Source organism: Eulemur rufifrons, chromosome 24, assembly GCF_041146395.1.
Source record: "Eulemur rufifrons isolate Redbay chromosome 24, OSU_ERuf_1, whole genome shotgun sequence".
Taxonomy (NCBI): Eukaryota; Metazoa; Chordata; class Mammalia; order Primates; family Lemuridae; genus Eulemur; species Eulemur rufifrons.
The window spans coordinates 3,548,288-3,689,078 of NC_091006.1; the positions used below are offsets into that span (position 1 = coordinate 3,548,288).

General features: G+C 55.3%; 2 protein-coding genes across 5 annotated transcripts; both read left to right on the forward strand.

Moving 5' to 3' along the window:
• Nucleotides 1–14,440: 14,440 nt before the first annotated feature.
• On the forward strand, nt 14,441–72,019 carry CHST8 (carbohydrate sulfotransferase 8). The gene is made up of 3 exons (XM_069458078.1): nt 14,441–14,570; nt 70,356–70,393; nt 70,922–72,019. Exons 1-3 carry the CDS (start codon nt 14,441–14,443, stop codon nt 72,017–72,019), a joined length of 1,266 nt encoding a protein of 421 aa, XP_069314179.1.
• A 16,881-nt stretch (nt 72,020–88,900) lies between these two features.
• On the forward strand, nt 88,901–110,772 carry KCTD15 (potassium channel tetramerization domain containing 15). Of its 4 annotated transcripts, XM_069457186.1 has the most exons (7): nt 93,699–93,824; nt 95,453–95,551; nt 97,205–97,294; nt 97,919–98,094; nt 104,320–104,464; nt 106,904–107,209; nt 108,338–110,772. In XM_069457186.1, the coding sequence occupies exons 3-7, from the start codon at nt 97,232–97,234 to the stop codon at nt 108,494–108,496; spliced, it is 849 nt and encodes a 282-aa protein (XP_069313287.1). In that variant the 5' UTR covers nt 93,699–93,824; nt 95,453–95,551; nt 97,205–97,231; the 3' UTR covers nt 108,497–110,772. The 4 variants fall into 4 exon arrangements, with proteins under 4 accessions (XP_069313290.1, XP_069313287.1, XP_069313288.1 ...); XM_069457187.1 differs by lacking the exon at nt 93,699–93,824 and having other exon boundaries at nt 95,443–95,551; XM_069457188.1 differs by lacking the exons at nt 93,699–93,824; nt 95,453–95,551 and adding an exon at nt 96,571–96,598.
• Nucleotides 110,773–140,791: the final 30,019 nt, after the last annotated feature.

The following is a 140,791-nucleotide window of genomic DNA, read 5'->3' on the forward strand; positions in this document are numbered from 1 at the left end:
AATCGAGGTCAGAAGGTATCGTTCCCCTGCTCCTGTCTCACTCGGAGTCATTGCAAAGACTTTGGCCCATATAACTGGCCCCCTGTGACCTCTTTGGCCCTATCGCCTATGTTCAGTTCTCTTCAGACACACCAGGTACCAGGAATACCCTGACCCCAGGGCCTTTGCACAGGCTCTTCCTTATGTATCCTCATGGATCTAATGTTGCCTTCTCAGTGAGGCCTCTTCCCACATGCTCAGGTCCTGAGACCTGCCTCTGGCCTCAAACTCTCCCGACCTCTCTCTTGCTGCTGTTTTTCTTTTCTCCTTAGTATGTATCACTCTCTAATGTTATATGTCATTTACTAATTTGTTATGTTTATTGTGTTGCCTGTCTCTCTCCTGGTTGGATATAATTCTATGAGGGCAGGATCTTTGTTTTGTTCACTGATGGATCCCAATTGCCTGGAATCATGCCAGGCATGTAGTAGGTGCTCATTAAATATTTCCTGCACGTGTGGTTTACCTCTGGCGAGGAGGAGGGGGAGCAATAGGAAAGGGTGCAAAGGGGTCTCCAAATATTGTGATTGTTTTATTCTTTAAGCTGAGTTGTGAATGCACTGGTTATATTTTATATTATATATATATAGTATCTGAAATGTTTTATGAGTTTTTAAAAATCAAACAGGGTCAAAAAGTAAAACTCACGTGTGGTTTATGGAAGTGGAATAATCCCCTTGCCCATTTCAAAGCACTGCTTCATCTTGGGGTCCTGTCCGTGCCAGTGGCTGTGGGGGCAGGTGGTTGGGCAGGTGTGTGCAGCAGGGAGGAGGAGGAGGGGCGGGAGGGGAAGGCAGGGCAGGGCCTCTGACCCGCAAGGCACCCCCCCCCAGCTGACAGAGAGAGCTGCCTGTCAAAGCGGGGCGTGATGGGGAAAGGTGATGGGGAAAGGTGAGGAACGAGATGGAGATGGAGGGTCATCTGGGACTGCCCTGGGCTGGGGTGTGTGGAGAGGTGACCTGGCCAGTGGCTGGGCCTCGTGGCCGGCAGGACGCATCTGGTCCCCACACACCCGGCGGCTTCCCGGACATCGATCAATGCCTCTGGTGAGCATGACTCTCTCGGAGCAGAACCATTGATCAGGGCAGACGGAAAACTAGTGGCCGCGATTGGGACGAGTGAATATTCATTTGCAAATGTCAATAAGCAAGTAGAGATTACGCCTGTGGTGCCTGGCCTGGCAGGATCGATGCGGACATGAGGTGCCCCAGACGTCTGCTGGGACCGAGGGCTGGAGCCGGGGACCCTGGGTGGGGCGGGGGGAGGGGCCAGAGGATGTCTGGAACCGCGAGGTCAGACACGTTTCCCTGCCATCCCTGCCCCCACCCCATTCTGGAGGTGCTGACAAGCTGGGGCTGAGAGCGTGTTTATGGGTGAGTGTGGGTGTCCTGTCTAGGGCCTTTGTCTTCAGGTGGGTCACGCCCTGCACAGTGGCCACCAGGCCTGGGGACATCCGTGTGTGTGGAAGGGGTTCAGGGACCCTGGGATGTGCAGTTGCCAGGAGACAGAAGGGGTCTGGTGAGCCCGCCCCCCTCCTGGGCACACTGCCCCAGTGTGCAGATGGGGGTCCCCAGCCTCTAGCTGAGACTCTTCCCCCCTCTTGTCAGTGTGTCCCACCTGTGCACAAATCAGGGCTGGGTGGGGGCAGGCTGTGAGATTTGGGCTCCGGGGTGGAGGGACGGGGGGGATTCTCCCACCTGGCCCTGGGAGCCCTGGCCCCGGGGAGGCAGTTATGCGGCTGCCTGGGGAGGCAGGAACCCTGCCGGCTTATTGCCAGGTGCACTGTCACCTAGGCCTGGCCCACCCTCCCCCCAGCCCCACTTAACCATCTGCAGGAGCTGCCACCGGCACGGGGGAAGGACTCGGCTCGCCTCTCTGTGCAGACTGCTCAGCTAATGAGGGGTCTGTGAAATTTTTAATCACGGCTTCCGTACCTTGCCTAATTATTTGCACATGGCTTTTACAAGCGAGAAGAGGACGACTGCATGCAGCGTTTCTCCTCAGCCCCACGTTTGACTTTAATTAAAGGCAGAACCTGAGGTCTTTCCATCACTAATGATCGTGGAAAATTAGCTTCCAATTCCCAGGGGTTGCCAGAGTGATGCACCCTGAGGCGGAGAGGGGATGGGGGAGCGGCGCGGGAGGCACAGATGGCAGATGGCCCTGCTGGGCCGCCCCTCCGGAGCCTCCCGCCCCCAGGCCACCCTCCCACCGCCTTCCCTCCAGGCCGGGTGGAAGACGGAGCCTCCTTCTCCTCTGCCGGGAAGGAGCAGCCACTGGGAGGAAGCACCGCTGGGCTGGGCCGAGGGCTGCCCAGGGCCACTCTCTCGGTGGCCAGGGGCTGGCTGTGTCCAGGCTGTGGCTGGACGGCTCCCAGCTGGTGGCCACGGGCAGAGGAATGGAGGTTCGGAAACACGTGTGTGTGCACACACGTCCACTCAGCACGTGCTCGCCCAGGCACACAGAAACACAGGACAGTGCCGCAGAGACACGTCTGCACGCTCACACGTGTGTGCACATGGGCCCACCCAGAAGGAAAGGACAGAACGTGTAGTGGTTTTGGTGGCCGTCTCTGTGTCCCCTCCCTGGTGTCTCCTACTCACTGAGCTCCTGGGCAGGCAGGTCCCGTCCCACCGGTTCCAGTACCCAGGCCTGCAGCCACCAGCACGGGCCACCCCCTCAGCCCCAGGCACTGGCTTAGGAGATTCTGTTGGCTCAGGGTCCAGGAGTTTTGTCCCACAGTTGGGGACGGGGCTCCCTCTCCTGCTGGACATACGAGGATGGCTGTAGCTTGGACTGCGGCTGCAGCCATTGGACCATGGAGGGGAGGGCACTGGAACCAGCGGGACCGGACTGCCCTCCTGGGACCTGGGGGTGCGGTCAGCTCCTCTCCAGCTCAGTGAGTAGGAGACATTAGGGAGGGGACACACAGATGGCCACTGCCCCAGGATAAAACCTGTCCCAAGGACAGAGGAGCAGAGCCACAGGAAGGACCTGGGTCCCCAGTGACACTGTCGAGCCTTGGCATTCCCACTGAGTGGGTTCTTCTGTTACTCGCCTCCAAACACGTCCTGGCTGACAGAGCTTGTGTCAAAAGCATGTGTGGTCTGACACTATCGCACACAGTTGATGCCAACTATTGAACCGGGCAAGAGCTGGTTTCCTGGCAACACCCCAGCTTCCTTCCCATCCCACTGAGGAGGCTGCGCTGTGGGTCCGGGGCTGTGTTAGTCAGCTGGGGCTGCTGTAACGAAGCACCACAGACCGGGTGGCTCAAACAGCCACGTGTCAGTGCCGTCTGGTCACCGAGCTGTAGGAACCAGCTCCCGCCCAGCGAGGCTGCCGCAGCCTCTGTTCACACCAGCCGACTCGGTCTCCCCTCAGCTGATTTTGCGCAAAACTTTTCAACCCCCTAAGCATTTTTTATATCCAGGAGTCACATGCCTTTCCCAAATCTAGGCTACACTTTCACGGCAGAGGTGGCAACGGGTGGATCCCAGACCTAATCCAGCTTAGACGTGACTTTTGATTGGCTCAAGTAGGCTTTTAAAACATGCATTACTTGCCAATTTGAGAATCAGGAAATTTCAGGGTAAAAATCCAGGTTTCCAGATTGAAAGATCTAAAGGTTTGGATCTACTACGAGGGGTCACTGGAAGTGTCACTTAAAAAAATTTTAGCGTAAAAATGTCATATGGTTATTACAGGAAATGAGCTGCTTCCAACAGGTGCTCACTAAAGACCAGTGGCTGGCACTCTGGGTCCCGTTAGAAAAATGCATGTCTTCCTCCCTCTTTTCTGCAACACGTAAGAAGTCAGGGCTCGAGAGATCCCTCACATGGTCAGTCGATGGCGTGGCCCAGGGCACAAGCGTGGAGCCTGTGTGGGTGCTATTTTGCTTTGAGATGCTTCCAGTTAACTGAGTGCTGCCTACATCCTTGGCCCGCCTGCCCCGGCCTGGCAAACAGATGCCAGGGAGCGCCATGCGCAGGGACCGTGCAGGTTTACAGCTTTCCTGCCTGTGTCCTTGAGGCTGAGTGATGAGACCATCCAGGACTCAGGACGGTAGAAAAGAGGCTGCAGGCTTGGGTGGAGGGGAACTGGGGTGGAAAACAGACCCCCTCAGGTGTTGTTCCGGGTATGCAAAGAAGTCAGCAAAGCCACCTGGGAAGAAGGTGAGAACCACTGTGGAAGAGCGTGCACCCTGCAGAGAGAGGACTGGGACCCAGCAGCCACCTCACCTGCCCTGAGCCTCTTCCCTCCACCCCAGGACAGCGTCCTACCACAGCAGGACTCTCCCCAGTGTCCTGTGTATCCACCCACCAAGGACCTACTTACTGGTTAGGAAAACTGAAGTTCAGAAATGTGAATGATCATGCCCGGGGTCTCCCCGGGAGAACACTTAATGCTGAGCACTCTCTTCCCTACCCACCCTCTCACAGTTGCCTGTGTGGGAGGAAAGCCCGGGGACTCTAGAAGCACCCAGGGGTCGCCTCACCTGGTTATTAGGGGCCATCAGGAAATAGCGGGAGGTGACACTGGCAGTGGAAGGTCGGGAGACACTGGATCCTTAGGGACTTCGTGGGTCATGCTGAGACATTTGAACTTGGGCCATTGGGTGCCATGGGTGGGGAGGGGCAGGCTTTGGTAGGTTTTGAACACAGAGGAATGACCACAAGCTAGTGCAGGACTGGTGTGGAGAGAGGGGAGCTGTCCAGACCACAGGTGCTGACGCAGAGGTGCACCAAGGCACTGCAAAAGACAGACGGACATGTGTTCAGAAGGCTGAGTCAGCACTGGGATGTGGAGGAGGTGAGGGAGGGGTAGGGTGGGCCCACGCTTCCGGCTTCCCAACACCCTTTGGGGAAAGAGGGGAGCATCTGGGGTCAGCAGGGTGAAGGAGACTTGGAATACAGGATGTCAGCTGGAAGGAGACCTGGGGCAGAGGCTGACGAAGGACACAGGCTCCTGTCTCGCGCACAGCCACTCATCAGAGCTTCCAGGTCACTCAGAGCCCTGGCTGCATCCTGGTGGCCTGAGACAGACCTGTTTTTCCACAGGGCAACCAGGATAGGGCCGAGAGACGTGATTGTTCTGCCATATTCTTAGCCTTGGAGCCCTCAGCGGGGAAGAGACCAGGCTGTTCTGAGGTGATCTCCAGGGAAAACCGTGCTGGACTGGGGGGGGGGTGGGTCGAGAATGTGGGGGTCACCTTGGAGCCAGCTTAGAGAAGCCAGCCTGCTTCCAAAGGGGGTGGCCATGCACGTGCGCCACGCAGACCCACGGAGCACGCCTACTGGACTCCGCGTCACCCCAGCTGGGAGGACACAGCCTTCTTGCCCCATCACTCCTCTCTGCCCACCACACAGTGCTCAGCACCCACTCTGTGCCAGGTGCTGTTGGCAGCTGGGAACACAGAGGCGAGTCCTCCGGGGCCTCTTTGTGCCAGCCGCAGGGAGAGGGATTCCCTGGAAGGGAGCCAGCCCCACTTGCACGCTCTCCTCCTCTGTGTGTGGGTTGCCACTTGCAGCTTGCAGGCAGCCGCTCCCCGCCGGGGGCCAGGGCATCCGGGTTTACTCACACACTCCCTTCTGTCCACGTTATACCCCAACTTTCAATTTTGAGAAGTAAATATGCAATTTTTTCCTCCCTGTAATTTTCCCTGCTGTGGCTGTGGATGTCAGAGCAGCTGGAAAATGTGAACAGCTCAGTGCTTTCTGCAAGTGAAAGGAGGCTGGCCCCGCGGCATCGTACCTCCTCGGCCCCTCTTGGCAAGGCCCAGCGGCTCTGCTGCGGGGAGATGCTCTCCAGGCTGTGCCGTCAAGGGTGCCCTTAATGCAAATAATCCATATCCCACCTTCCATTAGCAAGGAGGTAATTGCCAAGAAGCATGTGTCCGCGTGTGCGCCGCGCATGTGCACACATGGGCGTGCATGTATGGTGCAGGAGGTGAGGTGAGTGTTATTTGCTTACGCAGCCAAACTTCCCGTGTGCTCCTCAGGAGACTTTCAAACCTTCGTGTCTCTGTAACTGAAGGTCAGGACGGTCTGATCTAAGCTTTTGTTCGGGAAAAGCGTGGCTGGGGTGGAGAGCGGCAGGATTTGAGTCAGACAGATCTGGGACGGCCCTTAGGCCAAATTTAGCCTCTCGGGGTCTTAATTTCATCCTTTGTAAAACAGTGGTGGGCTTGGATATACGCTGCCCAGATCCTCCCTCCAGGAAGGATCTGCTGACCACCCAGGGGACGTGTGATCAGCAGTTACTCTCTGGCCGTCAGCTCCGACAGGGTCTGCCTCAGCTGCAGCAAACCGCCTCCTCCGAGATCTCACCCTTCTCTGGGCATCCCACCCCCCCACGTGGAGGCATAAAGGTCCGGCCACTTCTGCCCACTGCAGGACACTCCGACAGGCGACGTCCACTCGCACTCCCCCGTCCTCCCCACTTCAGCATCCTCCTTTCTCCCTTCACAGGTGTTGGTCCTTCCTAAACACCTTGCACCCCCTACTTCTGCATCTCCTTGCAGAGAACCGAACCAGTGACAAAGATAATGATTTTGACTTCAAAGGGTTAGTGTGTGAAAGTGAAATGGGATGTTTATGTAGTATCTAGAGTCGTGCCTGGAGCGTTAACAAAGCATGATAAATATCTGTTCCTTTCCTTTCCTTCCCCTAAAAACAGTGACTCAAAATTCTATTCCAGGCCTTGAGCAGGTGTTCATAACCTGTGCTCTGTATATCGATTTGGAGAAAGCGCGGCGAGGAATGTGGCCCTGAAAGTCTGTGGTACGGCTGAATGGGAGAGCCTGGCTGACGACTCTGGAGCCGGTCTTGTCCCTGTGAAGTTCATTATCCATGGATCACGTCAGCCCTCTTCAAGGTTCCTCACTGAAAAGAAATTGAGCATGCAAATACTCTTTTATCATAATCACCATGTATCCACAGGGTAATTCATAAAAGAGCTTGGAAATATATTGAAATTCAATATTGTTTTAGTCCAAATCAATATTAATAATTGTTTGCATTTTTAAAGTGCAATTTGCAATTGAAAAATGCACAAAGATCAACCAGTACTTGCTAACACATCAAATTTTTCCTATTAAAGGCATAGTCCCTTAACTTTAAAATGTTTTTTATACAACAAGGGCTGGCGCTGCTCCATGGAAATGGTTATCTATTATTTACGTGCACGACATTAGAATTTGCCTCCATTATGCATGAGCTGAAAGGCCAGTAACTTTTATTTTTAAGTTCTTGATTTTTTTTTTTAGTTACACTTTTTATTTTGAGATAATTATGTATTCACGTATGGTTGTCAGAAGTGACGTGTGTACCCTTTTACACCAGTCCCCCAATAGCAACATTGGGCAAAACTGTAGTACAGTGTTACAACTAGGATTTTGACATTGATACAGTTGAGGAAGAGGACATTTCCATCCCCACAAAGATCCCTGGGTTGCTCTCTTAATTTCTTTTATGGTGAAAGATATTTTTTGGATGGGAACGATGACTATAGTTACTGTGGGATCCTGATCATTAGCTCTATCAGATTTCTGCCTTTTCCATCCTTTAAGGGGACACGGTCCCAGCTAGGCTCGGTATGGGAGCTCACATGCAGAGGAATGGTCCCCGGCAGGGAGTAGCCTCAGTTGGGACTCACCTCGGCCAGGCAGGCCCCAGGGGAACAGGGCTTCACAGATCAGAAAGAATTGAGAACACAGTTTCCGGCTTGACACTTGCAGTGAGGTCTGTGATCCCTCAAACAAGGACAGAGTTGTCATGAAGAGGAACAGCTTGGCAGGGTTCATGTGGTCTACAGGGCCCGGCTATCCCTGGAATAGCATTTCCCAGGGTGCAGGGCTCTGGGGCACCCCCGGCAGCCTTCCTGAGGCCACAGCCTGGCAGTGACCCCGATCCGTGGTGAGTACGGGTGAAGGACACCCTTCCCAGAGGGCCACCTGCTCTGCTTGAAAGTTGCCTCATGCAAATAAAACTCACAAGGTGCCTTTCTGTTTTCCAAGACATTTGTCTCACACCAGAGCTGCAGGGAACTCGGGAACTCACCTGCGGTGGGTGTTTGGGATGAGCACTGATTCTGCCATAAGGAAAATCAAGTCCTGAAGATGAGACGCCAATTAGAGGGGCAGAAGCTGGGCTGCCACTCTGAGCCTGGTATCTACCCTGTGACATCCGGCTGCTTTGCTCAAGCTGTTTTCATTGCTTTTTTTTTACTGTAGTAAAATATACATGACATAAAATTTACCACTTCAACCATTTCTAAGTGTACGGTGCAGCGACATTAAATACATCCACGTTGCTGTACAGCAGTCACCGCTAACCATCTCCAGAATGTTTTCATCGTCCTAAACTGCCCCAGACTGAGACCCTGTACTCATTAAATAATAGCTCCAGGTTCGTCCTTCCAGCCCCGGTGACCTCCGTTCTACTTTCTGTCTCTGTGAATCTGACTACGCTCTGTTCACACGAGTGCAGTCACACTTATCTGTCCTCCTGTGACCGGCTTCTTTCCGTTAACATAATGTCCTCAAGGGTCGCCCATGTTGTAGCATGTGTTGCTTTCATTGACTTAGATCAACACGTTGCAAGCTGGAATTCTGTTTGGGGGCTTCCTAGCATCATGTGATATGTTAAAGGTTCAGGCATGATCAGTTTTATGGCATCTAAATGACCTGTACATTTGTGTATGTATTACACATGTTAGCATATATGTATATACAGAGGCAGAGTCAGCGATGACCTTTTTAAGAGTACATTAGTCTTTAGGCCCTGTGATCCGAAATCTGTCATACCAACATGAGGGTCCAGAGGGGTGTCCTGGTGGGGAGTGTGCGTTGCGTATTTTCCAGCTGAGAGGCTCTGCTGCGTTCCCCGGGAGAGCCTCACTTTCTTGCCTCTTCTGCCCCCATAGGATTGGGCTACTCTTTGTACCCGATTGCCACCCGGACCTGATCAGAACAAACCCACAGTTCCCTGAAACATAAATGATCTTTTTAAAATTCTAGGTTCATGGAGAGCCTCTCTCCATGCCCCAGACACCTCCATCTATGAGCTCCTGCTCACTCAACGTGCGGCAGAGGCATCGATCCCCCTCCCTGTGCCAGGTGCTGGGAATACACAGAGGAGGGACCCGCCGCTGCTCCCCAGGGCCCAGTGAATGCTGCCCACATAGTGGGGTTCACACGGTGGCAGGACTCGGGGTGCCGAATCAGCATTCCAGACTCTGCCAGGGTGGGGGTGAAAAGGGACTCAGTTTCTCTACCTGCAGAATTACCGCCCACTGCCCTGCCCCGTGGGTAAAATGCCCTCAACACGTGATAAGTCCTGGGCAGAGACGGCGTCCACAGTGCGGTTCTCCCCCTAGCAGCAGTCGAGGAGGTGGTGGTCGGTGGCTCCTAGAGGAGGTTCTCAGGACCCCCTGGCTGCAGCTGTGTGTTTGCAGGCATCTCTTGGGCTCCTAGCCCCTCTCTGGGTATGCAGTGGTGGCGGGCTGGGCTGTGGTGGTCCTGGTGGGGCGGGGGTGACAGGGGTTTGGGGCCATTTGAGCCTGATTGGATGCCCTTTCTCTCTCCTGCAGAGAGCACGGGGGCCACAGAGAATCCTGCCTGGTAACAGGGGAGGAGATGGCAGAATTGCCTCCCCCAGGAGTGGGGTGCGGCCACGAGGACCTGCGTGTGCCCAGGCTGGGTCCTGAGGACTTCAGGACCCAGGCCAGCGCTCCGCAGGCCGCGCTGCCGCGGGCGTAAGCTGCTCTGAGTGCGCAGCCCCGCCTCAGAGCCCGGGCACTCGAGCCATCCGTCATCCGTGCAGAGCCTTGCAACTTTATGCCTACGCATAAAAACTGGAGGGACTCGTCCCAGAGTTTGCTGCCGCCGCCGCCGCTGCCATTAGTGCAGTTTTAATTAGCTGCAGGATTTTAATGAGCTGAAATCGAGAAGAGCCCCGTCTCAGAAGTAAGCAGGCGCCGCGCACACGGAAGAACTAGTCTGACAAACAGATGGAGGTGGTGCTCTCGGGGGACGGGGCTGCGCGCTCCGCCCGGTGAGCAGCAGATGAGCTCCCGGGGCCGGGAGGCCGAGGAGGGGGGCCGGGGGTCAGGCGCCAGCGCCGGTGCGGAGGCGGCAGAGCCCGGCGCGTGGGTCCCCTCTGTCGCCGCCGCGGCAGAAGGCACGGTGCCGGATTCAAGGTGACGGCAGTGCCTGGCTCCATTCTCCTCAAGTTGCCATAGCAGCCTCTCTCCCAACGAGCAGCTTCTCCCGGAGCCCTCAGCCGGCAGGGACGTCATTGTTCGCTCTGCCCACGAGAAGAGGAGACTGACCGGACAGAGAACTTTTCCGGGGCCGGGGTCTGCTGGCCACGTGGGTGCACCCATGCTGCCTGCGGCGGGCGAGGGGGCCGGTCCCCGCAGCCAGGGGGCGTCCTCTGGGCCAGCGTCCAGGCCTGGCAGCCGCCGCAGCCACGCGTGTCCTTGGAGCCGTCCGTGCGTCCGTCCGCCCGCCCGCCCGTCGCCACTGGAGGTGCGTGTGTTTTGGTTGAATCCCCAAGCCCTTGCTTGTACCCTGGAGTGAGTTTCTCTGAAGAGACAAATTTTTAAATCAAATAAATAAGGAAATGGGAGGAATCCTTGGCCCTGGCCTGTGTGTCCCAGGAGGTGTTTTCAAGATTAATTGGATCTTTTTTTTTTCCTCTCCCTTAAAGTAAAAATCCGTGATGCCATTCAGGCCTCGGGGAGCGAAGCTGCCGGGAGGATTAGGAATTGTGGAATTGTGGGGCCGGCAGGGGCTGCTGGAAACTCAGGGGGGCTGTTTATTATTCTTGCCATAACCCTCCCCCTGCTCTGCCCCCAGTAATTGGAATTTTCGTAGTGTCTGTTGGTCTGGGAAGGGATGCAGGGAGGTGAGGGAGGTTTTGCCCTTGTCATCGGAGCTGAGTGTGCTGCGGTCTGTAGTGGGGACGGGACAGTCCCAGTTGGGAGCTAAGGCCTGTGGCTGCGTCCGCCCCACCCCCACCCGGGCAGCCGGGCCTGTGACAGATGGTGGTGTCCACTCCCCAGGCAGCAGCTCGACTCCCGGGAGAGGGAGACAAACAGCCTTTGGACCAGCCTCTCCCTATTGCCTTGACAATAACATGTGACTTTGAAGAATAGGACCCTCCGGAAAACAATAGAGGATCAGCTGTACGCACTCTCTGAGACGCCTGGTGGTCTGTCGGTGACCTCCCTTCTACCCCCACCTTTGGAGAAAGGAGGTTCCCACAGGGTCCAGGATGTCGGCCCGTCCTGGGGCAGTTACGTGGGAGGGGAGGCGTCCCAGCCTTTGATTCCCATTTGCACGGAGCAGGGAGTTAGCTGGTCAGATGGTCCCCAGTGAGAACAAGCACGGGCAGGAGGGTCCCAGAGTGAGAGGCTGGGGTCCAGGGCTTGGGGGCTGGACAGCAGAAGCCACACGTGGCTTGAACAGCAGGTTCCTGGGGGTGGAGAGGCTGCTTGTGTCCTCTCAGGGCCAACAAAGGAGAGGGTCTTTGAAAGGAGAAGTGGGAACAGCTGATGTTCCACCACCGTGGAGGTCCTGGGGCTGTGTCCTCCCGTCCCCCAGATTTGGGGGTGAGGATGTGGTCCTCGTCCCTGCCCCCAGGCTCGTGGATGGCCGGAGCCTGGCTCTGTGGGTTGTGTCGGGTTTGGACAGGTTTAGAAACCAGTGAGGACAGGTTGTGGCTACAGGACCCATTTGGCCTTTTTTTTTTTGAGACAGGTTCTCACTCTGTCACCCCGGGTAGCAGAGAATGCAGTGGTGTCATCATAGCTCACTACAACCTCAAGCGATCCTGGGCTCAAATGATCCTCCTGCCTCGGCCTCCCAAGTAGCTGGGACTACAGGCGTGGGCCACGATGCCCTCGGCTGATTTTTCTGTGTTTAGTAGAGCCGGGGTCTGGCTCCTGCGCAGGCGGGTCCCGTTTAGTCTGCAGCGGCAGCAGCCTGGGGAGACGTGGGGAGACCAGCTCTGCTGTAGCCACTTCTGCAGCCTCAGCTGCTGAACAAGCCGGACTGTGACCCCACGTGCCCCGAGCCCCTGTGTCCACCATGTGGAGTCTTTGGGCCGACACTGGGTGACGGTTTGTTAGCCATTTACCAGGCAGCTCTGTGTGCTAGCCATGAACTCGTCCTTTCTTCCCGCCTTCCTCTGTCCACCTCTCTTCACAAAATGTCCTGATGTTGGAGCCCCCTCGGGTTCAAACTGGCCTCCGACTCAGGCGGTGGACGTGGCTGCCAGGAGTGTGCCCACGCCACGGCCAGCGCACTCAGGGGCTCCTGGCAGTTTCTTTACCACAGGGGCCTTGGCTGGGACCACGGATGGTGAGTGTGCGCAGACGCCCACCAGCATGCACCGGGACATGTGTGTGTACACGTGTCGGTGCACACGCACTGGCTCACGTCCACAGGCAAGGTGCATGTGTGAGCGTGTCCATGTGGCAGCGGCTGCTCTGAGAGGCCTGGAACTGCCCCCTGGGTCCCCCTCTGAGAGCCTTGTCCCCCATGCCGGTGTGTGATGTCTTTTCCACTCTTCCTGTTCCTCCCCCGACTCCCTGAGCATCGCACAGTGAGGTGCGGAGAGAACGGCTCTGCCCAGGACCTGTGCGGTGCAGTCCTGTCCTCGTGAGGGAAGGGCTGGGCCCTCGGCGTCAGGCCGCTGTGGGCAGCAGACTTGGTCCTTCCGGGAGGCCTGGAGCCTGTGCTGCTGCATCCGCGTCTTTGCAGGACAGTGAGCCAGACCCCCAGGACCCCCCAGTCCAGGGCAGGCACATGAGGGGCTTTAGGTCTGAGCCTTTGGGGACACGTGGCTGCCCATTTCCACCCTCTGCAAACAGGGCAGGGGTGGCCCCATTGACGAAGGAAGCAGCAGTCTTTCTCTGGGGCGGGGGGCTGTCGCAGTGAGGTCGGGGGGCCTGGAGCTCGGAGCCAGCTTCAGAGACCCAGCTCAGGGCCGCCTCCCGGATGGGAAAGCTGGAGGTCGCGGGAACCACCTGCTCGGCACAGCCCAGAGAGCCCCGCGCCAGGCGCGTCCCGGCGCGGAGAGGCCTGGGGCAGGTTAATTAAAGTTAACTGAGTGAAAAAATAATTACAGAGACTGCAGAGGGGAAAAACCCAAACCTACGATTTACACTCCTCAGCCCCCGAGCTTTTCTCAGAAACAACCTAGTCCTTGGGGAGTTTTTCTGGGCAGGGGAGGGGCAGGGCTCTTTTCCTCGCTTTCCGCCTCGTGCCCCGCAGGCTGGACGCCGAGAGACGGCAGTGGGGCGTCCTGCGCCAGGGCAGGTGCAGGTGAGGGTCAGCGCCCTGACTGAGGTGCTGCACCCGGCAGGGAAACTTCCTTGCACCGGGCAGCACGTCTGGTCTAGGCCCTGACCAGCCACCCCGCTGTGGTCTCAGAGGCTGCCCCGTGGGAGCTGCCCCGTGGCCTCACTGGCTGGTATCTGGGGTGTCAGGAATTCTTCCTCTGTCCTTTAGGAGGAACCAGGGTGGGGCAGGTCACGTGGGCACACGTGGGTCTGCGGCGGCTGGAGCAGCAGGTGTCTGTCTGCAGCATCACGAGGGATGTTAGTCCCTGCCTGAGGGCCTCGAGAGCGGGGACGACTGTGACCCGGCCAGAGCTTTGGGTCCCACTGGTGTGACTGTCCAGTGGGACCTCGATCCTGCCGGCTCATCCATCCTCTGCCAGGGAGAACAGCCCTGGCTGGTGTGGGGGGGGTCAGTCTATGCACGAATGTCCTCTAGGCCTGGGAGGCTCCTTCTCAACACCTCCTGCTCCATGGAGACCCTCGTCCCCAGACTCCTGTAGTGAGACCCAGGGTGGAGGCAGATCCGGGGCTTCTCTGTCCCCTGGGCCAGTTGTTGGGGACGAGCACCCAGCTTCCCACCCATACTGAGACCCCTGTATGGGAAGCACGTGTATTTGCTTGGAGGCTCAGAGAGCCTGGACACTGTAGGGGGGTGGCCCTGGTCGCCACCTGTGGGTCTCGGGGGTCCCCTTGGGTTCCCCCAGGCAGGACAGAAAGTGTCCTATGCCGTGGTTTTTACCGGCGTGCAGATCCAGAAGACCCTGGCAGGAAGCTGGTGTCCCAGCCACGGTGCCAGTGTTTCGTCCCTCAGCTTCCCTGGGCTTGAAAAGGTGGAAGGGACACACCTGGGTAACCTGCAGAGGGCGGAGGCTCCAGGGATTGTGCTGGGATCACTGCAGTGACGGGGCCTCCCCTGCCCAGATGCCCTGCAACTCGGTGATGACCGTCTCCCCTCTGCCCTGCAGACCTCGGCCTGATGGATGCCTGGTGTGGACGATGAGGGAAGAACGTGCCTCCCACACCCGCGAGGTGACCCCGGAGCGAGCCCCGGATGACCCTGCAACCCGGAACGATGCGGCTGGCCTGCATGTTCTCGTCCATCCTGCTGTTTGGAGCTGCAGGCCTCCTCCTCTTCATCAGCCTGCAGGACCCCACGGAGCTCGCCCCCCAGCAGGTGCCAGGTGAGCCTGCCCCTGCCTGAGGCCCGGGTCTTCCACCCTGATGTGCGGGACCTGGGGGCGGAGTCTGTCCGGCAAGCAGAGGGGTCCTCGTCTCCCTGGCTGTCACTGGTCTCAACAAGGAAGTGTGTGTCTGATGTCAGACCTCCAGTCAGCGCACAGCAACGGGGTAGCCTCTTGGTGACGATGGCGAGGCCACTGTCTGTCCAGCCAGTTGTCGCCTTTGGTGAAACTCAGATATAAACAGGAATCTGCCACCTCTCAGGTCTCTTTTGCACCGTCTGGGACATCAGAGGGTGGACAACTTCCGCCTAAGCCCATGCCTCCCGAGGGAGACTCAGTTTCCCTGCCCAGTCCTGGGGAACCCTTAAATCTAGCCCCTCTGGCCTGGACAAAGGGGGTCAGGGGACCCGCCGGCTTTGAGAGGGCAATACCCGATCCCACCCACTGCTTCCTGTTCCGCCTGTGCCTGGTGACGCGCCGGAGGGGTGCACCCTCCCTGGGTGGCAGGGGTCTGCTGGGGACGGGTGGGATGGCAGAGAGGGGAGAGCGGGAAGTGGTTCTGGCGTCTCAGGGCAGGTGGAATGTGGAGAGGGGAGCTCAGGCGAGGTCCCCGCTGCTGAGGCCCAGCTCCCCTTCGCCAGAGACGCTGCAGGGCTGTGGGTCACCAGGACAGGGCCCAGGCCAGGAGCACTGTGCCTCGGAGTGAGAGGAAGGTGTCCCTGCAGTGGCCCCTGTTGGGGTGAGTCCGCTAACCCCTCACAGTCCAGCTTGTGCACCCCCAGAGGTACCCCGTCTCCCTGGGGGCAGTTGGGCAGGTGCACACACACACACACACACACACACACTCTCCCCCCCCCCCCGCCCCCCATGGTGGACAAAAGGGCAGTGAGGCTGAGCTTAGGCGGAGATGTCCCCAGAGCACAGGAGCAGGGAGCGCAGCCTCGGGCACCTGCCCTCGGGCAGGCGAAGGGCACCCAGGCCTGCAGCCTCTCCCTGGCCCCACACTCAGCTCTCGAGGGCTCACGCCATCGTCCTCTGCAAGCCGCCCCCCCCCCACCCCCGTTGTTTTGCTTCTGTGAACGCGGGCAGACGCCATGACGTGTGGGAGTCATGGCGGGTTGAAGACTCCTGGGCACCCGGAGGGAAGGCGGAAGGAGCACGGGGAGGCCAGAGCTGCCGCCAGAGACCCCGGGTGGGGAGGCGATGAGCTGACGTTTCGTCACAGACAGTCAGAGGGAGGCGGCCCAGGCCGTGGCCCCCAGGACACAGCGGGCGAGAAATCGGTGCTGACTCACCCTGGGCCGGCCCGCGGGTGGTGGCCGTGCAGAGTGAGTCTGGCTGCTCCCAGGCGTCTGAGGAAGCACGTGCATGTGACTGCGCTGGCTCCTCTGTGGGGACTTTGCAGCCTCACACGAGCCCTGGAATAGCCGGCAAGTTCTTCAGCAGAACAGGGCCCCCGGGACAGCGCCGGGCGCCCTGAGAGCTGGTCCCGTGGTTGTGCGCCGTGTGCAAAGCAAACTGGGGAGGAAGGGCGCTCGCACACTGCTCGGGGTAAAGGGCGTGCGTGTCCTTGGTGCTTGTCTTGGTGTGTATGTGGCTGGGGACACACACGTGAGCAGAGGGTCCAGGTGTCCAGAGTCTGTGTCCTGTGGGAGGGCCCTGGGAGAGGAGGCATGAGTGTGCCCTTGATGTTTGCCGGGGACAGGGGCCTGGGCCCGTGTGTGCTACTCCAGGGCCAGGCCGGACACTCCTGGTGGGATGCTGGTTTGGTGGCCACGACTCCTGCCCGGCCATGCGGCTGGGGTCTCTGGGGTAGAGTGACACCCTCGGGGAGGAGCTCGGAGATGGCATGAGCTGCGGTGAGCGTCCTCTGCAGCCAACAGAGCAGGTGAGGAACATTCGTGGGGCTTCTGAGGGTCAGCGCGGCAGGACCACCCTCCCCACGTGCCAGGTGACGGGCAGCCTCGACGGTCTACGCAAACCACACCAAACACGGTCGTAAAACTTTAAGTGACGCCCACGTGACTTTCCCTGAGCCACGCGCTCCCGACACAGGCTGTTTGTGTTGATTTGTTGCTATTCATTTATTCTTCCCTGTACTTCGCGCGGCGGCCTAATTGTGATTCCGTACCAAGAAAGCAATATCAAAGTAATTTTCCACAACATTAGTTACAATTTTCTTCTGATCTTTCAAGTGAAACAATCCCATCCTGTTGGCTTCTCTGAGCATATAAACCTTGATTACATGTATCTGTTGGAGACCGGTGCGTACAACGTGTGTGTGTCCAGTTGCATGGCTGGGTGGCCCCAAGGGCCCTGATGGGTCTTTCCGGGGATTTCTGTCCATGGGAGGTGCAGGCTCTGGAGGGTGCCCTGCTGTCCGGATTGGGCAAGGCCATGGCGGGGGCTGGGGGGGGGGGGGTGAGGGGACTCTACAGAGGAAATTCCACACCGGGGCACAAACCTTGCTGGGGACAGAATTCTCTGGGATCGGCAGTGTGCGGCACTGCAAAGGTGGGAGGGGAGGAGGAGCCCGTGAAGTTCCAGGAAGGAGCTGGAGAAAGCAGCCGGAGTTCTCGGTTGCTGTGGTCCCTTGGGGTCTGGCATTGTTGAGTGTCCCCCACGGAGCTACCAGGTGCCAACAGCACCTGAACTTCTCCCGGCCCAGCCTGCCAACTTCACCTGCCTCATGCATTCAAGGGACTCCTGTGTGGTTGCTAAGTTTTGTAAATCAAACCATATGTTAAAAAACTTTGCTGTGTTTTAAAGCAAATCTTTCGAAAGAGAAATAGCTACCTGTTAAACTCCCTGCATTCTAAGATTATAGTTTCTTGCGTATCAGAGAAGTCACCTATCCAGGTGCAATTATTTTCCAGTTTCCAGTATTGCCAGGCCCTGAGGTCAGGGCATCTGCTCGCAGGAAACTTAATTCTTGACCCAGGAGACAAGACTCACCCCTTCTCCAAGAGAAAGACTCAGAGATGAGGCCAGAACCAGGAATGACACCCCCAACTCCCTGGTGCTGGGGGCTGCAGGAGAAAGACTTCTCATTCGGTCGGGCAAACTGCATCTTACGAGCTGCCTTTCTTTTTGAACTTTTTATCACGGAGGATTTGGATACACACCAAAGATTAGGCGAGTACATGAGCCCCATGCACCTGTGACCCCAGACCGCCAGCATGGCCAGGCCGGCCCTGACCTTGCCAACATCGACCTTCTGTCTGGTTTTGAAGCCTGGACCACACATCCTATCAGTTTGTCCATAAATATTTCAATGTATTTCCCAATTTAAAAATTAAGAACTCTTTTTTTTTTTTAAAGCATTACCACTAAACCTGCTCCTTAATATTATCAAATATAACAATTCCTTAATATGGTCAAAATATCACCCAGTTAGCATCCAAATTCCTAGTTGTCCCACAAATATAAATACCTTTATGTCTAGTTTGTTTCATCCGGTGTCCAGATAAGGCCCACACATTGCAGTTTTGCTGAGTATTTTAAGTCTCTTTTAATCCTAAGTTTCCCTGTCCCTCTTTATTTTTCTCTTGCTGTTTATTTGGGGAAACCAGTCATGGGCCTACAGAATGTCCCTCAATTGGGATTTTGTTCATTGGGCCTGTTTGGTGTAGTTTAACATTGTTTTCTGTTCTTCGTAGTCCTAATAAATTAGCTAAATCTTGGAGCTTGATCAGATATAGGTTTAGGTTGTATTTTCCTTTTGGGGGGCTCTTCTTGGCACGAATTCCCGGTGTTCTGGGTTCGTCCGTCCGGAAGCTTGTGTCCACCCGGCTCTCTTGTGATGTCACTGGCCACCGATTATCATGCCCAGATCTATCTGTTCGTTAGAGGTTACACAGTAGAAATGTTCCGATTTTATCGTTCCTTCATTCTTTTAAGTGGAATGGATTTTGTTTTAATGGGGCAAGGAGCGTCACCGTTAGTGACCCATGAAGCAAAAGTGCACAGTGGATTGATTGGTTTATTCACTGATACATAAAAAAATGACCTACGATACAGATTCTGTTGCTAGCACACTATACATAGTTGGGGTCTTTTTGCCTAATGTTTGGCTTTTGCAAAGTGAGTTTTCTTAAAGTAGGGCTACCCCGTGTTTCAGAGCACTTTGCTTTTGCTGGGAGTTGAGGGGTGTGGGTGGCGGTTCTGGGGTGGCGAGGAGAGGAGGCAGCCGCGGTGGACAGCAGCAGTCCGTACCCCCACCGGGACCCCCAGCACAGACGAAGGCCTGGGCAGTCCCTGGGGACCTCGCAGGCTATAACCTGCCCCGAGGCACTCCCTGTGGGCACAGGGGCGTTCAAGGGTAACAGTAATAACGAACATCGAGTGTTTACCCTGTGCCAGGTCTTGTGCTCAGCACTTGACATGTTTTAATGCATTTAATTCTGACAATAAATGAGCCCTATTTATGACAAAGTGTTGAGGGCGGACACAAAAGCAACCACAACACTGACACTCGCCAATGGCTCCAGGCCTCACGACGCGCCACACACTATCACAAGCACCTTGTGTGTATTTAATACTCACTTGCTACTTTAAAACCCCCATGAGTTAATTGCTATTTCCCCATTTGACAGATGAGACTACTGAGGTGAGAGAGGTTAAGAACTGTGCCCAAGGCCGCTCAGCTGTGGGCTCAGAGCTGGGATGTGTCCTGGGGCAGCTGCCTGTCGACCACTGCACCAAACTGCATCCCCAGCACTGTGGCAGCCACTGTTGCCCGGAGCAGAGAGGACAGTGTGGATAGAGGTTTGGAGGCATGAGAGACCGTAGCAGGTGGACGACTCCAGGTGGGTTGGGGCTGAGACGTGACCTGTGGCAGAAGACACAGCCCCAGGCCCAGCAAGCCACTGGAGCACGGCAGAGGAGCTGGGGAGCTCTGGGGGGTCTGGGGCGGGCAGTGGTGCCTCAGAAAGTCCATTCTGGTGGCTGCATGTTGTGTGGCTGTGGGAGGGAGCAGAGGGGGAGACGCGACAAATGCCAGGCGACCTGCTGGGAGGGTGTCGAGTGAAGCAGAGAGACAGCCAGGCCTAGGGCAGACAGGGCTGGGTGAGGGGTGGACTCGAGGCCACCAAAGGCGTTGGGTGCAGAGCTGGCGACCTTGTGGATGGGAGGGTGAGGAGGGTAAGGGTCTGGTTCAGGAGGACTCAGGGGTTGCTGGCTCTGGCTGGCAGGGGTGGTCAGGGGTGCCATTCCCCAAGGCAGCTGTGCCAGATGGGGAGAGGTCTCGGGGAGGGGGCAGGGGACAGTGTGTTCTGTTTGGGGCTTATGGCATCTGAGACGCTTGGCAGGGTGTGTGCCGTCGCCCTGGAACTCCTCCACCCAGGGGCTCCAGCCCACAGATGAGGCCAGAGAGTCAGGGAGCCCCACCCCGCCCACCCCCTCTGCACCCACGTCTCGGTTCACAGGTCCACACACTCCCACCGTCACCCTCATGCACCCCAGGCCGGGTGCTGGGCCACGCCAGCTGGAAGGGGCTGCTGGAGAACCTCCTCCTGCTGGAGGGGCTGGCGTCTCTGTAGACTCGTGTCTGCTCCACGTCTCCAGGCCGGGGAGCCAGAGCCTGCGCTGGAAGCTGTCCATACTCCCTGCCGGCTGGGAGCCAGGGCTGAAAACCAGGCTTCTGCCCAGAGCTGCTCACTTTGTCCTGCGATGGGGACTCCACGCCTGGGCCCCTGGGCTCGCTCGCCAGCAGGGGAGGAGACCTGTGTGTGCCCGTCTGAGCAAGGCCACTGTGAGCCCCACCACCCAGCTGTGCCAGGGCGGGGGAGGGGTGCAGAGGAGGGGCCGGAGTGGGAGAAAGAAGCTCAGGCTGCACCCTCAGGAGCCCCCAATCTGTGGGTGCAGGAAGGAGGTTCCCCAGGCCCTTCCCTAGAGGGTTCCAGGCTGGGGCAGTGGAGGGGGGACTTGGCCTTGCCTCAGAGGGTCGGGGGGGAAGAGCCAGAACTGACCCAGGGGACTCTCAGAGGACAAGGCAGGCTGTGCATCCTGGCTTCAGAAATGGGAGCCAGAGGAGTCAGGAGGGCTTCCTGGAGGAGGGGAGCTGTGGGCCACTTGTTTGTCCTTACTTGTGCATGAGAGGTGCTGCTGTCCAGTGGCAGCAGTGACGTGGGGCCTGGGTGACACTGTTGGAGCTGGGGTCTCTCTGGAGCACATGCCGCAGAACGTCATGCCCAACGACTCCTGGCTAGAAATCGGCAGAGCCAGCATCCCAGACGGCCCTGGCTCTTGTTTGGGTTCCCTGGAGGCGGGGCTGTGTTGACGGAAGAAAGTGTGGCCCTCGCTCTGGGTCCCACAGTTGCCAAGGACACACAGCCTGCCTGCGCCAGTGTGAGGGCCACACTGCAATGACAGGTTTGTCTGGCCCCTAGAGTGACTCCTTGGAGCTCTGAGACCATATCACCAGGACAAAAGCCCTGGGTGGGCCAGAGCCACAGGGGTAACTGCTAAGAGGCTCTCAACAATGCACCCAGGTGGGGCGACAGAGTAAGCAAGGTGCAGTGGCCGCCCCCATCTACCTTCTGGGCAGCTGGGGCCAGGTCGGCCTCAGGGTGGGAAGGCCTGCTGGACCTCTGGGAAGCCAGTCCGGTCCTCCTGTGGCTGTGTGTCTCTGCCCCTGCTCCATCCCGCGCTGGGCAGCAGCCCCTGCGGTTTCCATGGAGCCTCCTGCTTTTCCCGAGCAGGTGGGTTTTATTGGAATCCTCTCGAGGCTGTTTCCTGAAACCGTCTCCTAATGGCATTGCAGAACATCATATATATTTCCTACAAACCTTGCGAGGCTGACACATCCTTGTTGTGACTGTGAATATCAGAAGTGACATGTAATTGCAGTGATCCATCCTGTTAAGTAGCTGGCAATATATCATCTCAGAATCAGCAGGGCTGGGACTCTCAGAACCCAGTGTTTCTAAACAACGCACCTGCAGTGTCTTCAAACTCTCTCGCTGCGCGCTGGCAAGGGCCGCTCGCCCGCCCGGCTCACCTTTCTTGGGCCACAGCAGAGACAGTTTCACTCTGGGAAAGCCACCCACTGAGTGCCCCCTCCAGGTCACAGCTGTGGGTGGCGGGCTCGTAAGAGTGCTCCCCTTCCAAGCACCGCCCTGGGATTCCTGCCCTCCTTTTTCTGGTAAAGTCCAGAATGTCTTTGTGGGGGTTCTTTCTGGGCCAGTGCAGCCATCGCTGTGCTGGCAGAGGGAAGGAAACTGGTGGGCTCAGAATGCACAATTGGAGGTGGGGAGGGGACTGGGGGGCGTTGGTGGCCAGAGCCCAGGGGCACAGATGGCCAAGCCCCAGCTGCCGCTTTGCACCAGACAGGGCACCACCCGTGCCGCGTTCTGGCTAATTCCGGGGTGGTGTTTACGTAGGCTGCGTTGGCACGGGTGCCCCCGGGAGTCGTACAAGGGCCAGTATTGATGGGGGGTGGCCACGGAGCCCCCACATGGCGATGGCCCAGCAAGTGCCAGAAGGAGGCAGGGGCAGAACATGCAGCCACGTCTGGACACACTGAGCCCGGTGGGTTTGGGTCCTGATGGTGCCAGCTTTGGAGTCATTGTTGGCTTCTGCTGCTTGGAAAGGGAGCAACAAAGGACCCTCCCTGCTGCACTCCCTGGGAGGCCCCAATTTGGGGTGCCTGCTGCGGGCCCCGTGTCTGCAGTGGGAGATTACCAACCCTGCCCTCTCTCACCTGAGCCTGGGCCAGTCCCTGCAGCTGTCCCTACCTGTGCCCTCCTGACCCCGTCTTCTATGTGGCCCTGATCTCCGAGGTCCCTCCACCCTCCCGCAGGTGGAGCAAATACTCCCCTTTTCCTGCAGAAGACACCCCGGGGGGCTCTAGCCTGAGCCTCACTTTCCTTCCGTGTATTAAAATATGCTAAATGAAAAATAATGAGCATGTAGGAACTAATAACAGGAATCACCTAATTAAATTAGGAAACAGACATCATATTGCTATAATCTGAAAATTGATATTAATAGAAAATGATCCCGGAATTGTTACACTAAAGGTTCCTAGGGGTGGGGAAATTACAAAAGAGAGCAGAACAGAAAATTGGGATGGTCGTGTCCAGTAAGAGTGAGACTTACGTTTTAAAGGAACTGTAGTAAAATGCTAAAAATAGAAGACAGGATCCTTGTGTGGATCTAATGACGTCATGGGCAAAGATGGCTTTGGAAACCACAGCTCGATACATGTATGATGGTAATTTGTAAAATGAGACAACGTCACTAAGCTTCCGTGCATGAACCATAGTCGTGGTTACTGCTTATCAGGTGCCTGGCACGGTCTGAGAACTTTTCTTCCATTTTCCTTTGCCGGCTGCGTCCTCGTCCTCAGCTCAGACTCAGGCGGGTTATGTGAGTTGCCCTGAGTCCTATAGCCAGAGGCCCCGCCAGGATTTGAACTCAGATCTGTCTGATTCCAAAGCCAGGGCTCAGCCCCCTCTGTCCTCTCCTGTTGCTGCTAGTTAGTGTCACAGTCTACGTTTCTTTTATTTTCTGATGTTATTCTGCCATTTCCTCAAAGGACATTTTGTGCCAACACCCAGCAGATTTTGGTAAAAGCCAAACGCCCTGAACTCAGGCCCCCAAGGCTCCTCCCCAAGGCTTTTTTGGTTAATAAAGCCCACAACAAAGTCACCTTCTGAAATTACAGTCGGCTGGAAAACTGGGTCTCCCATTGTGTGGGGGGCTGGGCGGGGCCCAGCAGGGCTGGTGGTTCCAATGCCTGCCCAGTCCTCAGGTAGCCCCGGTTTCGGGTTGTGTCTCCACAGTTGTTCCCTGAGGGACCTCGAGGGGGGTGAATCGGGCTCTGTTCACCTGCGACATGAGTCGCAGCTCAGAAGGCCCAGAGTGGGTCTCAGGTGTGGGGTGACCCCTTTCCCACTCTGCCCGGCCCAGATGCACTGGGGGGATGGGGGACAGGGGAGGAGGAGGTGGGGTCACAGTGCGTGTGGGCAGACGATGCCCACGAATGACGTCTGATCCGGAGCTCAGCTGGAGGCTGGGGGCTGGGGGCTGGGGGCTGGGGAGGGATTCCCCACGGGCTGAGCTTCCTTTCCCTCCTCCTGCGCCCCACACCTCCTCCGCCTCCTTCCCCATTCACTGACCAGGCACCTTCAGTGAGTCACCTGGCGTCAGAGCCAAGCCTCCCACTCAGCCCGGGGGATCTGCCAGGGAGCGGTGGAGGGCAGCTGAGACTCCAGTCCCCATGGGCAGGCCCCTTCCGCCTGGCCCCCTCCCCGCCCTCAGCCCCACTTGGCCTGGAGTCTCTGGGTTGCGGGGAGGAGGGCCTTGGGACACAGTGAGTTGGAGCAGGCCCCACGGCCAGCGTGGGGAAGGTCCCGGTGGGTGCTCACACGTGCTAGCCTTCCTGCCCGGCTAGAGCCCCCGTTCCCGCTGCCAGCAGCGGGGAAAGGCTCTGAGTCAGCACAGGCTCCAAGGACGGGGCTGTAGCCACGGTTGTTGTCCTTCTCCATGGCCACTGGGTGGTTCTTGGTTTCTTAGAACCCTGAAAGGTCGGTAGTTATGACAACAGGTCTGGAGGCAGGTGCAGGTCTCCAGGGTGGGGTGGGCCCGTCGCGGGTGGCCTGGGTGTGGGCCGAGACCCGTGTGCCCTCGCTGGCCCCGGCTGCCCGCCCCGGGGGTACGCTGCTGGCCCTTCCATTTAGGCTGGCACCGCTGTGTGCCTTTCGGGTCGTGGTCTTCTTTCTCACAATATTCGCAGGAAGCTGGGAGCTGCCGGGCAGATCCCATTTAAGCCCAAAGCTCACCGTTTGGTACCTGCCAATGGTTTCACTGTGACGCTGATTTTCCAGGATTTGTGGCTCTGCAGTTTTAACTTGAATCATAATGGAAGTCAACGGAAGATTCTCTTCTTTTAAAATTTTATTTATGTGGGGAAAATAGCTGAGCTCAAATTGGTTTGGTTGCCCCTGGCAGCTGCTGCCCAGGAGCCCCTGAAGAGAGGCCGCTCCCGGTGGAGGGTGGGCACCTGGGGGGCTCATGTTCACAGTCTGGGGTCCCAGAGGGAGGGCGGGGGCTGCCTCTCTTCTTGCACTGAGGCCCGGTCAAGGCATTTCCCTGGTCAGCGGTTCTCCCCCTGGGCTGGACTGAGGGGGAGAGTCTGTGGACCCCTCACCGTGTTTTGGTTGGGAATGTGCTTAGCCCTGGGCAGGCTGCCCTGGCCCTCTCTGATCGCAGGTGGAGTCCTGTGACCCCCATCCCACCTCCCCCAAGGCTACAGCCATCTGGGGGTGAACTTGACCTTTGCCCTCAGTATCTGGGCCTGCCCCGGGGAGGGAGATGGGGAAGAGAAAGGAATGAGGGGATGTCAGTAAGACCCGGGTGGGGTCACCAGGACCCATCAGAAGATGGATCTGAGCAGGGCAGCACAGGACACGGGGGATGGGGTGAGGGGAAGAGGACAGACGGCCCCAGGGGCAGAGTTCTGTGCAAGAATGTGGCCCAAGTGGCCAGATCTTCTTTTTGTTCTTGTTCTTGTTCTTTCAAAAAAACTAGGAATCTGTAACACATATTTATATGAAGTCTCCTGATGTTAAGAGGCAGCTCCCATTTAGAACGTGTCCCCCTCGGCTGGACGGGCTGGAAGGAGAGGGTCTGTCCAACATCCCAAACTCTGTCCGGCTGTGTCTGACTGCTCGCCTGTTCTGCCTGTGCCGCCTGGGAGGACAGGGAGGTGGGGGGTCTCCTTGGTGGGGAGGGGACTCTGTTAACTCTTTCCAGCCCTGCAGGGCTCCCATCAGGCCAGACCCCAAGGGGGCCATGAGCAGAGCCAACCAACAGTGGCCTCAGAGTCCAGCTGTGCCCCTGTCCCAGTCAGGGGCCAGGAGCCCTGCCAGGCCTCTGGTCACCGTTTGGGTCAGGCAGGGACCTGGGGATCCGGAAGGTGACTGGTCAGCAGAGATGTTGGGGAGGCGAGGGCCAGGCAGTGGGGCTCTGGGGAGGGCACATGGCTGGAACCTCCCTTTCCACACAGTTACTCAAATGCAAATACTTGCACCACCCGCGAGCTGCTGTTGCTGGAATAAAGGAAGCATCATTTCTGGACAAACCTGGCCCTCACCTGTGATCCTGGATACGTACGGGCGTGTGTGTGCTCACCTCGGTACCACTGCACAGCCACGGGGGGTGCGTGCCTCAGGCTCACGGCTCGCATGGGAGACACTTCACGTGAAGTCTGGGGCCGGCTGCTCGGGGCGTACCCTGACATTTTCACCTGCCCAGGCAGGGGCGGGTGACAGGCACTACCAGGTGAGGTGTCTAGTTGTCAGCCACAGCAGTGAATGAGGACTTGGCACTCCAAGAGGCACTCAGCAAAACTAGTTATTGTAGCCCCTTGCCCGTGACCCAGACAGACCGAATAATGAAATTACATCCATAATAGTTCAGGTCGAGTGATCACTGCTTGAATTAGTTCCTTCCCAGAACCCAGCCAGAAGTAGCGGCAGTAATTAAAGGATTTTCTGGGCTTAAATCAAGTCTGTTCATCAGGCATGTGCAATATACAGGGTTTGCAAAATCTGTGCGCCTCGCCCCTTCTCTGGGGAATGGGAGGGGCAGCCGGCAAGAACAGAAGACCCGGGGCGGGGAGCAGGTGGGCTCTTCCCGATGGGGGAACTTTTCCACTTCCACTCATTGGTTTTAGAGCAATTTACTGAAAGGTCCCTGTTCCAAGGGGCTCTCGGTGTCCACGGTGACCATTCACCTCCCTTTCCACTGCTGCTGAAATGGGATGTGTTCAGTGGTGGTCTTGGGGCGGGGCGCTATCTGGCACCCACTTTTGGCCCGAGACTGCGCTAGGACTTCCCGCCGGTCAGAGGACAAGAAGGGGAGGGCCACGGACGTGGCTTGGCACCATCTGAGCCGTGCTGTCTCCAGAGAGGGGGTGAGGGAGGCAGGCCCAGCGTGTTGCACGGGGGGTCCGGTTGGAGAGTCACAGCCAGGCCAGGACCTCCCTCCACCACCCTGTTTCTATATGAGTATAGTTGATCCTTGAACAACACGTGTGTTAGGGACACTGACCCCCTGTGCAGTATAACTTTTTGACTCCCCCAAAACTTAAGTACTAATAGCCTACTGTTGATCGGAAGCCTTACCAATAACATAAGTAGTTGACCAACACATATTTTGTATGTTGTGTATGTTATATACTGTATTCTTATAGTAAAGTAAGCTAGAGAAAAGATAATGTTATTAAGAAAATCATAAGGAAGAGAAAATATATTTACTACTCATTAAGTGGAAATGTATCATCATAAAGGTCTTCATCCTTGAGGAGGAGGAGGAAGAGGAGGGGTTGGTTTTTCGGTCTCAGGGGTGGCAGAGGCGGATGAAATCTGCACGTATGTGAACCTGTGCAATTCAATAGTCAGCTGTGGTTTGTTTCTCTTTATTGCCAAGTAGGGTTCTAGTCATGGAGTTTGGGGCTATCTGTTCACTGGTTGATGGATATTCGGATTGTTTATGCCTTTTGGCTATAATGACTAGTGCTGCTTTGGACATTCACATGCAAGCCATCGTGTAATATATATTTTCATTTCTCTTGGGTAGACACTTAGGAGTAGAATTGCTAGGTTGTATAGTAAATTTGTGTTAAATTTATTTTTTTTATTTATTCTTTTTTTTTTTTTAAGAGAAAGAGTTTTGCCATGTTGCCCAGGTTGGCCTTGAACTTCTGGGCTCAAGTGATCCTCCCACCTCAGCCTCCCGTGTAGCTGGGGACTGTCCTCAGCTTTGCGATAAATTTAGAAGATACCGTCAAACTGTTGGCTGAAATGGCTGCACCATTTTATGTCCCCACCAGCAGTGTATGAGGGCTCCAATTGCTCCACATTCTTGTCAACACTTGTTATTACCAATCTTTTTAATTATAGCCATTCTGGTGGGGGTAGGAAGTGGCATGTCACTGCAGTTTTGATTTGCATTTCTCTAAGGACTAACAATATTGAGCATATTTTCATGTGTCTATTTGCCATCAAAATATCTTCTTTAGTGAAATATCTATTCAGATATTTAATTTAAAAAATTGAGTTGTTTGTCTTTTTATTGAGTTGTAATTCTTTATTTCTAGATATAAGTACAATTAGATTTGTACATAATTTCTCCCATCTGTGGCTTGTCTTTTCATTTTCTTAATGGTGTCTTTTGAAGTGTAAAAGGTTTTAAATTTGGAGTGCAATCCATCAATTTTTTTCTTTAATGCATCATGTTGTTGGTGAAGAAATCTTTGCCTAACCTATGAGCATAAAGATTTTCTCTTGTGTTTTCTTCTAAAGGTTTTATAGTTTTAGTTCTCAATATCTAAACAGTGGCCCATTTAGAGTTACTTTCTGTGTATAGTGTGAGGTCATGGTCTAACGTTATCTTTTTGCACGTGGATATGCAATTATCCCAGCACCCTGCACCTGCTGAAGACTGTCTTTTCCCTGTTGAATTGTCTTGGCACCTTGGTCGAAAATAAATTGACCATAAATGTGAGAGTTTAATTCTGGAATCTCAATTCAATTCCGTTGGCCTATATATCTATCCTTTGTCATAGTATTAATACACTGTCTTGATAATAAATTGTGAAATCAGCAAGTGTAAAGCTTCCAGCTTTTTTGTTTGTTTTCAAAATTGTTTTACCAATTCTGAGTCTTTTACATTTCTGTGTAAATTCTAGGATCAATAAAACGCCCTCTTAACAATATCAAGTCTTCCACTCCATGAACATGGGATGTCTCTGCATTTATTTACACCTTCTGTAAGTCCTCTCAGCAGTATTTTGTGACTTGCAGTATCCAAGTCTCACCCTTCTTTTGTTAAATTTATTCCTAAGTATTTTGCTCTTTTTGATGCTACAGGGAATGGAATTATTTCTGTAATTTCAGGTCTGGATTGTTCACTGCTAGTTATAGAAAGACAATTGATTTTTGTATATTGATCTTGTACCATGTAACTTGTTGATTAATTCTTGTAGTTCTTTATGTGATTTCCCTAGGATTTTCTAAATACAGGGTCATGTTGTTTATAAATAAAGAGATCTTTACTTCTTCATTTCCAATCTGAATGCCCTTTATTTCTTTTTCTTGCCTGATTGAACTGAATAGAACTTCTAGAACAATATGAAATTGAAGTTGTGAGAGTGGACTTCCTTGCTTTTTTCCAGATCTTAGGGGGAAATTATTCAATCCTCTAGCAAGAAGCACAATGGTCACTGTAGGATTTTTGTAGATGACCTGGATGAGTTTGAGGAAGTTTCCTTCTGTTACTAGTTTATTCACAAATAATTTTTTTAACCACAAATAGGTGTTGGATTTTGTCAGATGCTTGTTCCACATCTATTGAGAGGATTGAGTATTTCCATCTTTTATTCTGTTAAGACCGTGTATTATGTTAACACGTTAACCTCACATTATTGGGATAAACCCCACTTGGTCACAGTGTATAATTCTTTTTATCTGCTACTGAATTCGGTTTGCTAAGGTTGTGTTGTGGGTTTTTTTGAGGAATATTCATCTGTAATTTTCTTTTCATGTGATGTCTTTGGCTTTGGTATCAGATTAACACAGGTCTTAGAATGAGTTGGGAAGTGTTTCTTCCTCTTCCTCCTCCTCCTCCTCCTCCTGCTCTGTTTGGCTGGAATAGTTTAGGAAGGATTGGCCTTATTTCTTTTTAAATGTTTGGTAGAATTCACCAGTGAAGCTACCTGGGACTGGACTTTTCTTTGTGAGAAATTACATTTTTTGCCTGCTGCCGTCAGTGCGGTTCGGCACGTGGGTCCAGGTGAGGCTCCACTGCCGCTTGCTGCGTCTCCAAAACCCGCAGGGATTTGTGGCGACGCCACGTCTTCCAGTGTCTGCGATCTCCTAGCAGAGGGTTGAGGACTGGCTCTCCCTGGTAGGGCAACCTTGCTCGGGCATTTTTTATTTGTATTCTCGCAAACGCCACTGTGGCCTGGGAGGTTGTTGGCCAGGCAGCCGCCCACCTCCTTCTCTTCCTGTAGGGTCTCCATTTCTCCCTGGAGCACGTAGCTCCCAGCAGGACCTGAGTGTTCTGAGCTCTGATCACCGGGGTGGGGGATGGGGGGCTGGCGTTGGGGTTTTGAACCTGCCATTCCTTTAAGCTGCAAAGTCCCGGATGAGGGAGCCTGGCTGAGGAGTGAGGGGCTGGGGGCCGGAGGCTTCCTTCCCCCGCCAGCACCAGCACCGGGAGGGCAGGCGCCGGTGAGAACAGTGGTGCTCAGCCTTGCCACTTGCTGGGTTCACCTGCAGAGGTGTGAGAAACCTCAGTGTCCAGGCTCTACTCAGACCAACCTCTAGGACAGGGACCCAGGCACCAGATGTCTTCAAAGCTCCCCAGGTGACCCCACAGTGCAAGCAAGTGTGAAAGCCATTGGCTCAGAATAGGCTTTCTCACACCCTGGACAGCCTGTTAAAACGCAGATTCTGATCAGCAGGTCCAGCTGGGACCCGGACGGTGCATTTCCGACAGGAAGCGTTTACGTTCAGAATCACCCTACTGAGACTGGCCTGTAGACCAGCAGGATCAGCAACACGGGGAGCTGGGGAGCGTCCTGCAGACGCAGGCTCTCAGCCGGAGCCCCAGATCTGCTGAATCAGAACCTGCATTTCATCGAGATTTCTTGGTGGTCCGAATGCTCTTTGAAGTGTGAGAAACGCTGGTTTTAGGAGACTTCAATGCCCTGGCAAGCCTGAGAGATGGAGGATGTTTTCTGGGGCCTGGCCAGGCTCATAGTGAACATCTCTTCGTTGTCCTTGGATGCCAAAGCCTAGCTGTGTCCTTCCAGCCTGTTACAGCTCTTTCCTGCCCTCGCTCTCCTCTGGCCGGGTGGTCTACTCCGGGGAGGTGGCCTGGCTGGGTTTGGCCCTCCTTCCCCATCCCACCCTGGTGTGGGCCCCCGACATCCAGGCCTTGCCCCGCCACCGCCCCACGTCCTCTGACCTCGGGCTCAGGCTCTGCACACCCCTTTCTGAAGCTCAGGCGTGGAGCGGCGCAGCCTCCTGACCACACAGCACTCTCCACGCACAGGTCCCGCTGCAGTCCTGCCCGACACGTCAGCCCCTCCCGCCACAGCCCCCGGCCCTGCGCCGAGTCCGCTGTGGCTTCTCCCACCACCCTTTCCGTCTGGGTGACTCGCCGGGTGCTGGCCCTGCTCTGGTCGTGTTTGCCCGGTGCCCTCCGAGCTATACCCCTTCTCCAGATAGTGAGGAGCTCTGGCCCTGCCCTTGAACAAATCACCTCCTTACCTGTGCCCCGGCCCTCCCCTTCCCTGTCACCCGGGGCTGCTGCTTGGTCAGGGCCGTGGATGTGCTGTGAACGGCCCGAAGCTCCCAATCTCCTCTCTGGCTGCAGCATCACCTGCCAAGTCCTGCTGTCCCCAGTGTGATCTCAGCCCTGCTGGAGCTCGGGCCCCTGTGTGGGCCAACGCAGGACTCCTGGCTGGGCTGTGGCAGTTTCTCCTGGAAGCTGGGGCCCGGGAGGGGAAGCTCCGACACAGACGGCCGGTCTCCGAACAGGCGGGATCAGTCGGGCCTTGAGGGAGAGCTGATAGACCGCGATCAAGCGGAAGATGGGACTTTCCTGGGACTGTCAGCTCGGCAGCCCAGCATGCTCCCGGTTGCCTTGGCAACTCAACAGGTTAAACTTCTTTTCTGGGCATGGTGTCTTCTCAGGCAGGAGGTGATAGGACCCTGGAGGTGTGCAGATCTTCAGCGGCAGACAGCTCAGAGCTCAGGATGACCTTCCTCTTGCGGGGGTGGCTGGCCTGGCTGTCCTCCAGCTGCCTGCGTGGTCACAGGATCATGCCTCACCAGCCATCCCTCCCCTTCTTCCCTGCATCCACCCACCATCAGTGTTTCTGGTAGGTACGCAGTCACGGGCACCTGCTGAGAGCCTGGCTTCCTGCAGTTTCTCCAGCGAGTCCATGAGTTCCTGGCCCTCTGGGTCAAACAGGAAGGACCTGTGGGTCCAGAGGCACCTGAGCAAGCGTGGAGGTCGGGATTCCATGGAGGTTTTTCACCTGGCACATGTGTGGACCCATTTAGAAGATATTCTCAATACACGTACATCGCGAGCCTGTCAACCACTTTCTACCAGAGCCTTCTTATATGCACGTCATTTGCACACACATAGTCACACTCCGCGTCCTGTGATGTGTTCTCTTTCACCTAACGCCAACAGGGTGGCCCTCCTTCCAGATGGATGCATAAACGATTTTCTCACTCCTGTCCACAGCTTCGTGGTAGTCATTATAAAGATGCACCGTTGGTTTCTTTAACCAGCTCCTTCCTGATTTCTGTTTAAGATGTTTATAGTTATTTTTTCTTAAGACATGGGGTCTTGCTATGTTGCCCAGGCTGCACTTGAACTCCTGGGCCCAAGCCATCCTCACGCCTCAGGCTCTGGAGTAGCTGAGACTATAGGCACGGGCCACAGCACCAAGATTTTCAGGGGTTTCTTTGTTGTTTATGAATGATTTCTATTTCCTCTGAGGTCATCTTTTTCTGATTGCTTCTGTTGATCTCTCTGGCGTTGGAGGCTGCCCTCAGGTGCTTGGTGACCCTTAGTGACCCAGTCATAGTTGGGACACCTGGTCGTTTGATGTAAAATCGGGGGACGAGCCTTACTTTGGGGTATTGGGGTGAGGAGCCGTCGTCTTGCTGGCGAGTTCCAAGGGAGAGTGCGTCAGCCTGCCAGGGCTGCCATGGCAAACTGCCATGGACAGCGTGGCTTAAACAACCGAAATTTACCTTCTCAGAGCCCTGGAGGCCAAAAGTCCGAGATCAAGGTGTTGCTGGGGTTGGTTTCTTCTGAGGTCTCTCTCTTCTGCTTGCAGGTAGCCACCTTCTCCCTGTGCCTTCACCTGGTCTCCCCTCTGTCCCTTTCTGCTTCAGAATTTCCTCTTCTTATATGGACATCAGTTATTTCGTCACTGGAGTCAACCCTAATGACCCCATTTTGGCTTAATTACGTCTGTAAAGACCCTCTCTACAGCCACGTTCGGAGGCACCAAGGGGAAGGGTTCCACAGGAAGGAGACACACTCATCCCGTGACACACAGACTTGCCTCCTCCGTCCTGGCAGAGATCCCGGTGTGTGCAGGACGGGGAGGGAGCCCCGGGCTCTGCCTGCTCCATCTGAAGGCTCCGGATTCATCCTCTTATGCGGGTGCTGTCCTGCGCCCCTCCCGGGCCTTCGCAGTCCATCACAGGGTGGACTTCCATCTCCTGCGGGGGGTGGAGACCACGGTTGCCCGGCTGCTAGATTTGCAAGCCCACATTCCCCCCGGCCATCCGCATGCCCCGGCACCCCCAAGTCCCACGTCAGTCTGGATTCTGGATTCCGCCCCCGCAGCCCCGGCTAGCATGTCCCCTTCACCTCACGGAATCTGCCACCACTGCCATCCACTTTCCATCTTCCAAACACGTTGGAACCTGGCATCTGCCACTGTCCCCTCCTGTTCTCTTTGTCACCATGGGCCTGTCTTATTCGTTTGCTGTCATTATATTGGGATCTTGGGAGAAAGATGAGATAAATGGGTACGTTCAGTCCACTGTGTGTGCTCAGAGGCCTCCTGGCTTCTCCGCAAGGAAAGGTCAAAGCTGCAGCCTGCAGAGGAGGCCACCGAGGCAGCTCAGCCCGGGCTGGCCGAGATCTCTCGGGGATCCAGTGGGAAGAGGCCGCAGCCACCGGGGCTTAGCGGGGAGAGAGACAGTGTCTGAGGTGGGGCCTGCGCCTCTGCCTTTGGAATCCTGAGTGCCTGTCGCTACCAAGAGAGAGGGAAGGAGGCTCCCAGGTCTTGCTCTGCAGGATGCGGGCCCTGGACCTTGGAGGGGTGTCTGTTCACTCCATGGCTTCCACCCAGCTTGGGCCCCCAGAGCCCGGGACCGCCGAGCCTGCTTTCCCCCGCCCCTGGCCAGTGATGTCATAGGTGTGACACTCTACAGCCAGAGACCAGGCGGGCGTCTGCCACCTCCAAAATAAAACGTGTTTTCCAAACTGTTGCTGAAGCTGCTAAAATGTTTTTTAAAACATTTGCACTTCCCTTGATATAAGGCAAATACCTTCTGTCAGCCGGGGGCGGGTGGGGTGGGGTGGGGGAGGCCGGAGCCGGGGAGGCAGGATCAGAGCAGCTGCGGCTCCGGCTCCGCCTCGGGGCAGAGGGGAGGCCGGGGAGGGCTGGGTCTGTCCCTCCTGCCCTGTGTCTGCAGGACGGGCAGCAAGGGGCTGACGATCCGTGTGATTTGTGTCGTTTGTGACAGTAAGTTGTGCTTATTCCTGGTGGCGTTTCTCCTTCCTAGGTCTGCCTGTGTCCGAGTTGGGCAACAGGCCCAGCGGGTGGCAGACTCAGAGAGAGAGGACGGGGGGCAGGGGGGGACACCTGGGGACCTCAGCCTCACAGCTGGACTTTCCACTCGCCCTCAATGACGGAGAGGACGGAAGGCAGAGGGCACCCCACAACCCAGACTGTCTGGGCCTGGGGAGCTTCCCAGGACCCTAGAGAGGGGAAGGGCCAAAAACGGGCGAGCCTGACTGTCACCTCAGCGGCATGGGAACCTGAGCAGTTTTCTTTTAGTTACAAAACACAAAGAATCCTGTGCAGTTGGGCCCGGGCAGGACCTGCCCCCGTATCCCAGCCCACCTCTCAGCTCCTGTCCCTGGCAGAGGTCAGCCTAGTCTGGGAGCTGGGGCCAGGGGGTGCGTCCCCATCCGTGAGGGCCATGCCTGTCACTGCTGAGAGCAGAGTGGCTGCCAGCACTCGCATGCCCTGCACGCAAGGAGGCATCGTGCACAGACCTGGCCCGTGGTCTGACCAGAGACACCCCCTGCCTGTTCCCAGCCTGCACCTGTGGCCATCTCCAGGTTCAAGGCCATTTGTCCCACATCTGCCTGGTCTGTGGAAACAGGAAGCCCAAAGTCCACATAATCACAAGGGAACCCTGTGTTCGAGATGACAGGACCTGCAGGGAAGGCTGGTGCTCTCTGGGGACCCTCTCTGGGAGCTCCAGCGGCGTGTTCACCTTGACACCAGCAGAGGGCGTCCTGAGCCAGCTCATGACCTTCTAGTCTGTCCTCAGTTTTCTCTGTCCCTCTTGGTCCTCTAAGATTGGGCATCCCACAGGACCAGACTCAGGGCTCTTCCTGTCTCTGTCCACCAGTAGGCACCTTCCTGCCCCCTATCCTACCCCCCATCACCACAGTGGGTGCAGGGCCTGGCACATGCTAGGTGCTTAATAAATGTCTATTGAGTGGATAGAAGGGTGGATGGACACATGGATGGGTGAATGGGTGAGTGGATGGATGGATGGATGAATGTAAGGATGGATGGGTCAGTGGTCAGATGGATGGGTGGGTGGATGGATGGATGGGTGGGTGGGTCAGTGGACAGATAGATGGATGGGTGGGTGGATGGGTGGTTGTAAGGATGGATGGATGGATGGGTCAGTGGGCAGATGGATGGATGGGTGGGTGGGTGGGTGGATGGTTGTAAGGATGGATGGATAGATGGGTCAGTGGGCAGATGGATGGATGGATGGGTGGGTGGATGGATGGTTGTAAGGATGGATGGATAGATGGGTCAGTGGGCAGATGGATGGATGGATGGGTGGGTGGATGGATGGTTGTAAGGATGGATTGATAGATGGGTCAGTGGGCAGGTGGATGGATGGGTGGGTGGGTGGGTGGATGCAGGAGTGGATGGATGGATGGATTAGTGAATGGGTAGATGAGTGGGCAGGTGGATGGATGGGTAGGTAATTGTATTGATAGGATAAGAAGGAAGGAAGTGAGGGGAGGTTCAGCAAAGGTTTATTGGTAGACTGAAGCCATGGCCCCTGCTATGGACTACATTTTCTCAGGAAACAGAGAGAAAACTTAACAGCATCTCTGGAAGCTGATATTTTTCTTGCAGCTCTCACGCCCAGTGTTCCTGTGCTCTTGTCCTCAGGTCACCCTCTGGCTCTGCTTTTCTCACCTCCTTGTTCCCTGGCCACACCCCTTCCCCTCTTCCCTGGCCTGGGCATTCACATTTGGTGACACCAACCCCAGAGGGGATGTGACTGGAGATGAGGTTTCTGGGGAGCAACAGCTGTTTCCCGTGGCCCCGCGAGGGCTACGGGAGCTGGAACAGGCTGGCGGCAGCCCCCGACCCCCTCACCCAACGCGACTCTTTCCTTCCCTGCTTTGCTATTCTTTAGCTTGTCCTTGCTCAGCCTCTGCAGCTGCGATATGAATACGCTAAGTGGATCAATAACATGTCAGTCCTTTGCTAAGAGTGAGGGGAGGAGGGGGTCTGCATCTATCAGGCGCTGAGTGACAGCTAATCATTTTTCACCTGGTATTCACCCTTCCCCGGAGGAGCGCTGTGCTGGAGACAAGGGAGCAGCTTGTTGGAAGCTGCCGCGCCCTCTCCCTGCTGAGCCCCGAGGCACCAGCCTCGCTCACATTCCCTCTCCCTACATGTGGCTCCGCGGGAGGGTGTGAGCACACGCGTGCCCGTGAGTGTGACAGATCTGAGTGTGTGCGCACGCCTGGAGGCTGAATGTGTGTGCCCGTGAGCCCACCCGTGAGTGTGCGCATCATGTATGAGTGTTTGAGAATGTGCGAGACTGTGTGTGTGCGGATGTCCATGTACACGTCACCATCCATGTGAGTGTGCATGCCCGGGCACATGGGAGCACGTGTCTGTCCATCTGTGTGCACGCGTGTCTACCTGAAAGCATGTGCGGGGACCTGTCCTCATCATCACAGGGCTGCTGTCCATGCCAGTGACTGTGTCCCCCTTGGCTACCCCCGAGTCCTCTCTCCAGGAGATGGGATGCCCTGCAGGCTGCCCTGCCCTGGGCCATCTCACTGTCTCCCTTCTTGGCTGGTGCCTGGAAGGGAGAAGTGGTGATGGGAGCCCTGTGCTCACCTGTTGTTCCCCTTCCTGCTGGAGAAAGCAGGTGCCCGTGGGAAGAGGGCGTTCTGGGGAGAAGGGTCCTGGGTTGGCAAGAACATTTCAATTGCAAGTGACAGCATCAGGTAGGGCTGTATCCAGGTGCCGTCTCAGTGTCATCAGAACTCACCTTCTCTCTTCTTTGCCTCTGCTCTGCCCCTTATGAGCTTTGGTCCCAGGCAGCCTTTCCTCAGGGAGTGGCCCTAGCATATCTGGGCCTCCGTTATCACCCCAGACTTGTCACCTGACCATCCTTGAGCCAATTCCTGTGGCTAGGACAGACTAAGCTGGTTGGTCTAACTGGATCACATGCCCCTCCTGGTGTGTGTTGTCCCCTGTCTAAACTGCAGGGGCTGAGAGTGGGGAGGGCTGGCTGCCTGGGGAAAAAGGTGCTGGTGTGTACGGGAATGGGAGCCTGGGAGGGCAGGAACAGAGAATGGGCGCTTCCCTCCTGCGGTGAGGTCTGTTGTCCCCGGCACTAAGGGGCTCAGCCTGCAGGGCACTGGGCCTGGCTCCTCAGTGCCCCCCGCCCCGCATGGCTCTGGCCCCTGGCCACATGCCTCTTGACTAGCCCAGCCCCTCTCCTCCGCTGTTGCCCACCCGCCTTCCCGACAGACCCTGCCCCACAGGCAGTGTTTGTGCCCTGGGTGTGGGCCTGGCACCTCCATGGCCCTGGTCCTGTGCAGGCTCTTAGAGAAAGGGCGAGGTGCTGGGTGGGGCCCCCACCCATGGGTCAGGTGCAGCCTGGAAGGGCCTCGCCTTCCCCAATGGTCCCCCCTTCCTGGATAAGGACACTCTGTTGGGCACAGCCAGAGGAGACCCAAGCAGTCCTCCTGCAAAGTGTGGCTGCGGGGCTGATCCCGGCAGACAGGCAGCTCTTGCAAGCCTCCATGAATAATTGAAGACACCTTAAAACGTGCGTCTGCAGCCTCGAGGTGCCCCTCCCCCACCGTGTGCAGAAGCAAGCCCAGACAATGGGCCCCACCTGGGGGGATGGCCCAGCCCCCTGCCCCTCTCTCCTTCCCCACCTCCCCTTTTCTCCCCACCCTCAGAGCTCCCAGGGCAGGAGGGGTCAGCCAGGAGGGCAGGGCCTGCCGCAGGTGGCAGGTGTGGCAAATCCAGCCCTGGCTCCTGCCACGTGGGGCAGAGAGACCTGGTTTTGGTGGGGCAGCGGTGGGCCTGGGGAGGTCCCCAGCAGACCCTCCTCTCCCTGGACATGGCAGGGCCTGCTCCAGGGATGGGCTGTGGCCCAGAGGGAGCGGCCACACCTGGGTACACCCCAGCTAGGGGCCAGGCTGCAGCTGCTCAAAGGCAAATCCCGGGAGGGGGGCCCTGCAGACGGTGCAGGGAGCAGGAGGCGGTGATCACCCCGAGCTGCAGGGAGCAGGCTGCTGCGCAGCTGCCATCAGGAGACCACGCAGCTGTGTGTGCGCGTGTGTGTGTGTGTGTGTGTATGTGTGCGCGCGTGTTGGGGAGGGAGGCTGTTGTGAGGGCCACCAGTGTGTGGGTGTCTTGAGAGCTGTGTGGCTGCGTGTGATTGTGGGAACACACCCGAGGCTCTATGTCTGTGGCTTTGTGTGTCACAAACTGTAGATGAGGCTAAGAGGTCCCACTGGAGAGGACATCTCCCTTCGGCTGCAGGCTGACATCTGCCCCCGCAGCCCCAGGGGCACCTCAGGGGCAGCCTGTCCCTGCTGCTGTGGGCTCCTCCCAGACCCGCCTCCTGAGAGCCAAGTCTGAATTCCTCATCTTTCAAACCTGAAATTCCTCGTAATGAAATTCGGGAAAGGTGAAAGTTAAAACCCCACGGCCAGAGGCTCTCGGTCACTGCAGTGGCCCAGGGCTCTGGGGGGCCTCAGAGGTGGCACCACCAGCTCCCCTGCCAGGGGCGATTCTCCTGCCGTCACCTCCCAGGTTCCAGTGCTGTGCGGGTGGGAGAGATGTGACTCTCCCGGGACTCTCCCTGCCCCAGGGGCCTCGCCGGGCCCTCAGCAGACTGGGACTCCAGGGGTCTCAGCACAGAGGTGTCTGAGCATTGGGGCTGGAGCTTTTGGCCTTGGGTGGCGCCGTCCCCTGCGTCCCCTTGTCTGGTCGTGGTAGATGTTTGGGGAGGCTCAGGTCAGAATGACCTGGGCCAGGGCCTGGCCACGGGTCTAGGTGGCCGGAGTCCTGAACTGAGCTGGACTTGCCCACTGAGGACACTGAGGATGGGGCCACCCAGGGGTCTCACCTGGAGGTGATCTTGTCCCCTGTGGCCCAGAGAAGCAGCCCAGAGAGCTGGGGTCCGAACTGAGCTGGTTCTGTCCTGAGGACTTTGTGAACTGGGCAGAGGGCAGCTCGGGCCACTGACCTCTGGAGATGACTGTGCTTTGCACGGGTGCGGCTGGGGGTCAGAGGGCAGGGGGCAGGGCCCGCCAGCTGCATACCGGGTCCTACAGGCCAGGCCGCCCTGGGGTCTACACTGAGCCGCTTAAATGTGAGCGTGAGCCCAGAGGAGGGGAGTGAGGACGAGGCCGCAGAGCTCCCTTCTGGGTGGGAAACCGGAGCACAGAACACCAACCAAACACGCGCTCTGACAGCGGTGCTGAGCTCCAGTCTTGGCGAAGGCGGGTTCGGGTTTGCTGCTTCCTCCTGAGCGCAGTGAGGAAGGGAGGGCTCTGGCCAGGGGCTAGAAGCAGGCTGGGGGCTGCGGGGACGATGTGTGCCAGCAGCCTGGCCCCCAGGTCCCGCCATCTGCTCAGCCTCAGCCCGATGGTCCCCCCACAAGGGCACCCCCGCCTGGCGGTGGCTCCTGCACCCCTGCTCTTCCTGTATGCCAACCGCACCCCCTTTCCAGAGCCCAGCCCTTGGGTGCCACCTTCCCTGCTTGGCCCTGAGCTACCTCCTCCCACTCCCAGGTCCTTTCTGCGCCAAAGCTGCGCGTCCTCCGGAGTCACGCTGGAGTCACTGCCGGCCGTGTGTCCCACAGTCGGATCCTCTCCCACCCCCTGCTCCCAGGCTGACCCTGAGTTCCCGCCAGGGGAAAACGTGGTACCCTGGGCAGCCTCTTCCGGAAACCCTCCATCTGTAGGGCTTGGACAGAGAGGCAGGACAGGGCCACAACTTGCGCTAACCGGGGAGGCTGGACCAGGCTCCCGTGCTGGCTCCCAGCACCGCCAAGGAGCCCTGCGCGTGTGGCTCGGGGATCTGGGCGTGGGCCCCTGTCTGTGTATGTGGGGTGTGTCTGCTCCAGGGCCCTGAAAGCCGGTGACCACGCACATATATCCACACAGCTGTCCGTGCACGTGTGCCGCGAGTCCCAGAGTGGGCCTCCACCAGGCAGGGCTGGGGGCTCACTGCTTGCGGGGGTGCCATGCGTCTCGTGGTGGCGATTGGCTTCTTTATTAATCTGTCTTGTGAGCAGACTTGGGAGTTCGTGTTGTGAATCTGGCCGTTTGCTCCAGGCCCCCAGGGAGGAGGAGCACATGTTAAATATTTGCGGTTTTGCTGCGTTAGGTTTTAAAGTTCAGCAGTAATTACCGTGACCAGGTGCCAAGCGAATCTGCTCCCTGGAGAAGCCTCTCGCGGTAGCAGGCTGGTGGCTGCGTTCCAGGCCAGCCTGTGTGCTGTCTGCACAGACCTGTGTGCTGTCTCTCCTGGCGTCCTCGTGCCCGCGCCCCGTGCTTGCTGCGCCCCGGGCCCGCCCATTACACCGTCTCGGGGGGTGAGCTCCGCCAGCCCAGCCCCTGCACGTGCTCCGTGGGCCCAGGCGGGCCGTGGGCAGCCCCAGCACCAGGTGGGACTGTGGCGGGCAGAGCCTGTGGGGCCAACAAGCCCCTGCACCACACAGGTGTTCATGGCCACACCGTGGTGGTACACACCAATTCCAGCGCAGCAGGCAGACCTCTCTATTTCCCGAGTGAATCTAATTTTTCCAGTCCTAGAACCCCCGGTCGCCTCCCATCAGGCTACTTAGCTACTGCTTCCAGTAAATCTGGTCCCACCCGTGATTTCTTGGACAAATACAGGATAATTCACTCAGCCCCATCCAGTTCAAAATCCTCTCCTGGCTCAGGCCTGGGTGAGGGGTGGCATCTGTGTCCCTGATGTGGTTGTTCACAGACGCTGCCCTTGGGGTGGCTTCGGTGGCTGGGTGGTGCCCCCATCCTCTGGGGAGCAGCTGCTTCTCCCCTGGGCCCTGCTAGGACTGTGGGTCAGACCCCTCACGATCGACGACTTTCGGAACTGCTGCCAGATCAGAGGAAGGGGTGGGGGACACACGGTGCCAGCTGTGCCTGACAAAGAGGAAGGGGCACATTCAGCCCAACCTCATGTCACCACGCCCCGAGGGCCTCCTGCGGTCCCAGGAGAGAACTCCTGGAACGTCCTGGTACTGAGGTGTGATTTGATCAGCACCCCTGAACTGGCCACAGGCACCCAGATTCGCACCTGCCCTCCACAGACCCCCAGCCACTGGGAAGTGAGCCACACATGCAGGGAGAGGTGTGGGGGAGTCCAGAGCAGGGGGAGGAGGGAGGGAGGCAGACCTCCCCCTTCTAGCTCCCTGGGAGACCTGCGAGCCCAGAGTCAGAGGGGCCGGGCCCTCCAGGGGGAGAGTGCAGCACAGGTGAGCCCGCCCGGGGAGGGAGACTGGTCTCAGGACACAGGTGAGCTGGCCCTGCACAGGGGGTGGCTGCTCTAGTCCAGCCTCTGGCCCCACTCGGAATAGACAAGAAGGACAATGAGCATGTGTTGAGGAAGACCCCCAGCCCAGGAGCTGCTGGCATCCAGCAGGCATGGGACAGAGGGGAGAGGGCCCTCCCCCACTGTGTGCCACAGTGCTCTGCGATGTGGGAATCCCAAGAGCTCCAGGCCTCAGTGGCCAGTGGGACCGAGTGGGAAATCCAGTGGCAGCAGGAGGGAGAGAGGCTGCAGTCTCATCCGAAGGCACGACCGTGGAGGGAGGATCTGGCTCCCAGCTCAGCTGCGTGGCTGTTGGCAGGACCTTGTCTCTCTGGGGCTGTTGGCCAGAACTCCCTGTTCCTAGCCGTGTGGGCCTCTCCATAGCACAGTCCCCAGCACGGGAGCCGACTCCTTTCAGAGCGAGCAAGGGAGAGAGGAAACAAGACAGAAGTCACCCTGTCATTGTGACTTACCCTCAGAAGTGACACGCCGCCCCTGCGGCTGTATTCTGTGTTGGAGGCTAGTCGTGGGGAGGGGATCGCAGGAGCCTGTTGCCAGGCAGTGGGGATCGTCGGCGTCATCCTGGAGGCTGCTTCCCACGGGTGGGACGCGACTGAGGTGCTTTCACAGGGACAGGGCATGTTCTGATTCACCTGGGAAGGCGTCACTCTGGGTGCTGTGGGTAAACAGCCGGGGGGCAAGGATGAAGCAGGGAGACCCTCTGGGAGAAACGTCGCTGAAACGAGTTTCCCGCTCTGCAAGGCGGCTGTGAGGTTAATAACAGGACGTACGTCCAGGGGCACTTGAGAATTAAATGAGATAGTGTGGGAACCACGCTCGGCCCTGCACTTGCTCAGACGTGCTGCGGCAGCTCCCGGAGTCCGGCGTGCCCTCTGCCCGCCTCAGGTCACACAGTGTGTCTTCGTGTGTGGGAACAATGTTGAAGACACGGTTCAGGTTCCCCACGAGGAGCCTGGCCGTGTGCAGGAGCATGTGGCCGGGTCGCTGGCGAGCCCTGAGAGGGTGGGTGGAGACAAGACACGAGGATGCTCTGCTGTCCTTGCAGGCTGCCAAAAACCCCGTGTCCAGCAGCCTCAGGGAAGCAGGAGAGCCCGTCTCAATGGCTCCATGCACATGGGCAGAGGTTGAGGTACAGCCGATGGGGTCCCTTAACCCGCGTCCTGGGACGGCTGAGCCTCCACCTGAACCCAGCCAGGCCCGCCACGTGAGCTTGGCACCGTGCGTGCAGCTGAGAGCAGGCCGTGCGCTGCTACAGAGCTGCCTCTTTAGAGCCTCTGAGAAACAGCCCCCTGAGGCTCATGATTGCCCCTGCTGTACGGATGAGGTCGCGCACATTTGCCTGTCACTCAGGAGATCCTCTTGTCTAGTCCCGGTACCAAGAATCATTGTTCTGCGCCGGCTGCTGGCAGCCTCATGCCTAATGTATGAGCCCTTGTTCTGTGCCACCCCCAGCTGGGCCGCACCACAATGCGGCTCTGACACTCGCCACCTGGAGTGAGCATCACACGCCACGGTTAAGGACAGAGTGCTCCGCACGACTGACCTTACTTCAGACGCCAGCCGCAAGCGGGGGTCCCCAGGCCACCTGCACCGCTGACCAACTCGCTACAAGTTCAGGAATTCCTGTTACCCCCTCAGGTTGGAGACTTCATTATGAAAGACTTACAGAACCCGGCGAAGTGCTGCACTGACAGCCACTGTGTTACTAGAAAGGGTTGCCGCGGGTGAGGCCTGGGAGGCTGCTGCACGCTGAGCGGTCGTGCTCTGCCCTGTGAACCCAGAGCACGTCACCCTCCTGGCAGATCAGCGTGCTTAGCCAGGAGCTCCTCTGAGCCTCGGTGTCCAGAGGTTTATTGGGATCGCGTGACGTACTGGGGTTCCATGGATTATGACCTCAACTGAACTCAATCTCCAGCCACCCTCAGCTTCTCCAGTTCGGGTCTTTCTGGTGACCAGTCCCCATCCTGGAGCTCTCTAGGGGATGGCCTGGAGCCATCTCGTCAGCATAACAAGACCCTGCTGTCACTCCAGAAATCCCAAAGGTCTTTGAAGTGTCCAGAACCAACCAAGACCAGAACCACAGCCCATCGACTTACAGACTTACTTCCGGACCCATTTTATTATCTACTTCCTTGTTTTTCTTTCATCTTTCAGGCCCACTTCTAATTTATTCTGTCCCCTCTTGTACGCCATCCTGAACCCTCTCTGCACAAGACGGAGTATATATAACAGATAAATTATTGCCGGTCCTAGCATCAGCTCCAAAAGAACATGTAGCGTAAGAGCCGAAACTTCGAGTGTTTGTCACACCTAACCTCTGGGAGCACGTTCTCAGGGCTCCGATGCTGCAAGCGCAGCCCGCTGCGGGGGGAGCTTCGTAAACTTCCCTCGTTGATCTTGTCGTTCTCCAAGGCAGGGCTCCTTTCTCTGTGAGCAGATAGCGGTGGGGACCCACACGGCATGATGCAGGGGTGCTGCCCCTCGGGTGGGGTGGATGGAGGGACAGGGTGGTGGCTAGCCAGGTCAGACTACAGGCTTCTGGCTCCTAGGAGAATGTTCTTCCATTGTCACCCCAGCTGCAGGAGCTCAGCGAGGGGAGAGCAAGGAGGGACAGCACTTGCTCAGGGCCCGGGCCAGGAGGGGCACCAGGAGCAGGGTCTGTGGGGAGTGGGGCCCCCTCATCCTGCCCCCAGAGCTTCCCCCTCCCACCGTGCCCAGCACACCACCCTAGGCGGGCGGGGGAGTGCGGGGGAGTGCGTGGGTGAAGACCCTGCAGGGTGGGTTGGGATGAGGTCCAGCTCTCCAGCTTGGTCCCTGCAACCTCCCCGACCCCGGCATGAAGCTGAGCAGAGGGTCAGCAGGGTCTCTGTCTGAGGGTCCCGTCTGCAGCCTAGCAAGGCCAGAGGCTGCAGCAAATGTCAGGCAAGGGAAGTCCCTGGCCCAGAGGAGGAGGAGGCGTCCTCTAAAGACATGTGTTTGTTGGCAGGCAGCAGGGCCAGGCCTGGCTTTTGATCAGAAAATCCCAGCTATTGGCAGAGACAAAGGCAATCCCTGGAAGCAGCCTGGCTGGGGGGAGATGGATGTGGGGGCAGCTACAGCCTCCTCCCCGCTGGCACACGGCCTCCCACCCACGGCGGCCCACTTGCTCCCCAGCAGGGACTGAGGGGCACACGGAAAACGCTGGAAAACGCCTTGCAGACAGAGTGAGCAATTGAGCTGGAGGCCCTGGCGGCAGGAGGACGTGGGTGTGAGAGGGGACAGTGTCTGCCTCCAGCCCAGCTGCCCTTCTCCTCGCTCCCCACCCCAGGGCAGCCGGGGGCCTGCGCCCCACCCCCTTCACTCTCCAGGCAGCCGAGCAAACCGGTGTCCTCCGCCTCTGCCAGAGCTGTAGGTGGAGCTGCAGCCTCTCCGTGTGTTTCTAATTAGGGATGTGCGTTTTCCAAGGCGCCACCCCACCACCCAGCAAAGTCCTTCCCCAGGGGACTCCCTGCTGAGGGGCCGGGGGTGGCCTTGGCCCAACAACGCCAAGAATTTGTACTGACAGAGATAGGCACTGGGGTGACTGGGATTCCAGCCCTCTCTCTTGGGCTTTCCCACCTGCTCTAGCCCCTCCAGCCCCTCAGCAATTGTGGGCTCCGTCTAACCAGAGACCCTTACCCCTGGGCACACATCAGGGTCACCGGGGCTCTCCCAGACCCTCCTCATCAGAATGGAGGGGCAGGCGTTCAGCAGGCTGGGGTCTGTCTGATTTGCACCTCACCATTTTGTTAGACTAACACTGCGCTCCCCAAAGAACAGAGACCTCGCTTCCTGCGGGCCCTTGCGAGGCCCCCTGGGGGGCTGCCGGGGCCCAGGCTGCACTCGTAGCCCAGTGCCTGCCAGGCCGACTGGGGGGCCACTCACCTGGCAGATGACCGTGTCAGCAGCTTTGGGGATGTGGGTACCGAGTGGGGTCCGTGTCTTTGGGGCAGCCAGGAAATGTCCCGTCCAGACTCCCTTCCAGTTCTTGAAGAGGTTTTCCAGCACCAGCAGACACCCCGGCCCCACCCCTGCCCCCCTACCCCATACTGCAGAAGTTGGGGGTCTGTGGCTATGTAGCATGCAGTCCACAGCCCTGTCCCCAACATACATGAAAGAGTGTGTGGAGTGTTATTGTCACTGTGCACCCAGGGGCAGGGCCACTGGGACATGCATTCGGAGCCATCTGTAGCAGTGGAGATTGGCTGCCCTGGTAACCAGGAATTAGGGGTCTTTGTGGCCATAATTTGAGCTGAGACAGATGGAGATGACCATCCACCTCACCATGCTATTAGGTTCTAATAGCTTTTCCAAATCCACCAAAAGATCGCAGGACAGAACTTCCAGGAGGGAGTTATCCCCAGGGATGGCCAGGGCTTGTCACCTTCTCCTCTAAAGTGTGGCTGTCCTCCCACGGTGGGGGTCCTAGCCAGCTCTTCCCTTGCACCCCCCCGCCCCCGGGCCTTCTGCAGTGTTTTTCTGACCAGCTAACTCCCCTGCCTCGCCCAGGGCTTGCCATTCCTCCCCGGACTGCTGGTCACATGCCTCTGCGTTTGATAGCCACTCCCCTGGCCCCCAGGCTGTGACTCAGCGCTTATCTCCAAGTCCTATAGAATGTCCTCCTGTCATCTTCAGCAACAAGTCGTTGCAGTTTTCATTATCATAAGACAGGGGGGAAAAAAACTGTAGCTGAGAAAATAGATATGTGCCTTCCACCCTACGCTGGAACATCTTGACATTTAAATCCAATTACCCTTTTCCCATCCTTGATGAGGATATGACATGCAGCTAGAACATTCTGCTAGATAAATATATCATCTTCTCTGACTGCTCAAAACCTCCCAGGGTGGATCTGGGGATGCTGTGACCCCCGTTCACCGTCAGCCTGTGAGAGAGGACAGGGTCATGGGCTGGCCCAGCTAAAAGGCGCTGGAAATGTTTGCCTGGGAAATTTTTGCAGCATTTGATCTCTGCCCTCCTCTGAGTCATTAACGGGGAAAATGGACCAACTGCCAAAGCCAGGGGACCCTTGTCCTTTTGTAATGAACCCACAGTTACTTGGAGCTCCCCATCCCTGGGCTTTCGGCAAAATGCCACAAACCAGTTGGCCCTGGGCAGAGGGGAATAATTAAACACGATCCCATATTACGTCAACGTGCCAGTCCTCTCAGAAGCAAAGAGTAATTGACTCTAAATGAAGCAGGAAGCCAGTACGATTGCTGTGCTGTTATTCTGATGTAAATATTAGTTCTCTTTTGACATTTTTGAGATGGAGCACAAGTTCTGTGGCAAGTGCACCGTCTGTTCTCCGTCTGGGTAGGGAGGAGATTGCCAGGGTCGAGGCTGTGAGGACCCTGCCTCCCAGAAGGGCTCCCCGGCGTGGGCTGTGTCCTCGGAGCTCAAGCGAAGCTCTCCCGCCCCAACCTTGCCCTCCCGGAAACCCATTCACCACGGAAAGCTGCAGGGTTTGCCTGGACTGCCCTGGCTGCGTTTCCATCTGCAGAGAGAGGGAGGGAGAGCAAGGAAAATTGGAGTCCATGGAGATTTAGAATCTCATTTTAACTGTTAGTTCAAACCACCTAATCTCTTTCCCATCCTGCTCCCAGCCTGAGCTGACTTTTCTCTGCACCCCCAAAGATGGAGTGTCAACCAGCAGAGAAAGGCTAGCCCCACTCCCCCAACTCCACGTCACCCATCCCTGGGAGTCTCGGGAGCAGGAGAGCACCCCTCCCCCGCTTCCATTAGGGCCGAGCGGCCAGTTGTCTTCCTCCCCTGAGGATCCGATCACCCCCAGATACCCCAGACAGTGTTTGCCGTTGCTCATCCCAAATTACACTGTTGTGTTATCCTGGGTGCTCAGAGCTGGTTAATAAATAGAAATTAAGTCATTCATTTACTCTTTGCGTCCAATCACGGTGTGGGGCCGGAGTGGTACTTCTGTTTGTGGCTGTGTCTCTGCTTGTGCACTGAGTGCATTCGAGACTCATTTTGTCTCATTAGAGAGTACGTGTGGTGGGGGAAAAAAAAGACTGATTTTGTCAGCCCTAAAACATCATTCCCAAGAGTTCATGTGTACTTAACTGGTATTTTACAAAAACACTTTTTATCCCTTCTAATATCCCTGAATTCTTGGGTAAGAGTTGGGAATGAGATCTCTCTTTTCTGATATCCGAACTGTGGGCATCTCTCAAAAAGAGACGTCTGAGAATCTGATGAGGTGTCGGCTGACAAACAAGGGTGCCCCGGGGAACCAGACAAGCCCCCTTCCCGGCAGGTGGCGCCTCCCACGAAAGGCTGGGATGCTTCAGGCGGGTGTGGTTAGAGGCGGGCAGCGCTCAGAAGCAGGGTGCGGACGGGGACCCTGGCGCTCTCTGTGAGTCTTCCCTTACTACTTTTTAAAAGAAAGTATGTCCTTTAAAATATTTTCTAAGTCAGTTTATAGCAGATGCCTGTAACTCATCATGAATTAGATGGAACCAGCCAGCCAGCCGTAGGAGCCTGAGTGGAAAAGCTCAAACTGGTTCTCAGAAGCAAACCCCGTGCAGCTCCCTGCAAGAGTCCCTTGCCTGTGGGGTGTGGGATTCCCTGGTGGAAATTCCCAAACCCTGAGGGCGAGGGGATCTCTCCGATGACCCCCAGGGACCTTTCTCAAGGCTGGGGGTATCCGTCTGCACAACTTCACCGTGCAAATCACTTGCCACACTAAGTTCAAAGTCTGAGCCCCTGCTGGGCTGAGAAGAGCTTCCAAGTCTCCCAGTGGCCTTGCAGGCTGTGTGGCCATCTGCCATGAGAAGTTGGGTCTGGGACAAAGACGCCATGCTAGACTAGGTCATTTCAGAGAAATCATGGAAACGACTTCCCTTGGGAGAGGAGAACCACTCTGAAACAGACCCAGACTGGACCCGTGATTAAACCACAGTGCTGAGTTTCAGCCCAAGGTCCAGAGGAGTAGATCCTTACACTTTGGGGGTCTCTCTCTCTCCAGCCCCCCATCCCACATGCACGCACACGCACTTGGCTTGTCATTTCAGGAGGTTCAGAAACCCTTAAAGGCCGTTACGTGTCCACCTAGCTGTCTTCCCCACTGGAGAGTGAACCTCTCTAGAGATGAGTTATTTACTTTTGGATCAGCCCCCACAACAGGCATCATGTGCAGGCACAATTCCTGGCTTCTGACTGCATTGGGTGGTGTAGAGACTCAGGTGTGATTGCTTCATTTAGTCACACAGATGGCCAGAACCTCACATGGGTTATCCGTGACATTGACAGACTTCCTGCCCTGCATTTCCAGGGCTCTCCTATCCCAGAGAACAGGACCTTAACCGCCATACCACAACAAAAAGAAACGCGCCTGATCTTTTCTGATCTTGGAAGCTAAGCAGAGTCAGGACTGTTTAGTATTTGGATGGGAGACCACCTGGGAATACCAGGTGCTGTAGGCTTTAAAAAAGAGAGAGAGGGCCGGGCGCGGTGACTCACGCCTGTAATCCTAGCACTCTGGGAGGCCGAGGCGGGTGGATCGCTGGAGGTCAGGAGTTCGAGACCAGCCTGAGCAAGAGCGAGACCCCGTCTCTACTAAAAATAGAAAGAAATTATATGGACAACTAAAATATATATATACAAAAAATTAGCCGGGCATGGTGGTGCATGCCTGTAGTCCCAGCTACTCAGGAGGCTGAGGCAGTAGGATCACTTAAGCCCAGGAGTTTGAGGTTGCTGTGAGCTAGGCTGACGCCACGGCACTCACTCTAGCCCGGGCAACAGAGTGAGACTCTGTCTCAAAAAAAAAAAAAAAAAAAAAAAGAGAGAGAGAAAACAGGACCGAGGTCAGACTTGGCGGGGTTGGTGGGTGGGGCATGGAGAACGTTGGGGGCTGTCCATGGTCCTGAAAACAACCTCCCTCTTTCCAGCTGGCTGAGCTGCCACCGCAGGTCAGAGATGGCTGTGGTGCCAAGCCACAGCCCGGTTTTGATCACCTAGTCACTGGTCCAGCTCAGACCCAAGCAGTCTGGCCTTTTGCTGTTAATTGTGCCCTGAGTCCTTAAGTAATCCTGCCTGCATCAGCTCTGCCTGTAACCTCAGTCCTGCCAGCCCCGAACCAGGTTGGCCTCTGACTGCAAACCTGTATTTCTTCCCAGCCTGTTGCGCGTCGGGTTCCCTGGGAAAGCAGACTCAGGGGCAGAGATTTGTGCGCAGAAAGCTTTTGGGGACTATATTACGACATAGAAGAGAAGAGTTAAAACAACTTTGGAGCAAAATATTAATGTCTGCTGTCCATTCCAAGTCAACGTGAACTGTTCCTGATACTCCGTTTTGACAGGGATGGAAAAGAACCTCTTTGTCAGACTGTTGGTCCCACACCATGTACCTGAGACCATGCAAGTCTTCTCTCGCAAAGTCACCGCATCCGACAAAGTGGTTGCAGTTGGGGTTACAATGCAATAGAGTCTGCAGTACTCTGCGAGGACCCATTTGCCATTTATGGGACTAGACTGGTGAATTCCGAGGTGATTAGATGCTGATGACTCCCCCTGTGTCCTCTAGGTCTGTTAAAATGGCACTTATCAAACAGAGTCCCATGGATAAAAAAAGAATGGCACCAATCTCTGCCATACCTGAAGAAATAATATTGCCTTTGACTTAATATCTAATCTCAGGGGAGAGGGGCACTTTCAGGGGCTCGTACTAGGCATCCCCTACTATCATAGTCCTTGCCCCACAGGTCAGGGACACCGGGTTTTGTCAAATGTCACGTACGTCCATTGTGATTATACATCCAGGGCCTGTGGAGAAGTGGTCACCAGGGCCCTGTGAACCCAGCATGAGCCAGACCCAGGCCACTCTCTCCTGGCACCCTGTGTGCCCTCATAATACCACGGGTGCTGAGAACTTCCAGTTCCCAGGGGCCATGTGTAAATGTCAACTGGAACAAAAATCTAGAAGTGTTTGTGTGTTCCCCTTCCCTGAGTGTACAGCTATCCAAATCAATGCTATAGGTCACTGTGGGGAAAACAGGAAACATTACTACGTGTACTTGCTGTGATGTCATGGAGTTCTTCCTCTTGGGACACTACCTCTCCTTTGGTCATTGAGTTCTGCATCTGAAAACTGGGCAAAGGATTGTGCCATTTTCTTGGGTCAGCTGACCTCAACCTCCTGATCATCCTGCCTCGTTTCTTTTTGTTGTATATATCGGCTTATCCGCTGCCCACCTTTCCTGCCCTTGGGGATGCCGTGTTCTGGTTGCCATCGCACAGTGCTCTGCGGGTCAGCCCTCTTGGCTGCCACACTGGCGCTGCTGCTCATTAGGTTAAGCGTGCACACTGTGGTGACGGTGGCTAAGCACCACCATGTGGCTTCTATTATTTTGAGGTCCTGTTGCTCTCGGGGAGTCCAGGTCTGTGATGGCATCTCCTCCATTCAGCCCCGTCCTGCAGAGGAGAGGCACCGCCGAGCTTCTCACTGATGCTGGCGCCCCCTCACCAGTGTGTTCTATATTGCTTTAGAAAAGGAGGTGTCCTCCAGGCCCCCCTACAAAGCAGAGGCAGTGGTGGGTTTTCCAGCCTTTCCTGGGATGCCCCCCGTAGCACAATCACCCTTGGGAGCCTGCCTCTCTTCCCGCACTGTCTGCCACAGCAGTTCTAGCATCGCTGCTCCATTTGTCGTGGGTCATTGCTTCCTCCGTGTTTCTAGGAACCACCCTAGCAGCATGTCCACGTTGCCTCTGGGGTCCTCACCGCGCTGTCAAATCCTGCATCCCAGGAGAATGTGCCCCTGTCAGATTCCTCTCTATTCAACCTCGTGTTCTGCTCATTTATGCAGCCCCTCAGAGTCAAGTTCAATGTGTATTCTGCTGGCCCCTGCTAGTACCTGTTTACTGGGTCCTTCTTTGCTCTCCAGGTACAGTCCCTTTCTTCTCGTAGCAACTCCAGGGCTTCCGCAGCTGGGTTCTGTTGTGGTTTAACTGCAGTTATTGGTCTAGTGGGGAGGCGGTGGAGGCAGATCTTGAGGATCTTGCAGGACAGAGACCTCTGCAATGTCTCCAATTAACAGAGGACCACCAGCCTGTATTGGAGAGGTTGGGATGCTTCTGCAGCAGAGGGTTGAGGCAAATCGGAGAGTTCAAGACTTCCACGTGCATCTGCCCAGAAGTCTCCATCCCGTTTCTCTGGGTCCCATTCTGTCTCCTCTCGGAGGAGAGGAGGGCTCCAGCCATTGCTAAGAATTAACCTTCTGAAGCTCTGCCGCTCTTATCAGTTAGTCCCGGGACCCATCCTCTTGCTGCGGAAGATGAGAGTCTTTTTATGGGCTGCCAAAGAGATAGTTGCCAGCCAATTTCACTGTCCCCAAATTACTATTTGCCCCATATTTCCCAACCTTCAGATGCACTTTTGTACACACCAGGGCATTTCCTTCCACTGGTAGGCCACCCTGGTTCACCACACACACACACACACACACACACACACACACATGCATTTTAACAGCATCATTACTGCCTCTGGCCTCTAGCCAGGGGCTGTCTGTGCTCCACCTACCGCCACCACCAGTTCTGGGGTCCCCCCTGCTGGCTGGGCGGCAGGTGATTCACCCCTAACATTTCCTGTTGGCAGCTGGCACTGTCAGGTCCCAGGGAAGCAGACTCTAGGAAGTGCAGGGAGTGTACTGCGGGAGGGGGTGCCCCTGCATCCACGTGGGGAAGGAAGGGAGCAGGAGTGGGCGCGGAGAGAAGTCGGGCTGCAAGTTTGTCAGCCAGTCCCACACACAGCCCTGGCTGATGCAGGCAGCCCTCGGAAGGAGGTGCGACCTTGGAGAGGAGACTTTCTCCAGCCGAGAGCTCTGTCTGGAGGGAGATGCAGCCATGCACCAGCTGCCCTGACCCCAACCTCCCTGCAGGCTTCACCTCTAACTCCCAGCCCCCGCTCACCTGGTCCCTGCATCCCACAGTGGGACAAGGAGTGCCTGGGACTTGCTCTGTAGGGGGCATCGTTTTTCCAAATGGCTATGCTTATTCAAAGATCATTGAAGATTACTTGTATCTGGTGTTCTTCAGTTCACTTCCTTTTTCAGTTTTATAAAAGCCTCTTTTTTCCCAAGTGTTGCCATTTGGTTTCTGCTATGCAGGCAAGATCTCTGCAAAACTGAAATGGCATTTTTTTTAGCATGGCACTTTAGAGTTCCAAAGTATGTTCACATAATTTTTAATCAACTTAATTGAGGTGTAATTTATAAACAAGAAAACACATGCATTGTAAATGAGTTTTGACAAATATATATATATACCATCACCCCTGTCAAAATATAAAACATTTCCACCAGGTGCAGTGGCTCACGCCTGTAATCCTAGCACTCTGGGAGGCCAAGGTGGGAGGATCAATGAGGCCAGGAGTTCAAGACCAGCCTGAGCAAGAGCAAGACCACGTCTCTACAAAAAATAGAAAAATTAGCCGGGCATGGTGGTGCATGCCTGTAGTCCAGCTACTCGAGAGGCTGAGGCAGGAGTATCACTCTAGCCCAGGAGTTTGAGGTTGCTGTGAGCTAGGCTGACACCATGGCACTCTAGTCCAGGTGACAGAGTGAGACTGTCTCAGAAAAAAAAAAAAAAAAGTGTAAAACATTTCCCTCACCCCAGAACACTCCCTCGTGCCCACGCTCACTCCACGTCCCCACCGACCCTCAAGTAGCCACTGATCTTGTCCCATCACTAGGGATCCATCGCTAGGGATTTGTTTTGTCTGTTCTAGAATTTTATATGAGTGAGATCCTACAGAGTGTACTCTCTTATGTCTGGCTGGTTCTGCTCAGGGTAATGGCTGTCGGATCCGCCCTGACTGTCACGTGTATTGGTGGTTGGTTTCTTCTTACGGAGGAGTCGTATTCCAGTGTGAGGACACACCGTGATTCATTTACCCATTCACCTGCTGATGGACGTGTTCTTTGAGGTTACTGTCACAGCCTACCTGACACAGGCACCGTTGTCTTCGGCGAAGTTCAGGCAGGAGATGTGACCCATCCCAGCCACGCAGCCAGGAGGTAGTGGGAGACGGGCTTTGTGAACCAGGAGCCCAGACTTCACTCTACTCCAGCGTCACTTAACAAAAGACCCCTGGGAAACACTGATCTGGCCAAATAACTGATACTTTTTGTTATTTCTTCCAAGGCATTTATTTTTCCATGAGATGCTCTAGGCATTTTCTTTGGAAGCTACCCGAGCTAGCATCCTGCCAAGCAAGGCGAGTTCTCCTTTTTAATTCAGGGTGACGGTAATTGCGGGGCAGACCTGCAGAGCAGGAGGTTTTGGGCACGTGCTTGTCAAATGGACTATATATCATGACATCAGACATTTTGAGAAAATTGCTTTTCCACCCTGAATGCCAAGTCATAAATAATTTCAGGTTGGGAAGAGCTCTAGTAAGCATGTGTTTGACTCCAGGGAACGGCCTGTAAATACTAGCAGCAATAGAATAAAAATGAAAGGGTAGATTTGTGGGGTCACTTCTAGCCCGGACCTTGCCTTGTCTTGGAGTCGAAGCAGTAGGTGCCCCACCCAGACCCACTCCAGCTGCTGGGCGTGTGGCCTGCTAACGGCTCACAGCTGCACCCTAATCAGAGATTCGACCTCAGCTCACAGGAGCCTCTTCCCCCAGAAGGAACACCTTCCCCTGGAGGTGGGCTGCAGCCCGTCACATGCCTGTGAGCCCCTCCTCTTGGGGGGCAGAAGGCAAAGCCCTGATCTGTAGCGTTTGCCAATTTCTGTGGTGTAAATATTCCCACTGCATCCAATGCTAAGCTACCGTGTAAAAATAAATAATAAGTTGCTTAGGGGTAGAAACATATGCCAAAAAGCAAAAATAAAATCCTAAAAACACAAAAAGGGAAGGGAATGACAAACACAGAATTCTGTGTAGCAGTCACCCCTGGGAGGAAGAGGAAAAAGGTGTCCAGGAAGGGCACAGAGGGAGCCTCGGTGATATTAACAGAGTTCTGGTTCTTAAACCGGGGGTGAATCCTGAGTGCTTGTTGTATTATGCTTTATAGCGCCTGTATCGTGTATATTTTCTTTTACATGAATGAAATGTTTTACGACAAAAATAATTCTAAGGGAGCCTTTTAAGCTTGAGATTTTTTACTGACACGCAGGCGTGGGGCTTTGTGGGAGCTGAGGAAGCAGCCTGGGTGGCCCCTTGTCCCCCTGCACCTGCCGGCTGGCTGTGACCACAGAGTTCATGCTCCTAATGGGTTCTGGTGGGGGAGGACCGTGGCCCTGTGGATGGGGATGTCTGTGTCCCTCAGGAGAGGCAGGAGGAGGGGTGAGTGAGGGGCTGTGGACAGAACCACCCTGTCCTGCGCCCCCCTCCCACCAAGGACCCGGGAATGCCTCCAGGGACGAGCTCGCTGGGAAGGCAGTGGGTGGATGGGACAGCAGACCCTGGAGCCAGCGACAACGGGGCTCGATTTCCAGCTTAGCCACTCACCAGCTGTGTGACCTTGGGCTGCTAAACATGTGCATCTCAGCCTCTTCAGTGTCAAGTTGGGTCACTGTGGGCTCGTGGGCTCCTGTGAGGGGCTGATGCGATGAGGCTCGTCGCAGCTAGTGGGTACCTGGAGTCAGCGGGTGCCCAATACACACCGTTGCCGAAGAGGACAGTGGTGTCAGTGCAAGGACAGGGCAGGAGGCGGCTCTGCCTCTTTGTCCCTAGTGGTCCCTGGGGTCAGTAACTCGGGCAGGTCCTGCCAGCTCCCCCCGGGTGCTGTGCGTGCCATGGTGGGTGCACTCCCAACCCCAGGCTGCTGAGCCAGGAGACCCGGGGTCAGGCTCCAAGGGAAGGGAGGACACACAGCCTTTGCTGAGGGGGGCCGAGTGCTCACCGAGTGCCCGGCTCACGCTAAGGTCCGGTCATTGCACGCATCATGCGGCGCCATGGGCAGGTGCTCTGCAGCTCTAGTTCCTGCCCTTCACCTGTCTACACCTGCCCTTCACCTGTCCACACCTGCCCTTCACCTGTCCACACCTGCCCCTCACCTGTCCACTCCTGCCCTTCACCTGTCCACACCTGCCTTTCACCTGTCCACTCCTGCCCTTCACCTGTCCACACCTGCCTTTCACCTGTCCACTCCTGCCCTTCACCTGTCCACACCTGTCTACTCCTGCCCTTCACCTGTCCACACCTGCCCTTCACCTGTCCACACCTGCCCCTCACCTGTCCACACCTGCCCTTCACCTGTCCACACCTGCCCCTCACCTGTCCGCATCTGCCCCTCACCTGTCCACACCTGCCCTTCACCTGTCCGCATCTGCCCCTCACCTGTCCACACCTGCCCCTCACCTGTCCACTCCTGCCCCTCACCTGTCCTCACTGAGGGCATGACCAGGGGAGGGTTACTCCAGCCGGGTCAGTGAGGTTGGGAGGATGTGTCTTGGGAGGGGCCTGTCACTTGTCCAGGTAGGGTCTGAGTTCAGTTGCTCCCCTTGCTCAAAGCCAGGTGCCCTCAGCAGGGGCTCGGGGGTCACCAGCAAAGACATGCACTGGGACAGACCTCAGAGTTTCCTGCTCGTTCTTCTCCTGGACCCGAGGGCCACCCTGGAGGGGAGGCCACCAGAATTGGCACCTCCCTGTGTCCTGGGCCAGCCCCCCTGCACCCCCAAGCCCCAAGCCCCAAGCCCCAAGCCTCCGGCCAGGCCATCCCCGAAGGCTGCCAGGAAAGAGCCCCATGCTCATCTGCCAGCAGCCAGCCCCCAGCTGCCCACTTTCCCATCGGGGTCTGGAACCATTGATTCTCTTAATTGGTTGCCCAGAGTGGACCAAAGGAAAAAAATAGGCAAAGCAAAATAAAACATTCCATTTAGTTTTCCTAAATGGAACACTAAGGCCCATGGTTCTCCCAGGAGGCCTCGGGCACCTGACGCCTGCCCCCAGGGGAAGGGGGAGGCTGCACTGGGCAGCGGGGTCTGCCCTCCAGGACAGCACCCGTGTCCCCGCCCAGCAGGCCAGTGCACCCCTCCCCCAACCCTCCAGCCTGCCGGGGAGGGCCTGAGAATTTCATTATGAGCGCGGATTATCAAGTACAAGGGGGCGTGACGGGCCGGTATAAGCTCCCCTTTTAATAATGAATCCCATTTCCTCTTGCAGTCGGTTTTCTTGCAACATGCTGTTGCAGAAAACGGAACAAAATGGGAAAGATAAAAAGGCAAGTAATTAACTTGGCCAAAAAGCCTTCCCAGCAGATGTCAGGGACGGCGGGGCAGGGTGCCCAGGGCCTGCCCACCGCACCCCCACCTGGCCTGGCTGCCCAGCTGCCGCCGTGGGGACCCATATGTCGGGATGATTCACGGCCAGGCTCAGCGTGGGGAGGCCCAGAGCCGCCCTCCTGCTGCTCAATAACTGATGACCATTTTTCTCCAATTAAGCTGAAATTGAAGGATCCTCAGACTTAGACACCCAAGTAAAATAATTAGTGCTTAAAATGTTAATTGTGCTCAGATGCGCCAATGCCTGTGGCGCTCTGCAGTGAGCATGCGCATAGGTGATCCTCCGCCTGCTCGCCACCCCCCCCCCCCCCCCCCCCCCGCCGGCCGCGTGCGGGCCGCCTCCCCAGGGCCCCGGCGTGGCCAAGAGCCTGGTGCCCGTCCTGACTGTGTCAGACCTGCTGTGAACCACCCCCCACACCCCACCCCGAGGCTGCCCAGCCCAGCGTCCCCAGGCACTGACAGGCAGTGTCAGCCAGCGGTTAGAATGAGGGCCCAGAGTCACACAAGGGTGGCCTGCATGCCGGCTCTGCCACGCACCCGGGCGGCAGCGTGGAGGAGGCGAGGTGCCTAAGCGCTCTGAGAGTCTGCGCTCCTGCCGCGCAGGCCCAGCGCAGGCCCAGGCGGCGGGAAACCTGTCCAGCTGCAGCCCCACGACAGCGGACCGTTTCCTTATCCACCCTGTGCCCTCAGCGCAAAGCCAGGTCCCCAGTGAGCAATTGCAGAACCAGTGCCCCTGCACCAGGGCCAGGGAGGTCTGGGGGCGGAGTCGTCGTGTTCTCCCGTTCTGGGCAGGGAGGGGCCCGCCTGGCCGTCCTGTGCCCGCCGGGCCTGCACCCTGCTTGCCCAGGACTTCGGGTGAGATGTTCTGCAGTGGCCACCTGAGCCCTGAGAGGAAGAGATGTGGGGGCCACCCACGCCAGCCACAGTGCCGCCAACCCACCCCCTGCCCATGTAGAGGAACTCACTCCCACCGGGCTCTCCCTGCGTGTGGCTTTACCCACGCGCGACCCTGGCTGCATTCTCTGCTGAGATGACATGTCTAAGAGGCTTAGCCTCTTTACGCGTCCGAGGAAATCCACTTAGATATTCCGTGTTCCCTGATCCGCCACATAATAAGATTCCTTTATCTCTTGTTGTCATGGGAAGTATATATTAACTGATTAATATTAATGTGTTGGCCGATTAATATTAATATCTGAACCGATTCTTACTGCACGAGGCTGCGCTGTTGATGAGCGTGGCAGAGCCCAGACAGCTGTCCGTTTTGGGCAGTTCCCCGGGGACACTCCATAGCTGGGGCTGAGCCTTTCCGCCACTGCTCCTTATGGACACCCTGTCATTAGTGGTGTCTGTCAGGGCTGGCATGGCAGTGTTTGGACTGTGATTGTGGCAATTAAACTCCTTGCTATCCAAGACAGCATATTTTATCATTTAAATAGCATTTTGCATTCTCCGAACATATTTCCCCAGTAACATTGTTAAATTAAGTGATAAAAGGTTATTTTTGCTTCTGAGGTTGAAATACGTTACTATTATTCCTTATCTGCCTAGAATTAGAAAGGGTTCAGAATTATATGTTCTAAAGGTTTCATTATCAAAATTTGCCAGCCTTTATAAAACAAACAACATTTTTTTTTTTTGTCCTTCCATTAATCAAAGATGGACAAGAGCTTTGTCTCCTGACCTTGGAGATTGCTTTCAGCACTTGGTGGCAGAAGAAGCAACATCTTCCCAGTGGCCAGGGGGTCAGTGGGGCCTTGCTTGCCTTTGGTTTGGAGCTGCCACCTCTGTCACCTGCGCTGCCGACCTGAGTGCCAGGGAAGCACTTTTGCCATGGGGATGGCACAACCAGAGGCTGCACCTTCAGCCAGTGGGACTGGATTGGAGCCGGCTTGGGGCTGTGCAGCTTCTCCAGCTCCGCTCCCAGCCAGTCTCCCCTCCAGCTACCCACACAGCCAGCCCCAGCCTTTGCTAGGCCTTCGCCTCAAATCTGTTCCTGTGAACCTCAGACGCCCCTAGCTCTCCATCACCTTCCACCCCTAATCACCCACTCACCAGCTACCCATCATCCACCCATTATCCACCCACCTTCCACCCACTATCCACCCACCTTCCACCCATCATCCACTCACCTTCCACCCATTATCCACCCACCAGCCACCCATCTTCCACCTACTATCCACCCACCTTCCACCCTTTATCCACCCACCATCCACCCACTATCCACCCACCTTCCACCCATTATCCACCCACCAGCCACCCACTATCCATCCACTCACTACCCACCTTCCACCCACCTTCTGCCCAATATCCACTCACCTTCCACCCACCATCCACCCATCCTCCACCCACCTTCCACCCACCTTCCACCCATTATCCACCCACCTTCCACCCTTTATCCACCCACCCACATCCAGTCACCACCCACCATCAACCCACCTTCCACCCTTTATCCACCCACCATCCACCCATTATCCACCCACCCACTATCCACCCACCTTCCACCCACCTTCCACCCATTATCCACCCACCTTCTGCCCAATGTCCACCCACCATCCACTCACCTTCCACCCATCTTCCATCTACTATCCACCCACCTTCCACCCATCATCCACCCATTATCCACCCACCTTCCACCCATTATCCACCCACCATCCACCCACCTTCCACCCACTATCTACCCACCATCCACCCACCTTCTACCTGCCATCCACCTGCCATCCACCCATTATCCACCCACCTTCTGCCCACCATCCACTCACCACCCATTATCCATCCACCCACCTTCCACCCACGATCCACCTGCCATCCACCCACTATTCACCCACCTTCCACCCACCAACCTTCCACCCTCCCACCCACTATCCTCTGCAGCATTCGCCCAGCATCCCACCTGCCATCAATATGCCACCCACAGGCATCTACCCATCATCAGTGCTTCATCACATCTGACAGGGAGGACACTCCTCGTGCAGCACATGAGCTGCTCCCCACTCTCAGTCCCCCGCCTACACCTCCCAGTTAGATATGCCAGGAGCTGGGGCTGGGGCCTCGTACCTGGGAATGGTTTGCTTCCCCATCACCCAGCATCCCGAGTACCCTGACGCAGGACCTCATGGGCAGCCTGTCTTTGCTGCAGCATTCTAGGCTGTGGGGCTCTTCCAAGGACACATCTCTGCCTCCGGAGGAAGCGCACCAGGCAGCATGAGTGGCTGTGTTCTGCTGGGATGAGTAGTCTTTGCCCTGAAACTCAGCCCCAGTCCCACCTCCTCCCATCACCTTTCCCCTGTTTTGGTGCCGGGTACAGGATCGACTTTGCCACTGAGCAGGCTTCTACGGTCACAGTCTTGGAGCCAGAATGGAGCTTTAGCTGAGCTAGTGGGAACAGGGCAGGGAGCTCTGTGTGCCCCTTGAGTGTTTGCTCCCCCTGCATGCTAACTTCAGCCTCTGCCCTAGCGCACGGGGACAGCTGGTCCCAGATGTCGGGGGCAAGGATGACAGTGTCTCTGACAAGACCAGCTAAAGACACAGCCGGGAAAGCAGGGCTGCTGGTTTCTACCTGAGCCCAGGCTGGGGTCTGTGAATTGACTATGGAAGTGAACCTTGGGGTTGATTCAGTTCCCCTGAGATCTTGCTCTGCAGGCCACGGTCTTGGTGAGAGCGATCACTTTCTGCCGGTCATCTGAGTGACAGATGCCAGCCCAGGGGACACCTGTCTGTGGCCTGATCATCCCTCTTCCAAGGAGTTCAGCCCTACAGAGCCATCCTTACCTGGCCCACCCTCGTGCGGACGCAGCAGGGCAGAAAGCTGAGAGCCGGAAATGACATTCTAGGGACACGAACCACCCACGCGCCTCCCTCAGAGCTCAGGATGGTGCCTTCCTGCGGATTTTTGGATTTCGGCAATCCCTGCCAGCTCCAACTGCAGATTCTCACAAAATCCTCAAGCATTCGAAGCTTCTGCCACCCCGCGGCCGCTCCCCTGCCCCCGACACCACCTGCGCCGGGCTCGCCCTGCCCCGCACGCACTGGTACACAGCAGCCCTGGCTCGCAATCAGCTCCCAGACAAACAGAAAACATGCCAGTCGCCGTTGTAAGCGTCTCCAGCGTGATTTATTGCCATCATCACAATATTTTGTTTGGAGCTGTAAACCTCCAGACATAAATCAAGTCATTAGAAGGAGTGACGTTTAATCCCGAAGAAGATGCTGCGCTGGGCTGGGCGGCTCTCACCCGGCTCGCAAATCATTCATTCCAGAGGAGACGGCGCCGCACACACCTACACGGGCAGCTTTTCACCCTCACCCCACACAGGCACGAAAGGCTGAAGGCTCAAGCCGGGCTGTTTTTGTTTCCCGGAATAGCACACTTCACACCTGCAAAGAGGTGTCCAAAACACACTCCCCGTGATCCAGACTGGAGTCTTCATTCCGCTGGAAACGCACGCGGCCGGGGGCCCTCTGTGCCTGCAGTCGGCTCTCTTCGTCCTCAGAGCAGCCGCACTGGTCGGACTTCAAAGGAAGCAAAAAACCATTCAGAGAACCTTCGTTAGCTCTCCCTTCACGGTGACCCCAGCCAGCTACACAGCCGTTACACAGGGGCACGTTGCATTGGCAAAGCCCGCCGTGCCTAATTTCCAGGCTTTGCTGCAGGGACCTGCTCCGCCGGGAAAGGAGTATTCTGGGTCCTCGCATGGCGTCTTCCAGGAACTCGGCAGCCCTCCACCCCCACCCAGGCAAGCCCTGGCATCAAGTTCCCCGCAAATGGTGCCTCTCACAGAGTGAGGAGACACCCCCAAAATGCTGGAGAGGGGAGAACGGGGGAGGTGTCTTTGCCTTAGAAAACTTTGGCAGATTCTGAGTACACATGACAATTTTGAACATTCCCTGGTATTTCCAGTGCTCAGAGCTAATGAGGGTGGCATTGTGCCTCGATGTGGGCACACTTCAAGGCTGCTGGAAGTCGCAGGGCTAGGTTGTGTGATCTGTGTCTACGCTGCCTCCAGAACCGAGGTGTGTCGCCCAGAGCTGGCTAATGGGCGCTGATTTCACCCAAGCGCCATACTGTGTTTCCAGCTGAGAGCGTCTCCCTGCAGGTGGTACTCAAGTCTGTCTCTGACTCAGGACAATTCAGGGTCACGTCTTCCCCCCCACTGGCTCCTCTGTCCCCCCGACCTCCCTCTCAGTGAGGGTCCTGGCAGTGTCTCGTGGGGGCTCTTCCTAGAGCCTCCTGCTTGGTTGCTCTGCAAAATCTACCTTCCCCTTCTCCCACCGCCCAGCCTCAAACCCCCGCCAAAGTTCAGGCCTTACCACTCCTCACCTGCATCACGATGTGATAATCCTACTGCGTTTTCCCACTTCCTTTGGGCCTCAGTCTTCTCCAGGTTCCCCAGCTGCCTCCAGAATGACCTCTGAGCACGCAGCCCTCGCTCCCCCTTTCCTTGGCCCTGCAGTCAGTGCCCCAGGGCAGAGGCTGGGGCAGGGAGTGAGGTGCAAAGGGCCTGTGGTCTAGATGTGAGTGTGTGAGGTGGCATGGCTGTGATGGGCAGTGGGAGGACAGGCTGTCTGTGGCCCCGTGACGGTCTGGGACCACCCTGGTCAGCCACATGGCTCTGTGGGGTCTCCTGTTACCTTTGGGGTGCTGGGCTGGGCAGAGCAAGTGCTGGCTGTTCAGAGGGAGCAGAAGTGGGCTCCAGGCCAGGTATCTAGGGATGGTGGTGTCCCCACAGCCAGCCACTGCCAAGCCCAGGATTGATGTCTGTTCGCAGGGGTCTTACCCCGTAGAAAAGCCGGCCTAATCCTCAGGCCAGAGGCCTCCTGAACTTCTCTTGCCCTGGCCCTTGGCTGGACCTGATTCTGAGTTCGAGGCTCTGCCCTGGGAGATTCACCTCTGCTCTGCAGTGTGGACTGCAGCCGTCCAGACCGTCGGCAGAGAACAGCTGGATGGCTGCCAGGGCCCCCTGAGCTCTCCGGGCAGCCCCCTGGCCTTGCCTTTGAGCTGCTGGAGGCTTTGTTCTGTTCCGGGGCACACAGCAGGACCCCTCAAATGCAGCTGCCCCTTGGTGTTCCCTGATGCTGCAGAAGACCCTGAGGATGGGGGTGGGGGGGTGTCTGGAGCTGCAGCTGCCCACCCACCATGCCCAAGTTGGGGCCACCACCTAGATTCAGGGACCCCTCTGATCTGATCAGATCACCTGGATCAGTGGATGGCACTAGCCACCAGCGCGAGGCCCTCTGGGCGGCTCTTCCAAGGATCAGCACATCCCTCCCGGGGCCCCTGCGCAGCCCTTTTTGGCCTGGTTTGCGGGAGCCCCCCTCTCCCCAGGGGGTGTGGACTGCCTCCCTCGGGCCAGAGCCGTGCAGTGGGGGGCACTTCAAAGAGGCGTCAGCGAGGACGGATTTACTTTTGTGGCTCTTCAGGGTATGGCAGGCAGCAGCTGTGTCGGTCCGACAGCCCCAGGCCGGCTCAGTAATTGACGCTGCAGCCGGAGCAGCACGTGCCCGGCCAGCTGGAGCTACACTGATCATCATATTGCAGTCCGGCCACCTTGGTAATGAGGCCGCCCCACTCGCTGCCGCTGATGGCCTGACTCCGTTCCAGGGGACAGGGAGGCGCTGCCTGTGTCTGCCCCTGGGGTGTCTGTCTCCGGGCCAGGCGGGGGGTGGGGGGTGGTGCAGGCACTTCTGCACGCAGGCAGCCCCTCCCTGCAGCTGCCCCAGCCTCAGGCTCCAGCTTGACTATTTCCTATAACCCCCCAGCAGGAATTCACTATCATTTAGACCAAATTAGGCCCCTTCCTGCAGAGCTGACTGGACAGTGGTCACCAGGCACCCTGTCAGCCACGCAAGGGGAGTCGCTGACATCCATCCTGTTGGACCCCCCAGGAGCAGTGCTGTGAGGCTGTGGCTCCCCGGGGCCCAGGAGGAGGGCAGGGCTCAGGCCCAGGCCCTGCACCTCCGCTGTGCTTTCCCTCTGGGAAGTGCTGGTCCCACGCCCTCACTGGCCCAGGAGAGCCGCAGGTGGCGAACAGGCTCCCGCGCCCCCCCCCCGCACCCCCCCCACTGCTCTGATCAGCCCCCCTCGTCCCCCTCCTCCAGCCGCCCCTCCCGACATCTGCACCCGGGAGACCTGCGGGCATCTCAGACTGGACAGGCCCCGCCCTCCTTTGCAGGAAATAACCCCAACGTGCACCCGCTGCTCAGGCCAGACCAGAGTCTCCCTCCACACCCAGCCAGTCCCCAGGGGTCCTGCCGATGCAGCCTCGAGCTGACCCCACTCCACGGTCACATCAGGAGCTTGAAATGTGCCGTGGCGGAGCAATGACACCGTGGAAATCGGCAAACACTGCACATCAGGCTCCCCTCCCCCGCCCCGCCCACCCCACTGCCCAGAGAGCCTGTTGTTAGCCAGTTCCCAGCACAGCACCGTGCTCATGTCACCCCTGAAATAGTCTTCACATCTTCTGCCACTTTCTGTCATCATCCGCCAGGGCCAGGCCTCAGATGTCTCCAGCCTGGACAAAGGCAACATCCCCTGACCAGCCTTTCTGCTCTGTCTTTGGCTGTTCATCCTGAGTGGTCCTTAGATTCAAAATAACTCCACAGCGTGCAGCCCTTGGAAGCTGCCCTGGCCTCAGGACGTAAGGTCCAGTGTCTTTCCAGAGCGGTGAGACCCTTGCCTGCCGCCCTGCCGGCGCCACGGTCCTGCCTTTTCTTAACACCCCTCAGTCTCCGGGCTGATCCCTTCATCCCATGAGCTTCGCTGTCATGATGCGAGGCCACCAAGCTCTGCCAGAAGTGTCCTCACTACCTTAGGGAGATGTCACCTGGTGCCCTGGGCCGCCGACGCCCGGTCACACGTTGCATCGTCCGCGGTTGTTGCCATCGCACGGGGAATTGCTGCGCAGCCCTCGTTTCCTGGCTATACTGGAAGCTCCATGAGGGTGGGGCCATGACTGTCCCCTTCCTGGCCAAGACACTGTCACCGGTGCCTCAGACGCTGCCTGCCCATACGGAAGCTCAATGAGCGTTGGTGCAGGGCGGCGTGAGCGCCCGCGTGGCGGGCTGCCGGGTGGGGCGGCTCGTTGATGGTGCCGCCTGCACCCTGCCCGGGAAGCAGGAGCGGGAGTGCCCAGGGGCAGCACGAGCTGCCGGCTGGTGCCACGGAGTTTGTTCTCTCTCATCTGCAGCAGCGTCCACCAGCTCCTGCTTGTTTTTCCAGCCCATGTGGTTGGAAGAACACATGAAGGAAAGAAAAGGTACGACCTGCCCTAAGCCATGTGTCAGGGACTCCCAGAAACCACACGAGGACGTGAACACACACACTCCCCACCCAGGGCACGCCACACCACACACAGCAGGAAGCATGCGCCTGTGCGGCACAGACGTGCATGGTGTGACGGATCACAGACATCCAAGTCAGCCCGTGCAACATGCACGGTGCGGGGTGTTGCTGGCACGTGGGGGCGGGGACCCCACGCACCCACTGAGCACTGTGGGAGTCACTGCGGCCTCTGACAGAGGAGCCCTCCCTGTGGGCAGGAGGGGCACGTGGGAGGGAGCCCAGGACTCCCCTCCCCCACAGAGTGATGGGCGCGGGGCAGCCGAGCGCAGCCTCGGAGCGGGCGGGACGGCTGTCGGTTCGCAGACGGGCTGACCGGCTGACTGACAGGCGGCGCCGGTGCCGATTCCTTGACAGCTGCAAGGGGATTCGCAGCCAGGGCTGAGCTGACAGGGAACTACCCGGCTGAATCCGGGATCCTAACACGGAGGGAGGGAAGGGGATCGTTAAACAAAACAAGGAGCCGTCAGAGCCATCAGGCGTTCACCCACCCGAGGCAGGAAGATTCCCACTCCCCGAGCCCGCAGACGGCCGGAGTCCCGCACTGGGGGCAGGGGCCGGGCTTCGGGGACCTCAGCTGGCACAGAGAAAACCGGCGACGGGCACGCCAGGAGCTGACAGCCTCCCTGCAGCGCCGCTCGCTGCGCGGGGCCCGCTCATTTCCTGGGGCGTCCGTGCACGTGCGGGATGCGCACAGGTAGCTGGTTTTACAGGTGAAGCAGCTCGCAAGGGCGAGGGGTTTGGCCAGGGCCACGCAGCAGCACGCGTCCCTCCCCTGTTCTTTTCTGGCGTGCTGACCCTCAGTGGACTCCCCGGGTGCGGGGAGTGTACCCTGCCCTGGTCTGAGCCAGCGGTCGGGGTCATGCGGGGCTGTGACTGAGTCTGGTTGTCTAGGAGGAAATGGGGAGAAGGCGGAGAAGCCCACCGGAGCTCAAGGGGCGAGGGGGGAGGTTGCCGCAGGGGCTGTACGCGGCACCCACCCCCCGGAAGTGTCTGCCCAGCGCCTCACCTCCGTCCTCGCTTGGCCACAGAGCCACCTTCATGGCACAGGGACAGTTGGCAGCTGTGTCTGGGGCAGCCCCACCTGGAGCCCCGTTTACCTGTCCTGGGCCCTAGGGCAGCAGGAGTGGGCATGGCTGTGACCGAGGCTACGCCCTGGGGACCCAGAAGAGAATTCCGTAAGTCGAATTCTCCTGTAAACACAAGTGAGAATTCGAGGCTTTCCTGTGAACTCTGTGCCGTGAGTCCAGGCTGCCCTCTGACCGCTCAGTGTGTCGAAACGTCCGTTCTGCAGCTAATCGGCGTATTCACAACCCGCCCCAGACGGAGGAGGTCCGTGGGGGCAGTTTGTCCCTCACCTGGGCCAGCAGAGACCTCACAAGGGCAGAGCCTGAGCTGGTGGGAGGAGAGACGGAGGAGCTCCGGGACCGCAGCGGGCGGGGGACAGAGCCAGGCTTCAGGGCCACCCGGCTGGGCTGGGGCTGCCCTGTCTGCGTCCGGCCACGTGGCTGGTACCTGCCTCCCAGACACGCAGGCCCTTCCAAGGCTGGGAGGCTCCAGCCAGAGTCCTGGGCTGGAATTCTACAGCGTGAAGCATTTATTGGGCTCCTGCTGTGTGCCCGGCAGGGTGCCAGACTGACACCGACAGACAAGACACTGGCCCTGCCCCGAGCACAGGGCTGACAGCCCGTGCTGCCCAGGGCGGCAGGGCTCCGTCCCACCAGATGCCACTGTAGGGAGTCTGGGCTGAGGCCAAAGCTCGGACTCGGAGTCCTGCACATGGGGGGACAAAGACACAGTCAGGGCTTCCCCTTCCTGTCACTTGTCTCCCGCTGGGCTGAGCCAAGGGAAGCAGCCAAAGCCCTGGAAGCTCCCGACCAGTTGGGCCACATAAGTGGTCACGTGAACGTACAGTGCAAATGGACGGGAGGTGGCCTGCCACGCAGGCTCAGCCACCAGAAGGCCCGGAAGTGCAAAAGTGGCCAAGGCCACAGCTCCATCAGGAAACATCCAAGGACCACGAGTCAAACTCCACCCAAGGCAGGGACTTGGGACTGGCACCCACCCCCATGGCCTCTCCTGGCCCCCCAGTTCTCTGCCATGCCTGTCCCTCTGCGTTTGACTCCTTAAGGACAGCCCTGCCTCCCCCGGACCACAGTGTTCAGAGTGGCAGAACCCTCTCACTGCTGCCCGTCAGGGCCAGGGCTGGCACTTGAGCAGCCAGAGCAGCTGTCACCTCCCCAGGTGTGGGCCATCAGGGCCGGAGGGGGTCGGGGGCTCGTGGAGCACTTCCAGCCCTTCCTGGGTACTTGGGTCCTGTTCTCACCCTCGTGGGTGTGGCCTGTGTACAGGGCCTGACCAAAAGACTGGTCCCCAATTGCCACCCCCAGTGGGTCCTGGGCCCCAGGGTCGGGGCTTTAGTGTGGCAGCCAGCAGGTCTCCCTCCTGTGCCTCTGGAGGGGAGCGACCCGCCCGCAGGCTGGCAGAGCCCCCTCCCCAGCCCAGCCCCTCCCGGGCCGCACGGCCTGGTCACTAAGAAGCTGGCCTCGCTGCCTCTCTCCAGCCCTGCCCGGCCCTAGCTGGCAGCCAGGATGCCCTTCCATCCGCACGTCTGGAGTCCACACCGTGGAACGCATGTGGCAGCCCCAATAACTCACGCTTGTTTGTTCTCACCGATGCGCGCCCTTATCGCAGCACATGTGTTTCTGCCTGTCTGCGAATGTCATCTGTCCAGAGAGAGAAAGTGGTTGTTTATTTCTTACCGTGTGGGGGGATGGAGCTGTCTTGCAGATGTTAAGCAATATTGGGAGGAGAGGACGGGAACGCAGGCTCTGAGAGCGAGGTGTGTGTGGCTGGCCTTGGAGTCCCCTGTGGTGGGGGCGGAGGCGGGGAGGTGGGAGGTGGGGGGTGCTTGGCAGCCTTGGTAGCCTTGGATGGAAGAGGAGACTGGGCGCCGAGGCTGGTGTTGCTCTGATTTTATCTAGATTATCTGTTTATTTGGGGGCCTTGCAGGGGCTCGTGGTGGTTATGTTGAGGCCAAATCCCCACCCCCGTAAGTCCCCCACAGCACTGGTACTAGGGACTCCTGGTGGCAAACCTTCCTCATCCTCATGGGCCCTTAGCTGCCCTTCCCAGCAGCTGTCCAGGGTCCTGAAGAACAGCCGGCCGGGGATGTGCAGACCGCAGCCCCAGGTACCCAAGGCTCCTGGCTTTCCCTCGTTTAGCTCTGGGGTGGGCTTTGCTTCAGCCTTTATCTGAGCAGCGCAAGGAAGGGCAGCTGCCTCCATGGAAAAAGTGGGGACACCGGGCCCTTGGCAAGGGGAGGGCCCTTTGTATTTCCTTCACTGCCTTTCTGTCTTTATGCAAAAGTGGCCTTGTGGGGATAGGGTTCGCCTGTGCCCACTAAGCTGCCAGAGTCCAAGGGTCAGGAACATACTGCTCGTGGCAAACGCACAGGCTCCAGGTAAGATGTGTTACTGCTGTTATCGGACCCTTCATTGTCCGCAAGACAATTCTTCCTTCAAAGGGGGCAGTTGCAGCCAGGTCACCTCTGTGGGCTCATGTCACCAAGAGGTCAGGAGACTCACCTGGCCCTGGCCGCTGTCCGGCAGGAACTTTGCCTCCAGGCCACGCCAAGGGCTCTAGCCTGGCCGGCCTTAGAGGGGCCAAACTTGGGAACTCCCTTAAGGCTCAAAGTCTGGAGGTCCGAGAGACACACACCTCCTGTCCGGGCAGCACAGAGGAAACGGGACAGGACCCGCAGCCACCGCCCTCCCAGGCTGTCGGGGCAGTGCCGGTGGGAGGTCACAGCCTCGGGGGCCGCAGCACGTGCTCTTCTGATGTCCCCGACTGGCAGGACGCCTCAGCCCCACTCCTGGCCAGACCTGGCCTGACTCATCGGCTCCACAAAGGAATATAAATAAGAGCCATCACACCTTGACGAGCTGACAGGAGTGACAAGCAGAGTAAATTCCCGTATCTGAGACTCTGAGGAGGAGAGGCAATTTAGCAGAGCCAGCTGCCATCACCAGAAGAAAATAATTAGTAAACTGGGCCATGGCGCGGGAAGCCGAGTGGCACGGCGGTCCCTTCTGGCGAAGGGAGCTGTCACCGTTGGCTGCAGGAGAGAACCCCCACACGCCGGAGGGAATGAGCGCGGGAGGCTCGTGCAGGAGATGGCTGCGGTGTAGACGGGCGAGGACGAGGAGGGAAATAGGCTCTGGGCTGCGAGAGGAGACCCTGGTGAGGGGCTTGATTCTAACAGGCGCCTCTCAAGCCAGGCGCCCACTGCCCACGCCCCGTACCCTGAGCGGTGCAACAGTCTACACGCAGCTTCCTCTCAGCCTCCGAGGATGAGTCTGGAAGGCCTGTTTCGGAGCCCCTCACGCGCGCACACGTAGCTTGGGAATGCCCAGGAAGGTGGGGACGCTGCCCTTTGCCCAGGGAAGGGCACAGCTTTGCTCCCAGCCCAAAGGAATGAGGAGAAGAAAGAGGAAGTGTGCCCAAGCTCTGCCTTCGTTTCTGCCCCTCTTGAAACTTGAGGAAGTTTCCAGCAAACTCAGGGCGTTGAGGCTTGTCAGACCAGGAGGGACCTTGCCCCCCACTCCCCGCTTACTGATGAATGCAGGGGACTTGTGGGCACAGCCTCAGGCTGACTCTGCAAAACTGGAGCCCACGGAGAGGTCCACAGTCTCTGGGGGAGGGAAGACCCAGATGTCCCCTTGCCGGCCAGGCTTCCAGCCACCAGACCTCTGCTGAGTACACACAGATGGCAGCGCAGGGGAAGTGCTGGGCCACTGGTACCGCCCCTCCTTCCCCTCCTTTCCTGTGGCCAGAGAGGCTCACCTCACCTGAGCCTGTTATCCTGGGGGACCCCGGCTCAGCCCAGGCGAGGGGCCTCTTTGGTGGGCAGAGGGGGACGTTCTGGAGTATGGCCAATGACGCATTGATCTCCATCTTCCCTGAGTCGGCAGTAAGTCACTCTACCTGGGCTCTGCTCCGTCCCTTGGAGACCAGGGTGAGCCGGACGTGGGCAGCTCACCCCGGTGCAGGGAATATGGACTAGATCAGGGCGTGGCTGCTGGGCTGGTGTGGACAGAGGATGGACAGAGCTATCTGAAGGGTCCTTTCTCTGTGACTGAGTGAGGGGAAGTGGGAGGTGGCTTATGAGACCCCTGGCTGCTCCTCTGGGCAGGTGTGTGGGCACACCTGGGCAGGGTGCCTCTCCGGACCTTCCAGGTCACATGGCGAGGTGTGACGCAGAGGAGTGAGTGTCAGGTGGGAGCCAGTGGGACTGTGTCGGGGCTGCACCCCCATTTCCTGTGTGGGTGGGGGGCGGAGGAGCTCTGGCACTAAGCCATGCCCGCCCCCCCCCCCCGCCCCCAGAACCGCCTTTTCCCAGAGCCCACACCAGGCTCCCTGCAGCCTGGGCATCCCCCGTCAAAAGCCCATAAGCAGGTCCCTGGGAGCCACGTGGTCTTTCCGCTGCTAACACCGTCCTCTCCTCTGTTTGCTTTCCAGGAATAAAGTTCAACATCAGGCCGCAGCAGCCCCGCAACGTAAGTCTGAGAGATAAATCTCGGTGCACAGCCTGGGGGAGTTGGGGAGGGCAGGGAAGAAAATGTGGAGCTCGCGTTGAATCCATTCTTGGAAAGAAAAATGTGTCCAGGCTTTCCCGGGAGCCTTGGGCACAAAGCCAGGGCTTTGGATCCATGAATTTCCCTCTCCTGTTAGATGGCTGCTCTGGGCTCTGCTAATAGACGCGGTAAATCTCAGCCGCCGCCCTCAGGCCACCAGCTGCAGGTTCCTGGGGAGACCGCGCCATCTGGTGGCCGAAGTGACACTTGCACTCAGGTCCTGCACTCGTGGCTGGACGTGGCTGGCGGAGCAGAGGGAGGCCTTTGGGTGCTGGGCCAGGGTTCAGAGGGGTCACACCTACATGGCCAGCCTGCCCCACCCCCCACCCGGGAAAATACCCAGGCCACAAAGGGGGCAGGAACCCCAGCCGCAGAGACGGTCTAGCGTGTGTGACCCTCAGTGCCCTGTTGCCCTGTTCACCCCGGTAACCCTTTCTCTTCTTGCCCCAGGCCCTCCCACAAGGCAGTTCTCAGGATGGTGACTCGACGGTACCCACAGAGAAGGGCACCCAAGACTTGTCCAGCCGGGCCCCGGGGGGCCTCCACCTGCCTCTGCCCGGGCAGCCCCAGCCCTTGCCGAACAGGGGGGCCCGTCTGCGACTCCGGCAGCGCCGCCGCCGGCTGCTCATCAAGAGGATGACAGGTGCGGCGGCCAACGGCTCCGGCGGGACCGCGGTGCGGCCGGGTCCGGGGACCCTGGACGGCCGTCGCGCCGGGCTGCAGCAGAGCCAGCGGGAGCGCAAGCGGCTCATGCAGGAGGCGTGCGCCAAGTACCGGGAGAGCAGCAGCCGGCGGGCCGTCACGCCCCGCCACGTGTCCCGCATCTTCGTGGAGGACCGCCACCGCGTGCTGTACTGCGAGGTGCCCAAGGCGGGCTGCTCCAACTGGAAGCGGGTGCTCATGGTGCTGGCGGGGCTGGCCTCGTCCGCCGCCGACATCCAGCACAACACGGTGCACTACGGCGGCGCGCTCAGGCGCCTGGACACCTTCGACCGCCAGGGCATCCTGCACCGCCTCGGCACCTACACCAAGATGCTCTTCGTGCGCGAGCCCTTCGAGAGGCTGGTCTCCGCCTTCCGCGACAAGTTCGAGCACCCCAACAGCTACTACCACCCTGTGTTCGGCAAGGCCATCCTGGCCCGGTACCGAGCCAACGCCTCGCGGGAGGCGCTGCGCACGGGCGCCGGCGTGCGCTTTCCCGAGTTCGTGCAGTACCTGCTGGACGTGCACCGGCCGGTGGGCATGGACATCCACTGGGACCACGTCAGCCGCCTCTGCAGCCCCTGCCTCATCGACTACGACTTCGTGGGCAAGTTCGAGAGCATGGAGGACGATGCCAACTTCTTCCTGAGCCTGATCCGCGCGCCGCGGAACCTGACCTTCCCCAGCTTCAAGGACCGGCACTCGCAGGAGGCGCGGACCACGGCGAGGATCACCCACCAGTACTTCGCCCAGCTCTCCGCCCTGCAGCGGCAGCGCACCTACGACTTCTACTACATGGACTACCTGATGTTCAACTACTCCAAGCCCTTTGCGGACCTGTACTGAAGGGCGGGGCCGCCCTCCTGTGCGCAGGGGCGTGCCCCTTCCGTGGTGCCTCGCCCGGGAGCTGAGATGTTCCCGGGGCCACGGGGCTCTGAGCACGCTAGGAGCCTTGGCTTCGGGATGCAGCAGGCCTTAGGTGGGGACAGAGGCGCCGCCCTTGGATGGGGACCCTGGCCCTTGCCCTGCACCCATTTCCTCCGTCCTTGGCTGAGGGAGATGCTGAGGGGCACCCCAGGAGCTCAGCCCGGAGTTAGGATGACCAGGGAAGCCTGAGGCCTGAAGACGAGGCCCCAGCAGCGAGGGACTTCCTGTGGTCCCTTGGCCATTGCCTTGCACCAAACCACGTGGTTTGCAGCTTTTGTATGACCCCGGGGGGATGTTCCCTTGGATTGAGGTTCCAAATAAAGCACATGGTTTCCAGAGCAGCAGTGTCTACTCTGGTGGGGGGTGGGTGGGAACACATGGACCCCTCCCCGCCCTTTCTGGAACTTTTCCTGCCTCCCTGGGACAACCTGACCCAGGCACCAGCACCCGGCGCTGCAGGGAAGCCCAGGACAGGGCACCCATGTGGGAGGGGGCAGAGGGCCCAGGGCCCCCACTTGGGCCGGCAGTGGCTCCTCGGGTGTCTGAGGCCAAGGCCCGCTCTGCCAGAGCCTCCTGTCTCAGAACCTGCACATTCTTCCCGAAACAAGAGGATAGTCTGTCCCCATGGAGGCCCACTGAGGTCCCTTCTGGTCGGAGCCTGGGCAGAGTTCTGAATACTCAGAGTATTGGCACCATGCCCGGGTCTCAGTGGGTGTGACTCTCAGTGGTGCCATCCCTGCCTTTCTTTTTTTATTCTTTCCTTTCTTTTTTCTTTTTTATTTCAGAGTATTACAGGGGTAATACTCTTTGGTTCATAAATTGCCTTGGCACCATTTGATCCTGCATTTCGTTGAGCTTCCTTACGATCCATGTTCGAAATTCTTCATCTGTCATTTCAACGTTCTGATTTTGGTTGGTGTCCATTGCTGGAGAGCTGGTGTTCCCTTCTGGGGGTGTCCTTTGCCTTTGGTTCTTCATAGTTCTGGGGTTCTTTCGCTGATTCCTTCCCATCTGGAACAGCTGTTGCTTCTTCCCTTTGCATTTCCTTCATCCCCGGCTTTCCGCACCTCTGGGCTAAGCAGAGCTTTGGCTGGACCGTCACCCTGATCCCTGGCCTCATTCCCCTGACAGAGCCACTCAGGGCTGCCAAGATTGCTGGCTCTGGACGGAACAGCTCTGGAGGAAGGGGAGGAGAAGCTGTAGAGGAAACCTCCTCCAAAAACATACCTTTCCACACCACAAATGCTTCTGGAATTGTCAAAAGCCAGGGTGATTCTGGAAAGGTTTTGGAGGAAGTGTTTGTGGAGCTTTGAGTGTGGGTGTGGCTGTGTTTGGGTTTGGTTTGTGATGAGAAGAGCTGCCTGTTTCTGGGGTCTCTGCCCTCTCTCTGTCATCCTGTGTCAGCCTGTGTCACGTGCCCTGTGGTATCTGTCCACAGTCCCTCCCAAGAGATTGCTCCAGTCTGTTCCCACCTGGGGGGAGGCGCTGCTGGGCTGCCCCGCCTCCCTTTCTGCCTCCACCCTGGGCTCTGCAAGGCACCGAGCCTGTCTCCCGCCTCCATGGGGCCATATGCATCAGGGACCCCTGAGCAAGGGGAGGCCTCCCCTTGGGCTCCATTGGAAGTGGCCTGGACCATTTGACAGAAGGGCAGGGAGGAGGCTTCCGTCAGGGTCTGAGGGACACTTAGGACTCAGAATAGTCAGGAAGACGGATGCCAAGTGGCTGCGGAAGCCAGAGAGGCCGACCTGCGCTTTGGCCAGGGCCAGGGCTAGGGTTGGTGTGAGAGCAGGTAGGGAGGGGTCGGGCTAATGATGACCCAAATATAGCTGCCCCCGGGCTCTGGTGCTGGGAGCATGAGAGTGAATTCCCAATGCAAAAAAGTGTCCCTGGTCATGGATGCATTTGGGGAAGCATGGTGACACTCAGGCAGAGTGTTACCATGTCATCTGCTCGGCAAGGGGACACCTGGACATACAGCTGGGGCAGCCTGCAGGGCAGCTTTACCCCTGCTGCTGCTGCCTAGAGACCATCAGGGTTGCTCTGCCCCCGCCCCAAGTGTGAGCACGTGTGCGTGTGTGTTGGGGGCAGGAGGAGACATCTTCATCGTGTCATCTCTCAGACACACCCAGGCCTGGGCTGGGCAGATGTACGCTCACAATACATCCATCAAAGGGGAGGCTTTCTTTCCTGGTGGTGATGACAGGGCACACAGGGCACAGGTGGTGACAAGGATCACCACACGGCCTGCAGCATGACCGGCCTGCAGCATGACCCACCTCCAACTGAAGGCCAGAGGCCCCTCCCCCGGGACCCCACCCTGAATTCACTAAGCTGCTGCTGCACCCAGCTCCAGCCCCCAGCCCCAGCCAGGCCTCGCAGGGCCTCGGGAGAGGGGACTCGGCAGCGTGGGCCAGCGCGCGTGCGTGAGTGTCTGCGCCTGCGCTGTGGTGTGCGTGGGCGTGAGCACGAGTGTGCGAGGAGGGTGAGGGGTGTGCACACGTGTGCACGAGCCTGTGTCTGTGTTGAGGGTGGGACTGTGGACAGTCTGCCTCCTCCCCACTCTCTGGGACCATCTTGTGCTGCCCCTCCCCTGCCTCCCATTCCCCGCCCTGGCCATCGGCTCACCTCTCCCTGGGTATAGTTGGAGGGGACCGTCCGATCAGGGACCCCGGAAGGGGCCTCAGGCAGCTCCCAGGGGTCAAGTAGGCCCATCAAGTTGGGTGAATAGCCCCCTCGGCCCCAGTGCCCTCCCCCAGCCTGGTCCCCGTCTGGTGCAGCCCCTGGGGAAGCCCCTGCCAGACCTTTGCCTTTGAGTGGCTGAGACTTCCCCAGATGACAGCTCTGCTCTCCGAGGGGTGAAAAGGCCAGATGTCCCGCAGCCTGGGGTGTCTCCTGGGGAGAAGGGACTGAGGTGTAGACGGGTGGTCAGGTGTGAGACTCAGGGGGCTCTGGCCTCTGAGACACAGCTGAACTCTCCTCCTCGCTGATCCTTAGGGGCCTGTCCGAGGGGCCCAGGACAGAGCCAGGCAGGCGGTGGAGGGAGGGGCTGTCCTCCAGCAGTCCCCTCACCCTCAGGTGGGGACCATTTGCCAATTTGATCCTCTGGGTGAGCCCTTCGGTGGGGGATGGGGTCCATGGAGGCCCGGAGGTGGCTTTGCCTCACGGTCCCCTCCTCCTCTCGGCCCTCTCCTCTCCAAGGAGCACCCATGGCCAATCAGGCCAATGTCCTCCTCACATCCCTCACCCCACCCCTCCCTCCACAAGTGCAGGGGACCCAGAGCTGGGCACAGGGCACTCAGCATCAACCCGAGGGGCCCAGGAATGGGCAAGGGTGGGAGCTGCTGGGGGCGGGGTGTAGTCTGGGCTCAAATGACACTGCCCCGTCTCCAGGGCCCTGCGCTGACGGGTACAATGACTCCCCGGTGAGGAATAAGCAGGTGCCCTGGGGGCCCTGGGTGTGGGAAGGGGACAGAGTTGGTCCTGGCTGCTCTGCTGGAGGAAGCTGGCTCCTGGCCCACTGGCCCAGGCTCGGGGAGGGCGTGTGCGAGCCCTGGGCACCGGTTCTTCCCCCGTCCTGGACCCCGTGAGGCTGCGCTGCCCCCGACTCTCCACACTGCCCAGAGGGACACTTCGCACAAGGGCCTCAGCTGTGAGGTGGCCGCAGAGGGTGGCCAGGGGCTGGGCTGGACTGGGGCCACTAGGGAACAAACACTCCCGTCCTCCCCACCCCCAGACAGCATCAGGAGGAGGAGCGAAGAGAGTGGGCTGGAGGTCTCAGGAGCTCCTGAAGCTAGGGCAGGTGGCAGGGGGCAGGTGGCAGGGGGCAGGGGGCAGGGGGCAGAGAAGAGTCATTCTTAGCGGGGCGTCAGGTGGCCCACATGCCTCTCCCAGCAGCCCTGTCCTGTGTGCCTCGCCCTATGTGACAGGTGAGGAGACTGAGGCCCAGTGGAGCCAGGATTCCAGCCAAGCAGTCTGGCTGGGCCCCTCACCTTGGTGCCCACTGCCGCCGGGCCCCCCTGGCATCTCTGCGGGGAGGGGGAGGGGGAGAAGGAGGGAAAGGGAAAGGAAGGGAAAGGAAGGGAAGGGGAGGAGTCCACAGGCGCAGAGACTGGCCTCCGCCACCAGGTGGGGCCACGTCCTCGCTCCTGAGCAGCGGCCTGGTTATCCCTGGCTGGGCCACGAGGTGGCAGCAGCGCCCCGGCTGCGCGGCTCCAGGTGGGCGTCGCGTCCCGCAGACCCGCAGGAGCCGGCACCCCTTCCCCCACCCCTGCTGGCTGCCTCTCTGTCCTCCCTCCCTCCCAGCCGTGGGGTCACAGGGGTCCTGCCTCTCCCGTTGTCTCCAGGCAGACCCCGGAGGTTGGTCTCAAACCACTGGTTCCAGGGGACCCGCCTGTCCTAGTACCAAGCCCCCAAGCCCCCAGCACCTCTCATCCCTCACATGGACCTGACGCGGCCATCAACAAACCTCGGGGTTTGTCCCCCACACTCCATGAAGGTGATGTCAGGCCTCCTATGACCTCAACCACAACACACACACACACACACACACACGCACACACATGCACAAACACAAACGCATGCAGACACACACAGACATGCTTGTACACGCAGACACACACGGTCACACATAGACACACACCCATCCTCACAGACCCACACCCAAACACAGATACCCAGACACACACGCAGACATATACATGCACACAGATGCACATGGACACACAAACCCACACACTTACACAGACATGCAGACACATGGCGGAACACACAGAACTTGCACAGCTCAGGAAGGCGCCTCTTGCTGCCTTGAACTACACACGGGAAGGACCAGAACGTCCTGCACTGTCTTAGGGCAAATGCGTGCACTTTCTGCACTGAGCTTTGTCTAACCCGCGTGCGCACACGCACACACACGCACACACACTGGATTGCAATCTCTGAACTTCTCATCAGACGCCTCCTGCACGCACTGGCCCCTCTCCCCGGGCTCGTCGGGCTTCCCCACCAGCAGAAAACAGGCTGTAGCAGCCCCACCTTACACAGTGAGGATGCCCCAGCCCCGTGGCCCCGCCAGCACCTGCCCGTGTCTGTCCTCTTCCGGCACAGTCAGAATTCAAGAGACGCTCCTCCGCCTACGCTCCCCGCGTGAGCTCAGTCCCACCCGGATGCCAGACCCCCAGATCTGTAGACCTGTGGCCAGCGCCCCGCCCACACCTCTGTCGACACCTCGCCTCCCCAGGCTTCGCAGCCCAGCCCTGCCTTCCTGCCTCCTGAATCCCTGCACTTTCTCTGGCCCTCGTGTTGTCATCATAAGCCAAGCCACAGTCATCCCCTGCTTTGCCTCCTCAAGTACTAACTATGGTATTGACCAGGTACTGCTGCAAGCATGCTAGTTTATTTAATCTCCTGTAAGACAGACGCAGTTATCATTCTCCCCATTTTTTACCGATGATGAGATTGGGACACAGAGAGGGTAATTAATTTGCCCAACGTCACACAGCTCTGAAAGGGATGTTCCAGCTTTCAAAGCCTGGCAGTCTGGCCCAGTGTCCATGCTCTTACCCGTCACTATGCAGTGCTTACGGTCTCTCTCTGGTGCTCCCAGGGGGTGGGAGGTTTTGTGATAGCAGATAAGGAATTTTTTCTTTTCTTTTCTTTTCTTTTTTTTTTTTTTTTTGAGACAGAGTCTCACTCTGTTGCCCGGGCTAGAGTGAGTGCCGTGGCGTCAGCCTAGCTCACAGCAACCTCAAACTCCTGGGCTTAAGCGATCCTCCTGCCTCAGCCTCCCGAGTAGCTGGGACTACAGGCATGCGCCACCATGCCCAGCTAATTTTTTCTATATATATTTTTAGTTGGCCAGATAATTTCTTTCTATTTTTAGTAGAGACAGGGTCTCGCTCTTACTCAGGCTGGTCTCGAACTCCTGACCTCGAGCGATCCACCCACCTCGGCCTCCCAGAGTGCTAGGATTACAGGCGTGAGCCACCGTGCCCGGCCACAGATAAGGAATTGAATGGTCACGGGGCAAGGGGAAGGCTCACTGTCCGGGAAAACGGGGAGATTTCCAGACATTCTGGTTGCCCATTTCTGGCTCGTTATGATGAACGTGCAGGGACACCGACGGCTGTCCTGCTCGTATCCAGCCTGGGACGGGTCAGACCTGTGCTCCTCCTGGGCGTGGTGACAGGAGGAGGGAGGGGGGAGAGGGGAGCCCAAGGGGGCCAGGCTGGACAAGGAAGGCCATGAGGGCAGCAGGGCTGATGAGCAGACAGAAGGTGGTGGGGTCTGAGGGGGACGTGGTGGGGGAGTTGGGGAGATCCGTGACCTTGGAGAGAGTGTGACAGGCAGACTGCGGCCAGGGGAGGGGGTGGTCAGGATGGGCAGAGGGAAAGGTCACCAGACGGAGAAGACTTCTGTTCCACGGCCTGTGGACAAGCCACGTCCCACAGACACACCCTCTTCACTCTCCACCCCTGTCCTACACCGGTGTCTGCATCCAGCCCCATCAGGTCACACCTGCCTGCTGTCACCTGCGCCGGCCTGTATCTACCTGCCTGCGACTACCTGAGTCTGTGCCTGCCTGAGTGTCTGGGCCCTCCTGCCTGCCTGGGTGGGCGGCGGCTGCCAGGGTACAAGTCAGGCCTGTCCTGGGGTGCAGGGCCTGGGCGCAGGGGTGTGGGGGAGGGAGTTGGTCCATCCTGCCCGAGAGCCCAGGGCTGCGGGAGCCCGGAGCCTGCCCCCTGGGTGCGGGGGACGAGGCCAGCCCCCCAGGCCCAGAGACCAGAGCCCAGCAGGGCCAGGGGGGTCTGGGCTGGGAGAGAAAGCTGCCTTCTCGCTCTCCAGACCATTGTGCTGAATTTTACTTTTCCTTTTAGTTATTTCTTCTTCTTAAATCCTGTTTCTCTCCCTGAGGCACCTAATCTATTATTTAACATCGGATTGTGCGACTGAAACTCGCAGGCAAATTGAAAATTATTTGTGTTGGAGGTTTCAGGCGTGGAGCTGAGGCCCCATTGCTGGGAGATCCCGGGCACCGGGCACGGGCAGGGACCGCACAGCTCTGCCCCTCTCAGGGGCCGGGCAGGGGGCCGGGCAGAGGCCTGGCACCCAGAGCCCGCAGCTCGGGGACCATTAATCTCCACCCGGCATTTCACTGGGGAAATGCTGTCAACGCCTCCCACCCGCCAAAGTCCTCGAGAGGCCAAGCAGGTGCCATCAGTCACCCTGGCCCCGCGCCCACCCTGGGGGAAGGCCTCGGTCACAGGAGAATTAATGGCACAGGGACGAGGGCTCGCCGTCATTTTTCAGGGCTGGGCTCCCCATGGACCCGCAGCCGGGGTTGCTGGGCTAATGCAGTCGGCGAGGAGAGAACCGAGGTGCTTGATGGTGACAAGGAGCGGGGAGCAGGGTGGGGCTGGGGGCCCTGGCCTGGGCAGGGACGCCCCAAGGCTGACAGGGAAGTCACAGTGCTGGCCCCCACCCCTGACTCGGACTGGCCCCGAGGAGGCGCGGCCCAAGCCCAGGGCGGCTCGCACCAGCCCGCGTGGCCCTGCACAGACGCCCGCGGCACCCGTTGGGGGACGGGCAGGCACCGGGGCCTGCAGTCTACAGAAAGGAGATTGGGTTTGGGCTGAAAAATGGGGAGCCACTGACGGGCTTCGAGGAGGAGAGTACCTTGATCAAGTTTCTGTGTCCAAAAGGACCCAAGACGAGGCCCGGCGGCTGTCTGGGTCCCCTCGCTGCTCACCCACGTGGCTCGGTGGCCAGCAGCTACTCCTCGTGGCTCCGGAGCACGAGGTCCCGGTCCGGTAGCCCCGGTGCCTGGTGAGGGCCACTTTCCGGGTTCATAGCGGGCCGTCTTCTCACTGCGTCCTCACTCGGTGGCAGGGGCGAGAGAGCGCCCGGGGGCCTTTTGCGTAAGGACATTAATCCCATTCATGAGGGCTCCACCCTCATGACCTAATCACCCCTAATAGCATCATCTTGTGGGCCAGGATGTCAGCGCACGTCACAATGTTTAGGGGGACAGGAGCATTCCGTCCACAGCAGAGGCAGTCGGCACATTCCCCTTTGACGGTTAGAGGGGCCACATGTGTCAGGTGCTGTGCCCGGCTCTGCTGACACCTGGCGACCACCGTGTGCTCCCTGCCCGGAACCAGAGCCCAGCGTCTGGGACCACAGTGAGCCGAGGGCATTGCCCACTAGGCCGTCTGCCACCCGGTCACTAGAGCTTCCCGCTGTCCCTGCGGGAATGCTGGCTGCCGGCGGCCACTGCCACGACCCTCGAAGCCTCACAGGCTCTGAAGCTGCCCCCTCACCTCAGGGCCTCTGTGCAGCCACGTCTCGCCCCACCCCTGCCGGGCTCTGCCCCCGCCTGCAGCGTCCCCCAACCTCACAGGGTCCCCCCCAGCACTGAGCCAGTGGAGGGACTCACCCACTTCACCCTCTGCAGTGTGTGCGAACCCCCCGGCCCCCCCTGCCGTGAACTGACCCCGAGCCGGGCACGGAGACCCAGCCGGCCCCACAGTCGGGGCCAACAAATGGGCCCCAGCCGATACGTGTATATTTAGCACAAATACAGCTCAGCATCCCACGGAGAACCCATCGTCTTCTCGGGGGCCCCTGGAATTATATAAAAGTTTATTACAGATTTTACACACACACCCCTCAGTGAATTCCCAAGAAGGGAACATAAAAGCCACATCTTTAGACAACAATGGCAAGAATTGGAACTTGTTACAGCTGGTGCCCTTTGGTAGGAAATATAAGAAACCTGTTGGCATCAACCCCAGGTGAAGGAGGACCTTATTGAGGGGCCCAGTAAGATGGGGACATCCCCTGCTGGACAGCAGGAACCAGGCCTGGGACCTTCAGTGCCACCCTCTGTGGGTGGCTTCATGCCTTTCCAGCCCATTGTGGGGCCACTTCCTCTGCCCTTCCTGTGCCGTTGCCGGGGACACGCCCTGGGGCCCGCGGCCATCCCTAGTGCCCGCCCCAGCGAGCCCAGCAGTTCTGTCTCTAGAAATCTGTCCGTCAGAAACTCTAGGCAGAGGGACAGAAATCGGTGCAGAAAATGTTTGTCGCGGCATTCTGGGAACTGTCAAAGCATTGGGAACAGCCTAAATATCCATCGACAGGGAGAAGGACGAAGTACCACGCCACCAAATACGACGCAGCCAGTTGAAAAGACAGCAGCCTCTGTCACTCCTTTGCTCAACAAATACTTTCTGAGCATCCATCACGCGAGGCCTGCTGTGAAGGGCGCAGGATACCAAGGAAACACAAACCCCACCTTTGCCTTGCAGAACTCAGTCTACAGGGGAAGTCTGATTCTAATAGTCAGAGAGAGTGACACCCACAAGTGTGGCAGCGTGACAGGCACGGGGGCTATGGTGGAGACAACCTTGTCGGAGAAGTCAGGGAAGGCTTCCCAGAGGAGGTGGTGATGGAGCTGGATAAGAAGGATGGGTGGGAGAGACAGAGGGGAGCACGTGCAGATGCCCTGGGGTGCAAGCCTGCGTGGCCAGGAGAGGGACTGAGACGGTTGTGGGGCCAGAGCAGAGGGGCCGTGTGGATGCCACCGATGTGCCACCCAGACCCCCTCAGGAAGGAAGGGCTTCTCTCACCAGGCACAGGAGTGCTGCTGGCAGGCCTCTTAGGGGGTTGCCAGGCTAAAGGCAGCTGCTCGCCTGCGGTGACACTGACACCCTGTGACCAACTGACACGGAGGCATTAGGGCCCAGCGTTCTCACCCCAACAAGTCTGAACGGTCGCCCCAGCTTCAGGGCCCCATGTGTGTTCGGCTGAAGGCTTTGTTGAGGTTGCGTCTACGTAGACAGAACAGTGGCCCCCAAAGATGTCCACACCCTAATGCCCTGAACCTGTGACCGTCTTACCTTACACAGCAAGAGGGACTTTTCAGATGTGCTTGAGGCCTTGGGAAGAGGACTTTCCTGCAGTGTCCAGGTGAGTGCCGTGTAGTCACGAGGGTCCTGTAAGAAGGGGGCGGGGGGTTCAGCCAGAGATGGGACGACAGAGCAGGGGTCAGAGCGGTGGAAGGAAGGGGCCACGAACCCAGGAACGCAGGAAGCCTCTAACCGGAAAGGGCAAGGGAACAGCCTCCCCTGGAGCCTCCAGAAGGAACAGGGCTCTGCTGACCCGTCTTAGACTTCTGAATTCCAGAAATGTGAGAAAATAAATCTGTGCTGTTTTCAGCCACTACATTTGTGCTAACTTGTTATAGCAGCAACAGGAAACTCCGATAACACCGCGTCAGGGCCCAGCTTCTTCCTCGGCCTAATCCTGCTTTCTTCCCCTCTCCGTCCCCCAGACGGTGACCCAGGAGTCCCCCAGACAGTCCCCTCCTGCATGCTACTATCTATCAGCTTCTGCTCCCAGGAGCCCACCCTGCCCCGAGGGACCCCAACCTGCCACAGTCTGAGAAAGCAGAAGCCGGGGTGGGATTTTGGAGCTTGGTCACCACCCAGCGAGGACAGCCCTGCTGTAGGATGACAGCGCCATTGTTCCTTCCGCCTTTCCGCACTGGGGGGTTGGGACGGTTTGCCCTTGGAAGGAAATGCATGTATCAGGCATTTGAAAAACATCAGGGAAAAACAAAATCAGTGGAATTGGGCAGCTATTGCTAAATTTGACCAATGCTTTGTAAAAAGATAACAAGGTGTTGAGAGCAATTAAGAGCTGAGTGTGAGGGCCCTAGGGCCCCCTGGGTAGGCAGAAGGAGGCCTGAACTCTCAGGCTAAGCAGGTGTGCTATGGAAGGCCGTGCTCCGGCTGCGAAGGAGGGGCACCCTGGTGTCCAGGACGGGGCATCTGCATTGATGTGCCCCCAAATCTCAGAGCCCTCTCAGCCTGCAGAAGTGGCCTATTCTTCCCACTTAAGGGCCAATGCTCCCTCTTTCCTGGAGGAAATGCAGAGGTCTCTGCCCTGCAAGACAATACGTGCCCATTTCAGGTCTGTCCCCACCCCCCGTTCTGGGCACTGGGCCAATAATTAGGGGGACAGTGGTGGGCTTGGTAAGGGAGGAAGGAGCTACGCCCGGAGGAGCACCAGGGCTTACAGCCCACGCGTGTGGCAGAAGCCAGGAGAGCACGTGGGGACAGGACTCTGAAGGTGCCTGGTCCATGGGAGGGCCACGTAGGGCTGGAATAGCTTGGGAGTTTATCAACAGGGGACCAGTCCCCTGGGAGGACAGGATCCTATATCTGGGGAGGACCACAGGGTACAGTGCAAAATGCCACTAGGCTGGTCCCTAGAAGCGTGGAAGGGGTAGTGGCCACGCTGAGCAGCGTGGAAGTGCCAGGGTTGCACTGTCACGTGGTAGAAAGGAGATTAAGGGGCTCAAAGACGTGGGCACCGCAGAGTGAGCGCAGGACACAGGCCAGGAAGGAAACAGCAGGGGACTGTGTTCCCCAGGGGACCTCCCAAGGACACGCTACTTACCACGCAACGGGGAACGTGCTTGTGAGTGGAACACAGGCATCACCAAGGGGCCGAGTGCAGGCTCACCTCTGTGCCCAGGGCTGCCGGCCGGAGAGGCCCCCGTGGGACTTGGATCACAGATAGCGAGGAGGGCAGGAGAACCGCAAAACGGCAGAGGTCCGGCGGTAGATACAACTACTGCCGTGAGCGGCGAGGTGAGAGAGGCAGCCAGGCTGTCCTGACCTGCAGAGAGGTGCGCAGACGGTTCCCAGGACAAGGTCCGCCCAGGCAGCAGACGGGTGGGTCAAAACCTGTGCGACTCAACGTGTGCAGTCAGAAGAAATCAAGCATAGCAGTCACCTCCATAAAACACTCATGATCCACTTTCTGGATTCAAGCCAGTTTGCAGACCAGGAACTCAGTGCCTGAAGGAGAGGTCGGGCCCCTGGGACGACCTCTGCAACGCCAAAGCAAGTGTACGTAGTCATTAACCCCCGGTCCTTCTCCAAAAGGTGATACCCAGACGCGTCTGGGACTGTTGGACCAGGTCTGAGCTGACACATCCAACCCGGAGCAGAGGTCAGAGTGATGGAGGAAGGAGCCGAGATGTCCTGCTGGGCAGGGCCGTGAGGTCTGATGTGTCCTGGTGGCTTCCAGTAGAGCAGGGGCATGTGCTGGCCCAGGTCTGCCTTCCAGATCCATAGATTTCCCCAGTCCCCAAGTATAAACGGAACAGACATATTAATGGTTGTCATGACTGCCACATCCACTCCCTGGCCTGGTGGGTAAGAGATCTGTAGCCCGGCGGGCAAACAGGAAGCTTCTGACACTGCCCTCTGACCCTTCCAAGATGGCAAATGAAAACCAGTATTGGCCGGGCGCAGCGGCTCACGCCTGTAATCCTAGCACTCTGGGAGGCCGAGGCGGGTGGATCGCTCGAGGTCAGGAGTTCGAGACCAGCCTGAGCAAGAGCGAGACCCCTGTCTCTACTAAAAATAGAAAGAAATTATCTGGCCAACTAAAAATATATATAGAAAAAATTAGCCGGGCATGGTGGCGCATGCCTGTAGTCCCAGCTACTCGGGAGGCTGAGGCAGTAGGATCGCTTGAGCCCAGGAGTTTGAGGTTGCTGTGAGCTAGGCTGACACCACGGCACTCACTCTAGCCCGGGCAACAAGGCGACACTCTGTCTCAAAAAACAACAACAACAACAAAAAACTGTATTGCCTCCTGTGTGGGGTTGGTGGTGGCAGATATTGGTGCTACTCTTTGAGACCTAAAGTATATAAGCGTAGGGTCCTTGTCATAGCTCCGCGCTGCAAAATCTGTGCACCCCAGAGGGTGGGACACAAGCCTGGTGAAGTCTCAGGGGCCTGTCACATCAGTAACAAACGCAGGAGCTGCAGCGGTCTGCAGATGCCAGGACATCCAAACTGCAGGGCAAACAACGGCACAGTGCACCTCCCACCTCAGATAAGGACACACAGCACGTGTTGGCTCTTTGAGCCCCAAAGGCACTGCCCGCACACAGAAACGCTCCAAACCACAGACCAGGATACGGAAACAGCTGCCAGCTCTGAGTCAACCCGGAGCAGGACTGTCGTGCAAGAGGTGCTGATTCCTGGGCCGTAAGACCCAGAGGACCCCATGGCATTAGTGGTATCAATGTTGGGAAAAGACACTGCGTAGAGTTTGGGGCAAGCCCCAAAGGCAGGATTACAATGCAGACCCTTAAAGTTCTGTCACAAGGCCATTCCATGCAGAAAATCCTAAACCTTTTGAAAAGCGGCTTGTTGCACATGCTGGGCCTGTGCACAGACAGAGCGCCTGACCCTGGGACACCAGACAAATGCATCCGTAACTGCCCGCCATGAGCTGGGCCGTGCCAGACCTAGCAAGTGAGCAGGTCAGGGGGTCCCAGCAGCAGCCATCCCAAGGCTGAAGCAGCGCACCGAGGACCCAGCAAGAGCAGTGTGGGAGGCCACGGGTGGGATGTCCCTGCAGGGAGCCTGGCCTCCCTTGTCACCCACCACTGCTGCACCGAGGCCTCTCCTTCGACTCACCACGCAGTAGGGGTGACAGGCTAATGGCAGAAGAAAAAGCCAGAGCTCGGTTCGCAGGTGTGCTGGCTGGGTGTGGGAAGCAGGTAAAAAGCAGGTGGTGTCTGCACCAACTTCCCCTCGGGGCGGCCTTGAAGGATGGTGGTAAAGTCAAATCCTGCCAGTGGGTGGAGCTTTAAACTCTGGCCACCCGCTCTGGTGGGAAGGCAAGCGGCCTAAGACCAGAGTGGGCACGGCTGACGGCTGCTGTGTGGACCTCCACGTATCCTTGTGCTGAGCTTTGAAAACGCTGGGGATGAGCCCAGACATGTAATACACACACACAGGATTTTATATAATGTCTATAGTATCTATATCAAATTATAAATTACAGAATAACATGTACATTATCCCAGTCTAATTTGTGTACATGTGTGTATGCACACACACACAGACACACACACACAGGGGATATAGTTTACACATTAGTCAGCTATTGCCGTGTGACAAAGAAGCACAAAATGTCAATGGCAAACAGCCATAAGCATTTATTTTTCCTGCATCAGTGGTGGCTCGTGCAGCCCCAACGCAGCTGTGTCATTCTGGGGTGTGGAGAGGGTCTCTGCCAACCATGAAGCCGCGGAGAGGGTGCAGATGTCTCCAGGTACTACGGGCCAGGGAAAAGCTGGAATCAATAATTTAACCTATCACACATACCAAATTGAGGTTCCCTAGGACGAGGAAAATGAGATTGCCAGGGTGTGGGGGGATTAATTTGTAATTAGTTCTAATTGCTAAACGAATAGATGTTTTAATTTTTCACAATGTATCTGTATTCTCATATTCTTTCTGTAATAGAGCAAAAATAAGGAGCCTTCAATTCTCCCCAATTCCAGTTAAAATCCCAATATAAAATTCTACCAGTGGGATCTATTGGAAGCCTGGCTTGCCACTTGGAAAAATAAATTATTTTTTAGATCCAGACCTCAAACCATCAGCAGAAGTTAATTCTAAAAGGACGAGGGACCTAGATGTAAAAAGAGAATTGTAAAAATTCAGAGGAAGAGCATATTTTGAAATATATCAAGATGCTTTTTGGTTTTTGCACTTCCTTGGGGGACCTTCCAGCTTTTCAGCCAGAGGCTTGCATTGCCCAGAGGTGGAGGTGATGGAGCTAGGGAGAGGAGGAGGAGCAGGGAGGAGGGGCAGAGGGAAGGGGAGAGGGAGGAAACAGAGGAAGAGAGGGAGGAGGGGGAAGAGGAGGAGGGAGGAGAGAAGAGGGCGGATGGGGAAGAGGTGAGATACCATTTATGCACAAGTTTAAAACATACACAAATGTTATCCTTGCCCATGAATACATTCCTATGTTGCAAAAAGTATAAAAATGTGCACAGGAGTGATACAACTTCTGGGTAGCTGTGAAAGCTGGGGAAGAAGGGAGGGGTTTATGGGCTGTATCATTTCATTTTGTTGTTAGAGAGGGATTTGAAGCAAATATTCAAAACGGTAATCTTTGCTACACCTGGGTTGTGGGTAAACGAGTGTCTGTTATATTATTTTCTGTATTTTGAAATACACGGTGGGGCAAAGACAGGCTGTGGATTAGTATAAATAGCTTGATGCTGCATTTTTAAAGCACATGTATGTGTGCATGTGTGTATGGCTGTGTGTGCAGGTGTGTGTGCACGTGTCTTTGTGCCTGTGGTTCTATGTGCCTCTCGGTACCTGTGTTTGCACCCTATGTGCCTGTTGCTTGTGTGTGAATGCCTGAGTAACTGACGGTGTGTGTGCGTCTCTGTGCAAATATGTACGTGTTTGTCTCTGCATGTTGGTTAGTATGTGTATCTGTGTCGGTGGGCCCGTGTGATGTGTCTGTGGTTGTGTTTCTGTGTGTCTCTGAGTGTATTTGTGTGAGTCTGTGCAATTGTGTGTCCGTGTGTGCCTGCACATCTGTGTGGACATAAACAGGAAAACAACTGGATGGACACACCAAATCGTTGACATAGTTCCCCCTGGGAAGGGAAGAAGGAGGCCTTTTGTCTCCCTTTTGTACCTTTTCTGGGAGCTGTTATTATATTTACAATGATCATGTATGCTTTATTAATATTTTAAAATACGTTAAAGAAGACAATAAAGAGTTTCACAGCTTGAAAAATAACCAGAATTTCCCAGCAGACCCCTGTGCCCTCCAGGGCTCCTCCCTCGGGGCCCTTCGTCTCCTGGGCCAGATCTTCCATCCCCCCCACCCCCAGGGGCCCTGCGGACACCTCCTGGGCCCACCCCAGAGACTCGGCCCAAAGCAAGCATGAAATTTCTCTGAAATCTTTAAATGCTAGGCAAATTTTACATTCTTCCCTTTAATGTATACAAGTTATCTTAATAATAAAATCATGAGCTGGGCGTGGTGGCTCACCCCTGCAATCCTAGCACTCTGGGAGGCTGAGCGGGAGGATCTCTTGAGCCCAGGAGTTCGAGGTTGCTGTGAGCCATGATGACACCACTGCACTGTAGCCCAGGCGACAAAATGAGATTGTCTAAAATAATAATAATTAACAATAATAGTAATAATACAGTCATGAGGTAGTGTTTGAAGTCCAACCCTTGGAGTCTAGGGCCCATGTGAGGGGACTCGAGGGGACGCAAGGGGACTCCATCGTACCTTCTCATGCTCCTGTCTGCCTCCTGTGGGTGGGCTCTGAGACCAAAGCGCCCGAGTAGGGGTGGGGTCTGACCACGGCTTGGCTGGCGCTCTGTGCAAGGCCAGTGGGGGCGAAGCCGGCCATCACCATGTTCCCCACGGCTCACACTGGCAGGGCGCTCCCCCCGGGCCCAGTTCTCTGCCACGTTCTCACGGCTAATTCTCCCAGCAGCCCACGTTACACACAAGGACACCAGGACTCAGAGAGGTGAAGCCCAAAGTCACCCTGCCAGACGCAGACTCCCAAGTTCCTGCGCTGCACAGACTGTCTCCTCCAGGACAGGCCCGAGGAGTAGGGATTGCCTGTGACAAGGAAGAGGCTCAGCGTGCCCGGCTTTCATCCTGGGAAGGAGCCCAGGGCAGGGGTTCTGACTGACCAAAGGCAACTTTCCTCATTGTCTAAACTCTGTTCGTGGGAAAAACTCCTGTGGATCCTTGCAAGCACACCTGCAGAGCCCTGTCCTGTGGCCCCCAGGTGGTCACTTGAAGCCAGAGTGGCAGCCACACAAAGTCACTTAGGGGCAGGACTCAGTGTTCTTTTTGACTTTTTCCCTCCCCTCCCCTTCCCTTCTCTGCTCTTGCCTGGGTTCGGCTCAGCCAAGAATGGGACTCGTTTTTAAAGCCATGTTCCAGGGATCCAGTCTGGGCATGTGAGATTGACTGGGAAAACTGGAGGACTCCACAGACGGCCTCCCCGGCCCCCTCACCTGCAACAGCCTCATCTTTCTAGCAAGCTTTTGTGCGTTGCTGCATAGTCCTTGCTACGGGGCCTGGAGCTGGCCTCTCCCCAGCGTGAGGCCAGCTCAGGGTTCTGGTGACAGTTCCTGAACCCTGGGGGCACAACCCTAAAGGTAGAACCCATCCTTCCCCCAGGAGGGCCTGCTGTGCCCAGTATCCGCTCTCCTCCCAACGGTTCAGGGAGCCACCCCAACGCCAACCCTATCTAGCCCAGGGGTAAATTTGATTGGTCTACGAAGATCCCTTTGCCAGTGATTGGCTAGCAAGTTGGCACGTGACCCAGTTTGGGCCAACAGGATGTGACAGGGAGGGCTGTGGGGGCCACTAGGATAATCTGCTTGTTCTCTATGGGTATCCAGGAAGGTGTGAAGATTTGAGCTCCTTTGTCTTGAGACCAGAGAAGAGGAGCATGAGAACAGGCCACCGTGCCAAGGATGGCAGAGGAAAGTGGAGAGACCTGGGTCCTGGGATACTCTGCCAAGCCACCAAATCAACTTCCCTCCTCTTTAAGCTATTCTGAGGTGGCCTTTGCCACTTGCACCCAAATTCACACAGACCCTTTGAGAATTTGGTGAAAACACTGAAACTTCCCTGGGAAAAAGGCTGAAACGTAGAGTTTTAAGCAATGTGGGGGCTCCTGGCTCCCCGGAGGCCCAGCACAGGCCACCACCATGTTAAGACTCCTAGTCAGGAGGACATGGTCTTGTGTCATTGTTGTCACCCCAACAGCAGGCTTAGTTCTGAGTGGCACGCCTGGGCGACAGGCAGCAGGTAGGAAGGAGGGGTGGCCTGCACATCTGGAGGCAGCCCCTGCCTTTCTGCCCACCGGAAATCGCAAGCGCCCACTAGGTGTGGTGCCAGGGACTGGGCCGAGCTCAGTGTTATCTGGTTTTGTTTGGTTCTTTTCAAGGACAAGCGGGGGCAATCTGCTTGGGGCTGGGGTTGGGGGGTGCCTAACAGTCCCATGTGTCATCTGTTTCATCACTTCCTCTAATCTCTGTGTTCATCTCGCCAGGATGGAAGATTGGGGGGATTCCCAGGGTAGAGGCAGAGGCCAAGCGGTCTCTGGGCCAAATAGCACAACCCCAGCCTGGACAGGGGCTGAGCCTTGAGGTGGGCACAGACCTAGGAGGGTCTGGCTTGCACCCCAGGAAGCCTGGGGGATGGTGGAGACAGCCCTGCCTAATACCCTAGTCCCCTCCCCACTACACCCCCAGGAGAGCAGTAGCCGGGTCCCTCAGTCTGTTCATCGGTTGGTCTGGTCACAGCCTTCTTGAGAAGGTTGGATGGAGCAGACTCTGTAATCTCATTTTGGGTTCATTTTCCCTTCCTTATTAAGGCCCTAATTTTTAAACATAGTCTGCAAACAATTACAACAAAGTACAAAATCACATTGGAAGCCAACCTGAAATATCTGGAAATGAGGTCTTGATCCCGCAAATGATTTTGTACTTCTCAAGGGACCGTGCAGAGGAACCTCAAAGCAAGCAGAGGTTTGAATCTGCTTTTTAAACTATGAACTGTCATGGCCTAAGTGCTAGTCCCACCTTAATGACAGAGCAAGTTCTGATTAGACTCACATCTAATTTCATCTCTTGAACCACAGCAATGAAATAGGATGTATTCCACAAGATGTTTCAATATATTTTCTGTCCAAATTATACACCGTCAATTAAATAATGCATTGCCATTGCATTATATACCTCAGATCATTAAATGCCTATCAGAGTCCACGTCCACGCCTCTCAATGTAAGAGATGGTTGATATTTAGCTAGGAACTTTTAAAACACCTGAGAATAAATTATGACCCAAACTTACTCTTCTTAACGACACGTATAAAGTTCAGCTTTTTAATAAAAGGATTCAGGAATAGGAAAACAAAATCCCCAGCAGTATTAAGGAAATAAAGGTCTTTCAAAATGGTCAGTTCTTGTTTCGACTAAACTGTACATTTTTAATATAATTGGTATAAAGTGAAATTCAAAAAAAAAAAAAAAACCACGTAGGAATTTAAAATAAAATGGAACATCCTATTTTCAGGGTCACCAGTACCATGGTGAGATTTGTCTCTTAAACAATGACACTTAGTATCTCTGTAGTTCCATGAATACTTTTGAAGTGTCATATTAAAACCAATCTCATGGCCTTGAGGCAAAGAGAAGCAATTAGTCTTGGAGTTGTGAATAAATAAAAATCCATTTAGACACCCGTCCTTGACATGTACCTTGCAAATCTTAGAAACTTCATCTAGTGGGAAAAGAAATGTTAAATCATGAATACCAACACTAATCACATTGCCATGTGGCTTCCTAAAACAGTTTCTCTTATACCAATCTTTTAAGTATTAATTTATATGTATATATTCACCCATACTGAACACAAAACAAAGGCATAAACCGGCCACCTACGAGAAGAGGAGAAAAAGAGGCATGAGGGGCACTGGGGGCCACACGGGCCATGACAAGCGAGTTTTCAGTGGGTCCCTGCTCCTCAGACGGGAGCCTTGTGCATTTTGCCTCACTGTGCCCTCCTCAAAGGCCTGGGGAGGGGGCAAGGTTCTGTTTGTGTGACCCCAGCCAGCATTTAAGGGAGGACTCAGGCAGTGGAAGTATTTGGGTACTCGCTGCCCTTCTTACCTGGCTCTGTCCCTTCAATGTTGAGTGGGATGGGAGTGGAGGTTTGCTGTTCTAGGTCCTGCTTGGGGCAGCTGGCCACAGAGCTGAGCCGACCCCTAGGGCCCAGCGTGGCCTGGGTGCACAGCACAGAGCGTGGCGCTCTTCAGTAGCAGTTGGGGACCAGAAGCCCGGGGGCGCCAGGGCGTGGGGCGCAGAGTGGGCAGCCCGTGGGCCGCGCTGGAGCCCCGGCATAGATCCCTGACCTACTTCCAGGGCCCCTTTCTGTTCCAGGAGCAGCTCAGAATCCATAAATTAAGGAAATTAACTGATGGGGCCTGCGGCATCTTTGTAAGCTATTTAAATCTATAAATTTACAACATCTTCTGCATATATCAAGTAATTGAACTAACTGCAGGGATGTAACTTTAATGAGAAAATTTCCCCCTTCTCCAGTAGTACGAGCTCTAAAATAAATAAATAAATAAATAAAACCTTCCCCTAGGAGGAAAGTTTCTGCTCATCCCCGCGTGGAGAAGTTACAGGAGCGCGGTCCAGACACTCTCCACGCGCGAGGTCCCCTAGTCCCCTAGTCGAGGGAGGAAGGTCCCCATTTCAGTCTCTCCCCACCGGCTCCCCCTCCCGGTCCAGGCCCTGCCCCAGAGTCGCCCCCCCCCCCCCGGGAGTGCGGCCTCGAGAGGGCGCCCAGGCCCGGCCGGAGCTCGGGGTGGGGGTCCGGCGCAGCCCCCGGCCGGAGCGCACCCGCCCGACCGCCCGAGCCCGGCTCCAGCCCGGGACCCAGGGAGCCAGGCGGGGGCGCCCCGCAGGCCGGGCGCGCTGGAGGCTCCGCGCTCGGTTTCCTGGGAGCCGGGAAATGGTCGAGGAGGAGGGACGACCGGGCGCCAGAGAAAGAGGAGGAAGAGGAAGGGGAGGAGGAGGCGGGAGAGGAGGAAGGAGAGAAGGAAGGGGCAGCCCACGCGGTGACCCGGGAGGTGCGCCCCGGGCGCACGTCCCGGCGCCGCGGGGACTCTTGGCCGCCGACGTCCCCTTCGCGCAGTGCGCGCAAAGGAAATGGCGCGTCTGGCCGGTGCCCCCGCGGTGGCCGACCGCGTGTCCGCAAACGTCACGGCAAAGGCCGCTCCTCGGGAGAGGGCAGCGGGGCCGAGACCCTGGGCGGGAGGCCGGGGAGGGGGAGGGGCGGCCCTGCCCCCGGCCCCGCCGCAGCAGCCGCGGCGGACTCGCAGCCCAGTTTGTCCCCAAGTCCCGCCCCCAGCCCCGGGCGCCGCGGCGGCGGCTGCTCTCCTCTTTGTAACCGAGGAGTCAAGAAATGTGAGAAACGTGCCCTGTGTTACTTATTTGGGAGCCGAAAATTTATGCCCAGCTGAAAGCGCCCGGGGAAATATTACATCAGATGAAATGACAATGATTAAAATCAGCCTCTCTCCACCCCCTCCCGAGCCCGGAGGAGGCCCGGGCGCCGCGTGGCCGGCCGCGGGGGGCGGGGGGCTGGGCCGCGGAGGGCGCGGGGCCTGGGCGCACCGCTCCGGGAGGGTCCCGGCCGCGGCCCCGAGGGCAAGGCGCGGGCCCCGGCGGAGGCGGGCGGCGATCGCCCGGCGAAAGGAAGGGAAACGGCGCATTTTTGTCGCCGAGCGCGGCAGGCGCGGGCGCGCGGAGCTAATTGCGACTCTAATCCTCTGCCCCGCGGCGCCGCCGAGCCCCGAGCCAGGAGTCGCCGCGCGCGCCCGCTCGCGCTCGCCGCGCCGGTGACCGGGAGCCGGGTCGCTGCCCTGCGCGTCCGGCTGGGCCGCGGCGGGGCGCGGGCCACGGCCGGGGCGGGGGCTGGTTTTCTCCCTCGCAATTGAGGGAGGCCGCGGGAGAGGAGGGAGAGGAAGCGGGAGGGCAGCGGAGAGCGGCGCGAAGAGGCGGCGGCGGCGGCCGCGAGGAGGGAGGAGGCAAGGGGAGGGCGGGGAGGGGAGGCCCCGGCGCGCCGCGCCGCGAGGGGCCGCGCGAAGCGGGGGCCGGGGCGGGAGGGGTGGGTGGGGGGAGGGTTGGGGGCGAGAGAGAAAGTAACTCCAGGACGAGACCGGAGCGACCCGCGCGGCGAGCATAGGCGGCGAGGCTGCGCCCGGCGCCCGAGACCGGCGGCTGCGGGGGGCGGGGGCTGCGCCCGAGCCGGATCCGCCGCTCTGGCTCAGAGGTAAGCCCAGCGCGGGCGGCCACCGCTCCGCGCCGCGCACCCCTGTCCCCAAAGTGGCTGCGATGCCGGGAAAGTCGCCCGGCCCAGGTCCGGACCTGGGCGGGGGAGGCTGCTTTGTCCCTCTGCTGGGCGGCGGGGGCAGGCGGCGCGGGGGCGCCCAGCACAAAGGCCTGATGCGGGGGGGGGGGTGCCCACGTGGGCTGGTCCCGGCCCCGAGTGGACCCTCCCCACGCAGGCGGGCTCGGAGCTTCCTGCCGCAGGGGTGTGTGTGTGTGTGTGCGTGTGCGCGCGCGCTTGCAGGTTCCCGCACTCTGGCCCCAGTGCAGGGCCGAGCGTCCGGCAGGGCCGGCGAGTTTCCGGGGTCAGAAACGGGCTCCCGCAGCTGGGGCTTAGGTGCGCACAGGGCCCAGCTTGCCGCCCAAATCAGAGAAAGAAAAACTCTCCAACGGGACAGACGTGCGTCCTCTGACGCCCACCCCGGGAGTCCGAAACCGGGCGGGAGGGGCCGGCGCGCTGGTGGTCGTCCCAGGCGCGCGGGGCTTGGGGCCGAGAGCGGGCCGCTCTGAGACCCGGTCGCCGCCTCCGGGGCCCAGCAGCCCGCCCGCACCCCCGATCTGGACGCGGGCACACGCTCGCCGACACCCCACCCCGGCGAACAGCCGCAGCGCCCTTCTGTCCCCCTGCGGCCCCCACTCCCGACTGCAGGAAGATAAGCTTCCAAGTTTTCCCTGCGTGTCTCAAATGTGCATGAAGGAATTTAACTGCACGAGTGAATAACAGCATTAGTTTCAATTAATTTTTTTTAAATCCCGGCAACAATAAACTTTGAGAACAAAAGCGCTTTTACGTCCTTAATTAGGCGAGCTTCCCATCTGTGGTCTCCAAGTGTCTGCCTCTTGATTTAACTTTGTCACCGCCCCGCCTCCGCCGCACACCCCTCCCCGCCCCGCCTGGCGCTTCGGGTGCCGCGGCCACCCCGCCCCGAGGCGTCTGGAGCCGCGGCCCAGCCGGCTCCGCCGCCCGAAGTTCCAACCGGCCGGCTGGCTTGGCTGCGGGGGGCTGGCGCGCACCAGGTGGCCCGACTGCCGCTGCCGGCCCACCCCCCGGACACTTCTGCAGGCTCTGGGCCCTTGCGCCCCGGGCCGGCGCCCAGGGCGCAGAGCTGAAGGGAGCTCGCAAGGCGCCTTCTGTTTACCTTTTATGGTTAAAATAACAGCTTAGCAAAGAAGCGACTTCACGAAGAAGCGATTTAGTGAAATCGTCTCAAGCTGCCGCAGCTCAGCCAGTTTAATCACCCCCAGAGAGCTGAACAACTGCGAGCACAATGGGACACAAAATCATTTTGTGTGTAAATGAGCGTGGCATTCTGCTCACTTCCCTCCGCTCGGGCGGGCGGGGCTCGGCGGCGGGCGGTGCGGGACCCGGGTCTCCCGCCGCAGCTGGAGCAGCGGGTCACTACGGGGCCAGGCTGGGAACCCGCGGGCATCAGCGGGCCCTTCTGCAACAGGCGTTTCGGCCGAGCCTGGGGAGGGCCGGCGCCCGCCGGGCTGGGTCGTGGGTTTGGTGCTGGTGGCGGTGGAGTGAACTTGTGTCTCTGATTGCTCCCACTTTTGTGCTTCTGACTTCAGCGGTGGTCTTGGTGGAAAGGCCGTGGTCCGGCACAGATGCGTTTGTCCGCGGGAGCGTTGGAGATTCGGGTGAAGGCGTAAAGCCTGGGGCTTCCAATGGTGAGTTTCTGGTTTGCCGTGAACATGGGGTTGTGCTTGCCGTGGAAAAGAGGCCGAGAGCAGGGTGGAGCAGCGCTTGTGGTGGTGCTTGGCGTTAAATGTCACTTTTAATAGTGTCCTGGTGAGAGGGAAACTGTGCAGTCCGCTTGAGAATCTCAGTCGGAATTCCTTCCAGTTCGGCTTATCCTCCGTTTTCCCTTCTGACTCCTCCCCCAGCAGAGCCTCCTAGGGCAGGATAAGCCATTCCTGAGGTCTGTTTTGGTTCTCAGAACTTCCTTGAGCTAAGTGACCTGGTTTTCTTTTTTAAGCTTCCCAGAACTCAGGAAGGCCAAAAGCAGCAGACTGTGAGCTCACAGCCAGCCCCCAGCGAGGGCTCATAGCGACCTCCCACTGCCACCCCAGCCCAGACAGTTTCACCGCAGGAACTTCCTGGCACTCCGGGCAGAACAAATCACAGGAGAGGAACTTTACCTACAGTTGCAGGATTTGACTCTCATTGGCCCTTGCTCTATGTTTTAAAATTGAATGTTGAATTTCAAGGCACAAACTTAGATGCCAGAGTTTAACAGGAGAAAGCTGTCCCTTGGGTCCCAAGAATGTCATGTGGTTGTCCTCTCAAAGGTTAAACCTACGACAGAGAAGTCCAGGGTGGGTGCGTGGAGGCCAGTGTATGTGCACATGTGTGAGGGCGGACTACTCGCTGTGCAGGGCTCCCTCGACAGCCCCAGGTCAGTGGAAGTGGCTGCAGAAACCCGCCCCTCGACACCCCACCTGCATAAGGGGCTGCAAAGTGCCCGGGCGTGGCTTCGAGGGACTGAAGGACAACCTTATTTCCGGTGGTTGTGGCACAGAGGGAAGTCACTGAGTGATCTGGGGAGGAGTAGGAGAAAGGGTGCATTTGCTGACGGGCAGTTTCCTCTGGCCAGCTCTCTGATGCCTCGGGGCAGGGTGTGTGATCCTGAGGGGTCTGGAATACATTAGGCACAGACGACACCATCCTGGGGACCTGGGGACAAACTGAGGTGCAGACTAGGCAAACAAAGACAGGTTTGCTCTGCTCTGGGAAGCCATAGGGGAGAGGTGGCTTCCCAAGTGACTTGCCCTTGTCCCTGTGCCCTGACTTCTGCTAAAGGGCTTGTGTGTGTCTGGCCAGTTGCAAACTGCATCTTAACACCCGTAGGGATGGTGTTAAGAGAGGTCTTAGGCTCCCCAGCCCATGGAGGGTGGGGGATCCTTCTTGAGCCTGGTCTACAAGGTTCTCTGCTGATGCAAGAGGAGACACGCTTGGTAACATGGCTCTAAACCAAAATACCAGGAAAATCAGATTTGTTCTGAAACATTTCGGGGCAATAATGGTGAGCATATGTTTCAGTACTGTCATTAGCTGAATTAGCAGGCATGGAGCTGCCCAGAAAACACATGTGTGCGTGTGAGAGTGTGTGTGTGTGTGTGTGTGTGTGTGAGATCTGCTATGGCTGGGAGACCTGCTTTGGGGCGTGGAGACAGACGATGCTGGTGGGCTGCATGGGGCACGTGGGGTCCCAGAGAGTGTTCGGAAAGGACGATTCTAAGTGTCTTTCGCTCCATGGGAGACCCTGTGCCCACAGCTGCCGAGGAGTAAGCCCTGTCTGGTGTTGTCCGTGCTTCCGGCAGGTACTCTGGGCAGTGATGGAAGCCTAGATGCCTCACCGCAAGGAGCGGCCGAGCGGGTCCTCACTTCACGCGCACGGCAGCGGCACCGCGGTGAGCCTGCCGGGTGGGCTGGGTGGGTTCCGGGCCCCTCTTTGCCTTCTTCCCGAGCACCTGCTCCCTGGCTGTCCTCCCTCGGGGCCATGGCACTCAGGAGATGGCTGTTGACTGGCTGCACGATTATGTATTTTTTGAAACAAAAATGCTCTTAATTTGATGTGAAATTTACTACATGTATAAAACTCGACGCCTTAGGTGCTGAGGAAGTCACTAATTTAGAGGTGTCTCGTTACTGAGACAAACTTGCAAAAACCCCTGAATCCCAATTCACAAATTGGTGATTCGTTTGTCAGGGGATATTTCACATCTAACACATAAGCCTGCGACCTTTAATTAGAATTTTGCAGTTTGTTTTATGCCCCTGGAGGCTGACACCTTGAAAATTTTTTTTTCTTGATTTCTTATTGCTAATAAGCATCTTTCTTTTTCCCTCTGGTACTTTGAAGAAAATGATGCAAATACACTTAATTACAGTGGTGGCCATAATTTGTCAGCTGAATATGTGATCAGGCACAGGCAGAAGTGATCTGATTAGATCTGTGATCACACTCCCAATAAAGGGAGTGCACGGCTGTGTCGCGGAGAAACGCCTGTTTCCTGCCTTGTTTCCATCTCTAGGAGGGAGGAAACATGTCCCGGCTATCTCTCACCCGGTCGCCCGTGTCCCCCCTGGCTGCCCAGGGGATCCCACTGCCAGCTCAGCTCACCAAGTCCAACGCGCCTGTGCACATCGACGTGGGCGGCCACATGTACACCAGCAGCCTGGCCACGCTCACAAAGTACCCGGACTCCAGGTAAGAGCCGGGCCCCTTGGAGCAGCAGGCACATGGTAGGGGCAGCGTCTGCAGCCTGCTGCCTGGGGGCCTGTCTCCCCTGCCAGCCCCCCACACCTGACTCTCCAGGGTGCACAGGCTGGTACCTGGGGAGCTAGGGTTTGGGAGGCTGAGTCCACCTGTTGAAGGCTGCCTTGCACAGAGGCTTGTGACCCTGATCTGGCGGCATTGGTAGTGCAAGGTGGAGCTCCGGACCCACTGGTGGACAGAGGCTTAGGATTTATTCAGAGCCAGCCCCACCTGCGCCTGGCTGGGGAATCTCACGTACCTTCAGGTTCCTCTGGAGTGGGACTCAGGCTTGGCCTCTGCAAGGGGGTCGTTTGTGAGCCATGCTAAGTAGGTAAGTCATGAGATCATGAGGTGGAGTCGGGTATTTAATCCCATTTCCTGTTCTAACCTTGGGAAACTGCAGAAGGGGAAGGAGAAGGAGCAGCAGTTGCCATCGTTGTCGGTGTGGCCACTGCTGGGCCCTGAGGGCTGGCGGCAGGCTTCCCTTGGAGCTGGGCGATGCAGTCAGTGACTGGCAGGGATTCCAGGAAATTCGGGATATCCAGGGCTGTGGATGGGCAGGAGCCTCGTACCCCATCAGTGCATAAAAGGTCTGACCAGGACCCTGTTGGGAGCTTGCAGGCTCCTTCCCGTAAGGCGTCCCCCACGCTGCTGAACTCCCGGGCTGCCCCGACCCTCGACCCTATCCGAGGTTCTGGGTACTTCCGACTCTCCCACTCTTGCCTCCTGGGCGGGGGCCCTGGTTTCCCCGTTGGCACAGCGGCAGGGCTGACCTGCGCTGGGCTGCATCCCTGAGATCTCCTGGAACTGCTTGCTGAGCCACGACTGCTTGCTCCTGGCACAGCGAGGCGGCCACCACTCTTGCTGGGGCCACCGAGGGCTGAGCATGGAAGGCCCGGGCTGCAGGCATCACCCCTGCTTTGTGCATTTAGCATAACATGAAGAACTAATTAATCCCCCTGACACCGAGGGATCGTGTGTGGGGGTGTCAGTCTGCCTCGTCACCTGTATGGCTGCACCAAGCAGGGAGGATTACAGTGCATGGAGGTGGCTGCTTTCGGAGCTTGTTGAGGGCCAGGGCGGAGCCCCCACAGGGCAGGCGTGCCCCCTTGAGTAGATCGCGCCGGAGGTGGATGCAGTGTGTGGTTCCGAGTTTGGGGAGCCTGGGGGACAGATATAGTTGGGGCTTCCATTGCCCCAGCCTGACAGACTAGTCCTGGGGCTCTGAGCTTGGGGCTTTGGGGGGCCAGGAGCCCCGAGACCAGGTCTGCAGCCTCGGCCTGCGTGCCTACGGAGCGCTGTCTGGGCTGGGAGATGGATTCTGCTTATTTAATTTCAATTTTGCCTTCTGCGGCATTCCCAAGTTGTTTGAGATAGATCATCCCTTAATCGGTTGACGACGTTTGTGAGTGAAATTCATAAAACCTTTGCCCACAACCCTCTCTGTAAAGTGTTTCCAGAAATCAGACATTTGCCTTTCTGGAGCGATCCGCAGCCCAGGCCCTGAGGGAACGGAGGGGCCTCTTCATTCTTGGCGCTGGGCTGCAGCCCGGGAGCAGGAGGGCGGGGGTCTTCCCCTCCCAGGCCCAGCTGTGTGCGGTGTGCCCTTTCGCCGGGAGCTCAGGCCTCTGTGGCCCTGTGATCTGGCATGTGGGACCCTCGAGGCAGGACGTGCCCAGAGGGGCAGCAGTCTGCATTCTTCCCCGAGGCTGGGGCTCAGGATGAATCTGTTGCTCTGCCTGGCTGGCTTCTGGCTGCAGCAGAGCCGCTCCCAGGCCTGAAGCTTTAGCCTAGAGGCTGGGGTGGTGTGACCTGCAGGATGGTCTGGGTCCAGGGACTCGGGGGCTTGAGCAGTGAGTCGGGCGGCTGTGCTGGCAAGGGCCCCCCGCCCCCCAGATCTCTCCCATCCTTCTTTTAGTGGATTATTACAGTTTTAAGACTGTTTTTCACCAATTCTGGAAAGGAAGATCAATCGCTTACCCAGTGTCACTGATCTGTGAGTCACCTGGAGATGGAGTATTAAGCGTGCTGAGGTCCCCAGAGCATTTCCGGATGTTAACAGTGTCCTGTCCTGGGCAGCACTGGGAGGGCCGGGTGCCCACACCTGTAGCTCCTGCGCCCTCTGCACTGCCTGGGCTTCCGGTTCCTTGCGGGTCGGGGTGGCCTGGCTGCCTCCTCTGGTCCTCACCCAGAGACGGCTGAGCAGACTCCCTGGGGCAGCCCCCTCGCTGGTGTCCTGCCTGCCGGGTGACGCTTAGCTGCTGCCATCATAGCCACACGCTGACGTCTGTGCTGACTGCGGGAAGCAAGGAATGGAGATGGCCAGGAGCTTTGGAACCAATATAACCTTTCGCCGAAGCATCTGGGAAATTGGAGCCAGAACTTAAAAACAAGGAAAAAGTAAAAGTGCCCGATGCCTCCCGGGAGCACACAAGTGGTGGCTGGACTGTACCTTTCTGCCCCAAGGGTCCCAGCTACCGCAGCGGGAACTACCCAGCTTATTCCATGGAGGACGTCTGGAGTCAGCTCGGCAAACCCTGCAGCCCCTCAGAGGGTGGCCTGGGCCGGTTGCCTCAGGGGACATGTGGAGCCAAGGACAGAACCCAGGATGTCACAGCGGGAGCTCAGGCTACAAGGGTCTGCGGGTTCCTTCTTGGCAATTGTCCTAACCTTCTCCCATCCTGCTCACATCCTTGGCAGCCTCGGACACTGAGAACATGAAAGGCCTTTGTCTTGGGAGGGGCTGCACAGCTGCCAGTTTATCCTGAAACAGACACTAAACCATGGAAAGATCTAGAACTGGCCAGCACTGAAGTAAGGCAGATTGAGAACCTTCTAGCCTTGGACCAATAAGACAACCTAGAACCCAGCCAGCCCTAGAATATGGGTGGATCAGGAGTCTTCTGGACCGACAGGACGGGCTGGAGCCTCCGCCAGCCCTGACGTCAGAGGGATTTGGAGCTCGGCCAGGCCTAGAATTTTCTGCTGCCCAGTGTTTGAGCTCAACCGGGAAGAGTGGGGGACGTTCCCAGGGAGGCTGAGGCTTTGAATTTGTTGACTCACCTGTGGACGTGGCTCCTATTTCTTCCTGCTGGTGCCACATGCGGGCCCTCAGCTGTCTGCCGACCTCTGCCCATGGCACCTGGCAGCCTTGTTCCCTCTGTCTCCAGGGGTGCTGGGTGGCCTCACTCTGACATCTGAATTCCCAGGCCCTGCTAGGCCAGATCTTGGGGGCTTCGAAAGCTGGAACCAGCCAAAGAACCCACAAGACTTTCCAGCAGGGGCTGTGTCCCCCAGCATCACTGTCACCACGCCTGGGGGGTTGACAGGGCTCAGTGGCCTTTGGAGCGCCAAGATGAGTTGTGTCTGGGTGGCTGCTGCTCTGGCTTCAGAGCCTCAGGCCTCTCCACACCCCTCACAGCAGCTGTGACCTCCTCACAAAGCCTTGCCCTTTACTGGGACAGGGACTGGGCCATGTCCCCAGAGGGAGACCAGGTGACTACATGGCTCCTCCATACCTGGGCAGACGCTCATGGCTGATGCGTCGAGTGTGCCAGGCCACCAGAGCATAGGATGGTTGGGTGGGAGATGCTGGGAGGGGTTGTGGGTGCTCCAACCCCCTCAGCCTCTGCCCAGCTAGTGCGTCCTGGGCACAGATGGCAGGGCCTTGGGAGCAGCTGACTCAGAGTGGGCAGAGGAGTAGGCCGCTATGGGGACAGGGGAGCAGCTCTGGTGGGATCCTTGCTGGTGCGAGAAGGGAGTAAGGGGGCTTGGGCACTGGCTTGTGTCTAGGCCGGGCTGGAAGATCTGGGTCCCAGGTGAGGGCTACCCTTCTCCCAGCTGTGCAAACAAGCTGCCACCGTGGCAGGGTCTAGCTGGGCACAAGTGGGTGTGCCCAGGTGGCCCTGCCTGCCAAAAGATGTCTGATGGTGCTGACACTGGGGAGACGCTGCCAGCCTCCCTCCTGTTCCCAGGCCAAGCTCGTGGCTGCCCCCATCCCTCTTTGGGGCTCCTAAGTATCCACAGCTTGGCCTAGGGTCTGTCAAGACGGTTGGCCAAGCCAGAGCCTGCCACCTGGACATCGGGGAGTTACCAGCTCTGAGACCTGGTTGGTTCTTTCTTCCTGGAGTGGACAGGGACAGGTGTGAGGGGCTCCCCAGGGACTTCCTGCAGGTCCTGCATTGTTGAGCCACTGCCTTTCAGTGCCAGCACCACATGTGCCTGGTGTCTGTGTGTGTGCACTGGCACATATGTGCATGTGTATACTACAGCGCACGTGCACTGGCACGTATGTGCGTGTGTATACTACAGCGCACGTGCACTGGCACGTAGGTGCGCGTGTATACTACAGCGCACGTGCACTGGCACGTAGGTGCGCGTGTATACTACAGCGCACGTGCACTGGCACGTAGGTGCGCGTGTATACTACAGCGCACGTGCACTGGCACGTAGGTGCGCGTGTATACTACAGCGCACGTGCACTGGCACGTAGGTGCGCGTGTATACTACAGCGCACGTGCACTGGCACGTGTGTGCGCGTGTATACTACAGCGCACGTGCACTGGCACGTGTGTGCGCGTGTATACTACAGCGCACGTGCACTGGCACGTATGTGCGCGTGTATACTACAGCGCACGTGCACTGGCACGTGTGTGCGCGTGTATACTACAGCGCACGTGCACTGGCACGTATGTGCGCGTGTATACTACAGCGCACGTGCACTGGCACGTAGGTGCGCGTGTATACTACAGCGCACGTGCACTGGCACGTGTGTGCGCGTGTATACTACAGCGCACGTGCACTGGCACGTGTGTGCGCGTGTATACTACAGCGCACGTGCACTGGCACGTGTGTGCGCGTGTATACTACAGCGCACGTGCACTGGCACGTAGGTGCGCGTGTATACTACAGCGCACGTGCACTGGCACGTAGGTGCGCGTGTATACTACAGCGCACGTGCACTGGCACGTGTGTGCGCGTGTATACTACAGCGCACGCGCACTGGCACGTGTGTGCGCGTGTATACTACAGCGCACGCGCACTGGCACGTGTGTGCGCGTGTATCCTACGGCGCACGCGCACTGGCACGTGTGTGCGCGTGTATACTACAGCGCACGCGCACTGGCACGTAGGTGCGCGTGTATACTACAGCGCACGCGCACTGGCACGTGTGTGCGCGTGTATACTACAGCGCACGCGCACTGGCACGTGTGTGCGCGTGTATCCTACGGCGCACGCGCACTGGCACGTGTGTGCGCGTGTATCCTACGGCGCACGTGCACTGGCACGTAGGTGCGCGTGTATACTACAGCGCACGCGCACTGGCACGTGTGTGCGCGTGTATACTACAGCGCACGCGCACTGGCACGTGTGTGCGCGTGTATACTACAGCGCACGCGCACTGGCACGTGTGTGCGCGTGTATCCTACGGCGCACGTGCACTGGCACGTAGGTGCGCGTGTATACTACAGCGCACGTGCACTGGCACGTGTGTGCGCGTGTATACTACAGCGCACGTGCACTGGCACGCGTGCACACGTGCTGTCCCCCCTGCCTGCCCTTATGGCTCCCTGAGTGGCTGTGGGGTGTGTGTGACTTCCTGTCTCTGGGTGCCTTGTGTTGACAGGTGTATGTCCTTTGCCTGGATGTGTCTGGGTCTGCCTGAGATTTGTGTGTTGGGAGGAAGGGGACCGTGTGACCCCTCCCTGTTGCCCAGGTGTGTTGTGTCTGATGCTCATTTACGTGAGTTGGGTGAGCAGGACGTGTGTACCAAGGACTGTCTCGGCAGCTGTGCGGCTGTTGGCTGGGGTATCGGATGGTCCGTGTGCATATTCCGGGTGGCTCTCTCTGGTGAGGGTGTGCCTACCGGCTCTGTGACTTTGTGTGCGTGGGGCGAGGTGACTGTGTCTGTGTCTTGCTATAGTTTTCCAGGCCTGTGACGTGTGTGGCCCAGCTGGTGTGTATAGCTGGGTGTGTCCCTCTCTGACTGTGGGATGTCCTGTCTGACTGTGGCCTGGCTGCCCCAGGTGTGTGCAGGTGTTGTCAAGCCTGACACAGTCCCGGAGTCACCCACGTGAGGCCCCGGCCCCTCCGGCAGGGTGGCTCTAAGGAGTGGGACGTGGGGCAGGTGGACTCAGCTCCTGCCTTCAGACGTCCGGCCCCGCCTGTCTCTGCCAGAATAAGCCGCCTCTTCAACGGCACCGAACCCATCGTCCTGGACAGTCTGAAGCAACATTATTTCATTGACCGGGATGGGGAGATTTTCCGCTACGTCCTGAGCTTCCTGCGGACGTCAAAACTGCTGCTCCCGGATGACTTCAAGGTAAGTCCGCAGCTGGCGGCTCCCCCACGACGCTGCCTGTGCGATGGCATTACACAGGGGACGCTGTGACTTAATAAGTGGACCCATGGTTGTCGTGGCAACCATAAAAAGTTAAATGATGAAGCCGAAGGCTAAATCGGTTTTTCTAAACTAATTTTGTTTTCTGACATTTTTTGCTTATTTGTCCGGGTGTAACAACACTCAGGCTGCAGCACTTATTCCAGTCTAACGTGTGTTGTGTTTAAGGACTGCTACGTGCTGGAGTCACGGGACTTAGAGGTTCATACCTCTGTTCCTTCTTGGCAATCTGCAGGGGAAAGACCCTGATGATCTAAACAGACGCCCTTAAACAAAGGAAGCCCCCAGCTCTCAGGGTGAGGCTGTCAGGGCAGGTGACCCGGTTCCCTGGGTCCTGCCTGGGTGCGGAGCCCCTCTGAGCCAGGGAGCATGGGAGGAAGGAAATGCAGGCCAGGGTACCTGGCCCACACCAGCACACGTCTGTCCTTCCTTCCTTCCTTCCCTCTGCTGCCCAGAGGACCAGTCACCCTGGGGCTCCTTTGTCCTTCATGCAGCTCAGTTACTGAGCGCCAGCGTCTGCACTTGGGCTGAAAACACAGTGAAGCACGGGGGGGCGGGGGGGGGGGAACGGGTAGAGCCTGCCCCGTGACGCTTACAGGCTAGTGGGAAGACAGGTGTTGAACTTGAATTCCACATAGCAGATGCTTCAGAGAAGTAGGGAGTATTGTGAGAATGAATGACAGGGAACCTGGCCCGGGTGGGTTCGAGAGAAATGACGTTTACCTGGGCGGTGAAGGAGGAACAGGACAGATGGGTGAGGGTCTTGGTGAGGGGCTGTGAAAGGGCTTGATGCCTTCCAGAACTAGAGAGAAGGTGTCAAGCTGGGGCCTTACGGACTGGGAGGGGAGGGGCAGGAAGGGAGGCTGCTGTTTGAAGTGAGGACCTTGGCCGATGGCTCAGTATTTGGCATTTTACCCTGAGTGCCGCGGATGGGCTGCGCGTAGGGGAAGGGCAGTGAGATCTGCGAATTGGAAAGATCACGCAGGCTGCTGCGTGGAGAAGGATGCAGGAGGGTGCGGGGTGGGTGCAGGAGGGCAGCTGGGGGTAAGGCCACTTCCCCAGGCCAAGGGAGGGCTGCTGGTGGCCTTGGACCAGGAAGGACGGAGGCAGAGAAGACGGGGCGTGGTGGCAGCTCAGACTTACGTTTAGGAAGAGGCTGCAAAAGCACGTGGGTGCGTCCTGGCAGAGTAAGGGAGCTCTTGGGGGTGCCTCTTGGCTTGTGGCTTGAGTCCTGAGTCGATGGGCGGAGGCCCAGAGGTGGCCCAGGCTGCGAGAGTGTGGCACCCGCTCCTGGGAGAGCTGGTGGGATGTCGGGCAGAGACATTCTGGGCTATGGGGAAAAACAGGGTCGTTTGGCAGAGCTGCCATTCAAAATCTCGGGAACAGAGGCTCAGGTTGGAGCCCTTAGGGACCCTGGCAGAAGGGCAAGGGTGGGTCCTCGACTGGGAACAGCCCCAGGGGAGGGGTTAAAACTTGGGCCTCCCTCGGGGCATCTCCAGAGGCCAGGCTGGCAGGCTGGGCTTCCCTGGCTTCCCCCCAGGGGCTCCCGGGCTCACACACCAGACTTGCTCACTGTGCCCGATTGAGGAGCGTGAGTCACGGGACCTCGGCCACGGCCACGCAGGGCTGAGGTGGGTGTGGGCGAGCGTGTGTTACGTGCATAAGTGGCCCGGGGCACCGGCCGGTATCGGGGCCTGAAGCACAGTGTGTGGGAGCCGGCTGCCTGGCATGGGGAAGGCTTCTCTCCGGACTCCTGGTCACACTCCACACCTGCCTGGGCAGGGGCACAGCCAGGCACTGGGCAGATCTTTAATCCTCACTCCCCTTCTCTGAGTGGGGTGTCCACATCCATTTGTAGACTGGAAACTGAGACTCAGAGGTCAGTAACTGAGGTTCAGAGTTCTCGGGGCCAGTAGCGGATGAAGCTGAAAACCCAACCCAGGCAGGTTTGGCTGGAGCTGAAGCTGTTTGCCCCCGGGCTGGGCTGTGAGCTCCTCTGGGCTGGGGGAGGGTGGGCTGCCCTATGCCTGGCAGGGTCTGTTCTCTCGGTGGGGCTCTAAGAAGACAGGAGGTCCCCAGGCATAGGTACAGCCTCCAGATCTTTCCATGAGGCTTCTCTCTCCCCAGTGCTTGGGGCCAGTGGGAGGGCCCAGGGGGTCTGGCACTGGTGCACACCAGCGGCTGCCCTTGGGTCAAGGCCGGATTCCTTGAGCTTGCACACACTCATTTGCCTCGTCTGTGCAGTGGGGACGGCCATCCCAGGCCATCCACACCGTGCCCTGGGGTGGGGATGGCAGTTCCTGCGGAATTGGTAGGAAAGGGGAGCCCCAGCCTCCCCCCACCGGTGTGCGGTGTCCACAGGACTTCAGCCTGCTGTACGAGGAGGCGCGGTACTACCAGCTGCAGCCCATGGTGCGCGAGCTGGAGCGCTGGCAGCAGGAGCAGGAGCAGCGGCGCCGCAGCCGGGCCTGCGACTGCCTGGTGGTGCGCGTGACGCCCGACCTGGGGGAGCGGATCGCGCTCAGTGGCGAGAAAGCCCTCATCGAGGAGGTCTTCCCCGAGACCGGGGACGTCATGTGCAACTCGGTCAATGCCGGCTGGAACCAGGACCCCACGCACGTCATCCGCTTCCCGCTCAATGGCTACTGCCGGCTCAACTCAGTGCAGGTGAGGGCTGGGGCCGCCCGCGCCCGCCTCCCCAGAGCCCCGGGCCCCGCGCGAGGTGGAGGGAGGCACTGTCCCCCAAATGGCAAAGCCCTCCGTGCCATCTTACAAAAAAGGCAACAATGTGTCGATGCATAATTTATGTCCCGCTCATAATTAAATGATGGTGCCTGGGGGATGGACTTAAAAAAATTGATCTGTACTTTTTTTCTTTCCAAAAGGATGTTCTATAAAAATGGCCCAGAGTATTTTCAACAAAGTGTGCTTCGTTTGACATCCAGAGTCTGACTCTGGATTCATATTAAACCCAGGCAACAAGGGGGGGTGGGACAGAGGCTGAGAATACCAGTGGCTTAGGGCCCCTCTCCCCGCCCTGTGACCTGGGAGGCAGGCACCCAGGAGCTGCCCACAGAGCTTCCGGACTGGCTTTTCCTGGATAGGTCTAAGAACTAGGAAGCCCACATGGAGTGGGGCCCATTTTCTAACAGCTCTTCCCAAACCCAAGAACACACATAATTTGGGGTTAGGGCAGAACGGACTTTGTGGGGAAAAGCACACGCCCCACAGGCTGTCAGTCAGAACTTGCTAGATGACACAGGTGTCAGACACAGTGACCACACCCCACCCTCACAGAGGCACAAGCCCACATGGCCAAGGAGGCCTGCAGAGACTCAGGCGTTGGAGGACTCCTTCTCTTTCTTTCCATGCAGAGCTCCCTCGAGCTGATGTTCCCCCAGGCCTCAAACCATCTGGGACTCACAGTTATTGGGACAGGACTCAGGGAGGGGAGTGCTTGGGATCCTGTGTCTGGAGAGAAGGGGCAGGCTACACCCTAGAGAAGAGGCCCAAAGGCTTTTTGCCTCCAGGAATCAAAGCTGTGCACCCCTGAGGGCAGCAGGTTGGTAGCCTAGGTGGGGTGGCCCGCCTGGGTGCTAACTTGAGGGGCCCCTGGAGCTGGCAGCTCCTGCCCCTCCTGTGGTGGAACCTCACAGGTAGTTCTGCAGGGGCCTTTGTCAGAGAGTGAGGCCGAGCTCCTAGCAGAAGGTGGCTGGCTCTGCGGGCTGCCCACCAGGCCGAGCCAGGTAAACTCTTGCAGCTGGGCACTGCTGACCCCTGTTTCTTCCCTGACAGGTCCTGGAGAGGCTGTTCCAGAGGGGTTTCAGCGTGGCCGCGTCCTGCGGGGGCGGCGTGGACTCCTCCCAGTTCAGCGAGTACGTGCTTTGCCGGGAGGAGCGGCGACCACAGCCCACTCCCACTGCTGTCCGGATAAAGCAGGAGCCCTTGGACTAGGCCCTGCCTCACTGCCCACCTGGGACACCCCAGGGACCTGGAAACAGTGCTGGGGAGTCTTCCTGTGTGCTCAGAAGTGGGCGTGAGACCGAGGGCGGGGCTGGAGGGGCCAAAGCCGGCCCAGGGAGCACCAGGGCCCCCGGCGTCATGGCAACAGAATGTGGGGTGCTGGAGGCATGCCCACTGAAGGACTGTTGATGTGACCCAAAGATGCTGTGGTGGGAACTCCGCTGCCAGCTCTCCCAGCCCCTTGCCCCCGGCCTGGTGCAGCGTCCGCAGCTACTCCGGACGCGCCATTTGTGCTTCTGTGCGAGTGGCAGAGTCCGAGATGGCTTATTTTTCTACAGTATTTAAATCGGAAGCAAGTGTGACTGTGCACGTCGGAGAGGCCGACAAGGACCAACACTTCTTTATCTGGTGCTCAGTTCTCGGTCAGGCGTGCAGCGTGCCCACATGGTGGATGAGCTGCCCGGCGCTCAGGCCCAGGTGCCTGCAGAGCTGGGGCGCTCGGGACAGACGCAGGGATGATTGCTGCAGAGCCAAGCAGGGCCCCAGGGGCAGGGCTGCTGGGAGGAGGGCGTGGGGGCTGGGTGGCTCTGTAACCACCTGGGGCTTGGGCTGCACTTGGTGGGTCACCTGACCTGCTCATGCCCAGGGCCTTCCAGTCCTGTCTGCGTGTCCTCCCACCTGGGCTCCTGGAGAAGTCTCCTCCCATTCAGACCAGCCACAGGGCCAGGGCCGCACCTTACCTCAGGAATGGGCCCCGCCAGGAAGGGGCCCATCTGTCAGCATCTCCTCTGGGTCCCCAGCTCAGGGAGCCATCCCCAGCTCCAACTTTCTTACGCTAACATGCACACCGAGTTCTAATTATACTTGTTATGCTAGCCTGCCGATAAGACCCGGACACAGGCACACCTGGCCCTCTTGACCCCGAATTCCAATGAGAACTGGCCCTGAGGGGTCCTCACAGACCTGCTGCCTCCCAGATGACAGGCCCAAAGACGGACCCTCCCAGGCCCTGTCTCGTCCCCAAGTGCTGGCCCTTCCTGGGTGGGGAACCTGCGGAGAACTGGTGGGTGGGGCTCCCTGGCCTCCACCCTGTGTACAATGCCTGTAGACTTGTATATGACTCCTTTAATATTGTAAAGATGCTGATGTATAATTGTTGTGTGTTTGTGTGAGCACATTCCGTTCCTAGTTCATGCCATAAACGATGCTACAAAGCGAAAGACTGAGGCTCCATCCTGTGCAGAAGCAGCGGCTGGATCCCTGCACTTGAAGTTGTGCGGGGAGCTTTGGGGGTGGAATTCCTCCCTGGGTTCCTTCAGTTCAGATGAGTAACCGGCAGTGGTAGCTGGGGGAGGGGCAGGGGCCGGTCCTGAGCTTGGTGTTATTTATTGCATTTGGGTGTTTCCTTGCTGTTTCTGTCTGTCCCCTCTGGGCAGCACAGATTCTGAATTCTGATTCACAGCCTCGAACCAGATGCAAACCAGGGAAAGATGTCCAGGGGCTTTTGAACTCAGTCTTAAATGCTTGGGATTTTTCTCTCTCACTGTCTTGTGGTTGGGGTGACATGCCTCTCCACGTGGCAGCATGGAGAAGGTGGCGGGCCATGGCTCAGGCCAGCCAGCGGCACAGGGACCTGCAGCCAGCATGCGAGCTGCAGAGCACCTAAGCTCAGAATATGATCTCAGTATGTCCAAGGGAAGGAGTTTGAATGAGTTCACGTAGATCTCCCATTTGAATGAGCCTTTTTCTATTTTTCCTCAAAGCCTTTATGTTCTAACCCAGGAGGACCCTTTTACCTGCCCCCTAAGGGCCACCAGCCTCGACCTGCCTCAGAGGACAGGAGCACACCCAGCCACCTCCTGTCTGAGGCTGGGGAGCAGCTGCTCTCCCTCCGTACAATCTAATTTGCTGGACAAACTTGCTGGGCTTCTCCTCTGCTTGGCAACGCGCCTACAGTTGGCACATCTGCATTTTGACATCTGAGAGGAGGAGAAAGCTTTGTGTTTATTAGAAAGGAAGTCTTGTGAAAATAGCTCGATGCTGCGTGTGTTTGTGGCCTTTTCTGGTGTGATAGCATGGTTATTTACTGATTGGGGGAGATTCTCTAACATTTCTGAAGCAAGCTATATTTTTAATTAAATCATCATGCTAAAAAAGAAGGGGAGAAAAAGAGTAACCCTATCTGATGAAATGTTACTGTTTCTTTACTAATTAAGTAAAATCAGGAAGTGTGATTTTACATCAACTTGGGAATATCTGAATTTGTAGGGAAAGACTATGCTCCCATAGTACTGCTATAATTCTGAGGGACCTAGTCTCCATAAATAAGTACAAATTATCTATTCCTTTGAAACATTTTTACACTTCCTGGAATGAATATATTTATAAGTAATCTTTTGTCAAATACCAGCAATATAGATGTTACTTCTGCTCTTCATAATCCTCAGAACTATTGTTGATTGTGAGCAACAGGTCAGAGCCGTGCCAAAGCTTCCCTCTTTGCTACCAAGCCCCTGCCAGTGACTGCAGAGGACTCACAAAGCCACAGCAGGTGGCCACCATCCCACTCATGGGGCTCCAAGCCAGGTCACAACACTAATCTTTCAAAAAGTGTGTTGAGTTTTTTTTTTTTTTTAAGCAACTACTTGACTGTGTTCCTTAGAATAAATAAAGGATATTTTATAAATTACACACAGCTCTAGCGCCTTGTTTCTAACCCACTGAGGCAGCCACGAGAAGGTATTCCGGTAGGGGTGATGCTGGAGCCACTGCTCTTCACGCTTGGGACTTGGCTTGGCCACTTAGGACCTTGGATATCCTAAGTCCCAAAGCTTCCTGATCCTAGGGCCCCAAGCAACTTCAGGGTTCCCAGGCATGGGCTTCCTTCACCTCCCCCAGACCTGCACCCTGGACTCCGGCGTTCAGGCTTTTGGCACTATGTTGGTTTTGTGCATGTGAGTATGTGAACCGCAGCACTAAGATGTTCGAAAAGGTCCCCAGAAAGCACAGATGTGAGAAATGGGGAAACAGTCTCCACTGAGCCCCTGACCAAGAGAAGACAGTTGGCCGAGCCCAGCAGAGCCTACCTGTTTACGTGCCTCGAGGTCTACCTGCACGCTCCGGGGAACACTGTCTGCCAAGATGCCCCGTCCCATCCGGCCCTGCCCTCGCTCCTGACCCCAGAGACAGGAAAACAGCCGGCTTGGCCCTGGAGGACACTCTAGGACACACAAGATCGGAGTTTCTCCTAAGTAAGTGACAAGGTGGAAAATACAAAAACGGGAGCTGCCAGTGGATTTTTGGTTGCAGCAGGACACTGGGTTCAAAACAATAGGGAGCTCTGGACAGAGCTGGAGGGACAACTGATGGCCACAGAGAGCAGCTACAGGCCCTGAGCCTGACATCTGGGCTGATGTGGAGTGTTGGAGGAAGTGTGATATCGTGGTTTGATGGCCATCACTTTAGTTGGTCTTAAGGGGGGTAGGCAAATTTGTTCAGCCTTGAAGCTCAAGGCAGCCACACAGTCTTGTCTCATGTGTGACGAGGCTGTCTTTCCACTCACCCCAACCCGCCCAAAGGCGGTGGCTCCTAGTAGAGAGAGGGCTTGCCCCCCGATGGAGATTAGAGCCCTGGCAGCTGTTTTATCTCTGGTGGGGGCTTCAATCTGAAGACTCTGGGTCACTGCATAGGGTAAAAGCCCACACCTTATTACTGCCAAAATCCCTAAGAAATGAGGGATGATTTCAATCATATTTGTCAAAAGCAGCTCTTGCCTTTATTAGTGAGAGATTTCTCATTAGACTGAATGAGGTTTGTTGTCAGTATCCATGGAAACCTGCAAGGGAGTTGCAGAGATAAAACTCTAATGTCCAACATAAAGCCCAAGACAATGCCCCTGTTTTATTTCGTAACCCCACCCCATTCTGAGGAAGGCAGCCAAGGGCGCCTGCTAGGAGGAAAGTCTATCCAGTCACAACTGTATTTAGATAAAGCCACCAACTGGGGTAGAGACGCAGAGAAACATCCCCCCAGGATCCCTTTCCGTTAGGAGCTCAGCCTGGTGAGACATTCTGGGCAGCGCTGACATTCTCTAGAGGGTCTATGAGATGGGGTAACCCTTCGTGGACCAAAAGAAAAAGGTATCCGTGGCAGCTAAGGGCAGCTTCGTGCCGGGAGCAAGGCCAGCACTGATGTTCTCCTAGAAGCGCTAGAAACACAACCTGGGTGAGGGTCTAGGGTCCGAAAAGAAGGGCTTGATCCCACTCTCCAGGACCTCCCCGGCAGTGCCTCAGTCCTCACCCTCACGTCCTCTGTAAGTTCGGGGGCGTTTCTCTGTGAGCTTTCGGTGGAAGGAAGACCCCAGCCCCAGGGAAGCCCACCCTCGCCCACATCCCAGGTTAATCCCTGGATCTAGTTTGGCATCCCTGGATGGCAACTCTTTTCCTGCGAGCCCCAAAGCTAGACAAACAGGGCGCCTGCCTGACCCATGGCGAGCTCCAAACCTCAGAGGCACAGGCAGAGTGGGGGCTCACTCTTGGGGATGGAGCCACTCCTGGGGGTGGGTAACCAGGCGTGGCTGCCTGATGGTAGCTGATTATCCACAGGGAACGAGACCCCCTGTGTTTCTGTTCCCACCACCCCACTCCCAGTGGAAGGATGTGTTGGATAGAATTTATGCCATTTAAGGGTAAGTTATACAACTGTGATGTGGGAAAACGGGCTGATGTGCCTGCCGGGGCTTTGGACATCGGTTACCAAAGGGTCTCTGCTTCACTGCAAAGATCCTTATCTTCCCAACCACGCAAAGAGTGCCACTCATTGGTGGCTAGCGTGTGCCAGCCACTGCAGGTGCACAGAGGACAAGGTCAGACCATGAGGCTAAGAGAAGACACTTGTTTGTCCACCAAAATTGTTTACATTCAGTTGTTTACTTGAGGCTCAGTAAAGTTACCCGGAAGAGAAACCATATTATAGTTTTCAAGTTTGTCATCACACCCAACGTGGATCACTGCAAATTCACTGATTTGCACGCACAGCCAACAGCCTCCACGCTAGCGTCTCCACAGCAAAGGAGGCTTCCCTGAAATTCTAATGCGAGGCCCAGAGAAAGAGGCAGGCACATTCCTGGGAAGCACAAAGAAGAGGGGTTGGAGGTCATCTACATTTGGGCTTTTGTCTTTACTTCCATAACACAGAACAGCCAGTCCAGACAGCCATCCCTTGGCCCCCAGGCCCAGCCGGACCATGCTCAGGAATGACAGCTAGATCATCAGGGCCTGACGCCTAAGATCTTCCTTACATAGAAATCACAAACCAAGACAAAGTCTAAAAGAGCCAGGCGGAGTCTGGGAGGGGCCGGGACGCCTAAGCCGCGCTGGGCCTCGGATGCCCGCCCTGGCCCCAGGAGAGCACTGGCAGCACATCCTCCCAGCACGGGGCACGAAGCGCGCCCCAGCTGGGCTCGGCCTGCTCTGGGCCAAGCCTGCTGCTAAAAGCCATGTCACCAGAGCTTCCTCCTCTGTGTCCTGGACCCGGTCCAGGGCTCCCGCGGAAGCTGCGGTTTGGGACGCACAGACTGCCCGGGCAGCGCCCGCTGCTGCCCCGCGGCGAGCGGGCCCCGCCCTCCTGGACGCGGACACACCCCCGTTTCCCGGGGCCCACGGAGACACGCCCGGCCTTGCGGCCCAACAGCAGGAGGGCAGATTGGTACGAGTACGTACAAGGTCCTGGAATTCTCGCCCAGTTGCCACACAGTATAAGGAGCATAATTGGGGGAGGTTGTGCAACTGCCGAGACCTGCAACCAGGGCTCTCCAAGTTCCCATCACAGGGGTCCCGAGAGCCTTGGGTCAGAACTGGACTCCATGTTCGGTGGCACCAATGGGCCCTGCTCCGGCAGGGGAGCAGTGTGGCTCTGCCAAGAGCCGGGGAGCCCAGGTTCCTTCTGGGCCCTCGGGAGTGAGGGCTGGTGGAGGGGACCACGCCCACAGCCCCAGGCTGCCACCGTGGCAGTGGCAGCAGCTCCCGCCTGGCAGCGCCTAATGAGGCACAGAGCCGTCCCTGAGGCCTCGGGGCTGGACCCACAGCCGGTCCTGAAGGAGACGGGAAACTGGGGGAGGACTCACCCAACTAAGGCCGGAGACTGACAGCCCCTTCCCCAAGCCATGGGCTTGCGCCTGGGCAGCTGCGCTGCATTCTTAGGCCCCCATGGGTGGGTCAATCCTGGGGCCCAGTGAGTCACTTCCCCAGGCCCTGCAGGCCTAAGTTGAAGGTGCCTCCCTCTCCCTGCAAAGCCTCCTTTGTTCTCATGTTGGCTTCCCTTCCCCACCCTCTCCTCCCCTGGGAGTTGCAAACTCAGGTCCTGTGGGTTTTAGGGGCATCAGCTGTGAGCAGCACGGAGGTGGGCAAATGAACGTGGCCTGGGGAGTGGCCTGGCACTGCAGAAGGCTGGAGCTGGCTTTCTGCTTCCTCTGTCCCCTGCTCTCTCAGCGCCCAGGCTCTCCCACCTCCCCAGGCACCTGGGGAGCCCCCACTTTCCTGCACAGGTTGTGGGTATGCAGCCTCGGGAGCCTGATCTGGGACATGCACCAGGAAGGAGGGTGGCTCGGATGCTCTCACCTGGGGTGCCACGGCCCTGAGCTGCTGAACTGGCCCCCAAACTTCTCTTGCACCAGGCAGAGGCTTCCGGCACCGCCACTCACTCTCCTCGTTCCCCCTCCCACTGGCCTCCTCCAGTGCCCAGGCCCTGGTGGAAGAACCCAAGTGGGAGCCCAGCCCTGGAGGAAATCATCAAAGCACCTTCAGACACAGCCTCTAGTTTGCCTCCTCTTTGCTCCCACCTTCCAGCCCCAGCCCGGCTGGCCACATGGGGGGCTCCCATCCCAGGCAGTGCTCAGCGGCCGTGAGCTGCACAGCCTGCGCTGAAGGCAGCTGTCTGCAGCACATCTTGTATGCGTGCTGAGCAACAGCCTTACAGCCCACTGAGGCTCTCGGTTTAAAGAAGTAGAAGACTAACTTCAAAAAAAACCCATGTGCACAAAGAGATTCTCAAATTGTATTTACAGTAGTGGAAAAAAGGGGGAGGGGAGAAACTCAGTGTCCTAAAAACAGAAAAGATGAAGTCTATTAAGGAACATCATTTGATGAAATGTATTTGTCCTTCCACAAACATTTATTGAGTGTCTACAATCTGCCAGGCACTTGTAGGGACTGTGGTCTAGATACTGGAGGCCAGGCTCTGAGCTGGGATACGTGTGTGTGTGTCTGTGTGTCTGTGTGTGCGCGCGCGTTACATGCATCACCAGCTCACCAAATCCTCATAACTACTCCCCCACCCCCTACCTCTCCCAGGAGGAGCAATTAATAGTCTCTTTTGCACAGAACAGGTAGGAGCACTTTGCCTCCCAAAGGAGGGGCGGAAGAGCCAGCAGAAAAGCCACCACAACTGGCTCCAGAGCCTGTGCTCCTGCCATTAGAAACAAAGCCTAGTGTGTTGGTTTCCTAATTGTAGCTGCAACAAATTAGCACAAACTTAGTGGCTTAAAACAACACTAAATGTAAGATGCTAAAATTTCCTCTTACAGTTGTAAAGGTCAGAAGTCTGAAACGTGTCTCACTGGGCTAAAATCAAGGTGTCAACAGAACTGTGTCCCTTTTTGGTGGCTCTAGGGGAGACATTGTTTCCCTGCCCTTTCCAGCTTCCAGGGGCTGCCTGCATTCATTGGCTTGTGGCGCCTTCCTCCATCCTCAAAGTCAGTAGTGTAGTGTCTTTAAATCTCTCTGACTCCTCTACCTCTCCTGGACTCTTGTGATTCCATTAGGTCCACCTGGATAATCGCCCTACTTTAAGGTCAGCTGACCACACTTAATTCCACTTACAATCTTAATTCCCCTTTGCCACATAACCTAACGTATCCACGTATCCCCAGGTTTGGGGTGTGGGCATATTTGGGGGCATTGCTCTGCCTGCGACAGCTAGGTACCAACGTTATCTACTTAAAAAAATCTTTATTGAACACATACTCTGTTCTAGGCACTAATCTGGGTGCTGCTATGGATACAGCAGTGAATTAAGACAAAAAATCCCTCACGTTGTGGAGTTTACACTCTAGCGGAGGGAGATGGACTATAAGCAAAAATAAGCAACAGGTGTCATAGGTTCAATGGTACCAAGTGCTAAGGAGAAAAATGAAGCAGGGAAGGGGGTAGGAGAATGGGTGTGTGGCTATTTTAGACAGCTACCATTTGCCCTCACCCTGCCTCAAAAATTTTATGGAGGGTGAAAGAAGCCAGACACAAAAGGTCACATATTGCATGATTCCGTTGATATGAATGTCCAGAATAGGTAACTACTTTACGGGTAGCTACTTTGAAACTATGTAAATATCCTCATCCTCATCAAATTTTCTGTCTATCTATTGATCTGTTTACATCAGTGAATTCCTAGTCAGTGGGTGATAATCTGTTATTTTTATTATTTATTTTGGTGCTTCAACTGCTCCAGATTTGGCCAGTGGGAGGCTCTCTGTGCTGGCTTGCATGCTGTTTTGACATGTCCCCATCATTTTTTTGAGTACCTCCTTGCTTCCTGAAACAAGCTGTTCCAGGCTCACTTTGTATTTATTATTTTCCCTGCTCTAGCCCTGCAGTTGGCCCTTCCCTATAAGGAACCCTGGTTCCTTTTGCTAGAGAATGGTAGTATTCAGAAACCAATGTGCTCATTGCTATAGGGGTGTCCATTCTCCCAGACCCCTTACGTGGAAAACCCTAGGGAATATATGTGTGTATAGACATACAGATATACTGCTGATGTCATGTATATTTACTTCTATATTTCTATGCTTTTAGAGAAAATCATGAATTATCACCAAAACTTCCAATTCTAACCTAACACTCCATATTTCAGTCTAGTGTTCTCCCTTTTCCTATTTGCAACTCTCTTTTCCAAAAGTCAGAAACATGCTCCCATATTCTTTTTTTTTTTTTTCCTGAGACAGAGTCTTGCTTTGTTGCCCGGGCTAGAGTGAGTGCCGTGGTGTCAGCCTAGCTCACAGCAACCTCAAACTCCTGGGCTTAAGTGATCCTCCTGCCTCAGCCTCCCGAGTAGCTGGGACTATAGGCATGCGCCACCATGCCCAGCTAATTTTTTCTGTATATATTTTAGTTGGCCAGATAATTTCTTTCTAATTTTTTTAGTAGAGATGGGGTCTCGCTCTTGCTCAGGCTGGTCTCGAACTCCTGACCTCGAGCGATCCACCGCCTCGGCCTCCCAGAGTGCTAGGATTACAGGCGTGAGCCACTGCGCCCGGCCCATATTCTTAAAATGTCCTGTTGCTGCCCTCCCCACAAGCCCTCGGATGCGGTCCTCACCCTGCTTGTGCTCTGACACATGCACTCGGTCACACCCCTGCACAGATGCTCCCCCCACCCCACCTGGGTCCAGCCACCACCACCCTGCACTGAGCTGCTCTCCCAGGCAGGTGTCCTCCTTACCTCCCAAGTTGCAGCTCTACCCCGGACCACCTCAAATGCCTCCCCTGCTCAGCCCCATCTAATGTTATAAATTCTGGCCTGACTTGCTCAGGAAGGAAGGGGGAAGAAGTACTCTGATAAAACATTAAGCATAAAAAGCAGACTAACAGATCATACACATTCTATATTTACAGTTTTAAGTTTATATGGAAAAAAAGACTGTAGAAATTATACTAAAATTCTAACTGTGGTTGTGGGTTAAATTCATCAAGGTTTTTTTTTTTTTTTCTTTTGCTTATTTTCCAAATTATCTGTAACATGGTTATGTCATTTTTCAATTAAAAATATATTTCAAAGAAAACAATTAAAACTGCACTTTCTAAATCATCTCAGGCTGTATACGGGTCGCTCAGGATTCATGGTGATGATCCAAGAAGGTGTCTACAATTTTAATAGAAGTTTTCCAGAGAAGAGCGGTTTTATACCAAAACAAAGCTGGATCGGAATACAAAGTTCTTATGAATTTTAAAAATAAAAGTCAAGTTCCGGTTCTGCAACAAGATGATACTTCTTGCTCCTCCCTGTGGTGTGAGACCTAAGATTAAGGCTCAATACCATGCGCTGCCCTGGTAAAGTCAGGAGGGCCTTGAGTGGCCTCCCTGCAGGTTTCCCTCCTCACCTTGCTCAACTTATAAAGTCCAATAGCGAAACAACCCTCCTCATCAGAGAGACCAGGAGCAGTTCCTGTTTATCCTTGAGTATCAGATTTCAGTCCCTGCCAGCCCATGGAATCGTCCAAACAAGCCAATCACATCCTCCCCCAAAAACCAAGGAGCACCCACCCTCTTGATACTACGAAGCCTGCCTCCCACCGTCCCTGGTTGTTTATTCTGTTCCCAAGTGCAGCCCCCACGTGACCCTGTGGGGCATGTGGTGTTCTCCTCTTCCAGGCTGCGAGTGGATGTGACTATTAAAACTGACGATCTCATCTGTCCATTCTCACCAGCTGTGTATTCGACCACCCCACAGCCCTAGGGCAGGGATTCCTCCCTTACCCATGGGGTGAAGAGGAGGTGATTAAAACACTCTGCTCTAAATACAACTAAACACTCTGGAAATTATCTAACAGGCAATGATAAAAGACTTAAAGCTGGAAAGAAAAGGTGGACGAGCTAGGGACCTCAGGACTCCAGGAACAACAATGTAGTGAGTTCCCTGAGTTTTCTTTTTTATCTCCCATATACCCTAGACCAGGTGCTAAAGATTCCTACAACCCAGAACTTCCATAGGCATTAAAAAATAAAGACAAGAAGGCTGAGCACGGTGGCTCACACCTGTAATCCTAACACACTGGGAGGCCGAGGCGGGTGGATCGTTTGAGCTCAGGAGTTTGAGAACAGCCTGAGCAAAACCAAGACCCCGTCTCTACTAAAAATATAGAAAGAAATTAGCCAAACAACTAAAACTATATAGAAAAAATTAGCCGGGCATGGTGGCACATGCCTGTAGTCCCAGCTACTCAGGAGGCTGAGGCAGAAGGATCGCTTGAGCCCAGGAGTTTGAGGTTGCTATGAGCTAGGCTGACGCCACGACACTCTAGCCTGGGCAACAGGGTGAGATTCTGTCTCAAAAACAATAATTAAATAAAATAAATAAAGACAAGAAAAGCCTGCTTTCTCTGGACAAAAGGACAAAGGACAAGTTAAGGAAAACCCAAAAGTAGAGAGCCCCAATGCCCCCTCCATAACAGAAACAGCACAAAAAAGAAAACTACAGACTAAAATCTCCTATGAACTTAGATACAACAATCCTCAACAAAATTTTAGCAATTGAATGCAGCAATGTATAAACAGAATAATGCATAACGACCAAGTGGGATTTATTACAGGTAGCAAGTTTGGTTCATTATGTGAAAATCAATGTAATTCACCGTATCAACAGGCTAAAGAAGAAAAATAAAATGACCATATCAATGGATGCAGAACAAGCATTTGACAAAATTCAACATCCATTCATGATCAGTGGAACAGGATAGGAAACACAGAAATAGATCCACACAAATATGCCCAATTAATATCTGACAAAGGGGCAAAAGCCATTTGATGGAGGAGGGATAGCCTTTTCACTAAAAGTGCTGGAGCAATTGGACCTTCATAGGCAGGAAAATGAACCTCAACCTGTCCCACACCTTATTCAAAAATTAACTCAAAATGGATCGTGGATTGATATGTAAAATGTAAACATATAAAACGTCTAGGAAAAATATAGGCTAAAATGTTTAGGCTCTAGGACTGGGGATTGAGTATTATCCATAAAAACATGATTCATAAAAGGAAAGTTTCATAAACCAGACCTCATCAGAATTACAATAAAACACTTTTGCTTTGCATAAGACTCAGGATGGAAAAGGGAAAATATAGACTGGGAGACAATATTTGCAAATCACATATCTGACAAAGGACTCGTATCTAGAATATAAAGAATCCTCAGAACTCAACAGCAAAAACAAAAACCAAAAAGACTCCTCAAACAATCCACTTGGAAAATGTGCATAAAACCTGCAAAGATGTTTCACAGAAGAGGATATACCAATGGCAAATACGCACATGAAAAGACGCTCGACATCGTTAGCCACTAGAGAGATGCAAACTAAAACCACACTGAGGTGTTACTGTACACCTACCTGAATGGCTACAATGACAAAGGAGTGGCGGCACCAAATGCCGTGAGGATACGGAAAAGCTGGATCATGCACATTGCGGATGTCCGTAACGATCCAGCTACTCTAGAAAACAATTTGGCAGTTCCCTGGAAAACAAAAAGAGAACTGACCGTATAACTCAGCAATTACACTCTTGGGCATTTATCCCAGATAAATGAAAACTTATTTTCATGTGAAACTTGTACATAAGTGTTCACAGAAGCTTTATTCATAAAAGCCCTAAGCTGGAAACTGTCCAATTGTCCTTCCGTGGGTGATGGCTACACAAACTGTGGTACGTGCACACCGGGGAATACTGCTCCGCAATAAGAAGAAATGAGCTATCGATACACACAGCTTGGATGAACCTGCAGGAAATTACTTTGAAAAATAATGCCAGTCTCAAAAGGATATACTGCCTGATTCCACTTATATAACATTTGTGAAATAATACAGTTATAGAGATTGACAATAGATCAGTGGTTGCCAGAGGTTGAGGATGATGAAGGATGGGGAAGAAGGGAGGGGGTGACAGCCCCAGAGAGGGCAGCCTTCCGGACTCCAGTCCCCATCCCCTTCCTAAACCTCAGGGCTTAGCCCGGTCTGTGGCTGGCAGGACAGTCTTTTCTGCATTCTCTCTGTCCTCTTTCTTCCTCATCACGTCATCACCTCCTGCTCTCTTCTCCCAGTTGCATAGCAAGAGCTCCAGTGTGTTGCAATAGATGTGAGCAGATATTGAGGAGGCAGGAGTGGAGGGTCTCCGTGGATATTCCACGTGGGCCCAGCACACCGTGCCTCCTGTGCTGTAAATCAGACCTGCTGGGGGGGACCCTCTGCCCCCACCGAGTTCTTGACACCCAGTGTGGTCTCTGGCCAGGGCCAGTGACTAGGAGCATGTTCCCACACTGCCCACCCACAATGACTATTTCAGAGATGGAAATGTTACCCAGGCAACCCCAGGGGGAACTTGAGCGTGTGCGTGAGACCTCCTGCTTCTGCTGGAGCTGGTGGCTATGTCCTTGCCTCTGGAAAAGTCTAAGAAGGAAACAGATGTCCAGGGAGAGAGAGAGAGAGAGAGTTACCTGAGGGCTTAGCCGGGGGGAGGAGACTGAGCCCTGATGAGGGTCTCTCCTGCCTCTAGCTGTGTCTGAAGTAGCCTGCCCCAAGGCTTCTGGGCTTTTTAGCTATGTGAGCAAATTTATTTCCTTTTTTGGCTTAAGCTAGTTGGAACTGGGTTTTCTCTCCTTTGCAGCACAGAGTCTTGACAAATAAAAGGCGTACCTGTCCCAGCGCTGTCATGGGCCTACCACGTGGGTTTCCAGGATCATCTCTATCACGTAACATATAGGGGAAACTCCCCATCGCCGTTAGGAACTAGGAAACATTGCGAGACTAGCCCGCGATTCCCTGCAAAGGGGAAGGAGCAGGTAAGTCGCAGAACCCAGCAGAACAATGTTAATACGTGCTCAGAACGTCAGGGGCTGGAGATGAGAGTGAGCTACGGGGCAGCTATTAAATCTTCTAAGAAGTATATTGGGCCTTGGAATCCCCAGTTTAGGATTTAGGATGTCTACCGCAGTGGTCCAACAGATACGAGAAAAAACTGCTAAGAATCTAATTCCTATTCATAATTTTGAGAGGTGATTGCATCTAAAACGTAAGAGCAAAACATCATGAAAATGGAACAATCCGGGGACCGAAACATTCTTGGGGGTGAAGAAGCCGATCGCTGAATTTTAAAATGGGAGGGAGGCAGTAAAGAGCAAATTAGATGATGCACAAGGAAAACCGAGCCCGGGAATTAGAACAGAGTTCAGAAACTCTGTCGGAGGAATTCCAAGACAGATAAAAGACCATATAAGACATATAAAGGTAGACTGCAGAGAACTGTCAGCTACGGAAAGCAGAATCCCTGGAAGACGAGTGATCGTCAGAGAACTAATGGAGAGCCTTTGGTCCCAGCAACACGGTGGGCTGAGCTAACAGAAGCTCCCTGCCCACTATATACACGCAGAAACATGGGATGAAATATAATAATAGTAACTAAATAAAGCATTTTAAATGCATGGCAGTGGCCAGGCGCAGTGGCTCACGCCTGTATTCCTAGTACTCTGGGAGGCCGAGGCGGGTGGATCGCTCAAGGTCAGGAGTTCAAGACCAGCCTGAGCAAGAGTGAGACCCCATCTCTACTAAAAATAGAAAGAAATTATCTGGCCAAATAAAATATATATAGAAAAAATTAGCCGGGCATGGTGGCGCATGCCTGTAGTCCCAGCTACCCGGGAGGCTGAGGCAGTAGGATCACTTAAGCCCAGGAGTTTGAGGTTGCTGTGAGCTAGGCTGACGCCACGGCACTCACTCTAGCCCAGGCAACAAAGTGAGACTCTGTCTCAAAAATAAATAAATAAATAAATAAATATAAATAAATAAATAAATGCATGGCAGAACATGAAAGAATAAAAGAAATTAAAATCCCCGAGTACCGGAAATGGAGCATCAGCTCAAGGCCGGAGAAGCCCATTCAGGGCAGAAGCTGAAGCTGAGCCTACCACATAGATGCAGAGCCCGGAGCCCGGGACTGGGGGGAGGGGTAACATCTGCCTGGCATAAAGGACATGCCTCGAGCAGCCCACGGTGGGAAACTGGAACTCTGATCCCTGTGTAAAGCCAGACCCAGAAAGGCTGTCCCCTAATGTGAAGGGAAACTAGAAAAATACCACTGGAGGGAAACAAGAAGAAAGTTTGTCTTTTCCTGGAGTACACTGTAAAAAAACAAAACAACAAACCCCCCAACCTTCTATGAGAAAAAAAAAAAAAGCAACAACAAACCAAGACTACATATATGTGAGGATTGGATCCAAATTTATACTACTCACGCGATACAAGCCCTGAGGTGAAGAAATAGTGAAACTTCTGGGCTCTCTGGCATTAAACAGCATGGTTCTGGGGTCACACTCTTATAAGTCACTTCCACGGGGAAAAAAACAATCTCCACTGAGGATGACTTCACAACTTTGAAAAGTACATGCATGAAGAAATGATTCATCATGAAGATAGTCAGCAGAAACAACATACATGGAGACTCTCACCCCAAGAACTCACTGATAAGAACTGTAAAATAATGGCGTAAAAGAACAATTTGAAAGGACTCTAAGAGTATAAGACGATAAGAGATAAAAGGATGAGAAATTATAATAAAATAATTAAAATCTACAAAGAAAAGGAAAATATGAAAAACAATATAATTTTAAATATATATAATTAGCACACTTGAAGACACAGTAATACAAAACATAAAATAGAAGCAAAGTGAAGCAGAAGGAAAAAAGAATTTAACCAATAAACAGAGTCTCAGTGACCTAGGGGACAATATCAAGCAGTCTAAAATGCCTATACAAGGAGATACAGAAGGAAGTGGGGGGTACAATTTTTCCAGGAAATAATGGTACAAGATTTCCCAGAATTGATGAAAAATTTCTACTCATAGATCAAAGAATCTCAACAACCCCAAAGCAGGATAATCACAAAGAAATCATAATTAATGGTTGGAAACAGGTAATAAAGAGAAAACTTAAAAGCAGCTATATTAAAATTTTTAAAAGGCACCTTACATATGGGGATTACAAAGATAAGAGTTAAGGCTGGCTTGTTGTCAGAAAAAATGCAATCAAAAAGAAAATGAAACATCTTTAAGTGCTAAGAGTAAAAAAGGGTTACCTTTGTTGCATATAGAATTACAGGCTGACTTTTTTTTCCCCTTTCTAAAAGTAAAAAAGGGTTACCTTTGTTGCATATAGAATTATAGACTGATTTTTTTTTCTTTTAGCATTTATGAGAATTTGTCACTAGCAGATCTTCACCTCAAGAAATGGGAAAGGAAGTTCTTCAGGCCGAAGGAATGGAATAGCAAATGGAAACTCAGATGAACACAAAGAAGGGAAGGGAGGTAGAAATGGTAAATAGGTAGATAAATATAAGCCTTTTCTTTTTTTGTAAAACTATTTTAAAAGATATCTGATTATTTAAAGCAAAATAATAAAAATGCATTTTGGTGTTTACAACATATATACAAATAAACTATATGATCAAAATTGTACAAAGGACAGGAGGAGGTAAAAGGAAGTATACTATTGTATAAGTTTTTATATTATACATGAAGTTGTATAATATTAATATTACCTGGAGGCAGACTGTGGTAAGTTAAAGATGCATAAAGCAAACTCTAGAGCATGACTAAAAATCAAATGAAAAAGTGTAGCTACTCAGCCAACAGAGAGGTGGAATAATAAAAAAAACCTAATCTAAAAGAGGGCAAGAAAGAACAAAAGAACAATGAAGACTGAACAAAAAGAAAATAAACAAGATAGTAGACATAAATTCAACCATATCAATAATTACTTTAAATGTAAACGGTCTAAACACTAAAAGGCAGAGATTGTCAGACTGGGCAAAGAGTAAAATGAAATTATAAGCTGTTTAAGAAACACTTTAAATATAAAAACACAAATAAATTAAAAGTAAAAAAATAGAAAAATAAATATCATACAAATACTCATAGGAAACTGGTAGTAGCTATATTAATATTATATTAATAATTATATTAATAATATCAATATCTAATATCTATTTATTACTTTTTAATATATATCTTTAATATTATATTAATTAATATGATTAATAAAGTGGCTAGTTAATACATATTAATAATGATCTAAGCTTTCATCTTAAGAAGCTAGGAAAAAAAGAGCAAATTGAACCCAAAGGAAATAAAAGGAAGGAAATAATATGATTAAGAGTGGAAATCAATGAAATTGAAAATGGACAAATAATAGAGAAAATCAATGAAATAAAATCCACTTCTTTGAAAAGATCAATAAAATTGTAAACTTATAATTAAAATGATCACAACAAAGAATAAAGATAAAATGACCAACATCAGGTATGAAAGAGGAGTCATCACTAAAGATACTACAGGCATTAAAAAATAATAAGGAAATATTATAAACAAATTTATGCCAATAAGGTGATAATGTAGATGAACTCCACAAGCTCCTTGAAAGATACAAAGTATCAAAACTGACCCAGAAGGATGCCTGGCTAGATGCACCTGGTACTCGCCTCTCTTCCATAGAGAAGAACTAAAACAGTGAGTAGATAATCACATTTCAGATAGATCATCTAAGAGAGAACACTGGAATTCAACAGGGAAGTGTTGGGAAGCACTGAAAGCAAGGAAAGGGAGAGAAATGAGGCAGCCTGTTTGGCAGGATCAGTTGGGAGTCTAGGACAGCTACCTAATGCAGGAAAAGGGTAAGTGAGAGACCACCAGCAGTCCACATTCCGGCGGTGGGTTCCTATAATCCTAGCAATGGGAGAGGCCCTCGATCCTCATGGGTCCTGAGACTGACACAGGGAGCTGCCTGGAGACCATATGAAGGCATTGCTCCAGAGAGAGAGCTCACATTGGGTCCCACAAACCCCTGTGTCCTAAGCAGCTGCAGCACAATGCCATTTTGAGAGCACATCCCCTACTGGACTATGTCCTGCCCTGCCACCAGGGCCAAGGAGGGAGCCACAGGCATTGATCCCGACCTCTCCTAGCAGAGGGTGGCTGCACGTTTTCATGCGCCTGAGGACAAATTCCACTGCCTGTAACTGCAGCTGCTGCAGGCTTCTGCAGGGCTGAGGCATGAGGGAAACATATGCCCCCCAGCTGCCTGCCTGTGGCTACTCTCAGGGAAAGCAACCCCACACTCCCCAGTAGCAGGGCTGCCATGCAGCTGCTGCCACCCCCACTTGAGCTTTCTGCCAGCAGCCTGGGGATCACCCCACCTCTAACTACCACAGCCAGTGCCTGCATGCACCAGCAGGGGCCTGAGGGCAGGTCCACCTGGCCTGGACCCACCCACTCTCAGTACCTGAGCACACCATGCTGGGGCTTGGGGATCACCCAGCCCAGTTCACCACCAGTGGCACCTGAGCACTCCTCCCTGGGTCTGAGGTTGGGCCCACTCAACCTGCCGCTACCACCACAACTGGGACCCACCCACACATGCCACTTGCTATTCTGGGGATTAGCCCACCCAACCTGTTGCAGCCATTGCCAATATCCGTGCAAACCATTTGAGTTCCAGAGGGTGGTCCCACCACTGCTACTGCTGTCACCCATGCAACACCCACTGCCCAGGGGCTCAAGAACCCTCCCACCCACCTGACCCCCCACTGCCATTCCTGGCACCCAAGCAAGCCACCTGGAGGCCCAAGAATTGGCCTGCCTGTCTGAACCTGCTTACACCAGTCCCAGTGTATGCTGCCCTGGGGTTCAAGGATAGGCATGCTCAGCCCACCACTGCCATCACTGGGGCTCAAAGACTGGCCCATCTGGTGTCCCAGTCCCCAGCAAACCTTCACCACAGCTTCCACTAACATCTATACCCTAAGCCACAGAGGAAACCATAGACACCACTAAGGCTGTTTGTAGCTGAAGAAATCCTACAGAAACTACACTACTGCATGCACTCAGAATCAAAACCAAAGAGCCCTACCCAACCAACATCATAAATACAACTTCAGGAAAAAGTCCTTCTCTACAATAGCAAATTCAAAAAAATGGGAAGAAGCAATTGTTATACCAAATGTGCAAGAATCAACAGAAGGACACAGGAAACATGAAAAAGCAAGGAAATATGACACCTCCAAAGGAGCACGATAATTCTTCAGCAACAGATTCCAATCAAAAAGAAGTTTATGAAATCCTAGAAAAAATTCAAAATATTGATATTAAAGAAACTCAGTGAGATACAAGAAAATTCTCAAAACAATACAAATAAATTAGAAAAACAATTTAGGATATGAATGAGAAATTTACCAAAGAGATAGATATCCCCAAAAAAAAGAAAAAGAAAAAGAAAAAAAGAACCAAACAGAAATTCTGGAACTGAAGAATTCATTGAATGAAATACAAAATGTATTCGAAAGCTTTGACCATAGGCTAGATCATGTAGAATAAATAATAAAGAATTTCAGACAAGTCTTTTGAAATAACCCAGAAAAAGCAATAAAAAAGAAAAAAGAATGATGAAAGCTTACATGACATATGGAACACCATAAAGCCACCAAATATTTGAATTTTGGGTGTTCTAGAAGGTGAAGAGAAAATGAAAAAGTTAGAAAACCTGTTCAGTGAACTAATAGATGAAATCTTCCTAAGTCTAGCAAGAGATTTAGAGATCCAGATACAGGAGGCTCAAAGATCCCCAAATAGGTACAATTCAAAAAGGTCTTCTCTATGACATATTATAGTCAAACTGTCAAATGTCAAAGACAAAGAGAAAACTTCAAAAACAGAAAGAGGAAAGTGTCTAGTCACTGATAAAGGAATCTCCATCAGACTAACAGCAGATTTCTCAGCAGAAAACTAAAAGGTCAGGAGACAATGGGATGAAAGAAAAAACCCTTCTAGCCAAACATACTATACTCAGCAAAATTATCCTTTGTAAATGAAGTAGAAATAAAGTCTTCCTAGACAAAGAAAGGCTGAGAGAATCCATCACCACTGGACTGGCCCTCAAGAAATGCTTAAGGGAGTTCTACACCCAAGAGCAAACAATAACTACCATTATGAAAACACACAATATAAAAACCACTGGTGGAGCAACACACAGACAAGAAATAGAAAAAACTCAAATGTTACCACTACAAAAATACTACAAAACCACAATGATACACAGTAAGAATGAAAGAAAGGAACAAAGCATATACAAAACAACAGAAATCAAGTATTAGATACTAAAATGACAGGAATAAACCCTCATATAAAAATAATAACCTGGAAGATAAACATCCAAAAGAATTTTTAAAAAAGAAAAGCAAAGCCGGAGGACTTGCAGTTAACTAACTTCAAGACTTTTGATAAAATTACAGTAATTAAGACAGTGTGGTATTGGTGTCAGGATAGACATATGGATCAGAGAACATAAGTTCTGAAATACAGGTCATAATAGAGGTCTAGAAATAGACCCACACTTATGTGGCTACTTGAGTTGTGACTCAGTTGCTAAGGTTATTTGATCAGGAAAGTGGTAGTATTATATTTACAACAAATGGTGTCAGCCAACTGGACCATCCATTTGGAAAAAATGAACCTAAACCCTATGTCTCACCTTACATAAAAATTAACTTGAAATGGATTAGTAGACTTAAGTGTAAAATACAAAATCATAAAACTTCTGTAAGTAAAATAGCAGAAAATCTTTGTGAACTTGAAGAAGACAAAGATGTCTTAGATAAGACACTTAAGCACTAATCATAAAAGAAAAATTTGACAAATATTCTTTCCTTTATCAAAATGAAAAAAAATTTCTGCTCTCTATAAGACACTGTTAAAAAAATTAAAAGTCAAGACACAAAGTGGGAGAAAATATTCTCAATATACACATCCTACAAAAGACTTGCAGAATATGCAATAATAAGACAAACAGCCCAATTTTAAAATGGGAAAAAGATTTGAACAGACATTTCACAGGCTAAGAAGGGCATGAATAAATGCTCAACATTATAAGTCATTGGGAAAATATAAATCAAAATTACAAGAAGATTCCACTAACACCCCACTAAAATGGGCTAAATTTAAAAGACCGACAATGCCAAGTTTTGGTGGAGTAACTAGAACTCTCATTCATTGCTGGTGGAAGTGTAAAATGGTTCAACTACTTTTCAAACAGTATAGCAGTTTTTATAATGTTAAATGTGCACTTATTTTGTGACCCACAGATTCCACACCTAGAAATTTACCCAAGGGAAAGGAAAACATAGAGCCATACCAAGACTGATACACAAATGTTCATAGCACCTTTATTTCTAATGGCCCAAAACTGGAAACAACCCAAAAGCAGATGAGTGGGAAAATAAGTTGTGGTATATCTTATAACAGAATACTACTCAGCAATAAACAAGATGAACTACTGGTACTTGTGCTAGCATGGGTGAATCTCAAAAGCATCACACTGGGCAAAAGAAGCTGGATATTAAAGAATACGAGCTGTATCATTCTATTGGTAAGAAATATAAATAGTGACAAAAAGCAGATTGGTCACTGCCTGGGGCTGGGGGTAGGAAGGCAGACTGAGCAGAGGCAAGAGGGGACATTCTTGAGGGGTGGGGCTGTGGGTGTGGAAATGTTCTATAACTTCTTTGGACTGCAGGGGTTACATGGTTGTATACATTTATCAAAATGCACCACTTAAAATGGGTGCATTTTACTGTGTACAAATTATTTCTTAATAAATCTGAATTAGAAAGAAAAAAATAATTTTATGCCATTGGGGGTAGAGAGGGTGTTTTCCAGTAAGATATAAAAACGATACACCACAAAGGAAAAGGAGAATTCTATCACATCAAAACTTCTGCACATCAGAAGACAGCAACGTCAAAGTTAAAAAACAACCTACAGACTGGGAGACAACATTGACAACTTCTATAACAACAACAACAAACAAGGATTAGTATCCAGAATATTTCACAAACTAGTACAACTCAGTAAGAAAAATACAATCTAATGGAAAAATGGCCAGGACATTATCAGGCAGATCCTAAGTGAAAGAAACTAAATAGCCCATAAATGTGAAAATATGTCAGCTCCCTAGCAAACAGGGAAATAGAAATAAAAATGGCAAACTTTGATCACCTGCTAACTGACCGGGCAAGGATGTGGGGAAATGGGAACAGTTTTGTGGTCCTAATGGGAGTGCATCTTCACAGCACAATTTAAAGAGGAACCTGCTAAGTGCTAGGAAAGTTGAAGATGCACATCCCCCAACACCTGCCAGTTTCGCCTTAAGAGTCCTCAAGGTTAGGTGCCCGGGAGCCACGAAAATGTGTTGGGCACTGTGTTGTGTATTAGCCCCAAAGTGGGAATACTCTAAATTTCCATTAACTGAGCAATAGATAGGTAAGATGTAGTACAGTCATACAATGGAATGCTATTTGGGAATTAAAATGAATCAACTAGATCTATGTGCATCAACATGGAAAGATTGTATATATGGGGAGGGGAGAGAGACAGAGTGAGCTACAAAAGGATGTATACTGCCCAGAGAGGCAGGTGCTTAGCAGGACCCCAGGAAGGGGTTCCCACTGTAGCCTCCTAGAAAGGGCAGTGTTGGAAGAAACGGACAGCCGAAAACTGCCTGGGGATGAGGAGTTTCCCAGACTCTAGAGAGGCCCAATCCCCAGCTCTCTGACAGCGAGGCAGGTCTTTTGAACGTGCGGGCTGCGGCCCGCGCCGCCCCCGTGGCGGTAAGCCACGCAGCCCAGCCGCAATCGCAAGCGCCGGGAGCCCGCAGCACCTGAGCCTGCAGAATGCGAGATGAGCGAGCCCACGGGGCCTCTGGCACCGCGCATCGCAGTCTCGCCTGCGCTTTTCTTCCCCGCTACCACCCCACTCACTTCGGCTCCGCAGACTTGCTTTGAGGTTTGGCACTTCCACATTTTTAATATAAACCCAGATTCTTAAGACTCCAACATCAAATCCTAATAAAAAAAAGAACCCAGACTCCTTAATTTTCCACCCGCCCTTTGTCTCCTATAAAGGGACAGGTGTATGAGTAGCTTATAGGTTGTAACTTTTTTCCTAAAAGAGAAAAGAGGGGTCTATTTTCTCCTTCCCATGCACTCGGACCTCCATGGAGTCCCGCTGTGATTTTGAACTTGTGACTGAGTCTGACCCCCCTTGCGAGACTTGGTCATGGGAAGGTGGAAGATGGATGTGTCCACGGACTGTCTCTGACCATGTCCCTGCCTGAGTCTGCCAGATGCCAGGGAGTGGACACTCGCACTGCTAGAGATTTCTGGTGGGGACGTGGCCAGTGGGCACTGACTGGGAGGAGTTAGGAAGGCCTTGGAGGAGGTGGGGTTCCACTGACGCTCTTCTCATACAAGCAAGGGGCTCATTCAGTCAAGCCCACGAAAGCGTTTATAAAACAAAGTGGTTTAAAAAGGATCTGGTGTGTGACTGCTGGACTCAGGTCATCCAGGCACTCAGCAGCCCCTGACCAGGTGTTCCAGCTGCTAGGAAGTTGCCCCCTGAAGGTTGCCCGAGGCAGCCAGGCAGCAGTTTCTGCGTTCCTGGGGGGCCCTGGGAGCAGCTCCCCACAAAGGGCTGAGTGGTCCAGGGGGGCCGATGCAGGCTGCTGTGCCGGAGAGCCCACCCAGCTCTTCCTCCTACTAAAAACAATAAAAGCCCTAATCACAAGCCAGTCTCCCAACAAGTGTTCACTAAATACCTGCTGTGTTTGACCCCTCCCCACTCACCCCCACTGTTACTTCTGGCGGGGCCCACTTGGGGGGGTGGTGGGAGGAATCTCTGCTGCACTGAGGCAGGGTGGAGTTTGGAGAGGGGGGAGAATGATGATAAAAATAAAGATAACACAAGAAGTGTTAGCTCAGTCCTAGGCGCTGTGCTAGGGGCTTCACTGAATTCTCTCACCCAGTCCTCGCTGGTGAAACAGGTATGTGACCTTCCCGAGGTGACTTTGGAACGTGTGCTCTCTGCCTTGGTGCCAGACAAACTTGAGAGAAGATGCTGGTGGGAGGACAGAGCATCTTCCTCCTGCACCCCACCTTCAGGTGACAGCGAGGGGTGGGGGTGCAGGCGGCCGGGCCACCTGGGGCAGAGGCCTGGTGGGGGTGTGGGCAGCCCAGGGAGCCCCATGCTGAGGGGTCAAGGCTGCAGGGAGGGCAGAGGGGCAGGGAGAACCCGGAGGGCAGCCCTGCTGGTGGCGGTGGCGCTGCCGCCAGCGGAAGTGGCCCTCCCACCAGCCCTTTTCATTCACATAAAGCCGGGTTTGTTTCCATTTACTGGTCCACTTTTCAGCCAAGATGCTGTTAGGAAAACATATTGCTCTAATTCGATCCACATGTGCATCCCCAGGACAGAGGCTAAAAGAAAACTCCAGGTCTTGAGTCCCAGGCCCTGAGTCTCAGCCCCAGGGATGTGGCGGGGAAGGGCTCTCCCCTTGGGGCTGGCCTGGACCCACTCGAAGCAGGGGCCACCCACCTATGCCCTGGGCAGGCAGGTGGGGGCGTTGGCAGGAAAGGGGACTTGCAAGGTGGTTTCCACAGCCTGTTCCCTGTGCCTGCCCACAGCAGAGGGCTGAGAAGAGAAGGCCAGTGGGTGTGGGCTGGGGTGGGCTTGGGGCCTGAGGGGATTTGCAGTTTATCCAGTCATGTGGGGAGATGCTGTCTGCAGGGTGGGGGTGGGGAGCAACCCAGGGCCAGGGCTCTGAGACAGGGCACAAGACCACAGTGCTGTCTCGCCTGGCTACTCATGAGGTTTGGGAACCTTGTCTCACAACCACACCTCGGTGGCAGAAAGTCACCCAGGAACAAAGCCATGGCCCATTTCAACATTCTCTTCAGGGTTTGCTCCTGTCACACAGCTTATTTTGAGTCTAATTATGTTATTTGGAGGAATCAATTGCCAAAAGTGAGAAAAACCAGGAAGCCCTATCTCACACAGAAGTTTATCCACGACTAGGACGGGGGACACAGTGCTAGCACGGAAACGTCTGACTTTGATTCGAGGCCTAGGACCCTTTTGGTGTCTTAGCGAGTCAAGATCGTGATGAACTAGTCCATGTAGCAATGACGGTCCTTCTTCCCTCCAGAAACACTCTCTCTGTTCCAAAACTCACCATCCTCTTGGATTCTCCATCCTCGCTGGATTCCTAAGCAAAGGCACGTTGTGACTCTGGGTGGGTGAAGACATTGGTGTCTGGGTTGGCATGGAAGTGTCCACACAAGCAGCTTACATCTGAGAGCCTCAGGGACACCTTTCTCCTTGCGGCTTCCGGGAGTTGAGTCCACAGACCCCTCCACTGAGAAGGGCCAGGGCGCCCTCAGAGTCCACTGGGTGGTATCTCAAAGGCTGCTGCTGGAAAGGAGGGATTTGGGCAGATTGTGGGGTTTTTGAAATGCACTGCATTGTATTTCTATCAGAAATGGCAAAGAAAATGAAAACGGTATCTGAGAATGTCAAAGCAGAATGTATTTCCATTTGCTGCTCACTGATCAGAGAACGGTTCTTGTTCATGTCCATGACTGGACGGGACTCCTGGGATTGTGTGCACCCAAGGCTGGCTCTTTGGGGTCTTAGAGCGAACGCTTTGGAACCTCGCAGGCTTGCAGGCACTGCCCTGGGTCTCAGAGGCTCAGCTGTGCAGCCAGCATGCGGCTATCAGGAGCCTTCTCAGGCTGGGAAGAGCCGGGGAGACCCTCCTGAGGCATGGCTGGCACCCCCAGCACCCTCCACACACAAGCAAGGGGGTAGGGAGGCCATTCGGGATTTTGCAAGGATGGCGTCCAAGCCGGGTTTGAGCAGTCCTTGTCCTATGGGGGTGGCTTAGTCTTTGGTGAACCCCACATGGGGAAGCTAGCAGGGGATCGTGCAGGAGAGACTCTTGGCAAGAACCCAGGGTCAGCGAGCAGGCAGGGAATAGGAAGCCAGAACGCTAGATTCACAAACGTTCAGCCCTGCAGTGGCATCTGGGTCCCCGAGTGAAGGCCCAGGACCCTGCAGCTCCCGCTGTGGAGGGAGGGGCCGGAGCTGAGGGTGCGAGGCCCCCAGATGCAATAGCAGGTCCAGTAGCAGACACCAGCCGCCACGCACGGGCCCCGGGGAGGAAATCCGGCCTGCACGAGAGTAGGTACCTCCTTAGTGGGGCTGGGCCTAAATTTTGGTTAATCAGACTGGTCTGTTCAAGTTCCAGCGACTGATTAAGACAAAACTGCCTTTCACCACTCACTAAGTTGATAAACGCAACACATACGTGTGCCCGGTTCCTGGCTCACACGCACCGAGGGTAATCATGGCCGCCCGTGCTCCTCGGATGGAAACTTTTTTATGGTTTAACGAGAATTCGATGTGATTCTTTTTTCCACGAAGGGCTGGGTCTGTAGACACAACGCTATACAGTAACCCTGTAATCTTGGGACTTAATCAAAACATAGTCCCACAACCTCTTCTGGTGCTATGAATGAATGTTTATTTTAAAACAATTTGCTATGGCTCTCTTTTTTATTTTTTATTATTATTTAAAGGGAGAGAGAAGGGAATTTCTTGGAGCCAGATTTCCCCCTGCCCCTAAGCAGTTCCCTCCACTGAAAGCCCGTGTCAGACGCTCAGGTCGTAATTAACCGCAGAGCTGTTCGGGAGAAAGGGAGACGGAGAGGGCATTTGACAAAGAGTTAACAGATGTCATTTCGGCGGCGGCTGGCCCGCTGCTGCTGGGTCATTTGTTGGGTGGAAGCTGGATTCTGCTGCGTCGTAAACAGAGAGCAGTAATAATTGCATGCAGGCTGCATTAGGCATAACAGATTGGATGTGTAACATTCTGTTAAAAACCAGCTCGTATCTTCTCTCGAGATGCAATGACGACGACCCTAGCTCTAGTTTTGAAAGTCATCTCCAAGGGTCCTTGCAGACTTCCCAATAGGGAAATAGGTCGTGTTCTTGCGTGGCTAACTCTGCCGAGGTTTGGGGGTGGCAGATCTACTCAAAAGCGAGTGTGGGCACACTTCAGTAAGCCAGGCGCACGGCACCCCAGAGCCGCCTTTTCCCATTTGAAAAATGAAAGAATTAAATTCAAAACAAACAACTTCAATTTAACACCAAACTACAGGATAACCAATCTTAAAAATGTCACAGCCTAATGGATCTTAATACCCATAGAAAACACAAAAACAGCACCATTGTTCCCCAGCAATGCAGAGCAACCTCACAGAATTTCAGTGAAGGAGAAAGAAGGAAAAACACCTTATTACTTCCAACCCCTGCGAGCCATTTTGGTCTCCAAAGGTTTTAGGCTGCCCGAGGCCGTGTGTCTGCAGTGTTTCGGGAAATGACTTGCCTTTGCACGAACGCTGCTCTGTTCTGCAGCGAGGCTGCCTGCCCCGGAGCAGTGCCGCTCCATTTCTGGTTAACTCTTCCTTCCCGGGCCTGCCGCTCGCAGGAGCAGCGGGGGCAGGGCCCAGGGACGCTGAGGCCACAGCAAGCCACTGCAGCCCCCTGCAGGGCAGCTGGACTCGCACCTCTAGAAGCAGCTTTCTCAAGGGAGGCAGCTCCAGCAGAAGGGCCAGCTACCCCCCACGGCTCCAGAGAATCTATTCCTAAACCGATCTATAAAGCAATTGTCATCAAAACACACAATACGACTGAAGCCAAGGGACAGAAGTGGGGCCTTGGGGGCCAAGACTGGCAATGCAGCCTCTCTCGGGGTTCCTAGCAGGGGACAGCTTCCTGCCTCTGCCATGGGCTCAGGCAGGACACTCTTCTTTTGGTTAGCAGGGTGCAAGGAGTGTCCAAGCCTGCTACCAGGACACGACTGGGGCCTGCGGATCCCTTACTTCCCCGTGACACTGACCGGGGGAGGCACAGAGAGAGAAGCATGTTTGCACTGCACATCCGAGCTGGGAGACAAGAGAAAACCACTTAGCACTTAAGAGGTTAATACAATTCCTAAGTGTTCGGCAATCACTGCAATTTAGTGCCATTTCGATTATTACACAATAAACAGACCATGTTGTCTGGAAGCAAATTTTTATGAGTATAGCTGAAGGGGCTGCAACTTATTTAGCTGCTGAAACTCCAAGGGAAAGAGCCTTTCCGAATGCTAACACCACGGATCAGAAACACAGGTAGCAGAGAAGGGTTATTCTCAGGTCACCGCTCCGGCAACCCAACACCGTGACCTTTAAAATGAGTATGTCGTTAGAGGGAAGTAAAGTTCACCAAAGGGTTCCTTAGACAGAACCATTTTAATAACAATATTGTTGCGTTGCAGAGTGAAAGATTTGGGAATTTCCAGAAACATGTTATGTTCAGGAAAGAACATCATGTTAACACGGGCTGGGAATATGTAAACTGTTTTGGCTGCCTCAAATATGCATTGAATACACACACACCAAAAACAGCCACTCACAGACGCCAGCCACTGCTGTATTTCACAGGTACTTGCGTACAACAATCACCACCCAGATCAAATTCCTAATATAACAAGAGAATCAAACATTAAAACCGGAGAACAGGAATGCAGGGGAATACTGTAACTCTCAGAGCCTGTGCAGAATTTCACGGCACACTGAGCTCCAAGAGGCATGTTTTCCCTCCGAGGCACGCGGGGTTCAGGTTCAGGGAGGAGGAGAGCCTTGCCGCAGCTCCACCAACAGGGGAAGGAAAGCACCCCGGATTCAAGGTTAAAATGTGCACATGTGCATAGAACCTTTACGTTTGTGCATTATAAGGCTTGCAAAGGGCTCTCACATTCATGGGGCGTCTGGAGCAACCAAGCAACCCTCTGCTGAGCAAAGCAAAGACGTTATTATTTTTATCCCCATTCTACAGATGAAGTAACTGAGGCTCCACCTAAGAAGAAACAGTTTTGTTAGCCCATATGCACAGCTGCTATACTCCTGGAATCCCTCCCCGAGGGGAGAAATCTGAGAAGGAACATCTAAGCCCCCTTCTTTGGGGGAATTGGACAGTCCTGTAGCTAACCCTCATGCATAAGCTGCAGACCCAGAGGGGTTAGGGCTGGATGTGGGCAGCAGCAGGGGAAGGGGGACAAGATAAAGGTGCATCGTGCCCCAGGGGAGGAGGAGGAGGAACGGTGCAGGCTGTGAGAGCATGGCCTCTGCCTGGTGGCAGCGAGGGCACCTCACGTCGGGGAGGACTGGGCTGGATCCTGGGGCTGCCTTGGCTGGCGCAGAGAGCAGAAAGGAGGTCTCAGCTGCTGAGACCAGGTGAGAGTTTTCATCCGACCTCTAATAGAGCAGCCTGCCTGACTTCTGAAATCCTACCTTTAGCAAAGCAGTGGCCTCAAACATTGCAATGCACAAGAATCACCTGGGTGTCTATTGAAACGGCACATTTCTGATTGAGTAGGTGGGGGTAAAGCCCAGGGACCTGAATGAATGGGCCACTCAGGTGGTTCTCAGAACAGTGGTCAGAAGAGCACACCTTGAGAAACTCTGATTTTGAGTCCCATTTCTTTGTGCAGGGCATTCTTTTTTTTTTTTTTTTTTTTTTTTTTGAGACAGAGTCTTGCTCTGTTGCCCGGGCCAGACTGCTGTGGCGTCAGCCTAGCTCACAGCAACCTCAAACTCCTGGGCTCAAGCAATTCTTCTGCCTCAGCCTCCCAAGTAGCTGGGATTACAGGTGTGCACCACCACGCCCGGCTAATCTTTTCTATATATTTTTAGCTGTCCAGATCATTTCTTTCTATTTTTGGTAGAGACGGGGGTCTTGCTCTTGCTCAGGCTGGTCTCAAACTCCTGACCTCGAGTGATCCTCCTGCCTCGGCCTCCCAGAGTGCTAGGATTACAGGCGTGAGCCACTGTGCCCGGCTGGGGGCATTCTTAGGTCTTTCAAAAATGCTATCCTGTTTGGGGGGGGCAACATATCTAGTTTTTGACATGATTTCATGAGATATTGTCAACCATCCTGCAGTCTGTCCATCCATCCAGCCACTCATCCACTTACCCGTCCATCCACCTATTCACGCATCCATCAACTCATCCTCCCATCCTTCCAACCATCCATCCATCCATCTGTCCTTCCATCCTCCCATCCATCCATCCTCCCATCCATCCATCCTCCCATCCATCCATCCATCCATCTATCCTTCCATCCTCCCATCCATCCATCCTTCCATCCATCCATTCATCCATCCATCCATCTTTCTGCACAACAGATCTTTCCTGGACACCTAACCCGTGCCAAGCCATGTTCTAGGTGCTGGAGTGATAAAAGAGGTCCCCACAGGCACATGAAGAAACAGACTTTGAAAGGGGCTGGTGACTCAGAGAGAGGGGACCAGGGTGGGAGGCCCAGAGGAGGGGGAGTCCCCTGCAGTTGCAGACAGCGCTGGCCCTGGCCTCGGGTCCCACAAGCAGTCCACTGTGACAGATGGCTCCACAGCACAGTTTGGGCCCTGAGGGCACTAATCACCTCCTCAAGGGGTCACATTCTTTCCCCTTCGGAGAGGAAAATGCAATTCAAGGAAAATGCAATTCATGATCATGGCAGGGTGAGTGAGAGGAGGAGGTATGGGCATGAAAGGACGAGAATAGAGGAGAGTGACAGTGACCGCCACAAAGAGACTGCAGGAAATTCTGCACCTGAGGCTTCTTTAGAGACCCAGGCAAGGTTTGCAGGGAACCCAGAAGCCACCAGGCTTAGAGCCGTCCTGTCCCCATGCTCAAATACTCTTTGAAACATTGTTTATAATTGGCCATCCAGAGAAACCTTAGTGCTTATAAAACTGTCACCCATGTGGTCCAGTGTCTTAGACAAAGAAACTAAATTCATCAGCTTTAATTTCAAAGTCAGGCAGTGAGTTCAATGCTGCTGTTGCTCAAACACTCTGAAGGAGATGCCTGGATCGTAAGCACTGCTGTTTAAACCCGCCCCTCCTCCCCCACCCCTTATCTGGAATATTGCAGTCGCCCTGTCTTTGCAACACCCCTCACCACCATTTCCTGGGCCTCTCCCTCTTTACCCTGATCTTCTCTCCCTCCCTCTTTCCTTCTGATCCTGTTGCACATAATCCTGAAAAGACTGGCCTGGTTGGCCAGGGAGGGGAGTTGCTAGATGATCTGGGGCCCTTGGACTTCTTGTCTGAAAAGCAGAGACAATACCATGATCTCATGGATCTGTGTAAGAGTTAAGCGAAATACTATAAATAGGCATTTCAAAAAGGAATTGGTGCATGGTGGACAATTAATGAGTATCTGTTCCCATAGGAAAACCTAAATGTAGGGGAGAAATCACCAATGATTTTATTGTTTCGGAAGAATTTATTATTTCATGTGAAATGATTCTAGATACTATAAAAATAAATTTGGGGGAATGTTCTTCTCATTTATGCCAAGGAGAACTGGAGAGTGAAGTTACTATTATGCAACATTTCCCCCAGATAATTCTCATATTGATATTCTAACGAAAATAGGCTCCTAAAATTCTGCATTTTTATCATGTGTGTCTATGCGAGCATTTATGTTATATTCTGAATTAACAAACTTCAAACGCTAAAAATTACATATGCATAAAAATGGGGAAAGGGATCTGCATCTTCTGTAAGTCTCAGTGGAGCAGATGCAAACGCCCAGCCCTATCAGAGAGACTCCTAGCTTAGACCACACGGTAATTTTAGAATAGGGTGAACATTAATGACTGCAAGACAATGAGAAGGCTGTTTAGGCATGTGCTAAAAAAAAAAAAAAATTCTTCAAAATCAGGCTGTGTTCTTATCATTGGATGCCTACTAATGAATATCATTCTCCATAAAAAACCTTCTGGCTCACTCATGTTCTCTGTTTGTTAAAACAGTGCGCAAGTCATTTTCTAGAACACGAAGTTAACGCAAACCCAAAACAAAATAAAAAGAGAAGACCATCGAAAGAACAAACTTTTAAACTCTGCACTTTTTTATTATTAGATGCTATTCCTAACTTGTTAAAATTGATCAAATAGAAAGCTGTGAAAAGAGAAAAAAATTAAGCCAACTAGAAAAGTGTGACTTGGATTTAATATTTTATAATTGCCAAGGGACATACCGAGATCAATGAATTTTTGCCTGAGATGAACGTCAGAAAGAGATGTACTTCAGTCTTTTAGGGAACATTGGTCTATTTAATTCCTGTGTCTGATGCATGTGAAATAGGCCTGCCTCGGCCTCCTTTCTCTGCCAGGGGCGTCGCTGGCAGCGGACATTACCACTTTTAATAGGCCGCTGTCTGAGGAGTGGCAAGGGATCCGATAACCCATCGACTCTAATGGATTTGCCTGTTTATTCACTTACACCTTCTTTTTTTTTCCCAGCTAATTTTAGTTTTGCATGCTGAGTTGTTTCGCTTTGAATTAAATGAATAGAAACAAAGGGAGAAGGCTGTGCAGCTAATAAAGCACGATTCTGTTCCTGGCCCTCTCCACAGGCTTCCGCGCGTAGCAGGTACGCTGTCTGAGAGCAGATTCATGGCGGCGTTGCCTCCACTTGTTGACGAAATTAACATTTCATACATGCTCACGTCTGGAGGAAAATTAGATTATTCAAATAACTT

What these genes read in the sequence shown, in the direction of transcription:
- KCTD15 (XM_069457186.1), top strand. Translation starts at nt 97,232, where the DNA reads ATGCCTCACCGCAAGGAGCGGCCGAGCGGGTCCTCACTTCACGCGCAC. An exon ending in ACAAAGTACCCGGACTCCAG is followed by an intron (nt 98,095 to 104,319) that starts GTAAGAGCCGGG and finishes TGTCTCTGCCAG; the next exon opens with AATAAGCCGCCTCTTCAACG. An exon ending in TGCTCCCGGATGACTTCAAG is followed by an intron (nt 104,465 to 106,903) that starts GTAAGTCCGCAG and finishes CGGTGTCCACAG; the next exon opens with GACTTCAGCCTGCTGTACGA.
- CHST8 (XM_069458078.1), top strand. Translation starts at nt 14,441, where the DNA reads ATGACCCTGCAACCCGGAACGATGCGGCTGGCCTGCATGTTCTCGTCC. An exon ending in CGCCCCCCAGCAGGTGCCAG is followed by an intron (nt 14,571 to 70,355) that starts GTGAGCCTGCCC and finishes TTTGCTTTCCAG; the next exon opens with GAATAAAGTTCAACATCAGG. An exon ending in GGCCGCAGCAGCCCCGCAAC is followed by an intron (nt 70,394 to 70,921) that starts GTAAGTCTGAGA and finishes TTCTTGCCCCAG; the next exon opens with GCCCTCCCACAAGGCAGTTC.